Consider the following 127,187-nt stretch of genomic DNA (forward strand, 5'->3'; position numbering starts at 1 on the left):
TCCCGTTTACCCCAGGCAACTTTAATAGCACATAACAATGTTATTTCACTTATTTATGAACATCTAATGATGAACAGATACCGGTATACCAGAACCAAACACAGTCAGTCAATGAGAAAACATATTTAAGAAGGAACTGCAGATGCTGGAAAATCAAAGGTAGACAGAAATGCTGGAGAAACTCAGCGGGTGCAGCAGCATCTATAAAGCGAGGGAAATAGGCAACATTTCGGGCCGAAACCCTTCTTCAGAGAAAAAATATGTACCTTGGGGCAAATTTAACCCAGGTTGGCAATCCTTGGTCTATGCCTTTATTCCTACTACTAAAATGTATGACTCCACACTTTGCTATGCTGTATTCCACCTGTCACTTCGCTGCCCACTCTCCCAACCTGTCCAAGTCCTTCTGCAGAGTCCCTGCTTCGTCTACACTACCTGCCACTGCTCTTCGTATCATCAGATAAGACAGAGTGCAATTTGTTTACAATGCTACCTCACTTGACTCTCAACCACACAAAACTGATTCATTTTGCACTCATGGCCCTCCAGTCCGAACACTCTTTTATTCCTTAGATGGCATCACAAAATAGATTATTGGTCTTTGTCACAATGCAGTTTGTATTGTAGATGTTCGCCATTTGCAAATTGGCTGCAGCATTTCCCACTCTACAACTCTTTATAATTGCTTCATTGACTGCAGACAGCTGGCCCATCCAAAAAGGCATGATGAAGTGCAGGGTTATTTTTCCATATATACAGTGACTAAAAGTGTACCAACATGGGAATGCTGCCTCTATATATATTTTTGCATCAGAAAATACTAACTCTACAAGACGTTTTTAAGGCGGTGTTTGTGAGATTCTTGATTAGTAACAGGTTATGGGGTGAAAGCAGGAGAATGGGGTTGAGAGGGAAAGGTAGATCAGCCATGATCGAATGGCGGAGTAGACTTGATGGGCCATATGGCCTAATTCTGCTCCTAGAACTTATATATTTATGTTTGTGTGGCTTCTGGTATGCCTGCTACCTTAAGTCACAGGCCCATTTATTCCCTTTTTTCATTTAAACAGAGAATAAATAAGTTGTACACAAAGTGCTGGAGCAAATCAGCAGGTCTGGAGAACATGGACAGGTGACAGTTTGGGTCGGGACTCTTCTTCAGACTGATTGTGGTGGGGGGGGGAGGGGGAGGCTACTCCAGCACTTTGTGTCCTTTTTGGTAAACCCTCATCTCGAGTTCCTGGTTTCTACGTTCAGTACATTGTGTTATTACAAGATGCCCATATTTCGACAAAAGGTTTAGATGGATACCAGCCAAACACGGGCAGGTGGGGCTAGCTTAGGTGGGGCATTTTGGTCGGCGTGAATAGAATGGGCTGAAGGGCCTGAATGACTATGACTCTTCTGGAGGAACCCAGAGCATCCGTGGAACTAAATGGGAATACGGAACTCTTCTTCAAGACTGAAGCTGGATATTTTCTAACTCTTCTTACATAGATCATTGTCCAGTCGGTTCATTGGTGAGACCACACCTGGAGTATTGCGTACAGTTTTGGCCTCCTAATCTGAGGAAAGACATTTTTGCCCTAGAGGGAGTACAGAGAAGGTTCACCAGACTGATTGCTGGGATGTCAGGACTTTCATATGAAGAAAGACTGGATAGACTCGGCTTGTACTCGTTAGAATTTAGAAGATTGAGGGGGGATCTTATAGAAACTTACAAAATTCTTAACGGGTTGGACAGGCTAGATGCAGGAAGATTGTTCCCAATGTTGGGGAAGTCCAGAACAAGGGGTCACAGTTTAAGGATAAGGGGGAAATCTTTTAGGACCGAGATGAGAAAAACATTTTTCACACAGAGAGTGGTGAATCTCTGGAATTCTCTGCCACAGAAGGTAGTTGAGGCCAGTTCATTGGCTATATTTAAGAGGGAGTTAGATGTGGCCCTTGTGGCTAAAGGGATCAGGGGGTATGGAGAGAAGGCAGGTACAGGATACTGAGTTGGATGATCAGCCATGATCATATTGAATGGCAGTGCAGGCTCGAAGGGCCGAATGGCCTACTCCTGCACCTAATTTCTATGTTTCTATTAACACAGGGGCTAGGGTTTTAAATGTCTTATGTCCTTCCCCCACCGGTTCATATCCACTGCTTTTGTACTGTTTGTTTTGTCATCAAAGTAAAACAGTACTGTCTGGTGCTGGCAGTCAGAGGAAAAGACATTCTGTGGAGGATAGAACGTGCCACACAGCTGGGCTACATTGCAATATACTATCAAAGTCCATGAAGTTTATTGGTCAAAAGAAATCTAAAAATGTTATTTGCAAAACTAGCCATGTGACAAGATTTTCAGGGACACACAAGGAACTGCAGGTGATGAAATCATGTGCAAAAAAAAACCCCCAAAGTGCTGGAGCAACTCAATGGGTCAGGCAGCATCTGTGGAGAGAATGGACAGACTTTTCAAGTCGGGACCCTTCTTCAGACTTTGATTGTGCATAAGATGGACACAAAATGCTGGAGTAACTCAGTGGGTCAGGCAGCATCTCTGGAGAAAAAGGATGGGTGATGTTTTGGGCCAGAACCCTTCGTCAGACAATTATACACTGTACAATTCAGTTCAATTGTACATTGTGGTTTAAACAAGTGTCAGGCTCGAAAGGGATTGAGTACACAAGCAATGGTAGAGCTAGTGTTTAAGAAGGAACTGCAGATGCTGGAAAATCGAAGGTAGACAAAAGTGCTGGAGAAACTCAGCGGGTGCAGCAGCATCTATGGAGCGAAGGAAATAGGCAACGTTTCAGGTCGAAACCTTGAAGGAAATAGGCAACGTTTCAGGCCGAAACCCTGAAGGAAATAGGCAACGTTTCGGGCCGAAACCCTTCTGGGTTTCGGCCCGAAACGTTGCCTATTTCCTTCGCTCCATAGATGTTGCTGCACTCGCTGAGTTTCTCCAGCACTTTTGTCTACCAATGGTAGATCTAGCTGTAAGATTGTGTAAGATTGGTGAGTTGCAAAGAGCATGTTGGAGGATGCATCTTTGAGGCATTGATTGCAATGTCAACTTGAAAGCCATGTTCAATCTTGCATCATCTCCTGCAGTGCCGAGCTTCTGGCGAGCGGCTTTATAAGTTAATTGGCCTCTGTAAATTGGCTGCTGCACTGCTGAGCTTTCAAGGAATTGCACCAGAACTCTCATCAAGCTCACTGGAGCATCAGGATTTCCATTCTAACAGCCGACAGAGGCTTTGGAAGATGTGCCACGCTCACACACTTGTACAAACACAAGTCCATCATCGGCTCTGACCTCCCTACCATCGAGGGGATCTATCCCAGTCGCTGCCTTAAAAAGGTTGGCAGCATCATCAAGGACCCACACCATCCTGGCCACACACTCATCTCCCCGCTACCTTCAGGTAGAAGGTACAGGAGCCTTAAGGCTGCAACGATCAGGTTCAGCTACTTCCCCACAGCCATCAGGCTATTAAACTCGGCTCGGACAAAACTCTGAACATTAATAGCCCATTATCTGTTTATTTGCGCTTTATCTGTTTTATTTATTGATGTGTGTATATATTTATATAATGGTATATGGACACACTGATCTGTTCTGTATTCATGTCTACTTTATTAATAAAGTTTAATCTAATCTAATCTAATCTAATCTACTATATTCGGTTGTGCTGAAAGCAAAGAAAGAATTTCATTGTCCTATCTGGGACACATGACAATAAACTCTCTTGAATTTGGAATCTTGAAACCCTGCTGCCTTAACCAGGCTTTCTCAAGGCATGCTCCGTCTATATCTCTCATTCCTCTTTCCCCTGATGCTCAGTCTGAAGAATGGTCTCAACCCGAAACATCACCTATTCATTTTCTCCAGGGATGCTGCCTGTCCCGCTGAGTTACTCCAGCATTTTGTGTTTGTCTTCATTTTAAACCAGCATCTGCAGTTCCACCCTAACACATCATGCCCACGATACAGCCTGGGCAGTTCTTCATTTTAAACAAATTGCAGTGTTCTCCAGCATTTTTGTCAAACATCAGTCTGAAGAAGGGTTTCGGCTTGAAACGTTGCCTATTTCCTTCAGGGTTTCGGCTTAATTTCCTTCGCTCCATAGATGCTGCTGCACCCGCTGAGTTTCTCCAGCATTTTTGTCTACCTTCGATTTTCCAGCATCTGTAGTTCCTTCTTAAGCACTTGTAATAATATTTACTTTAATGGACTGCCGCTGTACAGAATTTCCCTCCTGACGTTCACTCACTCCCACCTTGGTCGAGCCCCAACACCTGGGAATGTATGGTCCACTTTTCATGGTTGACCAGAGGGAAGATTCTTCCTGCTACCTAGCTCCAAACTCATCGAGCTGCAAAGATACAGTTTCATTATCTGCTTCCTGCCAGCATGGTCACCAGGTAATGTCATTGCACCGGCATGTTACCTTCACAATGCTCCAAGCTACTTTAGTTTAGAAATACAGCGCGGAAACGTGCCTTTCTGCCCACCGAGACCGCACCGACCAGCGATCCCCGCACACTAACACTAACCTACACACACTAGGGACGATTTACATTTACACCCAACCAATCCACATACAAACCTGTAGCTCTTTGGAGTGTGGGAGGAAACAGAAGATTCGGCGAAAACGCACAAGATCACGGGGAGAACGTACGAATTCCGTAGAGACAGCATCCGTAGTCGGGATTGAACCCGGGTCGCTGTTGCTGTAAAGCAGCAACTCCACCGCTGCGCCACCATAAATAATGTTAGCATTTTATATGACCATAAACGTTGCATGCACAATACACAGGTCCACAGCCGTGCATTTACTCTTAAACGATTTACTCACCAATAAAAGTTCCAGTTTTCATTTTCTGAAACTTGGATCCAGCCTCTTTTTTGGAAGTTATTTATAAGCACAGATTTGTCGATGTCTGAAACCCACTTCGGTCTCCCTGCCATGGATTTAGTGAGACACTGGAACTGTCACGGGTCCAGTTAATGCTGTCGATAATAAACAGTACAGTGTATAACTAAGATGAGGATGCAAGAACATGAGAAGATAGGAAAGGAATAGTTCACCTGGTCCCTCAAGTCTGTTCATTATTCACTACAACCATGACATCTTCCCTGGACTTTACCTCCTCTCCTGTGTCTCTTTTCCACAGCCCTCCATCCCATGATCTTTCAAAACACAAATCTACCTCCTCCTTAAATACTGATCTTGTTTCCACAGCCTTATGGATTCCAAAAACACATCACCCTCAAGAATTATTCCGAAATAAATGACATTGTGGGCCGAAGGGAGAAGTGGCCTCACAAGCCATCAGTTGTGCTAAACTGCCGAAGGAAAAGAGCTACCATTGGGGAGGTACGGTGGTGCAGAGGCAGAGTCGCTGTCTTACAGCTCCAGCTGACATCTACAGTTCGATCCCGACTACGGGTGCTGTCTGTACGGAGTTTGCCCGTTCTCCCTGTGACCGCGTGAGTCTTGTAATTCCCGTCCACATCCCAAACACTCGCAGGTTTGTTGATTAATTGGCCTCTGTAAATTGCCCCTAGCGTATAGGGGGTGGATGAGAAAGCGGGATAACACAGTGTGAACAGGAGATGGATGGTCGGCGTGGACTCGGTGGACTGAAGGGCCTGTTTCCATGCTGTATCTTTCAATCAATCAAAAATGTGGATTGAGGGGAAGTGGAATGTGGGAAGAACAAATAGGTTTTGTGTGAGGAATTGTCATAATTAATGCATTTAGCTCAGATGCTGGCTACAGTACTCAGCAACTGCTAACCAAAAATGGCCAACAATAAAATGAAAAAAATGAGAATTAAAAAAAACCTTGCATGTGCCCACCTATTACCAGCTATGTTTTATTTTGCCTCTCCGTTCTTCCATTCCCCCCCCCCCCCTCTTAAAATCATTCTGAGGAAGAGTCCTGACCCGAAACGTCTCCTATCCACGTTCTCCACAGATGCTGCCTGACCCGCTGAGTCCAGCACTCTGTGAAACGTCACCTATCCATGTTCTCCACAGATGCTGCCTGACCCGTTGAGTTACTCCAGCACTCTGTGAAACGTCACCTATTCATGTTCTCCAGAGATTCTGCTGAGATACCCGCTGAGTTACTCCTGCATTCTCTGCCCTTTTCATGCCCTTTGACTCTTGGGACTTGCCATCTCCCTGGTCAGCTCCTCATTTCAATTCTTCAGTTCTGTGAAGCTGTAACCTATGATAGACTGGATAGACTCGGCTTGTACACGCTAGAATTTAGAAGATTGAGGGGGGATCTTATAGAAACTTACAAAATTCTTAAGGGGATGGACAGGCTAGATGCGAGAAGATTGTTCCCGATGTTGGGGAAGTCCAGAACAAGGGGTCACAGTTTAAGGATAAGGGGGAAGTCTTTTAGGACCGAGATGAGAATATTTTTTTTCACACAGTGAAATCTGTGGAATTCTCTGCCACAGAAAGTAGTTGAGGCCAGTTCATTGGCTATATTCAATGTGGCCCTTGTGGTTAGATGTGGCCCTTGTGGCCAAAGGGATCAGGGGGTATGGAGAGAAGGCAGGTACAGGATACTGAGTTGGATGATCAGCCATGATCATATTGAATGGCAGTGCAGGCTTGAAGGGCCGCATGGCCTACTCCTGCACCTATTTTTTATGTTTCTATGTTTCTAATATTCTCTTGCAACTGGAATGCTGCTTCAATTACAGCTAATAGCAGAATTCGAAGAACTGTTAAGTCCAGCTGAATACTCCAAGCAGGCTTGCTACCCACTGTCAGAGACGGGGAAATATGTCGTTGGCATGGACTCTGTTGAGGTAATGTCTCAACATCAGGGGGTCAATGACTAACAAGATAACGCAAGAAGGGACATGTACACACGAGACACTGAGCTATGCCAAACATCTGAGTGGCAATAAAACTGATTAAATGCTGGGTATGAGTAATGATTGATTGAGATTATTGGCATATGAGTAATGGAGATGTTTACATAGAACAGCACAGCACAGGAACAGGCCCTTCGGCCCACCAATATCCATGCTGAACATGATGCGAAGATAAACTAATTCCCTCTGCCTGCACATGATGATGCATATCAAGTCAAGTCAAGTTTATTCGTCACATACACATACGAGATGTGCAGTGAAATGAAAAGTGGCAATGCTCGCGGACTTTGTGCAAAAAGACAAACAACCAAACAAACTACAAACAGAATGGGACAGAATCACATGTTCTTTTACATATTAAATATTGTGGGCGGAAGGAAAAAGGGAAAAAACCAGCAATTTAAAAAAAAGCAGTAGAGTGGTCCAGTAAAGTTAGTCCCTGGTGAGATAGGAGTTTACAGTCCTAATAGCCTCTGGGAAGAAACTCCTTCTCATCCTCTCCATTTTCACAGCATGGCAACGGAGGCGTTTGCCTGACCGCAGCAGCTGGAACAGTCCGTTGCAGGGGTGGAAGGGGTCTCCCATGATTTTATTGGCTCTGGAGTTGCACCTTCTGATGTATAGTTCCTGCAGGGGGGCGAGTGTAGTTCCCATAGTGCGTTCGGCCTCCATTCCCTGCAGTCCCTATATGTGCCTATATAAAAGCCTCTTACACATCACTATCATATCTGCCTCCACTACTCAATAGTTACAGGCCCCCACCACTCAATATGTCAAAAAAACGCGTCCCGCACATCTCTTTTAGGCGTTGTTTAAGAAGGAACTGCAGATGCTGGAAAATCGAAGGTAGATAAAAGTGCTGGAGGAACTCAGCGAGTGCAGCAGCATCTATGGAGCGAAGGAAATAGGCAACGTTTCGGCCCGAAACGTTGCCTATTTCCTTCGCTCCATAGATGCTGCTGCACCCGCTGAGTATCAAGTTCAAGTTTCTCCAGCACTTTTGTCTACACAGATAATCACAAATGATCTTCTATCTCCGCCCACTGTGGCTTTGTAGTCTTATAGTAATGCATAAAAGGAACAGTGTAATGGCGGGACCGTCATATGAGGAAAGATTGAAAAGACTAGGCTTGTATTCACTGGAGTTTAGAAGGATGAGGGGTAAAGTCTTATAGAAACATATACAATTATAAAAGGACAGGACAAGCCAGATGCAAGAAAAATGTTCCTAATGTTGGGCGAGTCGAGAACCAGGGGCCACTTAGAATAAAGGGGACGCCATTTAAGACTGAAGTGAGAAAAAACATTTTCACCCAGAGAGTTTGTGGAATTCCCTGCCACAGAGAGCAGTGGAGGCCAAGTCACTGGATGGATTTAAGAGAGAGTTAGATAGAGCTCTAGGGGCTAATGGAGTCAAGGGATATGGGGAGAAGGCATGTACGGGTTATTGATAGGGGAGGATCAGCCATGATCATATTGAATGGTGGTGCTGGCTCGAAGGGCCGAATGGCCTCCTCCTGCACCTATTTTCTATGTTTCTATGTGTGGTCTCTCGGTCAGACCCAACAGCGGTCTAAGGTAGACACAAAATGCTGGAGTAACTCAGCGGGACAGGCAGCGTCTCTGGAGAGAAGGAATGGGCGACGTTGAAGGGTCTCGGAGACTGAAGAAAGGAAGCGACCACCCATTCCTTCTCTTCAGAGATGCTGCCTGTCCCGCTGAGTTACTCCAGCATTTTGTGTCTATCTTCGGTGTAAACCAGCATCTGCAGTTCCTTCCGACACAACAGTCAGACACACGTGGTGAATCCACCAGCTCCTCGCTGCACCTCCTTCATCAAACGCCGTTTGAAGGGCTTCTTAAAACTTATCATAATCAGATCCTTTTATGTTCCGTCTCCTTCACCCCGCTTCCTAGATAGATGCACACCGGTCCCAGTATGGTTTAAAATCCCCACTGCTTTCTGCATTTCTAATGCAAGACAGATGCTTTTAATGGGGAAATCTCAGGTATGAGCAGGGTTGTCTCGTGAATTTGTCATAAACCAGCCTCGGATTTCACTCTAACCCCCCCGGGCAAACCATTACTTACCTGTGTGGGAAGCGGGTAGTGCAGCAACTTTCCTGCGTGCTGTGTTTGTGGAAATCGCTCAACTTGATGTTCCTTGTTCAGGCTGCATCCTAGCAACCAGTGAAGCCAAACCCGGGACAGGCGGACGTTGGTGCAATGCTACAGAACCGTCAACGAAAACTCTCTCCACGATTCCACAATTACCTTTATCTTCTTCGCCACAGTTCAAAAGCATGTGGAAACAAGGAACTGCAATTGCTGGTTTACAAAGAAGGACACAAAAAGTGCTGGAGTAACTCAGCAGCGCTAGAGTATGTGAAGGAAAGAACTGCAGATGCTGATTTACATAGAAACATAGACAATAGGTGCAAGAGTAGGCCATTCGGCCCTTCGAGCCTGCACCGCCATTCAATATGATCATGGCTGATCATCCAACTCAGTATCCTGCACCTGCCTTCTCTCCATACCCCCTGATCCCTTTAGCCACAAGGGCCACATCCAACTCCCTCTTAAATATAGCCAATGAACTGTGGCCTCAACTACCTTCTGTGGCAGAGAATTCCAGAGATTCACCACTCTCTGTATGAAAAATATTTTTCTCATCCTGGTCCTAAAGGATTTCCCCTTTATCCTTAAACTGTGACCCCTTGTCCTGGACTTTCCCAACATCGGGAACAATCTTCCTGCATCTAGCCTGTTCAACCCCTTAAGAATTTTTAATGTTTCTATAAGATCCCCCTCAATCTTCTAAATTCTAGCGAGTACAAGCCGAGTCTATCCAGTCTTTCTTCATATTAAAGTCCTGACATCCCAGGAATCAGACTGGTGAACCTTCTCTGTACTCCCTCTATGGCAAGAATGTATTTCCTTAGATTAGGAGACCAAAACTGTACACAATACTCCAGGTGTGGTCTCATCAAGACCCTGTACAACAGCAGTAGAACCTCCCTGCTCCTATACTCAAATCCTTTTACAGCGAGGATAGACACAAAATGCTGGAGTAACTCAGCGGGTCAGGCAACATCTCTGGAGAAAATGAATGGGTGACATTTCAGGTCGGGCACTAGTTTATTGTAAATGTATTTCTGAACATCATTTAGTACCATTGTCAAGTAGTCCGTTAACAACTAAAGTGCCCTATTAGACAATAGACAATAGGTGCAGGAGTTGGTCATTCGGCCCTTCGAGCCAGCACCGCCATTCAATGTGATCATGTTAGGAGTCTTTCAGTGCAGTCATAAAGAACCCCCAACAACGACAAAGCAGTGAAAGCAGAGACACAAGGAACTGCAGATGCTGGAATCTTGAACAACCAACAAAGTGTTGGAGGAACTCATTGGGTTAGGCAACATCCGTGGAGGGAATGAACAGATTACTTTTTGGGTTCCTTCAGACTGAAGAAAGGCCCCGATCCGAAACGTCGCCTGTCCATTCCCTCCAGAGATGCTGCCTGACCCATTCAGCTCCTTCGGCACTTGGTCAATTTGCTCTTGGAAAAACATTAAGACAGATCGAGTTACTAGTTTTACCGTTTGCGTTTGTGTTGTCTTGCTGTTAATTGGCATTCTTTAACCTTATTTCAACGTTTTGATTTTTTGGACCGGATAGCTTTAAAAAAAAACTTAGGAAGCTAGGTTGCTGCTTAAATTGTAATCATAGCTGAGTGTGTAGAAATATTAAGGCTTCACAATAGCCCGAGGCGAGACACACACACACACACACACACACACACACACACACACACACACACACACACACACACACACACACACACACACACACAGAGACACACACACACACACACACTTCACCCACACACGTACGCGCGCGCACACACACACACACACACACAGAGACACACACACACACTTCACCCACACACGTACGCGCGCGCACACACACACACACACACACACACACACACACACACACACACACACACACACACACACACACACACACACACACACACACACACACACACACACACACACACACACACACACACACACACACACACACACACTGACAATGACAGCTTGGTTGTGAAGGATAGGACGCAGCTGAACTCCTCCCTAAATTTGTAACGTTGTCACTGAAATAAGGGGACTTTTCCAAATATGAAACCCCGTGATTTCATCGTGTTCTGATACTTGGCTCATTCAGAAATCGTGTTTTTTTTTAGAACCATCAACTGATCAAAGTATCTCTAAACTAAACTAAATTCATGAAAAAAATGACATAATTGCAACGATATTTACCAAAACATGTTCTTGAAAGCCAGAAATGCAAGAGCATTTGTTCTTTGCAATGATTTTGATGATTTCGAACTGGCTTCTTGACATGTGGCAAGCCCAGTTTCCTGCCAACAAACAGTTCAAAAGTATGGAGGCACCAGGAACTGCAGATGCTGGAATCTGAAGCAAAACACAAAATGCTGGAGTAACTCAGCGGACCAGGCAGCATCTGTGGAGGGAATGAATACACGTGACAATAAACTAAACTGTAATATGACAGAGAACTTGTGTTTCGAAGGATGAGAGGGAAACTTATAAGATTGTTAAAGGCTTGGACACACTAGAGGCAGGAAACATGTTCCCGATATTGGGGGGGTGGGGTGGGTCCAGAACCAGGGGCCACAGTTTAAAATAAGGAGTAAGCCATTTAGAACGGAGACGAGGAAATACCTTTTCCTCACAGAGAGTGGCGAGTCTGTGGAATTCTCTTCCTCAGAGGGCGGTGGAGGCAGGTTCTCTGGATGCTTTCAAGGGAGAGCTAGATAGGGCTCTTAAAAATAGCGGAGTCAGGGGATATGGGGAGAAGGCAGGAACGGGGTACTGATTGGGGATGATCAGCCATGATTACATTGAATGGCAGTGCTGGCTCGAAGGGCCGAATGGCCTCCTCCTGCACCTATTGTCTATTGTGGATAGAGTCAAATCATTTATTTCCGGGACAGATGCTGATATGAATTTAATGATATTTTTTCAGTGCAACACTAAATTTTAACATGCGTACTTTCTTCAGAACTGATAACTTCCATAAATTTGCTTCTTATGATGCCTCCTTTGAAGATACATTTTTAAAGATGAAATGTGATTTTGATAATTTGATTGCTTTTAAAGATTTTTTTCCTCAAGAATAAGGATTTGGCAGAGGTGTCAGTGTTTGGTTTCAATCAGATGTCTTTATGCTTCCTGCAGCTTGTTTGTTTCAAATTCCATTCATTCACTTTCATTGTTAAAAAACTTCCGATTCCATTCCTTCCAGACTATGAAAGTGTTCGTTCACTCTAAATGGTAGGAATTTTGGTTCTGATCAAAGAGCTAAGTATGATCTCACTGTCCTTCAATGCTACAGGTGAAACCACATATCAATATGCCGACATGTTCCATTATCCAATTGCCCACAAATATTTCTGACAGAGACTAGGTGCGGTCTGCAATGCAATAATCAAATTTAAACAATAATACGGAGTTTCACCAAGATAATAAGCAGTACAAAACCCCCCTGACAGGTGAGGTTTTGCCATCAGACCAAATAAGGACTTTCATATGAAGAAAGACTGGATAGACTCGGCTTGTACTCGCTAGAATTTAGAAGATTGAGGGGGGATCTTATAGAAACTTACAAAATTCTTAAGGGGTTGGACAGGCTAGATGCAGGAAGATTGTTCCCGATGTTGGGGGAGTCCAGAACAAGGGGTCACAGTTTAAGGATAAGGGGGAAATCTTTTAGGACCGAGATGAGAAAAACATTTTTCACACAGAGAGTGGTGAATCTCTGGAATTCTCTGCCACAGAAGGTAGTTGAGGCCAGTTCATTGGCTATATTTAAGAGGGAGTTAGATGTGGCTAAAGGGATCAGGAGGTATGGAGAGAAGGCAGGTACAGGATACCGAGTTGGATGATCAGCCGTGATCATATTGAATGGCGGTGCACCTACTCCTGCACCTATTTTCTATGTTTCTATGTTTCTATAACTTAAACAGTGTTCATTGCAATGAAGGTAGACAAAATTGCTGGAGAAACTCAGCGGGTACGGCAGCATCTATGGAGCGAAGGAAATAGGCAACATTTCGGCCCGAAACGTTGCCTATTTCCTTCGCTCCATAGATGCTGTCGTACCCCCTGAGTTTCTCCAGCAATTTTGTCTACCTTCGATTTTCCAGCATCTGCAGTTCCTTCTTGAACATCTTGTTCATTACAATGATCCATATATGTAGGGGAAAGTCTAATCCTGGCCAAGTGCAGTTTAGTTTAGTTTAGAGATACAGCATGGAAACAGGTCCTTCGGTCCACTGAGTCCATGCCGACCATCGATCACCCATACGCTAATTCTATATTATCGCAGTTTCACATCCTACACACTCGGGGCAATTTTATAGGAGCCAATTAACCGACAAACCTACACGTTTTTTGTTCGGCACGGACTTGTAGGGCCGAGATGGCCTGTTTCCGTGCTGTAATTGTTATATGGTTATATGGTTATATGAATGTGGGAGGAAACCGGAGCACCCGGAGAAAACCCACGTGGTCCCAGGTAGAACGTACAAACTCAGTACTGACAGTACCCATGGTCAGGATTTAACCCAGGGCTCTGATGCTGTAAGACCACAACTCTACCACTGTGCTACCATGCCGCCCATTTTTAATTCTTAGTCAGTGGCATAATGTTAAGGATGGCTTGCTTTCACTGTAATCCTGTTGATTCTGAAGTTGCTGCTGGGGCATTATAGGGTCTACTGATCCTGCCTCAGGTAGAGCAGGGGATGCTTGATGCACAGGTAGGTAGACAGTGGGAAGCTTGTGCACTCCTTCCACTGTTTTTTGCTGAATTTCTGTGTGCTCAGGTGAAGGCACTCAGTGGCATCCCGAAAACGTTTCCCCATTTGATTGCTGGTGAATCCCACAAGTTAGTGAGGATGTTACAATGTTTCAGCAAGGCTTTTAGAACACTCTTGCAGCCTTACCTGTGTCCATGCAGTACATTGTTGGCATACTGGAGCGCATATCTACTTCAGTCCCGATCCGAAACATCACCCATCCTTTTTCTCCAGAGATGCTGCCTGACCTGCTGAGTCATTTTGTATCTATCTTCAGGATACCAGGGTTGGGTGGATCGAGAGTGGGAAGAAGAGTTAAAACGACATGTAACCAGAGGCATAGGTTGTCTGGTGCAGATGCTCCACAAAATGATTGCTCAGCGCATGGCTGATTTCTCCACTGTAGAGGAAGCCACGTTGGAAAAGGTGCTGAGCAGATTTGAAAAGATGCTGGTGAACCTCTTCCTCACTTGGAAAGGTGGGGAGGGAGATTGCAACCTTCACATGGTCCGCCCTGTTTCGACGAATGCAATCAACCTGACGTGCACAATCAAATAAGGTCAAATAGAACAAGTTGTCCTACAACTTTAGGCTGTGCACGCCATAGGCAAGAAGAAGAAGGAGACTTGTAAAGGTTGTTTATGTACCCGGGTTGTGGTGAGAAAAGAGGGGGAGGGGACAGGTATGAAACCTCCTAAAGTGACAGGGAGGGGTGGGAAGAACGGGCCAGGGTGTCGTGAAGAGAGTGGTCCCTGTGGCAAGGCCAAGTGGGAGGTTAGACTGGACGATGTGACTGGTGGTGGAATCACACCACTTCCCCACCTACTTTATTAATTCTGACTCGCTAGGCAGAGTGGCAGCAAAGGGCATGTGGTAGGGAAGTTGTTGCAAAAAGCACCAAGTGCCGGAGAACAAGTGGGCCAACACTGAGCATTGATGACTGGTTGTAGATTCACCAGACACCACACATGCTGGAATCTTGAGCAACACACAAAGTGCTGGAAGAACTCCGCGGGTCAGGCAGCATCTGTGGAGGGAAAGGATAGGTGGCATTTCAGGACGGGACCCTTCAGGGGGAAGAAAGCTGGAAAAAGAAGCGGGTCTCGGGGCAAAGCCTGGCAAGTGATAGGTGTATACAGATGAAGGGGAGAGGGGTGAATGGTAGATGGGTGGGGTACGTGACAGAGGCTGGAGATGAGCAAGAGACAGAATGAGACAAAATGGTGTCAGATAAGGAGAAAGGAGTGATAGGGAAAGCGGAGGGAGGGATATGGGTTGAAGGGAAGGGGGGGGAAGGGGGGGGGGGGGAAAGGGGGGGGGGGGCTAAGGGGAATGGGAGATTTTGGTTCATATTCGATTCAATTGAAATTCAATTCAACATGGAAACAGGCCCTTTGGCCCACAAAGACCATCAACCACCTATTCAAAATAGTTTTTTTTTGTGTTATCTCACTTTCACATCCACTCCCTGCACACTGGGGGCAATTCACAGAGGGCAAATTAACCTACAAACCCGCATGTCTTTGGGATGTGGGACGAAACCTGAGGACCCGGAGAAATCCCGCAATGGTCACAGGGAGAATGTGTAAACCGCATCTTTGGTGTAAACTCTACAACTGGGGTGGGGAACCTGCGGCCTTCCAGGCCAATAAGTGCGGCCTTTTGAATGAATCCAAATTTTGTAGAACAAATCCTTTTATTTTTATTAATATGTTTTTGTTCGTCTTTTATTATTTTTATTTTAATCTTAAAAAGAACGTATTTAAAATACCAAAGAGTAAAAGAAGATCCAACAAAATATTCCTCCCCTTTCTGTGTGATATCATGTCAAAGCAAAATGACTTGAATGTTTCTTTGCAAGGTAAAACTAAGTCTATATATGATATGTGGCAAAAAATCCAAGCATTTCGAAAATAAGCAATATTTTTTCATAACACTTCTTCAAAAAGAAATTTCGGATGAACATTTTCCCCAGTTAGCGCAGGTCATTGATGAGCAGGAAGATTAATGCGAATCATTTGAAGAATACGCAGCTGTTATAGACTTATTAATTAAAGAATACAATGAAAGGTTCACTGAGAATCATGACTTCACACTGAAATTAGCATTTCAACCTCACCTAGTTGATGTCTCCAAGGCTCCTAAAGAACTACAGATGGAATTGATTGAGCTCTCAGAAGATGACATTTTAAAATCCTTATTTGACGCTAAGAAAGATCCGATTGAAATATGGAAAAATGCAATGGAATACCCATGTCTTCGGCAACATGCACAAAAAATGCTTTCTTGCTTTTCAACCACTTGTTGCTGTGAATCTACATTCTCCTACCTAACCCAAATCAAGATGCCCTTAAGGTCACAATTTTTTTTCTTCATTTTCTTAAAGTTAGTACATAGTAGTTAGATTTTTACAAAATAATGTACATTTTGAAGTATATCTAATTGAAGTTTTTTGGATGTGGCCTTATTAGATTGCAGCTAACTAAATGTGGCATTCCAACATGAAAAGGTTCCCCACCCCTACTCCTCACAGACAGCATCCGGTCATGATCAAACCTGGGTCTCTGTTGTTGTGAGGAAGCAGCTCTACCCACTGTGCCCGCCCTAACGAATGTGGGAAGGGGGTTGAATGGAGCTGGGCACCGATGGTGGTGGAAGAAATGAGAGTGCCCATGGATGAGGGAGTAGAGGTGGTGGATATTACTGGAAGTTGAGAAATTCAATGGTCATGGATTGTAAGCTTCCCAAGCAGAGGATGAGGTGACAATAGACAGTAGACAATAGGTGCTGGAGTAGGCCATTCGGCCCTTCGAGCCAGCACCGCCATTCAATGTGATCATGGCTGATCATCCCCAATCAGTACCCCGTCCCTGCCTTCTCCCCATATCCCCTGACTCCGCTATCTTTAAGAGCTCTATAGACAATAGACAATAGGTGCAGGAGTAGGCCATTCGGCCCTTCGAGCCAGCACTGCCATTCAATGTGATCATGGTTGATCATCCCCAATCAGTACCCCGTTCCTGCCTTCTCCCCATATCCCCTGACTCCGCTATTTTTAAAAGCCCTATCTAGTTCTCTCTTGAAAGCATCCAAAGAACCCGCCTCCACCGCCCTCTGAGGCAGAGAATTCCACAGACTCATCACTCTGTGAGGAAAAAGTGTTTCCTCGTCTCCGTTCCAAATGGCTTACTCCTTATTCTTAAACTGTGGCCCCTGGTTCTGGTCTCCCCCAACATCGGGAACATGTTTCCTGCCTCTAGCGTGTCCAAGCCCTTAACAATCTTATATGTTTCAATAAGATACCCTCTCATCCTTCTAAACTCCAGCGTGTACAAGCCCAGCTGCTCCATTCTCTCAGCATATGACAGTCCCGCCATCCCGGGAATTAACTTTGTAAACCTACGCTGGGAGCCCTCAATAGCAAGAATGTCCTTCCTCAAATTAGGGGACCCAAAACTGCACACAATACTCCAGGTGTGGTCTCACTAGGGCTCTGTACAACTGTAGAAGGGCCTCTTTGCTCCTATATTGTGATCAGCCATGATCACAATGAATCAATGGCGGTTTCTTTCTTGGTTTCTTGGTCCTCCAAAATATTCCAAATGGAATTTAAACTGGAGGTGGTGAAGGGAGGGCTTAAGCCAGAAAGGGTTATTGGGAAGAAAGAGCTACTTTAAAAAGCGGTGCTGGCTCGAAGGGCCGAATGGCCTCCTCCTGCACCTATTTTCTGTGTTTCCATTCGATTCCTCTTGTTATAAAGGCCAACATGCCATTCGCTTTCTTCACTGCCTGCTGTACCTGCATCTAACTCACTCTCTCTCTCTGGTGCTGCTCAAAAATTATAAAGGAGCTATATATACATATATATATATATATCCTCTATATTTTGAGCTATATATCCTCTATAAACTTTGGTGCTGCTCCTCCAGCCCTCCCCAGGTGACCTGGTGCTGATTGGTCGCCGTTGGCGCCGGCCGCTCGGCCCCTCCCTGGGGGAGCAGCCCGCCGTGTGCGCAGGCGCGGCAGCAGCAACAGCAGCAGGTGGAGCGCGGGACGGAGTGACGCTGCTGTGAGTGCGGAGCTGTCCGCTCAAACCCCGCCAACCCCGAGCCCCCCCCCCCCCCCGTCCCCCCCCCCGTCCCCGCACACCGACCCGCCGCAGCCCACACTAACCTCAGCTTTGTGTTTCCACCCGCAGGGCGGCTGTCGCGACCCCGACTGAAGAGAGTAAGAGATCCGAGGGAGGCCTGAGGGTAAGAGACCGGGGGGGAGTGAGTGAGGGGGGAGGGAGAGGGCCGGGCCTTCCCGCCGCCACCACCACAAGGGCAGCGGCGGACAATGTCCCCCGGGTGGGTTCAGAGATGGTCTCAGAGCGGTTGGGGGGGGGGGGAGGGGATCAGGGTGATCACAGGGTCTGGGGAGGGGGTGGGAGTGTTGGGGATGGGGGGAGGGATGAGATGGGATGTGGGGGGGGGGGGGGGGAGGGATGAGGCAAGGGGGAGGGAGGGGTGATAGTGGGGATCAGGGTGATCCCAGGGTCTGGAAGTGAGGGTGGTTAGAAATTCTTCCAGGGTTGGAGGGGTGTCAGTGATGATCCCACGATTGGACCATCCCCCCATCTCTAGACTCCCCCCCCCCCCCCCATCTCTAGACTTCCCCCCCCCATCTCTAGACTACCCCCCCCATCTCTAGACTTCCCCCCCCCCATCTCTAGACTCCCCCCCCATCTCTAGAACCCCCCCCCCCATCTCTAGACTCCCCATCTCTAGACTCCCCCCCCCCCCCCAATCTCTAGACTCCCCCCCATCTCTAGACTCCCCCCTCCCCCCCTCATCTCTAGACTCCCCCCCCCCCTCATCTCTAGACTCCCCCCCCAGCCCCTGTCCAGCTCCAGGTTTGCTGATGTGAACTGATCATGATCCCACCCATTGGTGCCGGCATGAATCCAGTTGCCACCTCCCTCTCACCCTGTGTTGCAGGTGGGGAGAGAGGATATGAACACCACACACTCTGGGCAGGTGACGTGACCACTCGTGATGGGGACCCAGTGATGTGGGACCACACCCATGACCCTATCACCCCAGGGAGGGATCTAGTGAAGAGAGACACAAAATGTTGGAGTAACTCAGTGGGACAGGCAGCATCTCTGGAGAAAATGGACAGATGATGTTACGGGTTTGGACCCATAAGACTGTCTATCTTTCATATAAACCAGCATCTGCAGTTCATTTTTATTATTTTGGCTGGTGCAAACAGGCTCGTGGTCAGGGGAGGAAGGTGCGGACAAATCCTGGCCTGAAAACAGGTGTGAAACTTGTGGCCGGCACAGACATGGAGCTGGTGTTCTGCTTGCACCAGCCTGTTCTTTGATATCTCTGCCCCCAGCTTGATCAACAGTAGAATGGTGGCCTGTCGATCTTTCAGTCCGATTTGGGAAGAGAAATGTCTTCCTCGGCACTGCTGGCATGTCTGGCATCTGTTTTGATCTTGATTAGTAAGGGAGCCAAGGTTAAGGGAAGAAGGCAGGAGAATGGGGAACATAAGTGATAGGAGCAGAATTAAGCCATTCGGCCCATCAAGTCTACTCTGCCATTCAATCGTAGCTGATCTATCTGTCCCTCCTAACTCCATTCTCATGCCTTCTCCCCATAACCTCTGACACCCATCAAGGGCGAAAGGGGAAAATAGATCTGCTATGATCGAATGACGTAGTAGACCGATGGGCTGAATGGCCTAACACTGCTCCTATGTGGTATGGTCTTAATTGGAATTGGAGCCAATTCCACACAGGTAATTCTATTTCTGAAAATAGGAAGAAGGCATTGAAATACTCGGGCAATCTGACGTTGATTTAAAAAGAATGAAAACATTTTAAAACTATTATTTATTTCAACAATGTGTTTCATCCTTCTAACAGAACTACTTTATAATGGCATCTGGAAACAGTGGTGATTCATGCAGGTCATGTTCAGCCCGTGAAGAGAAGAACAGCGAGACTGATGCAGGTTTGTCTCCATTTGATGCAAATGGATAGCTGGCAGGCATTTCCAATTGATCCTTTGGTGTCTATATCAACAGTACACGGTGATTAAAATATCTCAGGTCAAGGTTTCAGATTGTCAAAGTTTCAGGATCACTCAATGAGAGTAAGTGCTGGTTTGCAAGTCATAAAGTGTAGACAGTGGAAATGTGAAATAACAAAAACTCAGCAGATCAAGCAGCATCTCTGGAAAGAGAGTTATCTGGTAAATCCATTAACAAGTCTAAAATTGAAAAGACTAGGCTTGTATTCACTGGAAATTTAGAAGGATGAGGGGGATCTTATCGAAACATATAAAATTATTAAAGGACTGGACAAGCTAGATGCAGGAAAAATGTTCCCAATGTTGGGCGAGTCCAGAACCAGGGGCCACTTAGAGACTGAGACTCATTTAAGACTGAGGCGAGAAAAAACGTTTTCACCCAGAGAGTTGTGAATTTATGGAATTCCCTGCCACAGAGGGGAGTAGAGGCCAAGTCACTGGATGGATTTAAGAGAGAGTTAGATAGAGCTCTAGGGGCTAGTGGAGTCAAGAGATATGGGGAGAAGGCAGGCACGGGTTATTGATCGGGGACGATCAGCCATGATCACAATGAATGGCGGTGCTGGCTCGAAGGGCCGAATGGCCTCCTCCTGCACCTATTTTCTATGTTTCTATGTGCAATTGTAGAGAGGGAAAACTAACAAAGACATGCAAAGCTCCAAAATGTATCAGAGATGTTGTTGAATCCCGACAACTTCAGTGAAAACTCCACAAACAAGGTCACCCTGGCCCAACCCTAACAGCGATATACCCTTTGCCCCGTCCTCTCTGCAACCTAATCTTTTTTCTCTATGATAATGAAGGGTCTGAAATAATATCTTCACTTTGTTTCTTCTAACCGTCTCAATATATGCAGCATTTTCTGTTGTTATTACAGCTTTTGATGCATTGCCTCCAATCTTGAAAATATATTTATAAAATCTGCACAAAGTGTATTGTCAAACACATGCATTGTTAGATTGCCATTAATTATTCCACTTCAGGTCAGTAAAGTGACCAGTTTTGCCCAATGAAACATGACTAACTGAATCATCCTACCACAACCGCTAATTATATTGGGAGCAATTTTGGGCACCATATCTGAGGAAGGATGTGCTGGCTCTGGAGCGTTTACAAGAGTGGAGGTTTACAAGAATAATCCCAAGAATAAGTAGGTTAACATATGATGATGAGCGTTTGAGTTTAGAAGAATGGGGGGGGGACCTCGTTGAAACGTACACAATAGTGAAAGGCTTGGATAGAGTGGATGTGGAGAGGATGTTTCCACTAGTGGGAGAGTTTAGGATTAGAGGTCATAGCCTCTGAGTTAAAGGATGTTCTTTCAGGGAGGAGATGAGGAGGAATTTCTTTAGTCTAAGGGTGGTGCATCTGTTGAATTCTTTGCCACTGAAGGCTGTGGAGGCCAAGTCAGTGGATATATTTAAGGCAGGGATAGATAGATTCTTGATTAGTACAGGTGTCTGGTTATGGGAAGAAGGCAGGACAATGGGGTTAGGAGGGTTAGTGGCGGAGTAGACTTGCGGGCTGAATGGCCTAATTCTGATCCTAGCACATGACCCTATGACAACCAGAGAGCAGCCCTGAACAACGATCTACCTCATTGGTGACCCTTGGACTATCCTTGATCGGACTTTACCGGCTTTACCTTGCACTAAACTTTATTCGCTTATCATGCATCTATACACTGTAAATGGATCAGTCATAATCATGTATTGTCTTTCCACTCTTTGGTTAGCATGCAACAAAAGCTTTTCACTGTACCTCGGTACACGTGACAATAAACTAAATTGAAACTTGTCTATCGAAGCTGGCTGCTGTTGGCCTTGGCCAGCTGTTCAATCTAAAGTGAATTTAGGTCATGTACAAAATTATAGACAGGAGACTGCAGATGTTGCAAACTGGAGCAACAGCTGGAACTCCGTGGGCCAGGCAACATCTCTGGAGGCATGGTGGTGGTTGACGTTTTGGGTCTTGATGCAGGGTCTCGACCCGAAGCATCGCCCGCCTTTAGCTTCCAGAGAACCTGCTCGATCCGCTGAGTTCTTCCAGCCATTTATTGCAGGCATCAGGTCTCGTAAAATGCAATGTTTACTTTAATGTGAGCTGACTTAATGTTCAGATAGGGAACCTGGGCACACGATCCTTGGACTTGCTGCTGCCAGGATTTGGTTCACATTTGTTTTTTATTTGCATTAATTAGTGCACTATATTTTAAACAAAACTAAATCTGTGAGAAGCAACCACGTACTGTACTTCATGTATTGTGTATTGGTTTTCTGTATTCTGATCAGTTTTCTGTACTGGTCATTTACTGACTAATCTGTCACTTCAAAGGCTACTGGAAACATTAGGGAAAGATTTATTTTTGTTGACAATTACAGTCTGCTTATCTTGGATGCTTTAGCTTTTAGTTTAGTTTCGAGATACAGCATGGAAACAGGCCCTTCTGCCCACACAGTCCATGCCGACCAACAATGGCCCTTAATCTAGTTCCATCCTACACACTAGGGACAATTTACTGAAGCCAATTAACCCACATGTATCTGTACACTGTGGGTGGCATGATTGTCTTCCCGTTGACTGGCTAGCACGCAACAAAAGCTTTTCACTGTACCTCGGCACACGTGACAACGAACAAAGCTGAACTACAATCCTGCACACCTTTTTTGATGTGGGAGAACACCAGGGCACCTGGAGAAAACCCACATGGGCACAGGGAGAACGCACAAACTCCGAAAAGACAACACCCCTAGTCTGGGTGTCTGACGCTGCAAGGCAGAAACAGTGCCACTGTGCCAGTTCTAAAGACTTATGTGACTGAGTTATCTGGAGCTGTTCATCACTCCAAGGAGGAGGGTGGGATGTGAATGGGTGCCAGAGAGTCATAGTTATGTATGCAAATGCTATGAAGTGTTGGTTGCTATTGTACGCAGGTGGTTTGTGTGGACGATTGTATCCTTTAGAGCCCGTGTCAGGGGTACCCCTGTTGTGCAAACATTAACTACATATCTATACAATTAATCAACAGTTCATAAACATAACACAGTCAGGGTAGACATTCTTGCATCATAATGGACTTGTTGGATTGGCAATGCAGTGGGGTATTAAATGAGCCAGTAATGCATCTTTTCATTGAATGTTAGGCTGCCCAAGACTGGGGCTGGGGACATGGGGAGGAGAGGGAGAGGTGGTGATAAATAGGTATATTTTGTAAGTGGGAAAATAATGTCAGGAAGGACTAGGTTGGAGAGGGAAGGTGGTCTGGATCAAGCCTGTGGTCAGGAGTCGGGTGGGTGGGAGAATCTGGAAAGACCGCAAGAAATCGCAGAGTTGTGGACGCGGTCCAGACCTTAGGACAAACCAACCTCCCTTCCACTCATTCCATCCACACCTCACGCTGCCTCGGCAAGGCCACCAGCATAATTAAGGACCAGTCTCACCCCGGTCACTCCCTCTTCTCCCATCAGGCAAGAGGTACAGAAGTTTGCAAATGCAAATCTCCAGATTCAGGAAAGTCTTTTGTTGCAACTGAATGGTCCTCTCATCAGCTGAAGTGCGGTCCTGACCTCCCATCTACCTCACTTTGAGCTCCCTTTTATCGGACTGCATTGTTATATCTTTGCGCTAAATGTTGTATCCTTTATCTGAGCACTATGGCTGACTTCATTGGATTCATGGATCGCCTTTTCTTGAATTGAATTGAATCCTTTATTTGTCATTCAGACCTTTCGGTCTGAACGAAATGCTGTTGCCTGCAGCCATACATGTAATAATAACAAAACACAATAAACACAAATTAACATCCACCACAGTGAGTTCACCAAACACCTCCTCACTGTGATGGAGGCAAAAGTCTTAGAGTTACTGTCTCTTCCCTCCTCTTCTCCCTCTGCGCCGAGGCGATACCCCACCGGGCGATGGTATCAGTCCCACGGTTCAAGCTCCGCGGCCCGGGGGTGGTCGAAGCTGCCGCCCTCCAGTCCAGCGGAAGCAGTTGTTGCAAAGGGTGCTCCGGAAAACAGGCACCAGCCTGTGACCTGCGAGCTCCCGACATTGTCCTCCACTGGCCCGCGGCCGAGCCCCGGATCCAGGTCGCCGCCGCCTCAGCTGCCGGAGCACCGTCTCCGCCCCGCACCGGGCCGCCCACAAGGCAGCGTCTCGGCCCCGCACCGGGCTGCCCCCACGGGAGCACCTTCCAGCCGGGAGCCGGTCCGCCCTCACCGGAGCGCCTTCCAGCCGATAGCCGTGCCGCTCACACGAGAGTGTCTCAGCCCCGCACCGGGCTGCTCACACGGGAGCGCCTTCCAGCCGGTAGCCGTGCCGCTCACACAGGAGTGTCTCAGCCCCGCGCCGTCCGCCCTCACCGGAGCGCCGAGTCGTGCCGCTACCCGGACGTCGCCACAGCTCGAAGACGGCCAGCCTCGCGTTGGTGAGTCCTGGCTGGCTCTACCTCCGGACCCTCGAGGTCGGTCGCAGGTTGGAGGCCGCCAGCTCCGCCATTAGGCCTCAGCGCAGACGGGGGAAGAGAAGGGGGATACGACAAAAAAGTCGCATTCCCCCAAAGGGAGAGACAGCAAGCTCTGTTTCACCCTCCCCCCACACACATAACACCACCTAATAACCAAAAAAATTACTAAACTAGACAAAAAAAACAACACAAAAAGTAAAAACAGACAGACTGCAGGCGAGCCGCAGCTGTATCACAGCGCCGCCACTTTCTTTGACTGGATAGCATGCAAACAAAAGCTTTTCAATGTATCTCAGTGCACGCGACGATAATAATAAACTAAACTAAATTAAACCAAGCCTGGGATTGAGTTGTCAGGATCTGGGGATCAGGGATGAACACGGGGTGATTCTGGATCAGTGCTTGGTGTCTCAAGCCACGGGAGTGGTCACAGTTCTGAGGGGCCTCCTTCAGTCTAGATCTAGATGCAGTATGCTGAAAAGCTCTAGGTAGATCATCACTCAGCACTGGACAATTTTATACTGGACAATTTTTACATTTATCAAGCTAATTAACCTACAAACCTGTACGTCTTTGGAGTGAGAGGAAACCGAAGTTCTCGGAGAAAACACACGGGAAGAACGTACAAACTCCAGGGAGAACGTACAAACTCCATCTGGGGCGAGTGGGGGTGTCAGGAAGGGTGGGGGGGGGAGGTTGATCGTAAGGTCAGGCAGATTGAAGTGACCTTGGGGTGGGGTGTTGGGAGCATTGGTCACCCCTGAAAGAAGTGCGTGGGGAATGGACAGTGGATGAGCCAGGAAATGCCCAGTTAGATTTGCAGAGGACAGCGTCTGGTAACATCATTATTGAGTTTCACACTTGGAAAACTCGATTATCAATTGCATAACACTGTTGGATGTTGTGGTAGAAATGTGTAAGCTGTAATGCTTATCTTGCCTTCAATCTATATTGCATTGAAAGGCAGTTTATTAATGCCATGTCATCATGACTAAATTGATGCCTCTCTCTCACCCGAGGCTCAGAAGGTGGTGAATTTAAATTACATCTGTACACAAATATTTTAGGCTGACTCACTTGAGCTCTGCTATGAAAATGCTACTATGTTAGTCGAAGAGATTTTAATCACAGGCAAAAACAGAATTGCTCGAAGAACCCAGTCAGTAAATCAGCATCTGTAGAAAGAAAAAAAACAGTTAATACAGAACTGCAGATGCTGGTTTACAAACAAATAGACACAAAGTGCTGGAGGAACTCAGCGTGTTGGGCAGCATCTTTGGAGAACATGTTTACGTCGGGATCCTTTAGTAACTTGCATGTCTTTTAAGTTTTAGTGTTTTTATGTTGATTTTTGTTTCACTTTTTAATGTACAAATCGTTTAATTTTTATTTTATTAGTATTTGAACATTTCTGAATGTTTGAGTTTGTTTTTTGACAATATAACAGACGGCATGGTGGCGCAGCAGTAAAGCTGCTGCTTAACAGCACCAGAGACCCAGGTTCAATCCTTACTACGGGTGCTGCCTGTTCATGCTGGTATTGTGGTTCTCCCCATGACCTATGTGAGTTTTCTCTGGTTTCCCAAACACTTAAGGCGGACAGATTTGTAGGCTATTTGGCTTGGTAAAATCGTAAATTGTCCCTATTGTGTGTTAGTGTGTGGGGATCGCTGGTCGACACGGACACAGTGGGCCGAAGGGCCTGTTTCCGCACTGTATCTCTAAACTAACCTACACAGTCAACAGTGTAAGTAGGGGGATGTGGCTAGCTGGATGTGGAATATTTTTCAGCTATTTTCAATAGACAATAGATGCAGGAGTAGGACATTTGACCCTTCGAGCCAGCACCGCCATTCAATGTGATCATGCCTGATCATTCATAATCAGTACCCCTTTCCTGCCTTCTCCCCTTATCCCTTGACTCCGCTATCTTTAAGAGCTCTATCTAACTCTCTTGAAAGCATCCAGAGAACCGGCCTCCAACAGAGAATTCCACAGACTCACAACTCTGTGTGAAAAAGTGTTTCCTTGTCTCCGTTCTAAATGGCTTACCCCATATTTTTAAACTGTGGCCCCTGGTTCTGGACTTCCCCCAACATCTGGAACATGTTTCCTCCCTCTAGCGTGTCCAAACTCTGAATAATCTTATATGTTTCAATAAGATCTCCTCTCATCCTTCTACATTCCAGAGTATACAAGCCCAGCCGCTCCATTCTATCAACATATGACTGTCCCACCATCCCGGGAATTAACCTGGTGAACCTACACTGCACTCCCTCAATAGCAAGAATGTCCTTCCTCAAATTTGGAGACCAAAACTGCACACCAAGTCTGGTCTCACTTGGGCCTTGTACAAATGCAGAAGGGCCTCTTTGCTCCTATACTCCACTCCTCTTGTTATCATGCGTAGTTTATTCCAGCTCCTTGTATAATGCTCACACTTAGACCTGCTGCTTTGTATGGCCTTGCTGATGAGGGCATTTTGAGCCTGTGCTTTTTATTTTTGCATTACTATCATAATCCGCTGTATTACAGGATTTTCTACTACATATTCTTCTTAGGCGGTTGTTATCAGTTAAACAACTAGGAGGGTGGAATTGAATAACTTGAATTGAACGCTGCTTGAATAACTTTTGAAGGGAATCATATTGAGCGAGAAAGATTTACAGAGCTATGGGATAAATATAGGCAAAGCTGTTAAACAATCTTTGGTTTGGAACCTAGCACAGTCATGATGGGCCGAATGGCACCCTGTACCTCCACTTAGATAATTTCCTGTTATAGATAGTTTTTACAATGCCTGAAGGAGTTCTAAATGTCTTGTGTGTTTGGTGCCAGAGGAATGATACATGTGCAGGTTTTTGTCATTGATAGCATGGAAATCGCCCCTTCACTCCAATTCTATGTTATCCCACTTTTACTTCCGCTCCCTACACACTAGGGGCAATTTACAGAGGGCTAATCAACCTACAAACCCGCACGTCTTTGGGATGTGGGAGGAAACCAGAGCACCCGGAGGTCACAGAGAGAAGGAACAAACACCTCACAGACAGCACCTGAGGTCAGGATCAAACCCGGGTCTCTGATGCTGTGAGACAGTGGCTCTACCAGCTGTGCCATTGTGCCCCCCTTCTAAGGGTAGATTAGGGCATTTAATTTGGTGACTGACAGTGTCTTTATCCAAAGAGATTCATGCTGGTGTTGTGTTTAGAAACATAGAACATAGGTGCAGGAGTAGGCCATTCGGCCCTTTGAGCCTGCACCGCCATTCGATATGATCATGGCTGATCATCCAACTCGGTATCCCATCCCTGCCTTCTCTCCATACCCCCTGATCCCTTTAGCCACAAGGGCCACATCTATCTCCCTCTTAAATATAGCCAATGAACTGGCCTCAACTACCTTCTGTGGCAGAGAATTCCACAGATTCACCAATCTCTGTGTAAAAAATGATTTTCTCATCTCGGTCCTGAAAGACTTCCATCTTATCCTTAAACTGCGACCCCTAGTTCTGGACTTCCCCAAAATCAGGAATAATCTTCCTGCATCTAGCGTGTCCAACCCCTTTAAGAAAGAACTGCAGATGCTGGAAAAATCGAAGGTAGACAAAAATGCTAGGGAAACTCAGCGGGTGAGGCGGCATCTATGGAGCGAAGGAGTGGGTGACGTTTCGTGTCGAGACCCTTCTGGTGTTGTGGTTCTTTACAAGCAAAAATATTTTGTGAATATAGACAAAATGCTGGAGTAAGGCAGCATCTGTGGAGAAATGGAATAGGTGAAATTTTGGGTTGAAACCCTACTTCAGAAGGAGTCTTCAGTGTAAACCAGCATCTGCAGTTTGTTTGTACACAATATTGTAAGTGACTTGAAGTGAGCAATAATTGGAGTTCATTGCATGTGTACAAATATTGACAGGGAAGGAGTGAAGATCCAAGGTTGACTTGGTGCAGTGCTAAAGTTGCTGCCTAAAACCCCTGTCCCACGGTACGAGTTCATTCCAAGAGCTCTCCCGAGTTTGCCCTGATTCCTACTCGGAGATTTACGGTAATGGCCGCTCGTCCGTACTCGGGGCTCTCGTGGACATTTTTCATTGTGTTGAAAAATCTTAATGAGTCTTCCCGTGCTTACCTGCCGTTAGCGAGTCTTCCCGAGTACCTACCGTTAGCGCTAAGAGACATCCCCGAGCTCCGACGTACCCGCTACGTTCATTCTTCGTGCTTACCACGAGTTTGATTTTTTAAACTCGGGAGAGCTCTTGGACTGAACTCGTACCGTGAGACAGGGCTTTTACAGCGCCAGAGACCAGGGTACGATCCTGACTATGGGTGGGTGCTGTTTGTATGGCGTTTGTACATTCTCCCTGTGACTGCATGGGTTTTCCCCAGGTGTGTAGGATAGTGATAGTGCACAGGGATCGCTGGTCAGTGCGGAATCGGTGGGTCGAAGGGCCTGCTTCCACGCTGTATCTCTAAACTAAAGTACTGAATATATAATGAGTGTCAAATCTGCAGAAAGCCAGCAAGTGCCTGGGAGCAAACAAATACTCCGCACAGGACCTGCCCTTCAATAAACATGTGACAGTTGAACCTTCCCAGGAGTTCTGTGCATCTGCCGACATTTGCATCAATATTCAAACAATCTTGGAGTTTGAACTCTGAGCCTTTATCGACATATATTTATGCTGTCTCGTTTACTGATTAACTGAAGGCTTTCAGGCTGTGGGGTGTTTATTATTATCAGGTAGAATCATAAATGTTTAATTTAATTATTTTATTTCAAAGGAATATTTTTTTTATTTGAGTGCATAAACCTTTGCCCCTTTCGGTAGCTTCCTGCTGTTGTGCCCGTACAGATAGGAAGTGGATATGTGCCAAGGCCCGGTTTGTGGCCCATTGTTCTCATCGTGTTCCAGCAGGTGGTCTGGCAACTATACAGGCAGTTACTTCTTTAACTAATAGAGCACAATATTTGTGTCCAGTGTGCCAGACTTATTCCAAAATTACTCCCAGAAACCCATCACACGAAACGTGTATTAATTTAAATATACGCACCAAGTTGTGTCAGGCAGCAGCTGTGGAGGGAAGGTACAGGTGACGTTTTGATTCGGGACCCTTCTTTAAACCTGTCGTGGAGCTACATAGTGTCTGTCAGGGTCATGTCCTTGACGACGTGTTAATGCTGGAAATGGCTGCTTAATGCCTGCCCTTACCTCATTCATTTCAGTGAAGGCTGATTAACACAAGCATTGTAAGAGTCTGAAGAAGGGCCCTGACCTGAAACATCGTCTATCCATGCCCTCCAGAGATGCTGCCTGACCTGCTGAGTTACTCCAGCACTTCAGGGCAGCACAGTAACACCGCAGTAGAGTTGCTGCCTTACAGTGCCAGAGACCCGGCTTTGATCCTAACTACAGGTGCTGTCTGTATGGGGTTTGTACGTTTTCCCCAGGTTCTCTGGTTTCCTCCCACATTCCAAAGATGTGCAGGTTTGTAGGTTAATTGGCTTTGGTAAAAATGGTAAAATAATCCCTTGTGCGTAGGATAGTGTTAGTGTATGGGGTGATCACTGGTTGGCATGGACTCGGGCCAAAGGGCCTGTTTCCACGCTGCATCTCTAATGTCAAAAGTAAAGTCTGTGCATTTCATAGAAACATAGAAAGTAGATGCAGGAGCAGGCCCTTCGAGCCAGCAACGCCATTTAATATGATCATGGCTGATCATCCAAAATCAATACCCCATTCCGGCTTTTTCCCCATATCCCTTGATTCCCTCAGCACTAAGAGCTAAATCTAACTCTCTCTTGAACATATCTAGTGGATTGGCCTCCACTGCCTTCTGTGGCAGAGAATTCCACAGATTCACAACTCCATGGGTGAAAATGTTTTACCTCCTAAATGGCCTACCCCTCATTCTTAAATTATGACCCCTGGCTCTGGACTCCCCTAACATCTGGAACATTTTTCCAGCATCTACCCTGTCCAATCCTTTTATGTTTCCATAAGCACTCCTCTCATCCTTCTAAATGCCAGCGAATATAAGCCCAGTCGACCCATTCTTTCATCATACGTCAGTCCCGCCATCCCGGGAATTAACCTGGAATTAACCTAGTTTAAGTCTCCTTCTATAAACCCAGCAACTGAAGTTGCTTGTGTCTCTGACAAAAGCATTGATCTGTGCCTTGCCCTGGGTATCACAGTGGCACCACCTGCTCCATGGCTGGTTTCAATGGCATTAACGTATCAATGGGGGTTGCATTGTTTGATAAAGTATTGTGATCCCACTGTCAATAGAAACGATTGCCGTGACAATCTCCAAAGCACCTCCCTTGGCTAACCAGCAGTCTGCGATTTTTTGGTGGCAGTTCTGTTCACCCTGGGGAGATCACATGTAAACTGTTTACTTTTTGAACACTGGTTCTCGTTGGCATTAACTAGTTTATCTCACTGATCCATAAATCCTGAAAGATGGCCTCTGCCTAGTAAGATATAAATAGAACTATTTTGGAGTTTCGAATATGACGGGCGTGGACGAGAGTTTAGCATTGTTTACATAGCATTGGAACACAGTGTGGTGCGGTGTGATCAAATTACATGTTATTCCATGTGAAGGGTAAATATCACATCATTCTCCTCTGACTGCAATATGCCGACACACTCATCACTGTGTTAATGGCTGTTAATGTCAACCCGGAAATATCGTGCAGTACCATTGGTTTCAGAAACATAGAAAATAGGTGCAATATCAGTAGAAATTGGAACAGAGCTTCTTATAGACAATAGGTGCAGGAGTAGGCCATTCGGCCCTTTGAGCCAGCACCGGCAATTCAATATGATCATCCAAAATCAGTACCCCGTTCCTGCTTTCTCCCCTTGTCCTTTGATTCTGTTTTGCCGCAGAGCAGGGGTGAAGGAAAGAGTGTTCACGTGGCGGCCCTGTTTCCACTCATCTTTCCACCGCCATCACGCACACGACATTGCATGCAGATGCCGAGAAGTGTGTTCAGCTCTGGCTGAAGAACTTCTAATCTTGTGTGTGGACTCGACAAGAAGAAGCCACAGAGCACCACTGAGGGAAAGATATAATAAGCAGCTGTTTTTTAAAAGCCCGTTGTTCCACAGCAGTTGTAGCTCGAGTGTGATGGGGCTGTTTACGCAATGTGAAATCGGGAATCAATTTTTACTGAATTTTTAGCTGAAGTCTAAATTTTTCACTGTGCCAAACATCAGCTTCTGTTCCTATGATCCTTGATTTAGGTAGAGAACATGTTGGGGTTAAGGCAGTGCCCTGAGGTTCCCCATGGTTATATTATTAAAGGATATTTCTGGCTAGGAAAGGTCTACCAATTGTATTAATTGAGCCAACAGATAGATTCTTGCCATAGAGGGAGGTCAGAGAAGGTTCACTAGACTGATTCCTGGGATGGCAGGACTTTCATATGAAGAAAGACTGGATAGACTCGGCTTGTACTCGCTAGAATTTAGAAGATTGAGGGGGGATCTTATAGAAACTTACAAAATTCTTAAGGGGTTGGACAGGCTAGATGCAGGGAGATTGTTCCCGATGTTGGGGAAGTCCAGAACAAGGGGTCACAGTTTAAGGATAATGGGGAAATCTTTTAGGACTGAGATGAGAAAAAAAAAATTTACACAAGAGAGTGGCGAATCTCTGGAATTCTCTGCCACAGAAGGTAGTTGAGGCTAGTTCATTGGCTATATTTAAGAGGGAGTTAGATGTGGCCCTTGTGGCTAAAGGGATCAGGGGGTATGGAGAGAAAGCAGGTACAGGATACTGAGTTGGATGATCAGCCATGATCATATTGAATGGCGGTGCAGGCTCGAAGGGCCGAATGGCCTACTCCTTCACCTATTTTCTATGTTTCTATTACCCCTTTACTTCGTTTTCCAGGAAGTAACAGTGTCGTTATGTTTTAGTGTATCAATTTGCATACAAAGTGGGTCTGTAAAACTAATGTACAGCTGTTCTGTTGTAGCTGTTTCAATTTAATACTGTGGCTTTATTGTCAATATACTTGAGAAAAACACACGTCATTTTTTTTTTGCTTAAACCAGTTATCAGAAATATATATTATGTTTGCCTTATGAACTTTAAGTTTATGAAAGAGAAAGAAAGAGATTAATAAAGACATATAATAATTTTTATGTTGGGGTTCCCTGAGACATGAAAATTATTTCAAGGGTTCCGCAAGGGTAAAAAGGTTGAGAAACGCTGCTTTAGACTGTTAAAACGGAAACTATTTTATTCTTCCTTTTGATAAATGTGCAGAAGTGACTTCTGTTGAGCAATAAGTAGTGGTGTAACTCAGTGGTTCAGGCAACATCTCTGGTGGGAATGAACAAGCAACATTTCAGGTTGGGACCCTTTTATTCCCTCCACAGATGCTGGTCGACCCTCTGAGCTACTCCAGCACTTAGTGTTTTGCACAGATCCCAGCATCTGCAGTTCCTTGTGTCTCCACTCTTGACTCTGTTGACAAAAGAAAGCTGTCCAGTAGCGTATCAGTCAATGAGGCGGTTTCGTTTTCTGTTGGTGCATTATCAGTTGCTCCTGATTACATGGTTATTGTTTGTGTATTTAGTCTGAAGCATTTTCTCCTGGGCTACTGTTCTTTTGTCTGGCGGGGTGTGGTGGATTAATTTAACAGGTGTTACACAGTCTGGTTGTTGTTATGGCCACTGGGTACTGTGATCTCCCAACGATTGTGTGAGTGCATGTGAAACACAGTACAGCAAGCCACAGAGTCGCTTGCAAACATACACTCTTCTTTCACGATGACGTGGGTCACGGGGAAGTTTGCAGGAGAATGTAATATCTTCAATCGTAACAGGAAATAAGTTGTTTTTTCCAGCTTTTATTTATTAATGGTTTGAAAATACCTTGGGCATGTGACTTTTTTTTCCTTGCTTGGGTGAAAGAAGCAGATGGTAAATTGACTTTCTAACAGTATTCACAAGTATACACCGGTGATTCATTCTTGTGGACACTCAGGCCGGTGTAGAACCGAACACTATGTAACCTGTGTACTGCAGGTGCTAGATAAATCGAAGGTAGACACAAAATGCTGGAGTAACTCAGCGGGTGAGGCAGCATCTATGGAGAGAAACAATGGGTGACGTTTTGGGTCTCAAACACAAACCAATATTATAATGTAAAATGGAGTGTTTACCATGAAGGTAGAGTTGCCTGTGAGGTGGCAACGCTGGGTGTCCAGCAATCTCTGTGTATGAGCACTTTGCAGCGTCACCACAGGTCCCCAACAGGTCAAAGCAGGTCATGGACCCAACTCCTGCTCCCTTGTGCACTCTCTCTCATCTGCTCACACGCGCTCTCTCTCTCTCTCTCTCTCTCTCTCTCTCTCTCTCTCTCTCTCTCTCTCTCTCTCTCTCTCTCTCTCTCTCTCTCCGAAAGGCCAAATGGCCTCCTCCTGCACCTATTTTCTAAAGGAAAATATACTGCAGGTTTGACAGTGAGCTAAAGGCAAGAAGTGAAGGAAAAGGTAATCAACCAGCAAACGTAATTGTAATATTCTCCTGAGATAAATGCTCATAACAAAATAGTAAGTGCTCAATGGAGCTTTATAAATGATAATAAAAGAACACAGATGGTTACAAATGGCAGATAACTACATTAACAGTGCCTGTTTTGCTTGTTTTCAAGCAAACACTTTGTGCCTGGAGGGGAGGATTACATTGTGTAAATTTGGCTTGGCTATTTACATTCCATGTTCAGTTCAGTATCGCCTGGTAGGACACAGAGTGCTGGAGTAACTCAGCGGGTCAGGCAGCATCTGTGGAGAACATGGATAGGTGACGTTTCACAGAGTGCTAGAGTAACTCAGCGGGTCAGGCAGCATCTGTGGAGAACATGGATAGGTGACGTTTCACAGAGTGCTGGAGTAACTCAGCGGGTCAGGCAGCATCTGTGGAGAACAAAGATAGGTGACGTTTCACAGAGTGCTGGAGTAACTCAGCGGGTCGGGCAGCATCTGTGGAGAACATGGATAGGTGATGTTTTGAATTGGGACCCTTCTTTAGACTGATTCAGTTCTTCAGACTAAAAAGAGTTCAGACCCTAAACGTCACCTATCCATGTTCTCCAGAGATGCTGCCTGACCCGCTGAGTTACTCCAGCACCCTGTGAAACGTCACCTATCCATGTTCTCCACAGATGCTGCCTGGCCTGCTGAGTTACTCCAGAATGTTGTGTCTTCTTTTGTAAACCAGCCTCTGCAGTTCCTTGTTTCTAGTATGTGCGTGTGTGTATTTGACCATAGTGAACATCACAATTAATTGGAATATTTGCACCAGTTTTGACCCAGTTTTGAGGTAGATCTGTGGGCTGGGCTGCACAACGCACGATTATTGTCAGAAAGCCAGGGAAGGGTAATCTTGTAAGAGTGGCTACAATAACATGGTCCTTGCATTAAATGTCACTCCATTATCCTGTATCTGTACACTCAATGGCTCGACTGTAATCATGTGTTGTCTTTCTGATGTTTAATTTTATATTTGTGCATTCTTATTTTCACAATTGTTTAAAAAAATCTGAATTTTGTATTAATATAAACTTTTTTGTTATCTTAACTTCTGCATTAGTTTTATGAATATTATGAATAATCTTATTTCACGTGCATATTCAAAGCAAGACAGACCTGGATCAAATTTATGAAAATACGTTCTTAGTCAAGTTTTAGATAAATTTCACAAAATGCTGGAGTAACTCAGCAGGTCAGGCAGCATCTCTGGAGAACACGTGGCGTTTAGGTGACGCAATAGGTGACGTTTCAGGTCTAAATTTAAGCGTGAATTTTATTGTTTAGATAAAATTAATTGTGGCACGCTGCGAACTTCTGATGTGATACTTTAACAGTAAATCAATAATAAATAAAAATGCAAAATACAGGAAAGGCCGTGTATGTGCGGAGGGAGAAATCAGTGTCAGAAATGATCTAGGTGCAATGATGAATGCATTGATCTAGGTGACCCCTGGTGGAAGGGGCTTAGTCTGCAGGATGAATGTTGTCAGCAGAGGTTGAATTGTTGAGCTGTAAATTATCCAATACAATAAATCTAAATAGATAATAGGTGCAGGAGTAGGCCATTCGGCTCTTTGAGCCAGCACCACCATTCAATGTGATCACGGCTGATCATTCACAATCAGTACTCCGTTCCTGCCTTCTCCCCATATCCCTTGACCCTGCTATCTTTAAGAGCTCTATCTAACTGTCTCTTGAAAGCATCCAGTGAATCGGCCTCCACTGCCTTCTGAGGCAGGGAATTCCACAGATTCACAACTCTCTGGGTGAAAAAGATTTTCCTCATCTCCGTTCTAAATGGCCTTTCCCTTATTCTTAATGGAAACAAAGTGCTGGATTAACTCAGCAGGTCAGGAAGAAGGGTCTCGACCCAAAACGTCGCCTACCCATGTTCTCCCGAGATGCCTCTCTTTGAGGTAATTGCGTGTTTCATGTTTTTTTAATTCTCTGCCACATCCAGAGCTGAGTGAGGTTGACGGAGTGGAGGAGAGTTTGCGGGATGATGTCTACAACCGGTATCGGAGCGAGGGACAAGAGGATGTCAACACTGGAGTGGCAACAGTTGTGGACCCGTTGCAGATATGTGCCAGGTATGTGGCCGTCCAGCACAGAATGGGCCAATGCATTCACGACCACCATTATGCCCATTAGCACTGATCCCATATGCCAGCATTACAACTGTATCCTTCTATGCCCTATCTATTTAAGTGTCACCTTAACCATAAGCCCTATGATACCCCGATCATGGGAAAACGACTGATTTTGTACCGTTATGCCCCTTTAATAATCTTTTATACTCATGTCAGGTCATCCCTCAGCCTCCTTTGCACCAGGGAACACCAGGCCAGCCTATCCAATCTCATCCCATAACTAACCCATCCCACTGAATCTTGCTCTGCTGTCTCTCTAGTAGTGAATCTCTTCTGTTCCAAAGTCCCTCAACGTCGCTCCCAGAGCCTGGGAATTGTATTAGGAAAAGGTAGACAAAATTGCTGGAGAAACTCAGCGGGTGAGGCAGCACCTATGGAGCGAAGGAAATAGGCGCCGTTTCGGGACCCGAAACGTCACCTATTTTGTTCGCTCCATAGATGCTGCCTCACCCGCTGAGTTTCTCCAGCATTTTTGTCTACGTTCGATTTTCCAGCATCTGCAGTTCCTTCTTAAATATTAGGAAAAGGGTTCTGTTTCTCAACACAAAAGTTCGGTACCAATTACAGAGAATCATTTTAATCAGGCGCCCCAACCTAAAAAGTCACCCTTTTTTTTCCCAGAGGTGCTGCCTGAGCCGCTGTGTTGCTCGAGCTCTTTGTGTCTTATCATTGTCTTTAGCAGTGTTATCCCTCTGAGGTTGGAAGAAATTAGTTCAAAGAGCTGAGCACAAAGCCTTGTGCATCTGCATTATCTTGCGTCTGAAACTAATAATTGATACTTGTTGACTCTGAACTTTTTTTCTCGTGAAAATGCACGAGACTTCAGATATGTCGTGGTTATAATGTGTGGAGGTGCTTCAGAAGTCAATAGACAATAGGTGCAGGAGTAGGCCATTTGGCCCTTCCAGCCAGCACTGCCATTCAATGTGATCATGGCTGATCATCCCCAATCAGTACCCCGTTCCTGCCTTCTCCCCATATCCCCTGACTCTGCTATTTTTAAGAGCCCTATCTAGCTCTCTCTTGAAAGCAACCTGCCTCCACCTCCCTCTGAGGCAGAGAATTCCACAGACCCACCACTCTCTGTGAGAAAAAGTGTTTCCTTGTCTCCGTTCTAAATGGCTTAGTCCTTATTCTTAAACTGTAGCCCCTGGTTCTGGACTCTCCCAACATCGGGAACATGTGTCCTGCCTCTAGCGTGTCCAAGCCCTTAACAACCTTATATGTTTCAATGAGATTTCCTCTCATCCTTCTAAAGTGTTTTAATTCCGGTGATGAAGATCTTGTTCTGGATGGAACGGGTCAGTAAAGAACAATGAATGGAAGAGGGAATATGGAGGAAAGTGAATGGTGTTTGGCCCATGGGTTTTTCTTCAAGGTCATTAGGACCCAAAGGTTTTTTTGTGATATGATATGATGTAATATGAAGGCTTGGATTTTTTAAATTGTACGTTTGAACGTTATTTCCTCAGTTCCTCGGTGGAAATAGGGCACCAGTTGGCCATCATCGGAGACGAGCTCAATCATCAAAAGAACAGACAATTCCAAGATGCCGGCATCTATCTTCCCCTCGCATTCCAATGTGGGTGCGAATCCATCCACAGAGCTGCTGAAAGGTTCGTATTACAGCTTATCCGTCAATATCTTCAGAATTGAACATAGCCATGGCTTCTCTCGTTAGTCTAGTTTAATATCATCATATTTACTGAGGTACAGTGAAAAACATTTTTGTTGTCAGGCAGTTCTTACAACTTAAGTTGTCAATAATGCAATCCTAACACAACCTTGCAATAGATTAGCCATGATCAAATGGCAGAGCAGACTTGATGGGCTGAACGGCCTCATTCCGTTCCTGTATCATAGTCTTTATACTCCATTGGGCTGCTCGGTGGTGCTTAATTACTCCATATTTTCATACTTTGTTAAGAAAACTTCAAACATAACTAAAGGCGATGGAATGATGTTAAAAACATTGCATAGATCATATGGAAGCGTCTTTTACAAAGACTATTTTCTAAAGCACAACCACATAATTTAATGACTAATATTAATGCAGTGTCATTTAGGTTTACATTTATTATTGTCACTTGACCTGGGGAACAGTGGAAAGCTGTTCTACAGCTGCTGAGAGAATGGAGTGGGATGGAGGTGTGGGGGAGGGGGGAGATGGGGTACCACCATGAAGTACCACCTCCAGTTTAAATTCCATTTGGAATATTTTGGAGGACCAAGAAACCAAGAACCAAGGAGTGACTAGCCTTCTAATCTTATTGAAACATATAAGATTATTAAGGGTTTGGATGCGCTAGAGGCAGGAACCATGGTCCCAATGTTGGGGGAGTCCAGAACCAGGGGCTACAGTTTAAAAATAAGGGGTAAGCCATTTAGAACAGAGACGAGGAAACGCTTTTTCTCACAGAGAGTTGTGAGTCTGGTTCTCTGCCTCAGAGGGCGGTGGAGGCCGGTTCTCTGGATACTTTCAAGAGAGAGCTAGATAGGGCTCTTAAAGATAGTGTAGTCAGGGGATATGGGGAGAAGGCAGGAACGGGGTACTGATTGGGGATGAGCAGCCATGATCACAATGAATGGCGGTGCTGGCTCGAAGGGCCGAATGGCTTACTCCTGCACCTATTGTCTATTGCATGCTATCCAAACAGATCAGATGCAAATCTATTCAAACTCGAGTATCATAGATGGCACAAAGGGGAAGATACAGAGTGCAGAATATAGTCTCATGCTGATTTATGTAAATATTTAACAGTTTTGTTTTGTTAACAATTTTCAACCGCACAGGTTATTTGATAACGACATAAACTGGCGTCAAACAATCACTCTGCTGAGTTTCGGCTACAAGACTGCGAGGTACTTCTATCGTAGGGGACTGATGGAATCTTTTGGCAGAGTTACAGAACATGTGGCAAAGATTCCAGCAAAGAATCAAATCACTCGATGGGTTGCAGATTGCGGAGGCTGGGTGAGTGCACATCATGGTATCAGCAACATGCGGGTGATTGAAATTCTGCCTCACATTTGTTTGTCAATTGAGAAATTGGGGGGGGGGGGGGGGGGGGGGGGAGTGGGACTAATTCTAAACAGCGTGTTGTAAACATGGGTTAAATATCAGAGTTGAAAAGGTTTAGATTTGAGGGAATCCTGTCGAACAAACATATTGAGTTGCCTTTATTAAGTATCCAATGTGGTCACCAGAATACCAATATCATATTAGCAAATGGAGGTGGGGCCGTTACTTTACAAAGGGAAATGGTCATAAAGGTACACACTTTGTGGTGGCACAGTGGCGCAGCGGTAGAGTTGCCGCCTCACAGCACCAGAGACCTGGGTTCGATCCCGACTACGGGTGCTGTCTGTACTGAGTTTGTACATTCTCCCCGTGACCTGTGTGGGTTTTCTCCGAGATCTTCGGTATCCTTCCACCTGCCAAAGGCGTACAGGTATGTAGGTTAATTGGCTTGGTGTATGTGCAAATTGGCCCTTGTGTGTGTAGGATAGTGTTAATGTGTGGGGATGGCTGGTCGATAAGGACTCGGTGGGCCTGTTTCCGCGCTGTATCTCTAAAACTAAAAAACTGAAACTAAATAGAACAAAGAGAGAGGGTTTTTGTGCCTGTCTAAGGTTTGTTAATGTGAGCTTATTTGTCTTGTTGTTTTGCAGACCACTGCCCTTACCCTGGAGAATGCCACCCTGAAATGGCTGCTTGGGATCTTGGTGGTTGCCATGCTGGCAGTGGCAATTGCCCACAGGATTTACCAGCTCTAAGCCCTGGCTGGTGCTGGATCGTCAAAGCTGGCCTTGACCAAGCATTGCCTTCGCTCCACCCAGGTGGTGGATCTTTTTTTTATTATCCAACTTGAATAACAGAAATAATTTTTTCTAAATCTTTTTAGATATTTAAGATTTTTTTGGGAAAAGTGCTGGGCCACACATGTTTTCTAAACTTTTATAAGTATAATATAATGAAACTATGTCCGGCTGTTACTGGTAACGGTCTACATTGATTGCTTAGACGGGTGTTTGCGGTAGTTTTTCATATTGTTTTCTATGTTGCAGTGATGAACATGGTTATATCATTGCATTAGAATTAGCAGATGCAGAAACACTAACATATATGTTTGAAATGATTTCCACTTCCAGTCATTTGTCTATTTTGGGCAAAATTGCCATTTTAATTTTGCAAACAGTGTTTTTTACTTGATTTGATGCTAGTATTGAACCATCCAGATGTTATTTTGAACCTCGCATGTTTAACTGATGAGAGCAGGGCACTTTGGCCATTGAGAGGGTGCGGTGGGCAGTAGACGGTAGTTGACAGTCATGGTGGCGCAGCGGTAGAGTTGCTGCCTTACAGCAAAATACTGCGCCAGAGACCCGGGTTCGATCCTGACTGTCTGTATGGAGTTTGTACGTTCTCCCCGTGATCTGCGTGGGTTTTCACCGATATCTTCGGTTTCCTCCCACACTCCAAAGACTCCAAAGACGTGCAGGTTTGTAGGTTAATTGGCTTGATAAAATGTTTTTTAAAAATGCCCAGTGCTGAGTGATGCTCTACCTAGAGCTGTTCAGCGTACTACATCCAGATCCAGAATAGAATACAACCTCCATTGCATAGTTGCCTGGGTGTAAGGGGGGGGGGGGGGGTCTGGGATGTAATTCCTGCCATTGAGTATCCAGGATGTAAATCCAGTATGTTTAGGAGAAAGCGTCTCCAAACCACCCCCCTAAACCAGGAGTGCACTTTACCGTTCTCCCCCCCCCCCCCCCCCGTCTTGCACACACCCGGGGGCTGTTAAACATCCCCCATCTAACCTCACTGGGTAACTGCAGTTATACCTATAATGTTATCTTGGCTGTTTGTATTTGCCATCTATTTCATTGGATTTACAATGGTGCCCATTTGATTGCACTTTGTGTTCAGGCTGCAGAACCACTGAATTGATTTCTAAATTTCAATCTTTCAACAGAATTGTATGCTGCATTAAATGCATTTTCTATTGCTTGACTCACTGAAATCAACTTTTGCGTTTCCTCTCCTTATTTCTGTCTGACTCCAGCCAGCCAAAGCAGTTACAGCATAGACATGGTTTGAGATGTTCCTTGACTTATTGCTGTTAGAGTAATGTGCAGCATCTCAGACCACACCCTTCCTTCCAGAGATGCTGCTTGTCCCGCAGTTACTCCAGCCCTTGTGGGGAGCTCTTCTCTCACTGGATACCTTCAAGAGAGAGCAAGATAGGGCTTTTAAAGATAGCCCTCTTAAAGATAGCCTAGTCAGGGGATAGGGGGAGAAGGCAGGAACGGGGTACTGATTGTGGATGATCAGCCACGATCACAGTGAATGGCAGTGCTGGCTCGAAGGGCCAAATGGCCTACTCCTGTACCTATTGTCTAGTGTCTATTAGCCAAAGCATACCTTTGTATATGAGAGGGCGTAGAGGTCTGAATCCAGGCCATAACTACTTGTTCTATTTGCTATGAGTGATATGAATTCAGAAGTTTTAATTTTCTAAACGGGCAGATTCTTCTATAACGAATTACCATTTTCACAAAAAGTGATTCTACATTTGCTGGCCCGAATGCAATGTAAAGTGTATTTAAAGGAATGTGTTTTTTTAATTGGAAACCATCATCTTGATGTAGATATAATAAGTGTTGCAGGACGCATCAGTTGCCACCTATTGCTGAGAAGATAACTTGTACAATCTTTAAACGTGAAAGAGCAGTACATTCCTTTATGTATTTCATTCATGATCCTTTGAATACTGGAATAAACAACCTCTACCTTGCCAGAAACTGCTGACAGTGGTGAATTGAAGACTAAGATATTTGACAGGGTATCGTTGCTGAACAAAGATAAAGTAATTAAATATAAAATAATTCTGAAGAAGGATCCCGATCCAAAGCACTGCCTGTCCATTGCCCCCACAGATGCTGCTTGACCTGCTGAGTTACTCCAGCAATTTGTGTTTTAATTAAATATAAATTCAGTTTGAGGTTTTAAACAATAACCAGATGATAGACTTCAGAAGAAATGGTTGAATTGTGTCATTATTTTAAGAAAAGACTTCTAAAAGGAATTCTAACAGAGCATAAGATTTCTCTATGTTTAAGAAGCAACTGCAGATGCTGGACAATCAAAGGTAGACAAAAATGCTGGAGCAACTCAGCGGGTGAGGCAGCATCTATGGAACTAAGGAAAAAGGCAATGTTTCGGGTCGAGACCCTTGCTGCTTCAAGAAGCTGCCTCACCCGCTGAGTTTCTTCAGCATTTTTGACAACTATCGAGTTTGTCTAGCTTAGTTTAACGGTTGAAAAATGTCTCAATTATTCTAGGATTAAGTCCCATTTCAGAATTTGATCGCGCATTTAAGATGACCCCTTTTCCCAGGATGGAAAAATCCAAGACTAGAGGGCTTAGCTTTAAGATGAGATGGGCAAAGTTTCAAGGAGATTTACAGGCCTATTTTTTTTATTTTTATACAGAGGGTGGTGGTGTGCCTGGAACATGCTGCTAGGGGTGGTGTTGGTGGAGGCAGATACAATAGTGGTGTTTAACAGGCTTATGGTTATGTAGAGGCAGATAAATGAGAGTTGGTCTTGGTATCGTGTTCAGCACAGACATTGTGGGCCGAAGGGTCATTCTATATTCTATGATTCACCAGTGCATTGATAAGGAAGCAGGGTTCCAACCCAAAGCATCACCTGAACGTATTAAGGCTGATCTGTAATGATGCTTGCTGCGTGTTTATATTGTGGAATCAGAACTGATAGATTTTCTCATTTGATGATTTTCCACATCAGTTGTGAATTTATGGAATTCCCTGCCACAGAGGGCAGTGGAGGCCAAGTCACTGGATGGATTTAAGAGAGAGTTAGATAGAGCTCTAGGGGCTAGTGGAGTCAAGGGATATGGGGAGAAGGCAGGCATGGGTTATTGATAGTGGACGATCAGCCATGATCACAATGAATGGCGGTACTGGCTCAAAGGGTCGAATGGCTTCCTCCTGCACCTATTTTCTATGTTTCCTATCTATTTATTCTCTGCACCCTGAAACACAGTCACGTTCACAGAGTTTCCAAAAAATGACACGAGCAAGCTATCAATTTTATTTCAGGAGTGATTGTATCTTAAACAAAATAATTGTTTGACATTACATTGTAAGTCCCTTTTTTGTAAAATTAGTAACGGAATATATTTATCAGTGCACAGAGATTCATAAAGGCACCTTTGGTCAGACCACTCATTCTGAAGTGAACCGTTACACACAAGCTTCAAAGAAGCAGAGACAATGTGATCTGGCCTACATAGAGTGGATGAGGAGAGGGTGTTTCCACTAATGGGAGAGTTTCAGACCAGAGGCCATAGCCTCAGAATAAAAAGACATACCTTTAGAAATGAGATAAGGAGGAATTTCTTTAGAAGGTGGTGAATCTGTGGAATTCATTGCCACAGATGGCTGTGGAGGATGTCAATTGATATTTTTAAGGCAGAGATTGACAGATTCTTGATTATTACGGGTGTCGGGGATTATAGGAGAAGACAGGAGAATGGGGTTAGGAGGGAGAGATAGATCAGCCATGATTGAATATTGCAGTCGGCCTTAGAAACATAGAAAATAGGAGCAGGAGGAGTCCATTCGGCCCTTCGAGCCACCACCGCCATTCAGTGTGATCATGGCTGATCGTCCCCTATCAATAACTCGTGCCTGCCTTCTCCCCACATCCCTAGATTCCACTAGCCTCTAGAGCTCTGTCTAACTCTCAAATCCATCCAGTGATTTGGCCTCCACTGCCCTCTGTGGCAGGGAATTCCACAAATTCACAACTCTCTGGGTGAAAACGTTTTTTCTCGCCTCAGTCTTAAATTCAGATTCAGATTCAGATTCAGATTCAATTTTAATTGTCATTGTCAGTGTACAGTACAGAGACAACGAAATGCATTTAGCATCTCCCTGGAAGAGCGACATAGCAAATGATTTGAATAAATAATAATAAGTGTCCGGGGGGGGGGGTGATTGGCAGTCACCGAGGTACGTTGTTAAGTAGAGTGACAGCCGCCGGGAAGAAGCTGTTCCTGGACCTGCTGGTTCGGCAACGGAGAGACCTGCAGCGCCTCCCGGATGGTAGGAGGGTAAATAGTCCATGGTTGGGGTGAGAGCAGTCCTTGGCGATGCTGAGCGCCCTCCGCAGACAACGCTTGCTTTGGACAGACTCAATGGAGGGGAGCGAGGAACCGGTGATGCGTTGGGCAATTTTCACCACCCTCTGCAATGCCTTCCGGTCGGAGACAGAGCAGTTGCCATACCATACTGTGATGCAGTTGGTAAGGATGCTCTCGATGGTGCAGCGGTAGAAGTTCACCAGGATCTGAGGAGACAGGTGGACCTTCTTCAGTCTCCTCAGGAAGAAGAGACGCTGGTGAGCCTTCTTGATCAGAGTTGAGGTATTGTGGGTCCAAGAGAGGTCATCGGAGATGTTGACTCCCAGGGCCTCCCCTTTATTCTAAAACTGTAGCCCCTGGTTCTGGACTCGCCCAAACTCCATCTAAACTCATCCTTCTAAACTCCAGTGAATACAAGCCTAGTCTTTTCAATCTTTCCTCATATGACAGTCCCTCAATTGTCTCTGCCTCAATCACAAGGATGTCCTTCCTCAAATTAGGAGACCAAAACTGTATGCAATACTCCAGATGTGGTCCACCAGAGCACTATACAACTGCAAAAGAACCTTGATGGGCTGAATGGCCTAATTTTGCTTCTAGATCTTATGTACATCTTATGGGCAGGTCATGGAGTTAACGTGGGTGTAGATGGAGGCCAGATACCATCAGTACTGCATTGGAGCTAGTTGGGGACTTGTGCAAGGAGCAGCCTAGGGGTTTGCTGAAGGTGCCCTCACCACCCCACACCCACAGGGGATGTCTATTCTCTTCCCATCAAGCTGCAAGCACATGAACTGGTGTCTATTTATGCTTTTTGCAAATTAGTTCTGCTATAAAATATGCGGAACAATCGTAACATTATGTCCACGGTGTGTGAAACTTACTATGGCTAACATTGATTACTGCTTCAATTCATTTGTTTTATTTACATGAATGTTTCAAAGTAAGGAATCTTAAAGTTTATAACTTTGTGATGTGTTCGCTTAGTGTGTGGCATTCCCTTTGTAGAACATGGAACATTGCAGACACAGAGTGCTGGAGTAACTCAGTGGGTCAGAGTGTTCCATCTGCGGCATCTCTGGGGAACATGGATGGGTGATGCTCCTGGTCGGGACCCTGCTCCATGTGTCTGTACTTGGTAAACCAGCATCTACAGCTCCTTGTTTATACATTTTGACCTGAAGGAAACGTCGCCTATCCATGTGGTCCAGGGATGCTGCCTGACCTGCTGAGTTACTCCAGCACTTCGTATCTTTCCTTGGTAAACCAGCATCTGCAGTTCTTTGTTTGCACTATACCCGTACTGAACACGTTAAACTAATCTCGTGATCCATATCCCTCCATTCCCTATATACCCTTGAGCCTATATACCCTTGAGCCTATATACCGTGCGCCTATATACTGTGCCCTATATACCGTGCGCCTATATACCGCGCGCCTATATACCCTTGCGCCTATATACCGTGTCCTATATACCGCACGCCTATATACCGTGACCTATATACTGTGCGCCTATATACCCGTGCCCTATATACCGTGCGCCTATATACCGCGCGCCTATATACCGTGCCCTATATACCGCACGCCTATAGACCGCGCCCCTATATACCGTGCGCCTATATACCCGTGCGCCTAAATACCGCGCGCCCTATATACCGTGCGCCTATATACCCGTGCCCTATATACCCGTGCGACTATATGCCGTGCGACTATATACCCGTGCCCTATATACCCGTGCGACTATATACCGTGCGACTATATACCCGTGCCCTATATACCCGTGCGACTATATACCGTGCGCTCTATATACCCGAGCCTATATACCCGTGCGTCCTATATACCGCGTGCCTATATACCCATCATGTTCCTGTCTACAAGCCTCCTATACACCACTATTGTATCTGCCTCCACCACCACATGGTTCCTGGTGTTGTCGGACATGGCCCCGGGCAGGGGCTTGCCAGACAGCCAGCGTGAGTATCCCGGGGCCGGTGCTGTGCTGTGATGCCCGGCGGCCGCGGGCACTGGAAGCGGGTCTGTACTCCGGGCTAAGCAGGAATCGCCGCCACTTCTGCCAGACGTTCATTCCTCGGCCCAGAGCTCCCGATAGCACGTCCACTCCCAGAAGCAGAGTTTGCACCGCCTCCTCCCTGGAGCCACCGAGTCCGTCACCGGCGATCAATTGGACCGACCGCTCACCCAGTGTTTCTGCAGCGTCTCAATGAATCCATCTGTGGGTGCGACAGGAGGGGGCTCATTAACCCGTGTGGGACAGGGTGGGATAGCGCGCATTAACCCGTGTGGGACAGGGTGGGATAGTGCTAATTAACCCGTGTGGGATAGGGTGGGATAGCGCGCATTAACCCGTGTGGGACAGGGTGGGATAGCGCGCATTAACCCGTGTGGGACAGGGTGGGATAGCGCGCATTAACCCGTGTGGGACAGGGTGGGATAGCGCGCATTAACCAGGGTGGGATAGTGCTAATTAACCCGTCTGGGACAGGGTGGGATAGCGCGCATTAACCCGTGTGGGACAAGGTGGGATAGCGCGCATTAATCCGTGTGGGATAGGGTGGGATAGTGCTAATTAACCCGTCTGGGACAGGGTGGGATAGCGCGCATTAACCCGTGTGGGACAAGGTGGGATAGCGCGCATTAACCAGGGTGGGATAAGACTCATTAACCAGGGTGGGATAGCGCTCATTAACCCGTGCTGAACAGGGTAAATGAGCGCTGGTGAAACTGCAGGACAGTGTGAGATGGGTCAGATGAAACCGCGCGGAACAAGGTGAAATAACACCGATGAAGCTGTGGACCAGCGTGGGATGGATGGGCCGGGCCAGTTGTGGGTTCGTGTCCGGCATCAACTCTACCTGACTTCCTGGTCACGCCTTTCAGTTGGCACTTTGCCAGCGGGATGTTGCAGGAGTAGAGGCCCAGGCACCCTCGGCACTGCGAGGCGTTGCTGCACGGTCTGGCTTCAACGCCAGCACACTGGCTCTGGGAGAATAATAACATCACATTCAAAGTGGAGCTTCATTGACTGGAAGGATGAGAGACTTGGGTCCCCGCGACCACGTCCTTATTACTGAAACCCACAGAAGGAAGCGTGGACAGAACACACACACAAAGTGCTGGAGTAACTTCAGCTAGCATTAGTGTAGGAACTGCAGATGCTGGTTTACACCGAAGTTAGACACAAAATGCTGGAGTAACTCAACGGGTCAGGCAGCATCTCTGGAGAGTAAGAATGGGTGACGTTTCATGGCAGAGCCCTTCGTCAAATGCAACATCGACAAGGGGGGAGGGGGGGGGGGGGTAGAAACAAGGTGTAGATGCTGGTTAAAGCGAAAACGCACAGAAGGTGCTGGAGTAACTCAGTGAGCCAGGCAGCACCTCTGGAGAACATGGATAGGTGACGTTTCGGTCGGGACCTTTCTTCAGACTGACGGGGAGTTATGCCCCTGTCCCACTTAGGAAACCTGAACGGAAACCTCTGGAGACTTTGTGCCCCACCCGAGGTTTCCGTGCGGTTCCCGGAGGTTTTTGTCAGTCTCCCTACCCGCTTCCACTACCTGCAACCTCCGGCAACCACCTGCAACCTCCGGGAACCGCACGGAAACCTTGAGTGGGGCGCTTTAGAAAAGGCGTGAACACATCAATGTAGAGGAGTCATGTGTGAAATGACGGCGGGGATTTGGCAACTTCTGCTGTGTGGAGGAAACGGTGAAGTTGTTCTCCCCGGACCAACGGAGAACCAGAGAGGATCTGATAGGCAGATTGTTCTGGGAAGCTGCTGCCATTGACATGGGCCAAACGCGGGCAGGTGGGACTAGTGTAGATGGGGCATGCTGGTCGTTGTGGGCAAGGTGGGGCTAGTGCAGATGGGGGCATGTTGGTCGGGCGGAAGGGCCGGTTTCCTTGTTGTATGACGGTCATTTTAAGAATAAGGGGTAAGCCACTTAGAACGGAGACGAGGAGACACTTTTTCTCACGGAGAGTTGCGAGTCTGTGGAATTCTCTGTCTCAGAGGGCGGTGGAGGCCGGTTCTCTGGATGCTTTCAAGAGAGAGCTAGATAGGGCTCTTAAAGGTAGCGGAGTCAGGGGATATGGGGAGAAGGCAGGAGCGGGTTACTGATTGGGGATGATCAGCTATGATCACATTGAATGGCGGTGCTGGCTCGAAGGGCCAAATGGCCTACTCCTGCACCTATTGTCTATTGTCTATTATCACTATTCTAACGGTGGAAATACATTCGAATACATTAGAAGTCAATGCTAACTCCGATATCTCGGATAGACGTAAAATGCTGGAGTAACTAACTCAGAGGGACAGGCAGCATCTATGGGGAGAAGGAATGGGCGACGTTTCGGGTCGAGACCCAACCTTCAGACTGAGATATGGAAAGGTAAGGTGTGAAAACACAGATCAAAGTGGGACGAGGTTTCAAGGAGATGCAGAATAGATCATCGTTAGATTGGGGAAGTTGACACCGACACATACAGAGATAAAATTGAGTGTTTAAGAAGGAACTGCAGATGCTGGAAAATCGAAGGTGCTGGACAAAAATGCTGGAGAAACTGCCTTCTCTCCATACCCCCTGATCTCTTTAGCCACAAGGGCCACATCTAACTCCCTCGTAAATATAGCCAATGAACTGGCCTCAACTACCTTCTGTGACAGAGAATTCCACAGATTCACCACTCTCTGTGTAAAAAATGATTTTCTCATCTCGGTCCTAAAAGATTTCCCCCTTATCCTTAAACTGTGACCCCCTTGTTCTGGACTTCACCAACATCGGGAACAATCTTCCTGCATCTAGCCTGTCCAACCCCTTAAGAATTTTATAAGTTTCTATAAGATCCCCCTCAATCTTCTAAATTCTAGCGACTACAAGCCGAGTCTATCCAGTCTTTCTTCATATGAAAGTCCTGCCATCCCAGGAATCAGTTTGGTGAACCTTCTCTGTACTCCCTCTATGGCAAGAATGTCTTTCCTCAGATTAGGATTTCCTTCGCTCCATAGATGCTGCTACACCCGCTGAGTTTCTCCAGCATTTTTGTCTACCTTAGAGATAAGATTGAATCTGGAGAATTGTCAAACTGGTCGGAGAACAAGGATGGGGGAGGGATGGAGAGAGAGAGAGGGGGAAAGCAAGGGTTACTTGAAGTTAGATGCCGCTGGGGTGCAAGATGCCCCAAGTGAAATATGAGGTGCAATATGTGGGAGTTGGTTATTACCGTGTCCGAGTTGAACGAGCCGTGACCCCTCAGGTAGGCGACGACTCGCAGCTGACGATGTTCGGGACTCCACGCCGTCCTGTTGAGATGAGATGGTTCAGCGGTGCTGGCCGCCTGTCCCGCGGGCCGGCTCCGGCCCCGGCTCCAGTCGCCTGTGGGGATGGAGGAGGGGGTGGTCGGGGCGCAGCGGTGCGAGTCCAGCCACAGCAGGAGCAGCGCAAAGGTGCAAGACGTCTTCACCCCGACGCCGTGCATCTCGCATGCTGTGTGTGTGAGGCGGTGGCTCAGCGGTGTCCGTGATATAGAGTCGAGGCACCGCTCCTCCCAGTCACCTACTGACAGACCCACGTCAACCTCGCATCACCCCGGCATCTCTCTCCCACAGCGCTCCGCCCGTTCCTTAGTCAGAGGCTGGTGAATCTGTGGAAAAATCACAGCCACAGAGACAGCAGTGGAGGCCAAGTCTGTGGATATTTGAAAGGCAGAGATAGATAGATACTTGATGAGTACTGGCTCGAAGGGCCGAATGGCCTACTCCTGCACCCATTGTCTATTGATCATAGAGTCATTGTGATACAGCGTGGAAACAGGCCCTTCGGCCCAACTTACCCACACGGGCCAACATGTCCCAGCTACACTAGTCCCACCTGCCTGCGTTTGGCCCATAATCCCTCCAAACCTGTCCTGTGCATGTATCTGTCTGACTGTTTCTGAGACAGGTACCTGCCTGTATTGGGGATCCCAACGTTATGTTGGGATAGTCGCTCCTCAACTACCTCCTCTGGCAGCTCGTTCCATACACCCACCACCCTTTGTGTGGAAAGAGTTACCCCTCAGATTCCTATTAAATCTTTTCCCCTTCACCTTAAACCTGTGTCCTCTGGTCCTCGATTCCCCAACTCTGGGCAAGAGACTCCGTGCATCATCTACCCGATCTATTCCTCTCACGCGTTAGGGGTTACGGGGAGAAGGCAGGAGAATGGGATTGAGAGGGAGATATAGATCAGAGATAGTAGACTTGATGGGCCGAATGGTCTAATTCTGCTCCTATCACTTATAATCTCACTATTTACTATTTGTTCAGTTCGTTGATAATTCTTTCATCGGGTAAGTGCAGGTTCACCAGGTTAATTCCCGGGATGGCGGGACTGTCATACGCTGAGAGAATGGAGCGGCTGGGCTTGTACACTCTGGAGTTTAGAAGGATGAGAGGGTATCTCATTGAAACATATAAGATTGTTAAGGGTTTGGACACGCTAGAGGCAGGAAACATGTTCCTGATGCTGGGGGAGTCCAGAACCAGGGGCCACACATAATTTAAGAATAAGGAGTAAGCCATTTAGAACGGAGACGAAGAAACACTTTTTCTCACAGGGAGTGGTGAGTCTGTGGAATTCTCTGCCTCAGAGGGCGGTGGAGGCAGGTTCTCTGGATGCTTTCAAGAGAGAGCTAGATAGGGCTCTTAAAAATAGCGGAGTCAGGGGATATGGGGAGAAGGCAGGAACGGGGTTACTGATTGGGGATGATCAGCCATGATCACATTGAATGGCGGTGCTGGCTCGAAGGGCCAAATGGCCTACTCCTGCACCTATTGTCCATAGTAATTATCCTTGCGTTTTGTGTCTATCTTCGGTTTAAACCAGCAACTGCAGTTCCTCCTACACAGACTTATGTTAGTGTTGGATTCACGTCTTGTAAACCAGGAGCAAGCGGAGGCTGAACTCAACAACGCTGGAGACAGACACAAAAAGCTGGAGTAACTCAGCGAGACTGGCAGCATCTCTGGAGAGAAGGAATGGGCGACATTTCGGGTCGAGACCCTTCTTCAGACTGAGAGTCAGGGGAAAGGAGAACGAGAGATATAGACGGCGCTTAGGACAAACGGATGGAAGATATGCAGAAAGCAAAAATAACCAAGGACATGTAGAGGGACGTGGGAATGGGCTCCACATGTTCTTGCTCATCGTTGACAATAGACAATAGGTGCAGGAGTAGGCCATTCGGCCCTTCGAGCCAGCACCGCCATTCAATGTGATCACGGCTGATCATCCCCAATCAGTACCCCGTTCCTGCCTTCTCCCCATATCCCCTGACTCCGCTATCTTTAAGAGCCCTATCTAGCTCTCTCTTGAAAGCATCCAGAGAACCGGCCTCCACCGCCCTCTGAGGCAGAGAATTCCACAGACTCACCACTCTCTGTGAGAATAAGTGTTTCCTCGTCTCCGTTCTAAATGGTTAAGAGTTGCTTTCTCCATTTCTTCATTTGTCCTCAGCATCATCTAAATCTCTCTCTCCCCTGACTCTCAGTCTGAAGAAGAGTCTCGACCCTGAACGTCACACATCCCTTCTCTCCAGAGATGCTGCCTGTCCCGCTGAGTTACTCCAGCACTCTGTCTCTATCTTCGGTGTAAACCAGCACCTGCAGTTCCTTCCTGCACAAACTGTTGGATTAATGTATTTTGAAAGACGGGGCAAGCTGAGAGAGTTAACTGGACAACGCTGGAGAGGTCGATATATCCCGTAGGCGGTTTTATCTTCAATGCCCATTCGGTACAAGACTCAAACACACCTGGCTTTGTCATTATTGTCTTGATTTAACCGTTGGGTATATATTTAGCACAACACAAAGTGCTGGAGAAACTCAGTGGGACATGCAGCATCTGTGGAGGGAATGGGCAGAGTTTCGGGGCAGGATATATGTTTAACTGTAACACACCGAACAGTACAGGAGCAGGTCCTTCGGCCCACAATGGCTGTGCCGAAATAAACTAATCTCATTATTCCTGCACGTTATGGCCATTCCCTCAAGTTCAAGTGAGTTTATTGTCATGTGTCCCTGATAGGTGTCCATATACTCTAATATAAATATATACACACATGAATAAATAAAATGATAAAGTGCAAATAACAGATAATTGGTTATTAATAATCAGAGTTTTGTCCGAGCCAGGTTTAATAGCCTGATGGCTGTGGGGAAGTAGCTATTCCTGAACCTGGTCGTTACAGTCTTCAGGCTCCTGTACCTTCTACCTGAAGGTAGCAGGGAGATGAGTCTGTGGCCAGTCTGTCCCTGCACTTTCATTAAAAGGTCTCGGTAAACGGTACAATAGTATCGGCCTCCTCCTCCAGCCCTGGCGACGCGATCCAGGCCCACACTAGCGCCCTGTGTAATAAACACACTATCAGGTTGCAGACACGTGGAGGTCTTTCATTTAAATCTGCACTCCTGCACAAAATGGGTGGAACATTGAGCACCTTTGATTATCCACCTTGCTGCAGGAGGGAGATAGGGGCGGGACCCTGCTCCAGACTGACTCCAGCTCTTGTTTAAGAAGGAACTGCAGATGCTGGAAAATCGAAGGTGCACAAAAAAGCTGGAGAAACTCAGCGGGTGCAATTGCACCCGCTGAGTTTCTCCAACTTTTTTGGGACTCCAGCCCTATCTAGCTCTCTCTCCAGCCTGTTATAAAAGACTGTTTGTAAAAAGACTGAACCCTCAAGAGGCCCACCACCCCCCCCCCCTCCCCACACAGAAACCTCCCTCCCCCCCCTCTGATCCCAATCCTTACCCCTGTTGTAACCAGATTACCCTGAGTTACTCCAGCACCTCCTGTCTTCTTTTGTAAACCAGCATCTGCAGTTCCTTCTTAATTTCATTTCCATTTTCAAAATTCATTTCACTTGCACTTTATGTGCAATGTGGCGAATAAAACCGTATTGTATTGCATCTGCGGTTCCTTGTTTCTACATTAGATGAAGCAAGTCTGAAGAAGGGTCTCGACCAGAAACATCGCCATGTTCCTTCTCTCCAGAGATGCTGCCCCGCCCGCTGAGTTACTCCGGCATTTCGTGCCTACCTTCGATTTAAACCAGCATCTGCGGTTCTTTCTTACACAAGAAACGCCCGCAATGTTGCAAGTTGTCTGAAGAAGGGTTTCGGCCCGAAACGTCGCCTATTTCCTTCGCTCCATAGATGCTGCTGCACCCGCTGAGTTTCCCCAGCAATTTTGTGTACCGTCTCCCTTTCCAATCCCGCCAACTGGTTATTCATAATGTTGGGTGCATCCAATGCCAACTAGACCAGTGCGGGCGAACGATCTCAGGGCAGCATATGGACTATTTAGAAACATAGAAAATAGGTGCAGGAGGAGGCCATTCGGCCCATCGAGCCAGCACCGCCATTCATTGTGATCACGGCTGATCGTCCCCTATCAATAACCCGTGCCTGCCTTCTCTCCATATCCCTTGACTCCACTAGCCCTAGAGCTCTATCTAACTCTCTCTTAAATCCATCCAGTGACTTGGCCTCCACTGCTCTCTGCGGCAGGGAATTCCATAAATTCACAACTCTCTGGGTGAAAAAGTTTTTTCTTACCTCAGTCTTAAATGGCCTCCCCTTAAGTCTAAGACTGTGTGGCTCCTGGTTCTGGACTCGCCCAACATTGGGAACATTTTTCCTGCACCTAGCTTGTCCAGTCCTTTTATAATTTTATATGTTTCTATAAGATTTCCCCCTCATCCTTCTAAACTCCAGTGAATACAAGCCTATTTACATCCATCCCTGTGGAAAATCTCCCACTTTAGTCTGGAAGTTGACAAATAAATCTTTTCAGAAGGGGGGAAAAGAGCGCAGAATGTTGTTTTCAATGTACACTCTTTATTCAGCTGAACACCTGGGTGTGAATGAGCCAATTAAGACAGGTCATAATGCCAATGGTTCTGGTGGTTTTATCAAGAGTTGCCAGCGATGATGTACGAAAGTGTGCTGCTGGGGTCAGGGAGTCTCTATGTCCTTTCCCACTTCCCTGGAGAGCAATCCCACGTGGAAGCCTGCCGAAGAGTTCTGCAAATAGAAATGGTTGCCTTCCGTCCAGTGAATTGTCTTCCCAAATCGTTATTAGTTCATTTCAGTAGCACCGTCTTTAAGTCAGCACCATCTCCAGCAGGAACCTGCATGAAAGACAATAGACAATAGGTGCAGGAGCAGGCCATTCGACCCTTCGAGCCAGCACCGCCATTCAATGTGATCATGGCTGATCATCCCCAATCAGTACCCCATTCCTGCCTTCTCCCCATATCCCCTAACTCCGCTATTTTTAAGAGCCCTATCTAGCTCTCTCTTGAAAGTATCCAGAGAACCTGCCTCCACCGCCCTCTGAGGCAGATAATTCCACAGACTCACAAGTCTGTGTGAGAAAAAGTGTTTCCTCGTCTCCGTTCTAAATGGCTTACTCCTTATTCTTAAACTGTGTGTGGCCCCTGGTTCTGGACTCCCCCAACATCGGGAACATGTTCCCTGCCTCTAGCGTTCATAGAATAACTAGGAACCAGTTCACACTAGTCCCTAGTTATCCCACTTTCTAATCCACTCCTCTACACACTAGTGGACAATTTACAGAGGGGCCAGATTAACCTGCAAACCCGCACGTCTTTGGGATGTGGGAGGGAGGAAACCCACGCGGTCACGGGGAGAACGTGCAAACTCCACACAGACAGCACCCGAGGGCAGGATCGAACGCGGGTCTCTTGTGCTGTGAGGCAGCGGCTCTGCCCGCTGTGCCACTCACTGTGCCTCAAAGGGGCCATAAAATCAGCAGGAGAATAATAGTAGACAAAAGTGCTGGAGAAACTCAGCGGGTGCAGCAGCATCTATGGAGCGAAGGAAATAGGCAATGTTTCCCTTTATCCTGGGTAGACAAAAATGCTGGAGAAACTCAGCGGGTGCAGCAGCATCTATGGAGCGAAGGAAATAGGCAACGTTTCGGGCCGAAACCCTTCCGGGTTTCAGCCCGAAACGTTGCCTATTTCCTTCAGGGTTTCAGCCCGAAACGTTGCCTATTTCCTTCACCTCATAGATGCTGCTGCACCCGCTGAGTTTCTCCAGCACTTTTGTCTACCTTAGATTTTCCAGCATCTGCAGTTCCTTCTTAAACAGGAGAATAATGCAGCAGCTCTGTGAGGAACAGGAGTGTTATTTTAATCATTTTCAGGTGAATCAAATGGACTGTGAAAGCTTTTTGCAGCGAGCCGTCCACATGTTTCATAATATTCCTGATTCCCTATTGATTTTAACTGTACAGGAGATGGGTGGACAACAGGCCGATGGTTTACTCTGCTAGCCCAGTGATTCCCAACCTGGGGCCATGGAAATTTCAGGGGAGCCACAGAAACATTTTGGGATTTAGGGGGCCACAGGTTCAATGAAGGGGGCCACAGAGCTACCACCCTGTTGCCTCCTAAATTTCAGTTCTAATAAATTTAAATATACGGAGTTGAAATATTTTTAATGTTTGTGGAATAGAATAAACTTAGAAAATAGGTGCAGGCCATTCGGCCCTTCGAGCCTGCACCGCCATTCAATATAATCATGGCTGATCATCCAGAATCAGTAACCCGTTCCTGCTTTCTCCCCATATCTCTTGAGTGTACACAGAGGCCCATCACCGAATTTGATATTCTGTATCCTATCCCTGCCTTCTCTCCATACCCCCTGATCCCTTTAGTCACGAGGGCCACATCTAACTCCCTCTTAAATATAGCCAATGAACTGTGGCCTCAACTACCTTCTGTGGCAGAGAATTCCAGAGATTCACCACTCTCTGTGTGAAAAATGTTTTCCTCATCTCGGTCCTAAAAGATTTCCCCCTTATCCTTAAACTGTGACCCCTTGTTCTGGACTTCCCCAACATCGGGAACAATCTTCCTGCATCTAGCCTGTCCAACCCCTTAAGAATTTTGTAAGTTTCTATAAGACATAAAAGAGAATATATGTACAATTAATAGACACTGATATTTTTATGGAAGGTATTATAATATTGAAGTATTTCTTTGCCGCTAATAATGTCGGGGGGGGGGGGGCACAAAAACATTAAAAGATCCCTAGGGGGGCATGAGCTAAAAGAGGTTGGGAACCACTGTGCTAGCCTGTATCTCGGCTGCTGCAAGTACCTGGGCGTTAGGCTCCCCTGCAGGTGGGAGCGTGATACTGGGGCTGCAGCCACGTGTTCTCCAGCACCCGCTGTGGATTCACGCTGTCGGCGCTGATCGATGTGGAGATGGCTTCCTGGGACCTGACCGAGTAGCTGGCAGCCAGCAGCCCCATCCTCACACAGGTGTGGGTCTCCTGCCCCGACAACAGCCCAGCGATGATCCCCGCAGTCAGGCTGTAAAGACAAGGCCAGTGTTATTGAGCAATGGAGACCCGGGCATCTCAAAGTAATAATGCCCCTGTCCCACTTAGGAAACCTGAACGGAAACCTCTGGAGACTTTGCGCCCCACCCAAGGTTTCCGTGCGGTTCCCGGAGGTTGCAGGTGGTTGCCGGAGGTTGCAGGTAGTGGAAGCAGGTAGGGAGACTGACAAAAACCTCCGGGAACCGCACGGAAACCTTGGGCGGGGCGCAAAGTCTCCAGAGGTTTCCGTTCAGGTTTCCTAAGTGGGACAGGGGCAAAATGCAGCAAGCTTAAAAGAAGACCAAATCAAAGGAACATATTGTGCAGGGAAGGAACTGCAGATGCTGGTTTAAACCGAAGATAGACACAAAAAGCTGGAATAACTCAGCGGGACAGGCAGCATCTCTGGAGAGAAGGAATGGGTGACGTTTTGGGTTGAGACCCTTCTTCAGACAGAGTCAGGGGAAAGGAAAAGGAGAGATGCAGACAGCACATGGAACAAATGAAAGATATGGAAAGCCCAACAATAACATTGGAGCATTGTGGGCTCCAGTTTTCCTTGCTCATCGTTGCTTTTCCCCCATATCTTTCATTCATTTGTTCGATGTGCCATCTATATCTCTCGTTTTCCTTTCCCCCGACTCTCAGGCTGAAGAAGGGTCTCGACCCAAAACATCACCTATTCCTTTTCTCCAGAGATGCTGCCTGACCCGCTGAGTTAATCTAGTTTTTTGTGTCTATTAAAGGAACATGTTCTTTGTTCACAGAAGCCAACCAGAGGGTCTTTCTGACTGTTTACTGGCACCATACAGTGGCCAGGTATGTTGGTGATTGAGGAATGGTCTAACACATTCATCTAGAGATGGATCACCTCCAGAAATGATCAAAGACATACAAAAAGCTGCAGTAACTCAGCGGGTCAGGCAGCATCTTTGGAGAAAAGGAATAGGTGACATTTTGGGTTGAGACCCTTGATTGCCAGGTTCATGAGGTGGAAGGACATTGTTCTATAGACAATAGGTACAGTAGGCCATTCGGCCCTTCGAGCCAGCATCGCCATTCAATGTGATCATGGCTGATCATCCACATTCAGTACCCCGTTCCTGCCTTCTCACCATATCCCCTGACTCCGCTATCTTTAAGAGCTCTATCTAACTCTCTCTTGAAAGTATCCAGAGAACCGCCCTCTGAGGCGGAGAATTCCACAGACTCACAACTCTCTGGGTGAAAAAGTTTTTGCTCATCTCCTTTCTAAATGGCCGACCCCTTATTCGTAAACTGTGGCCCCTGGTTCTGGACTCCCCTCAACATCGGGAACATGTTTCCTGCCTCTAGCGTGTCCAATCACTTAATAATCTTTTATGTTTCAATAAGATACCCTCTCATCCTTCTAAATTCCAGAGTGTACAAGCCCAGCCCCTCCATTCTATCTACATATGACAGTCCCGCCATCCCGGGAATTAACCTCGTGAACCTACGCTGCACTCCCTCAATAGCAAGAATGTCCTTCCTCAAATATGGAGACAAAACTGTTCAACAGACACAGCATGACTTCTCTGCATTTTAACCTCTAATTGAGCCCATTCCTATTTTTAAGCTTATCCAGGAACAAATGAGGCAGCTATTTCTACATGGATTTACATTTATAATGCGGAATTAGTAGAATCAAAGGCGAGAGATTTAATTTTTGCCACAGTTTCGTAATTTCCAGCCTCTACATTTTGTGAACCTTCTGATCTTTGCAAGACGGCACAAGGAGCATTGAGAAAGTGGAAAGTATGACATCAGTGTTTGTATAATAATCATATTGATGCTGCTTCTGTTGTTAAGGACATTAAGATGGGATATTGTGTTTGATTTTTAGTATCTTAATGTTTACCAATAAACATAGCAACCAATTCTGATATCAATGAATGAAAGGACTCTTCCCCCTTGAGCCAAGGAATACCTGCTTCCATTTCTCAGCCCATTGCCAGGGAAATCTTCCCCACTGTGAATCTATGGGAAAATGCATCCATTTCTTCACTGAGATTAGATTAGATTCCTTTATTGTCATTTAGACCTTTCGGTCTGAACGAAATGTCGTTGCCTGCAGTCATACACAATAATAATAAATAACAAAACATACAATAAACACAAATTAACATCCACCACAGTGAGTTCACCAAGCACCTCCTCACTGTGATGGAGGCAAAAGTCTTAGTCTCTGTCTCTTCCCTCCTTGTTCTCCCTGCAACAACAATGAATACAACGTTATTAAGGTACACAGAAAAGCTGGAGAAACTCAGCGGGTGCAGCAGCATGTATGGAGCGAAGGAAAAAGGCAACGTTTTGGGCCGAAACCCTTCTTCTGAAGTAGGGTTTCGGCCCGAAATGTTGCCTTTTTCCTTCGCTCCATAGATGCTGCTGCACCCGCTGAGTTTCTCCAGCTTTTTTGTGTACCTTCGATTTTCCAGCATCTGCAGTTCCTTCTTAAACACAATGTTATTAACTTTGGCTTCACCTGCTTCTTGACTTAGTAATGGTAGCTCTTTGGGGTCATAGCTATCATAGCTATCCACCAAAACCTTCATGTTCTTACGTTCAAGGAGCAGAATTAGGCTGTTCGGTCCATCAAGTCTGCTCCAACATTCCATCATGGCTGATCTATCTTTCCCTCTCAAGCCCATTCTCCTGCCACCCTCTCCCCACTCACCGACAGCCTTTGCCACCTAGTTCTAGACTCCGCTAGCCTGGTGAAAGATTCTGCCTGTCTATGTCCTCTGACTTTTCTGACCGTTTGGTAGGACATCTCTTGGCCGCCTTCATTCCAGGTGGATTAACCCCAGTCCATCCAATCTCTTCTTATAACTGTAGACCTCCATTCCAGGCAACGTCCTCGTGATTCTTTACTGAACTCTCTCTTTTGCTGCTCCATCCTTGCCATTGTGGGGCGACCAGAACTGTAGACAATGCTCATGTGCGGCCTGACCAATGTTTAGTCCAGCAATAGACAATAGGTGCAGGAGTAGGCCATTCGGCCTTTCGAGCCAGCACCGCCATTCAATGTGATCATGGATGATCATCCCCAATCAATACCCCGTTCCTGCCTTCTCCCCATATCCCCTGACTCCGCTATCTTTAAGAGCCCTATCTAGCTCTCTCTTGAAAGCATCCAGAGAACCTGCCTCCACCGCCCTCTGAGGCAGAGAATTCCACAGACAACACAGCATCCCGACACTGGCACATAATACCTCAGCCTATGAAGGCAAGCATGCCGAATGCCGGCTCCATCACTCTGTCCACCTGTGCTGTCACTCTCACGGAGCTATGAGCATGCACTCCAAGAACCCTCTGCAAATCAGCGCTCCTTAGGTCCCCAGCATTTACTCTCCTTGTCCTAACAAAATTTGCCCTCCCAATAAGCATTACCTCTCACTAGTCCGAATTAAATTCCATTTGTAGCAGCCTCTCACGCTGATCCGTCAAAGGTTCATGAGTGATAGCAGCAGAATTAGGCCATTCAGCCCACCAAGGTTACTCCATTGGGGTATCCTTCTTCAATATTCACTAGATATATTCAAGTTAGAGTTGGATAGAGCTCTTTGGGCTAACAGAATCAGGGAATATGGGGATAAAGCAGGAACAGGGTACTGATTGGGGATGATCAGCCATGATCATATTGAATGGTGGTGCTGGCACAAAGGGCTGAATAGCCTACTCCTGCACATATTTCCGATGTTTCTATCTATGTCTCATCCAAGTCACTTAAATATATTATAAAACACAAAGGTCCTGGCACTGATCCTCTTGTTCCTGGTGTGGAAAGGATGGGGATGTTACGGAGGTAACTCTGTACATTCACCCACCCCATCAACGCAAACCACACATTTATTTAACAAAATAAAAAGCCTTTGCTTTGGCTATTTCTCACACAGTTTCCCATGTTTGATTTGACAGATTTGGGAGCCGTGAAAGAAAGATTCTATAAATTCTCGCCATCGTATCTCACAGAATATTAATAAATGTGAAATATTTGAGGGCTGAAAACGAGAGCGGTGTCTGATTCAGATTCAGATTCAGATTCAGATTCAAACTTTATTGTCATTGTGCAATGCACAGTAGAGACAACGAAATGCAGTTAGCATCTCCCTAGAAGAGCGACATAGAATATGAGCAATAAATAAATATATTTACGTGCATTCAGTCATAGTAGTGCAATTATTATTTTTTCCTGGTGGAAGGAGTGTCCGGGGGGGGGGGGGTGATTGGTAATCACCGAGGTACAGTGTTGAGTAATGTACCAGCCGCAGGGAAGAAGCTGTTCCTGGACCTGCTGGTCCGGCAACGGAGCAGCGCCTGGCCAGCACCACGAGGAATAAACGGATCACATTCCACTGCGGCTCGGAGGCCATTGATCTCAGATTAATGTGGCAGGATTTAACAGATGCACGCGAAAATCTCTGACTTTCATACTTTTGAAACCACAGGTGTATTAGCTTCCAATGAATGGGTTTGGTGCGGATCGCAGCGATTAACTAAAAGTGTCGGCTTAACTAGTTGTTGCGAGGACAAAGAGTGGAAAATATTGGCCATGGTGAGCAAGGAGGCACCGAAACAGGGCTGAGGGAAGTGAAGAGGACAAATGTGGCAAGGAGGCAGAAGAACACAGAATGCTAGGGGCACGGGGACAAATCCTCCTGCCTTATGACTTGTCACCACTGCCTCGCTCTACCCAAGGGGCTAACACTTGGTTGTGGGGTAATTCCAACACAGGTCAAGTGTTTAATTCCATTTCACATTAATTGATGGTAATGGCCCTGTCCCACTGTACGAGTTCATTCCAAGAGCTCTCCCTAGTTTGAAAAAAAATCAAACTCGTGGTAAACACGGAGAATGAACGTAGCGGGTACGTCGGAGCTCGGGGACGTCTCTTAGCGGCTCGTAACGCTAACGGTAGGTACTCGGGAAACGCGGTAAGCTAGGGAAGGCTCGTGAAGATGTTGAAAAATGTCCACGAGAGCCCCGAGTACCTGCGAGCGGCCATTACCGTAAATCCGAGTTCGAATCAGGGCAAACTCGGGAGAACTCTTGGAATGAACTCGTACAGTGGGACAGGGCTTTAAGACTTTACCAGAATGCTGTAGGAAGGAACTGCCGATGCTGGTTTACACTGAATAGACACAAAATGCTGGAGTAACAGGCAGCATCTCTGGATACAATGCATTCCTTCTCTCCAGCGATGCTACCTGTCCCACTGAGTTACTCCAGCATTTTGTGTCTATCTTCAGTGTAAACCAGCATCTGCAGTTCCCGTAATTACAGTGTTCTATCACCAGATGCTGCCTGGATGAGAGGCTTTCAGCTACAGCGAGAGGTTGGATAGACTTAGATTGTTTACTCTGGAACTTTGGGGAATCAGAACCTTTTTTCCCCCAGGCCTCACCGCTGGGGAACGGTGTGTGGGGCTGAGCAACAAATCCAACCTTATCTGTTGCTCTCTGGTTCTGTAACGTGGGCATTCCCGATCTGGCACAAATCAACTTGGCGAGTCTGGCAGATTCTCACACTGACGATAAAACACGAAAAGCTGGAGTAACTCAACAGGACAGGCAGCATCTCCGGAGAAAAGGAACAGGTGACGTTTCGGGTCTGGACCCTTCTTCAGATCCTGCGCTCCCAGAAAAAAATCCACGCGGTCACGGGGAGAGCGTGCAAACTCTGTATAGACAGCACCCGTAGACGGGATGGAACCCAGGTGTCTGGCGCTGTAAGGCTGCAACACAACCGCTGCGCCACTGTGCTACACTGATTGTGTTGTTGCAATATGGTTTTACCGGATTCTACGCAAAACAAAGAATTTTACGGTATCCGGGTGTAGGCGACAATGAAGTAGCGCTGAACCGTTGAGGTCGGGGAGGAGATAATCCCGTGCGGTGAAGATGCCCCCAGCCAGGGTGGATCGAGCAAGAGGCGGATTCCTGGCGTGGGAGTGTGAGCGGCCTGCGATCAAAGCCGCGGCTGGCTGTGCAACCTCCTTGGATGTGAGCGCCGGGCGAGAGGGAACAAGTCTGTGGCCAGGATTGGAGATCCCACGCACGTGAGCTTAACACGAAGGAATTCCACCCTTTCACCATCCGCGGCCACAGCGGCTCCACGCTTTTGAAGACAGCTAATCCAGAAATGTGGAAGAAAACCACCTATGGCTTGGTCAGACTTCTTGACGCTTAGGACTGACAATGTAAGTAAGTTATTAAATCATTCTCACATCATTTATTCCTGTACAGTATCATCCTGCGCATAGTTTGTTAATTCACTTCTTCTGCACTAATCTGCAGCATCAAAGGAAATGCCAAGTTTTTTAGCACTAATCCCTTCAAACCAGTGCCATTGTGTCATTAGGGTGGGCAGGTGATGGATGCAGTTACTACAGAATGAGGCGAGATTAGACGGCAGGTTTAAGGATATTTCTCCTTGGCCTTTGAGTGCATTTATTTTCCAGTGCATCTTTTCGCACTTCAAGGAGTTTCTACAGATGAAAAATCTAGAGATTGTGCATCACAGTGTGTGGTTGCAACTGGGATCCCGTTCACAGGGAGAGTGGAGAATCCCATCGGATTGTCCCGGGACTCGATTGTGCGGGCATCACTGATGTGCCGGGTCTCAGAGTCATCGCTCAGTCAGCGTGTACAACTAAATCGTAGATGTTCCTCTGTCTGTGTCCCATGACAAATAAATCTGATCAACAATATAGACTGGAGCCCAATCATCATTTCCTGGATTTCCTCAGTTTGTGGGGATTTCATTGTTGATGTTACATTTCTTCCGGGGGTGCCCCAGTTTAATCGGTCCTTTGACAATCTTCCACTGTGATCTTCACACTCTCTATCACTTGCTGGAAGTGATTTGCAAGTTGTCATCATCTCTGTACTTCTCTCGTTTTCATGTTTGTGTGTACAAGTTGGCGTTTCTCTTGTGGGAATAGCGTCTCAGGTCAGGATCGGACCCGGGTCTCTAGTGTTGTGGGGCAGCGGCCTAACCAGCTCTTGAATCAGTATTGGCAGGAGCAAACCCGACCGACGCAAGCTGACCAACACGAGTGGCGTGAACACAAGCCGTTACCTCCCTGTGCTGCACTTGACACGCGTTTGTCGTCGTGGTCACCGGCCAGACCCTGGCACAGTGCCACTGTCGGGTGCAGAGGTGTGGGGTGACTGTCGGTGTACAGGTGTGGGGTGGACGTGGGGTGAACAAGGGGTCAGTGTCGGGGGCTGAGGTGTGGGGAGAATGTGGGTCGTGTGGGGTAGGTCGGGTGAACAAGGGGTCAGTGTCGGGGGGCTGAGGTGTGCGGAGAATGTGGGTCATGTGGGGTAGGTCGGGTGAACAAGGGGTCAGTGTCGGGGGGCTGAGGTGTGCGGAGAATGTGGGTCGTGTGGGGTAGGTCGGGTGAACAAGGGGTCAGTGTCGGGGGGCTGAGGTGTGCGGAGAATGTGGGTCATGTGGGGTAGGTCGGGTGAACAAGGGGTCAGTGTCGGGTGCGGAGGTGTGGGGAGAATGTGGGTCGGGTGAATGTGGTGTAACTGTAAGGTGCAGAGCTGTGGGAGGGGGGAACGGTGAACTCTCCTACCAGTCACCAGCTCCAGAAACGTTCAGCACCTCCTCCGCTCGGACAGCGATGGCTGGGTAGTGGATTGCACAGAGCTGACCCGCTGACGTCTGCCACAGAACACAACTGAATCAATAACCATAGTCACACTCAGCCTCGAGCCCTTAAACTACCCCTTAGGGCAAGGGGGCAGCCGCGACAATGCGTGGACACCCATGCAGGACGTCACTGAGAGGAGGTGGTCAGAGGCTGACTGACCCCAGCTGCTTCCACACTCCCATTCCCACTCCTGATCCGCCATTTCCCTGCCTGGTTCAATGTTACACTGGCAGAAGTTGGAAGGGAAAATGCTTCCGCTGTAAACGTGGCCTGAGTAAGGAGGCGACTGTCGGTGGGAACAGGAATCCAGGACAAGCGGGAATGTGGAGTGAGCAGGGGGCAGAGTGAAAGAGGGGCAACAGCTGAAACATGGAGCGTGTGAGAAACACACAGAGTGGGGGGCACTGTGAGTGAGCAACTCAACGTGAACTAGGGCCCACAGTCAGAGCGGGGTGAAGGGGCCCGGGGTGAATGGGGCCCGGGGTGAATGGGGCCAATGGAGCGAGCGGGGTGAATGGGGCCGGGGGTGAATGGGGCCAATGGAGCGAGCGGGGTGAATGGGGCCCGGGGTGAATGGGGCCAATGGAGCGAGCGGGGTGAATGGGGCCGGGGGTGAATGGGGCCAATGGAGCGAGCGGGGTGAATGGGGCCCGGTGCGAGTGAGCAAGAACCTGGATTGTGAGCGGCCTGGGTCTGTGTCTAGTCTCCACTGTGCATCATTGGCTGATGTCACGGTGAAGTCGGGGAACTCGCTGTGTGGAGCGTTACGGAGGCGGGTAACACAGGGACGTCCGAGAAACATCCGCCGGCCCTCTGGTTACGCTGGAGAGGGTGAGAGGCCAGGCATCTGCCGCTGGCCAGTGAGGGCCCACGCTGACCGGTCAGGAGACCCATGCTGAACTGACGGGCTCACGTTGACCGGTCGGGGGGTCCAGGCTGACCTGAGGGTCTTTCCTTGGCTGAAGACAGATGGTTCCTTCCTCACTTGTGCTACACAGGAGCACTCCTTCACGCCCCAGGCTGACGATCACACACTGCAGGTGCTTCAGCAACGGCCGCGACATCTCCAGGGCCGCGTCGATGACTCTGTCCAATTCCCGCGGCAGCTCTGTAGAGGAGGAAAGCCGGGTGACAATGTGGCAGTGTCAGGCCGAGAGTAAAAGCAGCATGTTGTGGATGCAGGCTGTGGATGCAGCCTCTGGCACTCACACTAAGACACAGAGCCGTGCCCCTCACACTACCCAGCCACACAGCTGCAGAACGGCATTCTGTCCCCTGCCCCTGCAACTCACATACAAATACTCCTCAGACGCCCGACCCGCTGAGTTACTCCAGCACTCTGTGGTCTACTCAAATCAGCTGAGGCACAGTGGCGCAGCTGGTAGAGCTGCTGTTTCACAGTACCAGAGACCCGGGTTCGATCCTGACCCCGGGTGCTAACTGTGTGGAGTTTGCACGTTCTCCCTGTGACCACGTGGGTTTCCCCCGGGTGCTCCGGTTTCCTCCCACATTATAATGATGTGTGGGTTTGTAGTTAAATTGGCCCTCGGTGCACTGGGAGTAGGTGGACAAGTGGACAACATCGGATGTGGAGGAAGGAACTGCAGATGCTGGTTTACAGCGAAGACAGACACAAAAATGCTGGAGCAACTCATCGGGACAGGCAGCATCTCTGGAGAAAGAAGGGTCTCGACCCTAAACGTCACCTATTCCTTTTCTCCAGAGATGCTGCCTGACCCGCTGAGTTACTCCAGGATTTTGTGTCTATCGTTGGATAATGTAATAATAATAATAATAAATTTTATTTAATGGGCGCCTTTCAGACATCTCAAGGACACCTTACATAGATTCATAGAAATAAAAACATATAATCAGAATAAAATAAGTAATAAAGACATCACAGAGACACAAATTAAAAAACAGAATTCAGTCCAAAAACAGAAAATCAAAAACACAATGTGAAGAGAGAGCAGCGGCAGCCAAAGCGCGCCAGCGTTCACTCTCTATTCACGGCAGCCATCTTGGACACAGACTTACAGGATTACATTAGACAAAAAAATCATCCCCCCACAGTGGATAGCACTGTGGGGGAAGGCACAATGTCCAGTCCCCACCCCAAGTTCACCCCAAAGTCAGGCCTATTGAGGCCACCGCAATTGCCTGTTCGGAGGCCCGATGTTCCTGGCCGTTCTCACCGGGTGGAACTAGTGATCGCGGGGCTCGGTGGGCTGAAGGGCCTGTTTCAATGCTGTATCTTTCATTCAAAATGTACTTACACATGGAGTTCAGTTCCCAGTGTAATGGCACATTTAGCATGGTCCACGGGTTACCTGCCATTACTGGGAGTGCCATCATGTTAATACCCTCATGTTTAGTTTAGAGATACAGCGCGGAAACAGGCCCCTCGACCCTCGGTCGCTGACCAGCGATCCCCGCACATTCACACTATCCTATACCCACTAAGGACAATTTTTACATTTACACCAAGCCAATTAACCTACATACCTGTGTGTCTTTGGAGTGTGGGAGGAAACCGAAGATCTCGGAGAAAACCCACGCGGGTCACGGGGAGAACGTACAAACTCCGTATAGACAAGCACCCGTAGTCGGGATCGAACCCTTGGTCTCCGGCGCTGCATTCGCTGTAAGGCAGCAACTCTACCGCTGCGCCACCGTGACCGCCAGTGCCTAGTCTATGGATTTACCTGCCGTTACTGGGAGTCCCAGTGCCCGGTTCATGGCCTGTAGTTCCATCAGGTTGGGGGTGGTGTAGGCAAGGGCTTTCCAGCCATCCGTCAAAAACGGTTTGCGAGCGTTGCAGGGGTCTGTGGGCTCGAACAATACTGCGGAGAAACCGATGGACAAAGTATGTCAGGACTTGGGATGTCAGGACTGTCTTATGAAGAAAGACTGGATAGACTTGGTTTATACTCTCTAGAATTTAGGAGATTGAGAGGGGATCTTATAGAAACTTACAACATTCTTAGGGGGTTGGACAGGCTAGATGCAGGAAGATTGCTCCCGATGTTGGGGAAGTCCAGGACAAGGGGTCACAGCTTAAGGATAAGGGGGAAATCCTTTAAAACTGAGATGAGAAGAACTTTTTTCACACAGAGAGTGGTGAATCTCTGGAACTCTGTGCCACAGAGGGTAGTCGAGGCCAGTTCATTGGCTATATTTAAGAGGGAGTTAGATGTGGCCCTTGTGGCTAAGGGGATCAGAGGGTATGGAGAGAAGGCAGGTACGGGATACTGAGTTGGATGATCAGCCATGATCATATTGAATGGCGGTGCAGGCTCGAAGGGCCGAATGGCCTACTCCTGCACCTAATTTCTATGTTTCTATGTTTCTATCACCCCTCCTGTTGCAAGCCTATCCGCACAGAAGCTCAAATCAGCATTGGAGGAAAGGTCCCGTCCTGCAATTATTCATGGTCTCCAGAGATGCTGCCCGACCCCTCTGAGTTACTCCAGTGAGACCACACCTGGAGTATTGTGTGCAGTTTTGGTCTCCAAATTTGAGGAAGTACATTCTTGCTATTGAGGGAGTGCAGCGTAGGTTCACAAGATTAATTCCCGGGATGGCGGGACTGTCATATGCTCAGAGAATGGAGCGGCTGGGTTTGTACACTCTGGAGTTTAGAAGGATGAGAGGGCATCTTATTGAAACATATAAGATTATTAAGAGTTTGGACACGCTAGAGGAAGGAAACATGTTCCCGATGTTGGGGGAGTCCAGAACCAGGGGCCACAGTTTAAGAATAAGGGGTAAGCCATTTTGAAAGGAGACGAGGAAACACTTTTTCTCACAAAGAGCGGTGAGTCTGTGGAATTCTCCGCCTCAGAGGGCGGTGGAGGCTGGTTCTCTGGATACTTTTAAGAGAGAGCTAGGGAGGGCTCTTGAAGATAGTGGAGTCAGGGGATATGGGGAGAAGGCAGGAACGGGGTACTCATTGTGGATGATCAGCCATGATCACATTGAATGGCAGTGCTTGCTTGAAGGGCAGAATGGCCTCCTCCTGCACCTATTGTCCAGCACTCTGTGGTCTACTCAAATCAGCATCATTGGTTCTTCAGCCCTGCCTGAGAAAGCCGTGGGTGGAGACTCTTTGTGCTCGATGCCCCATTACGCTGCACTGATCCTAAAGTCAGTGTTGACATTGCAGTGTGTAAAGGCACAGGGTGCTGGAGTAACTCAGCGGGTCAGGCAGCAGCACTGGAGGACATGGATAGGCGATGTTTCAGTTCGGGACCTTTCTTTAGTCCGAGTTACTCCAGTACTTTGGGATCTGCTCGCAATTCCAGCATCGGCAGTTCCCTGTGTCTCCATTTTGCACGGCTGTGTTGCATTGGACCACTGGGAGAGCACACAAACATCGACACGAAATGCTGGTTCACAAGTGATAGGAGTAGAATTAGGCCATTCGGCCCATCGAGCCTACTCCGCCATTCAATCATGGCTGATCTCTGCCTCCTAATCCCATTTTCCTGCCATCTCCCCATAACCCTTGACACTTGTTCTAATCAAGAATATGTCTATCTCTGCCTTAAAAATATCCACTGACTTGGCCTCCACAGCCCTCTGAGGCAATGAGTTCCCCAGATTAACTGCCCTCTGACTAAACAAGTTCATCCTCACCTCCTTTCTAAAACAGTGCCCTTTAATTCTGAGGCTATGACCTCTGGTCCTAGACTCTCCCACCAGTGGAAACATCCTCTCCATATCCACTCTATCCAAGCCTTTCACTATTCTGTATTCTATGCCTTTTATTATTCTGTAAGTTTCAATGAGGTCCCCGTTGTAACTCAGCAGGACAGGCAGACTCTCTGGAGAGCAGGGATGGGTGACGTTTTTGGGTCAAGACCCTTCTTGGGGGTCACGCCCCGAAATTTCACCCATTCCTTCTCTCCAGAGATGCTGCCTGTCCCGCTGAGTTTTTTGTGTCCACCTTCGGGGTAACCCAGCATCTGCAGTTCCTTCCTGCACTAGGGCACACAGATTCCTTTATCAGTATCCCACTGCTCCGTGTAGTCATCAGCTCATCCGCAAGGATAGCCAGGCTGCTGTGCGTTCGTTATCCCGACACGCGGACCGCTGCCCGACGCAGTCCGTTACCTGGAATGCCGTGCTCTTTGGCAAAACTGCAGACGTAATTGATGGTCGGTGCGGGAATGTTCCCATCCAGACAGATCACGGAGGCTGATCGGATCTGCTCTTCAAACCTGGAAACCTAACAAATGACAAGCAGCCGAGATGTACAGAGAGAAAGAATCACGTCGAGGGGGGGGCTCCCCGCGGGAAAGGTGAAAGGATCGGAATCTCACATCAAGCATTTTAGCTTGCAGACTGCAACGACCAGGTTCAGGAATAGCTACTTCCCCACAGCCATCAGGCTATTAAACCTGGCTCGGACAAAACTCTGAACATTAATAGCCCATTATCTGTCATTTGCGTTTTATCAGTTTATTTATTCATGTGTGTATATATTTACATCATGGTATATGGACACACTGATCTGTTTTGTAGTCAATGCCTACTATGTTCTGTTGTGCTGAAGCAAAGCAAGAATTTCATTGTCCTATCAGGGACACATGACAATAAACTCTCTTGAATCTTGGTTCTTGAATCTTGATTCTTAGTCCCACCTGATACGGGCTGGATCACGGGGCCAAGCCCACAGCTCACCCACTGCTCCTGGTTTTAACCTCACCCCGCTGGTGGCAACAATGTGAATCACGCCACATACCCTCATCATAACTTTCAGCTTCACTGAACATACCTCATTGCACAGAGTCAAGCAAGAACAAGGCTGGAGACACAGGAAATTGCAGCATTCAATGTTTGAATTGAAATTCTCCAATTTCAAGTATTCCCGTTCCTCCCTCCGCCCCCCCCCCCCCCTTCCCCCCTCTCTATCCCTTGCTCCTGCCCCGTACACAGTATCTTCCGCCATCTCCCACCCCGCTCCTTCACCCCTTTCCCACTCTCATCTCCCATTTTGGAGATTCCCATTTCCCCTTCATCTCCCCTCTCGTTGCCCCTCGAGGGTCAAGAGCGTTTTATTGCCACATGTCCCAGGTAGAACAATGACATTCTGAAGCAGCAGTAGCACAACAGAATATGTAAACACAGCAGGGTCTCCACCAGAAACGTCACCCATTCCTTCTCTCCAGAGATGCTGCCTGTCCCGCTGAGTTACTCCAGCATTTTGTGTCTATCTTCAATTCAACCCAGCATCTGCACCTCTTTCCTACACACGTTCTCTCCCCTATATCCCTCCCTCCAGCTTTACATGTTACTCCTGCATGTATCATCTCCCTGTCTGACACCCTCGTCTCTGGCACCTCTAGCCTCTTCACCTACCCCCCCCCCCCCTCCTCACCTGTATCCACATGTCACTTGCCAGCCTTTCACCCACCACTACCTCTCTCTTCCAGCTTTCTCTCCCCTGCTCCATCCGTCTGAAGCACGATCTCAACCTGAAACATCACCTACCTATCCATGTTCTCCAGAAATGCTACCTGATCCTCTGAGCTACTCCGGCACTTTGTGTGTCCCTTGCCAGATGCTGCCTGACCCGCTGTTAAACTTCCACAGGTCAGCAACACACACCATATATGTGTCAGTAACTAAGCGCTCACTTCGGTCGATTATTTACATAGAACAGTACAGCAAGAGAACAGGCCCTTCGGCCCACAATGTCTGTGGTGAATACCATGCCAAGACCAACTCTTCTCTGCCTGCATGTGGTCCACATCCCTCCCTTCGTCATCCATTCCCTGCGTGTCCACATGCCTACACAAACGTCCCTTACACCCCACCTCTCTTTCTATCTGCATAAGCAGCTGAAGAGTCAGGTTGCAGTGTTTGGTTGCAGTGAGAATGAAGGGGTGCAGGTTTTGCTCACATACTGCGCTGTGATCTACAGGTTGCAGTGTGCGGTCGCATGGGAAGGGGTTGCGGTGGGAGCGAGGCGTGCGAGTTTGCTTACATACTGCGGCGTGATCTGCAGGTGAATGCTCATGTCTCCGAGCCCCAGGTTGAGCTCCCCCGAGCGAGCGATCACTGCACAGTACATGGCTGTGCGCTGCTCCCGTAACATCGCCACCCCACTGGTGTCCTGCAAAAGCAGGCAATTCCTTAATCAAAGAGCAGTCTGACACCTCTCTACAAACAGAGCCGGCAGCAGTCTGGCACATTGCCACCGGCGGGCAAAGCCTGCTTTGGGAAGTGCTCCCCTGTGGCTAACTTCAACAGCACCTTGGACGTTGGGCAGTAACACAGAGCTGGCACCGTGGGCAGTGGGCACAAGTGGCCTGTCACAAACCCCTCCGCTGTGCCTCTTGGGGAGTGAATCATGGTGAAGACACACTGGGTGAAGCGTGGGGTAGAGAGGGTGCACGGGGAGGGTGCAGCTTCAGTGGGTGATGGATGGACGGGGCTGGGGTCTCAGACAGCACCGTGTGAATGAGGGTCACATCGCTGGGCAATTGGTCGCACTTGTAGCCAATGTTTCCTGATGTCATTCTATTGTAGGAGGGGAGGTGAACAATAGCACGTCTCGCCATTGTGTAACGTCACCCATTCCTTCTCTCCAGAGATGCTGCCTGACCCGCTGAGTTAATCCAGCTTTTTGTGTTTATCTTCAGTTTCAGCATCTGCAGTTCCTTCCTACACATTATTCTATAGTCGTGTACATTGCTATTATACAGACCATGGTTACAACGGGCCACCAGAGATACCAGTGGCCAGGCGACCATCACTGATCAACTCCGAGGGAGAGATTGGGCAGTTATTCACTTGTCCCCGATGCCCCACGGCTCAGTGAAGTTTACAACCAGGTCGTTAGCAACGTGCCACACACAGTGACTGCATGATGTACATTATGCAATAGTCTGGTTTTAAATACAATGGTAAATAAATTATCTCAGGAACAGCCACACGACTCCCTTCTTAGTGTAGTTTAGTTTAGACATACAGCGTACAAACAGGCCCTACATCCCACCAAGTCCACACCGACCAGCGTTCACCACAGATGCCATCACAATCCTGCACGCTATGGACATAGAAATTTAGAAACATAGAAAATAGGTGCAGGAGGCCATTCGGCCCTTCGAGGCAGCACCGCCATTCATTGTGATCATGGCTGATCGTCCCCTATCAATAACCCGTGCCTGCCTTCTCCCCATATCCCTTGACTCCACTAGCCCCTAGAACTCTCTCTAACTCTCTCTTAAATCCATCCAGTGACTTGGCCTCCACTGCCCTCTGTGGCAGGGAAGATTTGCGTTTATTTCATACAACATAGAAACAGGCTGAGTCCGTCAACCTTCTGTAGATTAACACCACACCACATACAGTACACACACACACACACACCACATACAGTACACACACCACATACAGTACACACAGACCACAACACTACACTATACACACAACACTACAGTACACACACACAGACCGCCACACACACACAGACACACACACACAGACCGCCACACACACACACACGACAACACTGTGCTTTCACGCCACCTGCTGGTGGTTTCAATCCACTGTCCGCCCAGTTTCTCAGTGGAGTCTTGCCCAACAACAAGTGAAGCAGAAGGTATAGGTTAACAAACAGGATACTTTCCATCTAAAAGACAACCCCGCACAGTCAGATTATTGGCGCCGTACATTGACAGAGGATGCTTACTTTGAGCTATGTACGTAAGGCAATGGCCTACCATGTGGCAGCAGTAGCGTAGAGTTGCGTCTCCGCTTCTGTCCGCCCCGACGGCGGAGATGAACAGCGGGTTCATGCCCAGGCGGCTGAGGCATTCTGGAGAAGAGATGAACACGCACACACCCGTGTAAATGTACAGCATTCCTAACCCCCACGCTGAAACATTACATGTGGTATATTATCTATATATAGCCCAAGAACAATGCAGCACAAGAACTGGCCCTTCGGCCCACAGTGTCTGTGCTGGACATGATTCCAAGACCAACTCTATCTGCCTGCATATCACCAATATCTCTCCGTTCCCTGTGTATCCATGTCCCTATCCCAAAGCCTTTTAAACTCTCTGATCATATCTGCCTCCAGCACCAACACCAGGCTCTCACCACCGTCTGTATAAATAAAACTTGCCCAGGCTTCTCCTTTAAACGTTTCCCCTCTCACTTCAAGCTCTGGCCTCAGGTATTTGACATTTCCACCCCATCTAACCCTCTCATGAGTTTATATACTTCTATCAGGTCTCCCCTCAAGCTCCATCGTTCCAGAGAAAACAATCCACACTTGCCATAGAGTGAGTACAGAGAAGGTTCACCAGACTGATTCCTGGGATGGCAGGACTTTCATATGAAGAAAGACTGGATAGACTCGGCTTGTACTCGCTAGAATTTAGAAGATTGAGGGGGGATCTTATAGAAACTTACAAAATTCTTAAGGGGTTGGACAGGCTAGATGCAGGAAGATTGTTCCCGATGTTGGTGAAGTCCAGAACTAGGGGTCACAGTTTAAGGATAAGAGGGAAGTCTTTTAGGACCGAGATGAGAAAAAAAAATTTCACACAGAGAGTGGTGAATCTGTGGAATTCTCTGCCACAGAATGTAGTTAAGGCCAGTTCATTGGCTATATTTAAGAGGGAGTTAGATGTGGCCCTTGTGGTTAAAGGGATCAAGGGGTATGGAGGGAAGGCAGGTACAGGATACTGAGTTGGATGATCAGCCATGATCATATTGAATGGCGGTGCAGGCTCGAAGGGCCGAATGGCCTACTCCTGCACCTATTTTCTATGTTTCTAATCCAAGTCTGCCCAACCTCTCCCTGTAGTCAATGCCCCCTAATAAACCTGCACCCTCTCCAAAGCCTCCACATCTTTCCTGTGATGGGGCACCCAGAACTGCATGCAATACTCCAAATGTGGCCTGGCCAATGGCAGTTAAAGCTGCGTCATGACTTCCTGACTCTTGTACTCATACCCCGACCAATGAAGTCATTACCAATCTGTCGACTTGTGTTGCCACTTTCAGGGTGTTGTGGACTTGACCCCAAGATCCCTGTGTACATCAGACATGCTGCTTTCTGTGAGTTGTGTGTGTGTGTGTCTCATTGCTCCCAGTCCTCTATGACCACATACCAGCCAGGTTTCTGCCAACTCCCCCGATCGACTGACGCATGTTGCTGCTGTTAGTGGGTCCACCCAACTACAAGGGAGAAACACAGACATGTTTACAAAGGTCACACCAATCTCTTGCTCCATGGGGGACAACTCGCCCTGGGGCAGTGGTCTGTGCACGCTGGTGGCATGGAGGCGCAGCAGTAGAGTTGCTGCCTTACAGGCTCCAGAGACCCGGGTTCGATCCCGACTACAGGTGCTGTCTGTATGGAGTTTGTACCTTCTCCCCGTGACCTGCGTGGGTTTTCTCCGAGATCTTAGGTTTCCTCCCACACTCCAAAGATGTACAGGTTTGTAGGTTAATTGGCTTGGTATAAGTGTAAATTGTCCCTAGTGTGTGTAGGGTAGTGTGCGGGGATCGCCGGTTCGTGCGGACTCAGTGGGCCGAAGGGCCTGTTTCCGCGCTGTCTCTCTAATCTAAACTCTCACACCGCTCCCCAACCTCATCACAAAGTCTGCACCAACACTACCCGAGCTGAGGCTTTGTAGACGAATCCCGAAAACAAGCAGAAGTCAATCATTTGCAGGAAGGAACTGCAGATGCTGGTGCTGGTTTGCACCACAGACTGACACAAAATTGCTGGAGTAACACGGGTCAGGCAGCATCTTTGGAGAAATGAAATGGGTGGCGTTTCGGGTCGAGACATTTTGGGTCGGGCCTTTCCATAGATGCTCCCTGACCCGCTGAGTTACCCCAGCATTTTGTGTCTGTATCAGAAGCAAATCATTCGGTTGATTGCTCATCAAAGAGCAGAGGATATCACAGTCCCACAGTGATATGGGGAACAGGACAGTCTCACTGGATACGGGGCAGGGTGTCATCTCAATGTTGTGTTATTGCTTATTCTCTTTAGAGTGACAATAAAGACAAGATAGAAACAAATAGCATTTAACTAGCATTTTTTCATCATGGCTTATAGCCAAATGAAGTTCTTAAATATATGGTCACTATCAGAAAATAAATTGATAATCCACCAGCAGTGTACTTTGAGTGAAGTGGCCAATATTTATCACTCAAAATACACTGTTCTATTTACCATCTATATCTCTTGTTGCCCTCTGCCCTGACTCTCAGTCTGAAGAAGGGTCTCAATCCTTCTGTGGAATTCTCTGCCTCAGAGGGCGGTGGAGGCAGGTTCTCTGGATACTTTCAAGAGAGAGCTAGATAGGGCTCTTAAAGATAGCGGAGTCAGGGGATATGGGGAGAAGGCAGGGACGGGGAACTGATTGGGGATGATCAGCCATGATCACTTTGAATGGCGGTGCTGGCTCGAAGGGCCGAATGGCCTACTCCTGCACCTATTGTCTATTGTCTTATCCAACTATAGCATGGTCCGTTTGTTCAACGTTAATACAATTTTACTGTCATGTTAACATACCATCATTTCACTTTCTTCCAACTTTACAATGAAATCTATATTGCAACCGCCAATAACCACCTGTGGAAGCAGAAAATACAAAATGGTGAGCAGATGGGTTAAATGTCATTGATTGATTCAGGAAATAAAAATAATTTGATCTTGGTTTGATAACAGCTGTATTTTCTATACTGCTGTTTTTGACATTTATATGTGACATAAAATGTTTTGTTGCAATACCACGAATCAATACCAAATTAGCGGCATAAACCACCCCAGAACCTCACACGTTTTAAGGTTTTTTTGTTCTCTCTATGAAGACAGGAAAAAATGCTTAATTCCCCCCCTTCAAGTTTACTTAACTCAAAGAGACAAAAGTGTTGCTGCCAATTTTGGAGATCCCTGGATGGGTGGGACTGGCAGAATAGGAAGCTCGCGTCAAAACCAGCACTTACCAACTTCACTGTAGAAAGCATCCTGTCACGATGCATCATAGCTTGTTTTAGCAACAGTTCTGCTAAAGACTGCAAGAAACTGCAGAGAGTTGTGGATGTAGCCCAGTCCATCACGCAGACCAGACCATGATTTGATGGTATTCGCCACAGTGTGGTACATGCACAATTAGAACCAAAGATGATGAATGTCACTCACTGGCTTAGCAGGAGCCCCGGCCTTTTCAATAAAGAGTTGTGATGAGGGATTGTAATTGGGTGCTTTCTGCCTGGCTAGTACACGTGCTATCCGACTGCCCACCCTCGCATTGTTCTTGATGAGAGCAATGTCTTCGTTGGAGTTAAGGATTAAAAAGTGGAACCAAGGAAATCTAAACTCGGCCCACCGAATCCACACCACCTATCGATCGCCCGTTCAGTTATCCCGCTTTTTATATCCACTCCCTACGCACTCGGGACAATTTATAGAGGGCCAATTAACCTACAGATCCACACGTCTTTGGGATGTGGGAGAAAACCAGAGCACCCGCTGGAAACCAGAGCGCCTGGAGTAAACCCACGTGGTTACCATGACCAAACTCCACACAGGTTTTCACCAGGGGGAAAGAACGTGTTTAAATTCATTGTGCTTTGATCTGATGAGTTTTCGGTACCACCTCTACTCCCCTCAGCTGTCTGCAGAGGTCTTGAGCAGCATTTAAACTTGTAAACCTACAATTGGCCTCTCTGGATGTGCTCACTTCCTCTGTCCTTGTAGTCTTGTCAGTTTGAAATAAACCCAGTTTAGTTTATTGTCGTGTGCACCGAGGTACAGTGAAAAGCTTTTGTTGCGTGCGATTCAGTCAGTGCAACAAAAGCTTTTCACTGCACCACAGTTTAAGGACAAGCTACGTGCAGGAAATTGGTTCAAATGGGAAGGATACTGATGGCCAGGGAAAGTCCTTCAGTGATCTCGTAAATGCGTTCAAGAATGAAAGGCGTTACATCCTTGCCCCGGATGCCTTTATCCCTGGTGGAGGAGAAACAAGGAGAGTTACGAGATGTGCAGCTCACTGTGCAGTGAATCCAAGCGCGGCCCCCTTAGTCTGACATGTGCACCTTTAACCTCATGCCCCCCTCACCAGGTTAATTCCCAGGATGGCGCGACTGTCATATGTTGATAGAATGGAGCGGCTGGGCTTGTATACTCTGGAATTTAGAAGGATGAGAGGGTATCTTATTGAAACATATAAGATTATTAAGGGATTTGACATGCTAGAGGCAGGAAACATGTTCCCGATGTTGGGGGGAGTGCAGAACCGGGGGCCACAGTTTCAGAATAAGGGGTAGGCCATTTAGAACGGAGAAGAGGAAAAACTTTTTCACCCAGAGAGTTGTGGATCTGTGGAATTCTCTGCCTCAAGAGGGCGGTGGAGGCCGGTTCTCTGGATGCTTTCAAGAGAGAGTTAGATACTCTTAAAGGTAGCGAAGTCAACGGATATAGGGAGAAGGCAGGAACGGGGTACTGATTGGGGATGATCAGCCATGATCACAGTGAATGGCAGTGCTGGCTCGAAGGGCCGAATGGCCTACTCCTGCACCTATTGTCTATAAATAACTTCTCTCTCGAGTCACTAATTCAAACAGATACCAGCGTTCTGATTTATGATTGACCAACCAACGAGGCAGCAGTTTTCTCAAAGCCAGCAGGATGAGCATTTAATCAGGACAAGCCAATGAATGAGAAATATACAAAGTGGAGTCTTGCATGCCTGGGCTTTGTGGCAGATTGATGCATCCTGGGAGTCGCCTCCATTGCAGTAATTGGATGGGTTTCACATCATGGCTGCGATGGTACCAGTTGTCTGGAACTATAGGCTGAGGTTGTCCACCCATTTTAATTCTCGTCAGGAACGATACCGAGGGATGTGTGATTAGTACGGCTGTCAGGGATTATGGGGTGAAGGCAGGAGAACGGGGTTGAGAGGGCAAGATAGATCAGCCATGATTGTATATCTACTCTGCAGAGTAGTCTTGATGGGCCGAATGGCTAATTCTTCTCCTATGACGTATGAACAATAGACAATAGGTGCAGGAGTAGGCCATTCGGCCCTTCGAGCCAGCACTGCCATTCAATGTGATCATGGCTGATCATCCCCAATCAGTACTCCGTTCCAGCCTTCTCCATATATCCCATGACTCTTTTTTACGAGCACTATCTAGCTCTCTCTTGAAAGCATCCAGAGAACCTGCCTCAACCGCCCTCTGAGGCAGAGAATTACACCGACTCACAACTCTCTGTGAGAAAAAATGTTTCCTCGTCTCCGTTCTAAAAGGCTTACTCCTTATTCTTATACTGTGGCCCCTGGTTCTGGACTCCCCCAACATCGGGAACATGTTTCCTGAAGGGATGGGGGATGGGGGATGTTGTTTGGCAAGATCTGGCAGCCCCACAACGTGTATTCCTCGACATGGGTTAAATTAGACTGAAGAAACGTCACCTGTCCATGCCCCACCTCAGATGCTGCCTGACCAGCTGAGTTCCTCCACTACTTTATCTCCACCCTCCCTCCCTCGCTCCCTCCCTCATCCTTATGCTTTGCTCAAGGTCAATCCTCGATTCCCTGCATGATCAGCACCTTCCCCCATCAGCACTTGGCTTGTCGTTCACCAACAGACCCAAGAGCTGTGACTCGGGAGATAAATGTCCTGATTGCTGTAGGTTTTGGCTGCATACATCGCGGACAAATGACTCACACAAGTACTCAGATATTTCTGCAGAAACAAGAAAGGACCCGACCAAAAACGCCACCTATCTATGTTCTCCAGAGATGCGGCCTGACCCAATGAGTTACTCCAGCACTTGTGTCCTCGGGTACCTTTAGTTTAGTTTAGAGAAATAACGCAGAAACATAGAAACATAGAAAATAGGTGCAGGAGTAGGCCATTCGGCCCTTCGAGCCTGCACCGCCATTCAATATGATCATGGCTGATCATCCAACTCAGTATCCCGTACCTGCCTTCTCTCCATATCCCCTGATCCCTCTAGCCACAAGGGCCACCTCTAACTCCCTCTTAAATATAGCCAATGAACTGTGGCCTCAACTACTTTCTGTGGCAGAGAATTCCACAGATTTACCACTCTCTGTGTGGCCCAGAGTCCACACCGACCAACATTTCTCGTACACTAACACCATCCTACACCCTAGGGACAATTTACAAACTTTACTAAAGCCAATTAACCTACAAACCGTCATATCTTCAGAATGTGGGAGCACACAAGCACCAAGGGAAAACCTACACGGTCACGGGGAGAACGTACCAACTCCGTACAGACAGCATCCTTAGTCAGGATGGAACCCGGGTCTCTGCTGCTGTGAGGCAGCAACTCTACCGCTGCGCCACCGTGCTCATCTACATTTGTATCCCTTTCTCTCAGGTTATACAGCTAAGTGGGGAAACCAGCGTGGAATTTCAACCCAGAATACTATTCCTCATGTGCATCGTTGTGTGTCCCACCTTGCCTCCGTCACGGCCTGCTGGATTGCATTGTCAATAACCATGCTCGATGCTGCGTGATCTTCTGGTATAGGGACAGCGATCAGCACTCCACTGTCTTGGCCAATTGCCTGGGCATTGGCTGTGGAAATAAAAACAAAAGCCTTCACTTCATATCAAGCAATTCGCATCTCCCGACATTGAGTATATTTGTCCACCTTGTATTAAGACCCAGTCACCAGGTATGGATGAAATGGGGAACACTTTCATATCGCTGAGTCCGCATAACCAAAGGGAACCGGCATACAAATTACAGAAACGTAGAAGCAAAGAACTGCAGATGCTGGTTTATACCAAAGGTAGACACAAAGTGCTGGAGTGACTCAGTGGGTCAGGCAGCATCTCTGGAGTGAAAAAGACAGTAACGTTTTGAGTCGGGACACTTCTTCAGTCGGACGGTAGGGGGTGGGTGTGAAGAGCTGGTGGCGGGAAACCAGGACCAATCAGGTCCTGTCACTAATTTCTCAGGCCTGGTAGGCCCATTTTTGGCCAAAGGTGTGATCTCAAGAGAAAGCTGCCTGACCTGCTGAGTTACTGCAGCACTTTGTGTCTATCTAGTTATACAAATTACATCTACTCCTCTTGATTTAAAGTAGAGAAAGATTATATATAAAAGGACACAGAGTGCTGGAGTAACTCAGCTTGTCAGGCAGCATCTCTGGAAAACATGGATAGGTGACGTTTTGGGTCAGGACCCTTCTTCAAACTGGAGACTGAAGAGGGATCTTGACCCGAAACATCAACAATCATGTTCACAAGAGACGTTGCCAGACCCGCTGAGTTATTCCAGCACTTTGTGCCTTTATTTGTAAACCAGCATCTGCAGTTCCTTGTTTCTAAGATTCGATATCACGTGGTACACACTATTTTAAACTCATTAAGTCCATGGTTTCCAAGCCTCAATCTCCCAATAATTTCTCAGAAGGTGTCTGTGAAAGCCGACTTGCAGAATAACATGACCAGGCACATGGATTTGCAGGGAATAGACGGATTATTGATCAGGTGCCGACAGAGGAGATTAGTTTAACGGCATCATATTCAGCACAGACTTTGTGGGTCGAATGACCTATGCCTGTCCTGTACTATTCTATGTTCAATATGTTCTATGGTTTGCGGGTTTTGGTCTTAATGGAAAGATTTAAACAACTGTTTAATCAAAATCAATAAGTTCATATATATGTAATCACTGCCATGACAACACAAGCATTTCTTGAATCTTTCTCTTTGCATTCAGATGTCCACAAACAGAATGACATTGTCCAGGGATCCCGACAGTCCTTTCAGGTCAGACACTTGCACCTCCTCCAACCTCATCTGCTGTATCCGTTGTTCAAGATGTGGACTCTTATACATCGGCGAGACCAAACGTAGACTGGGCGATCGTTTCGCTAAACACCTTCGCTCAGTCCGCCTGATCTCCTGGTTGCCAAACACTTTAATTCTCCTTCCCATTCCTACACTGACCTCCCTGTCCTGGGTCTCCTCCATTGTCAGAGTGAGGCCAAATGCAAATTTGAGGAACAGCATCTCACCACAGTGGCACAGCGGTAGAGTTGCTGCCTTACAGCGCCAGAGACCTGGGTTCGATCCTGACTATAGCTGCTGTCCATATGGAGTTTGCATATTCTCCCTGTGACCACGGGGGTTTTCTCCGGGATCTCCAGTTTCCTCCCACACTCCAATGACGTACAGGTTTGTAGGTTAATTGGCTTGGTATAATTGTAAATTTTCCCTAGTGTGTGTAGGACAGTGCAAGTGTGCGGGGATGACTGGTCGGCACGGACTTGGAGGGCCGAAGGGCCTGCTTCCACGCTGTATCTCGAAACTAAACCTCACCAATAAGTTTGGCTGCTTCCTCTTCATCCGTGACATTGTAAGGAGATTGAAAGCCACTTTTTGGAAGAAAGAATGCTGGGAATTCACACGTTTGGCCAAATGTGGCCACACAGACCCCGTTGGTCTCCTAAAGTAATCAAAATAGGATGTTAGTTTGTCCACAATGTGAGTGGTTCACTACAAGGAGGAGGTCAAGAAGAAGGGACCCGACCTGAAACGTCACCAGTCCATGTTCTCAGGAGATGCTGCCTTACCCGCTGAGTTACTCCAGCACTTTGTGTTCTTTGGTTTACTGCAACTTTTTTTTCTTCCTTCATCACTAGCTGCCCAGGGCAGGTTCAGATTGAACTGTGTAGGAAAGAACTGCAGATGCTGGTTTAAATCGAAGGTAGATACAAAATGCTGGAGTAACTGGAGTAGCGGGACAGGCAGCATCTCTGGAGAGAAGGAAAGGGTGACGTTTCGGTTCGAGACCCTTTTTCAGATTGAACTGTATTCTTCCACGTTCCATCACCACCCAACTATCCTAATGTCATTTCATTACCAACCCTAGCTCTGAGGAAAGTACCTTCGAGAAGTTTATTAAAGATACTTGCAATTTTTTCTGTGCTGTTATTATTCACTGTTACGGTTAAAACAAACATCACTTTTACCAGGATCCATCCATCAGAACAGCAGAACTCTGAAGAAGGGTCTCGACCTGAAACGTCACCCATTCCTTCTCTCCAGAGATGCTGCCTGTCCCGCTGAGTTACTCCAGTTATTTTGTGTCTATCTTCAGCAGAACTCTAAGTTGGTGTTAATGGGACAGTGTGCCTTCAGGAATATTACCAAGTATTCCAATGTTCTTCCAATATCCAGGATGGATTTGACTCCGGCTGAAACCACGGCCATAGGAGTGCGACCCAACTCTGTCAGATCTGTACTGATATCCAGTGCTGTAAAAATAATAAGGAGGTAACAGCATTTGTCAGGTCTCGGCCAGTTACTTCATCGCCAGCCTAAATTTTAATGTGTCTCAAGAAACAAGCGCAAACAGTATGTATAAACAAGAATTAATAAATTAATAAGAATAAATTAATACTGAAGAATGGTCTTGACCCAAAATGTCACCTATCCATGTTCTCCAGAGATGCTGTCTGACCCGTTGAGTTACTCCAGCATTTTGTGTCTATTTTCTTTCACAAAATATATACATAGATACCGTTACATGCTCCACGGAGTATACTTATACTGTGATATCCTTCCCTTCCGAGTCTATTGGCACTTTACCACTCTGTCCCAGAATGAAGATTTATGCTGTAATCCCCTCCCCATCACTGAGTATATCAGTACTTTGAAACAATGTCTTGGACTGATTATATTGGTAGTCATACTCTTGTTGGTTACAGTATATTCATAATGAAGGCTCCTGACCCAAAATGTCACCTATCCATCTTCTCCAGAGATAGACACAAAATGTCGGAGTAACTCAGCCAGACAGGCAGCATCTCTGGAGAAAAGGAGTAGGTGACGTTTCGGGTCGTTCCAAGATGCTGTCAGATCTACTGAGTTACTCCAGCACTTTGTGTGTTTTTTTGTAAACCAGTATCTGCAGTTCCTTGCCTCTGTGATCCTCTTTCCTGGATTCATGAAGGTAAGGTGAGAGGTTCAGGGTTTAAAGGAGAAACATGAGGGCAAGTTTATTACAGAGGGTGGTGGGAACATGCTGGTGATGGTGGATGAAGATATGATCAGAGCGTTTAAGAGCCTTTAGGATAGGCACATGGATATCTGTACTGTAAAATGCTCTGATGGATTATTAATCTGAATTTGTGGTGTTAAAGGATCTAATTTGAGATAAATCAGATGCAATACTTTCTCTATATCGAGTGCATCAGTACTGTAATACTCTCTCCCCAGGCCCTCGGATAGGAGTAGAATTAGGCCATTCGGCCCATCAAGTCTACTCCGCAATTCAATCATGGCTGATTTATCTCTCCCTCCTAACCCCATTCTCTTGCCTTCTCCCCATCTGACACCTGTACTAATCAAAAATCTATCCATCTCTGCCTTAAACATATCCACTGACGGCCTCCATAGACTTCTGTGGCAAAGAATTCCACAGATTCACCACAATTATCCCACCTGGATAGCTTGTATCTGTGCCAAAACATTTCACCCAATTAATCTCTCATTATGCTCGAGCACAGGCCTGGGATATTTGGGAAAGATCTCACAAAGCTCTTACTGTTTTGTCCATCGCGATGGACTCCCCCGATGCCGCCAGTCACGAGTACAGGAATGCCGACCTTGTGGGCCGCCACCATCGTAGCCGAAACGGTCGTCCCACCAGACAGGCCCTGACAGAGAATAATCCAATAAGTCCCCCTCCTCCGCTTTAAAATGCTAACAACTCAATAAGATGCAAAACAGTTGGCATAAAATACAAACTCTGGGAAATTTATTCTATGCATGTTTTTGCGACTAGTACACAGTCTTCTGCTCATTTATATGAGCCAACAGCCTCCATGATAATTCTCAGCAGCAATGCGCTGCTACAGTGCCCCTTACTACACTCACTGTACACTCACAACATGCAGTCCAAGTGTGCGCGAACTCCACTTACAGGTTTGCAGTGGACACTGTCGTAGTGGGCTAGATCTCCAATAATGATGAGACAGAATGCAGGAGAGAGAGAGAGAGAGAGAGCTTGGTAACATTGGAGTCAAAAGAACACATTATTTCTCTAACTTCAAGTAACCCCTGCATTCCCTCTCTCTCCATCCCTCCCCCACCCAAGTCGCACCAGCTTCTCGTTCACGCCTAGCAAACAGCCTTTCCTTCATCGTTGTTTACTTTTATTGCATATCTTTCATTCATTTGGTCGATATCTCTCGGCATCACCATCTATATCTCGTTTCCCTTTCTCCCGACTCTCAGTCTGAAGACCCAAAACGTCACCCATTCCTTCTCTCCAGAGATGCTGCCTGTCCCCCTGAGTTCCTCCAATATTTTGTGTCCAACCTCTCCCTCAACGTCAAGATGTAGGAGCTCGTTATTGACTCCAGGAAGTAGGGTGGTGTCCACTCCCTAGTCAGCATCAATGGTGCTGAAGTGGAGACGGTCGAGAGCTATTGAATGGACCTCTCATAAGCTGAGGATGTAGTCCTGATCTCCCAATCCACCTCATTGCAGCCCTTGCAGTTTTTTTTAGTCTGCACTTTCTCTGTAGCTGTAACATTGCAACACTATATTCTGCATGCTGGTTATTTTTCTCTTTGTTTCAACTACATGCTGTAGTTGTGTCGGGCTTGATTGTAATCATGTATAGAGTGATCTGCCTGGATAGTACGCAAACAAACGTTCTCACTGTATCCCGTTACACGCTCTTCCACCACTGCATGGAAGACATTTATATTCATTTTTAGTTTTCGTTTTTTTTGTTTCAGAGATACAGCTCGGAAACAGGCCCTTCGGCCCACCGAATCCACACCGACCCCAGCACATTAACACTACCCTAGGGACAATTTATACTTATACCAAGCCAATTAACCTACAAACCTGTACGTTTTTGGAGTGTGGGAGGAAACCGAAGTTCTCGGAGAAAACCCACGTGGACACAGGGAGGACGTACAAACCCCATACATACAGCGCCCGTAGTCGGGATGTTGCAAGCGCTGTAAGGCAGCAACTCCACTGCTGTGCCACCGTGCTCTCACCTTGCTAAGGACGTAGGGAAGGTCCCGGCGAGATATTTTCACAGTTTCCTTGCTCTCTGCCAGGTACTCCAGGTCACTCTCCGACAGTCCCACGTGCACTTTGCCTTTGACGATGCCAACAGTTGCAGGAACTGCACCATGCTCCATCACTATCTGTTCAACCTCCTTAGCCGTGCTGGAACAGATCAGGGAAACCTTGGATCAAAACTATGGTAGATGTTTATTTCAATGAGCCTGCACTAGGGCAGCGGTTTTGAACAGAAGCCAATTAACCTACAAACCTGCACGTCTTTGGAATGTGGGAGCAATCCAGAGCACGCGGAGAAAAACCCTCGCGGTCACAGGGAGAACATGCAAACTCCGTACAGACAGCACCCATGGTCAGGATCGAACCCGGGTCACTGGCGCAGTAAGGCAGCAACTGTATTGCTGTGCCACTGTGCCACCCTGTTCCATCAGGTTATAACTGACAGCCCCATAGCAGAAGTGTCCACGTCGCGGGGCTGGAAACTGGGTGTATCCTGAGCTAATTCTGCTAACACCATCATCTATTACAACAAGTGATGGCTCCCACTGATTGTCGCCGGAAGCTCGTGTCCTTTTCAGGACGAACGATGACAGCGATGTTAACATTTGTAACATAGAAGATGGACACGAAAGATGAAGAATAATAACTGACTTACATCTACTACATTTTTATCAGATAGGATTTCCCAAAATCTTTACTGGAAATGTAGGATTACTTTCTGTAAATCATTATTTTTCAGGCCAATCATGAAGTAATGATCTTCCGATATTAGCCCAAGGCACAAACCCTTCCGATCAGTAACCTCGTAACCACAACAATCCGTGTTCATATTTCACAAAAGGTGTTTTAATTCTTGGCAAGAGTCGGCTTTTACAGATGGCAGATTCTCTTTGTGGGAGAGTTTGGGTTGTACTGTGTTCATGAACACCAGTGTCGTCTCAGACTCCCCAATCCAGTACCTTCTCACAAACCAAGCATAGACCAGGTGGCTGTGTCGAAGAACACTTGACTTCAGTCCACCAGAGCCTGTGGGATATCCCCCTATGCTAACTGTTTTAAACCCCCTCCCCATACCAACCTTTCAGTCCTGGGCCTCCTCCATTGCCAGAGTGAGTCCATACACAAACTGAAGGAACAACACCTCGTATTCTGCACGAGCAGCTTACAGCCGAATGGTACGATCATTGAATTTGCCAATTTTAAGTAAGACCTCCCTGCCCCTTCTCTCGTCACTGTGCCCCTATATCATTCTCTTTGGCTTTACATTTAATTCCTCTTATCTGGCATCCTTTTACGTTTCCAGTCTTTGTCACTCGCTCCACCCATCTGCCAATCTACTCCCCCCCTCCCCATCACCTGCATCCTCCTATCACTTGCCAGACTTTGTCCCACCCCCACTTATCTTTCAGCTTTCTCCCCCCCACAACTATCAGTCTGAAGAAGGGTCCAGACCCTAAATGTCTTCTGTCCATTCCCGCCACAGATGCCGCCTGATTCGCTGAGTTCCTCCAGCACTTTGTGTTTTGCTCAACATTCCAGCATCTGCAGTTCTTTGTGTCTCTGTCACACCATCCACTTACGTCAGGTTTTCAGGATAGGGCATGCCATGTGTGATGATGGTACTCTCCAAAGCCACCACTGCCTTCTGACTGGCAATTGCTTTCGACACCTCTGGGTGCAGCTTAAGAAGCCCATCTGTGACAAGCAAACAGCAAGCATTTATTCTTCATTCACAGTATTTTGTTCAGTGTTATTTAGACCATTCCCCTCACACAAGAGAAGCCAGCTCCCAAGCCCACTATGATCACCCCCTCACTATCTAGAGATGGCCACAGATGATCCACAAAGCTCAAATGCCAATGCTAACAGTTGAGAATTACGACGTGCTGAACAATTACTAGTTGAACAATTACAACTTACAGAAGGCATTTAAACAGATATATGGATAGGAAAGGTTTAGAAGGATATGACCCAAATGCAGGCAGACGAGTCAAGCTCAGCGTTTAACACCATAGACCCCTCAAAGCTGGCCTCCAAATTGTACAACCTCCACTTGTGCCCATCCCTGTGCAAGTGGATCCACAATTTCCCGACCTGCAGACCACAGGTGGTGCGTGTGGGCCATCACATGTCATCCTCCCTCACCCTCAACACTGGGGCCCCCCAGGGTTGTGTGCTGAGCCCTCTGCTGTATTCTCTCTACACCCACGACTGCAAGGCCATCTCAGACTCGAACATCATAGTCAAGTTTGCCGATGACACAGCAGTGGTAGGCCCAATCTCAAACAATGATGAGGCAGCCTACCACTCTGAATTCATCCACCTGGCAAACTGTTGTAGGGAGAATAACCTGGAGCTGAACACCTCCACGACCAAGGAGCTCATAGTGGACTTCTCCAGGAAGCAGCAGAGGAGTTTCCTCCCCCTCAGCATAAACGGGGCCCAGGTGGAGAGGGTGGAGAGCTTCAGGTACCTCGGCATCCACATCTCCCAGGACCTGACATGGTCACACCACCTCAGCAGCCTGGTAAAGAAGGCCAACCAGCGTCTTTACCATCTCAGACAGCTGAGGGAATTCAAGCTCCCCCTCAGGGTGCTCAAGAACTTCTACACCCATACTGTGGAGAGCATCCTGAGTGGGAGCATCATCACCTGGAGGGGGAACACCACCAAGAGGGACCAACTGGCTCTGAGGAGGGTGGTTCGCTCAGCTGAGCGGACCATCAAAACCACCCTTCCCAACCTGCAGGACATCTACACCAAGCGCTGCAGGTCAAGAGCCAGGAGGATTATCCAGGACCACACTCACCCCAACAACAGACTGTTTTCCCTGCTGCCCTCAGGGAAACGGTACCGGCTGCTCAGGGCCAACACGGAGAGAATGAGGAGGAGTTTCTTTCCCCAGGCCATGAGACTGCTGAACGAGGACTGAGTGTCGCCCTCCCCCCCACCCAGCCCCCCAACACCCAAACCCTCCCCACCAGCACCTGCACCCCCGCCCAAATCCCCCGCCCCGCCCCGCCTCGCTACCATCAAACACACACACACGGGACTGAACTGGATGGAACATGCTGTCATCACAGGTGTTCCACGGCACTTGTCACTTTGCTTGTAACAGCACTACTTGTTATGTGGTATATTTATGGGGTATGTGTTATATGTGGGTATTGTTGTATGTGGGTTATGTGGTATATTTATGGGGTATGTGTTATATGTGGGTATTGTTGTATGTGGGTTATGTGGTATCTATGGGGTACATATTTATTATGTGTTATATGTGGGTATTATTTTATGTGGGTTATGTGTAAGTGGGGAACCATGCACAATTGGACAGGCACTTAAGCATTTCACTACTGGTTATACCAGTATAATTGAGTATGTGACCAATAAACTTGAATTGAATTGAATTGAAGCCTAAAATGCCAACTTGGTCAGCATGGACAAGGGCCCGTTTCAATGCTGTATAGATCTAGGACTTCTAATTTTTTTCAGGATCCATTTTGTGATTCACAAAAGCTATAACCCAAAAATAGCCTTTTGTGTGAAAAGAAGCAAAACTGCTCGCCTTAAAATGCTTTAGCACATCCAGAAACGAGAGAATAATCTACGTAAATTAAGGGCTGTATGAGATTTTAAGGTCTTATTCATGTGAGTGCGGGAAGAGGTCAAGTCTAGGTCGTCAAATCTAGCAAGGGTTGGTCTTGGATTTGAACACATTCCTTTTGTCTCCCAAGTCTATTTCGTATTTAACACATAATTTTCTCCCTGTACGTTATAAAGATAAAGGTGGTCTTGGAGGAAAGGATGCTCCTCAAACTGCAGAGCAGCTCACGCACTCTATGACACACTAGTCAACCTGAGGAGCACTTTCAGCAACAGACTGGTTCTCCAAGATGCAGCACAGAACGCCACAGGAGATCCTTCTTCCCTGTGGCTATCAAACTGTACAACTCCTCCCCTTTCTGTCGTGGGGTACTCTGACGTCCCTTCCCAAACCTTTGCACATCCCCAATCCTTTCCACTCGTCACTTTAATTTCATGTTTAATATATCTTGTGTTTTATGACTGTTGGCAGATCAATTTCCCTCCTGGGATAAATAAAGTTCTATTGTATTGTAACTTAAAAAATAATTAGGCATGAGAGTGAAAAAGCACATCAGAGTACAATTACACAGGCAATGAAACTAAATAAAGTTGTTGAGAGTCATCCTGCTCAGGATTGGGGCAGTGTTCAATGTAATTCGCTGGAGGGATTTAAGGGCCTGTCCCACTTAGGCTATTTTTAGGCGACTGGACCCCCCTTCGACGTAAAATTTGAAATAGAATCATTACTTTAACGACAACAACAAAAAACCGAAGTCATCACCGGCGACAACCTACGTCACCTGGCGACAACTATGACAGCACCTACGTCAGGAGAAGTCAAGCTACGCCCATTGGCGTCAAACCCACTGTTGCCGACTGTCTCAGAAATCTTTTCAACATGTTGAAAATCCAGCGGCGACCAGATAGACGCTACGAATCTTTGGGCGACTGAGACTACTCACGACTATACAGGCGACACCCTGGCGTAGTCGCCTGTAGTTACCTAAAATAAATCGCCTAGGTGGGACAGGCCCTTTACTGTGCTGTAAACCTACTCACATTGAACAGTGGCCTTGAGAAAAATGCCCCATCTTGAACAATAAAATGTGTAGGTAGGAACTGCAGATGCTGGTGTAAACCAAAGATAGACACAAAAAGCTGGAGTAACTCAGCGGGACAGGCAGCATCTCTGGAAAGAAGGAATCAGTGACTTTTCGGGTCGAGACCCTTCTTCAGACAATAAAATGTTTGATTATTATTATAATTAGAATTGAGAGAAAAAAGACTGCAAAATACTGAAAGCCAAGGCAAGCGTTAAAAAAAGGATTGAATAGAATACTAAAATATAGAATTCAGGGGTGGAACCAAGGAACTGCAGATGCTTGTTTGCAAGAAGAACAAAAACAAAGTGCTGGAATAACTCAACGGGCCAGGCAGCAGCTCTGGAGGACATCGATAGGTGACGTTTTAGGACAGAAGGCAAAGGCACAGACAGGAAACATAGCTACAGGGAAAGTGAGGAGTTGGCTTGGAAATGTCTCCCACAAACCACAGTTGATGCTGGGCCACATGGTAACTTTAAATCTCCAGATAATATATTTGGTTGGTCAAAATATTGCAGGAGGTATCAAGGGTTATGGGGAGAAGGCGGGAGAATGGGGTTAGAAGGGAGAGATAGATCAGCCATGATTGTATGGCGGAGTAGACTTGATGGGCCGAATGGCCTAATTCTGCTCCTATCACTTATGACCTCATGGCAAGGCAGGCAGATGGAGGTACATTACAGATACTCCATGGTCACAGTGACTGGCAGTCAGTTCAAGGGACTATATTGACTTTGCCTGATCCCATTCCTTGTGTTCAAGTGAAGTAAATTTAACTGGAGAGGAAGAATTATGCGGAGAAAACTGCAAACAAACCATGGAGAAGTCTTCGGGCAATGGCCCGGCCCCATTCCATGTGCGAGGCATGTGGAAAGAGGGTAATGTGACTCCACATTCTCCGGTGAAGACAGACACTGAAGGGGAAACAAAATCAAAGCAGCAGTCATTATCTCACTCACTCCTGACTTAAAGTAATTTAAACAACATTGATAATCTAAAGGGCCTGTCCCACTGTACGAGGCAATTCCAGAGTTCTCCCGAGTTTTCCCCTGATTCGAACTCGGAGAATGTCTGTAGCGGGTCCGTAGGAGTTCGTGGATGTCACGTAGCGGCTCGTAATGCTAACGGTAGGTACTCGGGAAATCCGGTAAACTCGTGACTTTTTTTCAACACTGTGAAAAATGTCCACGAGTAAAAAAATAATTGTGATAAAAAAAATTGTTACTTTTTACTGGTAGGAGCTGCTACGAGACATCCACGAACTCCTAAGGACCCGCTACGGACATTCTCCGAGTTCGAATCAGGGGAAAACTCGGGAGAACTCTTGAATTACCTCGTGCAGTGGGACAGGCCTTTAATGACAGGAGGCATCACTAGTGATATCCAAATTTTCTCTAGAATTGTTCTGCTACAATTCTGGAAAAAAAAACTTTATTCTGCACTCTGGTATTTGTCTCTTTTCTCCACCACTTATATTTGTGTTTAGCTTGATTATACCCATCTGTAGTACGATTTAGGTCTGGCGATAGGGCTTTTTACAGCACGGCCTGAGCTAACCTGAAGAGAGGCATCAGAGAGGCCAAATCAGACTACAGGAGGAAGATAGAGGACCACCTGGACAGTAACAACAGCAGGCAGGTGTGGCAGGGGATCCAGTATCTCACCAACTACAAGACCAACCTTGGAGCTGCTGAAGGTGACGCCTCGTTGGCAGAGGAGCTGAACCTCTTCTTTGCTCGCTTTGAAGTGGAGCCACCCGAGACAGCCACATCACACCACATGGTCCACAGCAGCCTAACCCTCAAGATAGAGGAGCATGAGGTGAGGCGCACGCTGCGGGCCATCAATCCAAGGAAGGCTACTGGACCCGACGGCGTCTCTGGACGCGTGCTGAAGGACTGCGCAGACCAGCTGGCTGGAGTCTGTACGAGGATTTTCAACCAGTCTCTGGCCCAGTCCACTGTCCCACCCTGTCTGAAGTCCGCAACCATAGTCCCCTTGCCCAAAAAACCCCACATCTCCAGCCTCAACGACTACCGGCCAGTCGCACTCACACCAGTGGTGATGAAGTGTTTTGAAAAACTGGTCCGGGGTCATATCACATCACTCCTGCCCCGAAGCTTTGACCCCCACCAGTTTGCGTACAGAGCGAATAGATCTACAGAGGACGCTGTAGCCACAGCTCTCCATGCTGCACTGTCCCACCTGGAGCAGCGGGGGAGCTACGTGCGGATGCTCTTTGTGGACTACAGCTCTGCCTTTAATACCATCCTTCCCCACAAACTGGTGGACAAACTGGGGGACTTGGGACTTCCACACTCCACCTGCATGTGGATAAATAGCTTCCTGTCGGGTCGCAGCCAGAGAGTCAGAGTGGGCCATCACACATCCACGGCTCTCAGCCTCAGTACCGGCTCTCCACAGGGCTGCGTGCTGAGCCCCCCTGCTCTACACCATCTACACATGACTGCACCCCCGCCCACCACAGGAACACCATTGTCAAATTTGCGGATGACACTACGGTGGTGGGACTCATCTCCGGGGGGGATGAGTACGCCTACAGGGATGAGGCGGAACAGCTGACAGTGTGGTGTGGAGAAAATAACCTGCTCCTCAACACCTTAAAGACAAAGGAAATAATAATAGACTTCAGGAAGTAAAAACGGACATGGTACCATTAATTATCAGAGGTGACTGTGTGGAGAGGGTGGCGGATTTCCGCTTCCTGGGAATCCATATTGAGGAGGACCTGACGTGGAGCGTGAACACCTCTGCGCTGCTGAAAAAGGTCCAGCAGAGATTGCACTTCCTGAGGGTGCTCAGGAAGAATAACATCACTCAGAGACTGCTGCTGTCCTTTTATCGGTGCTCCATTGAGAGCATCCTAACATACTGTGTATGCGTATGGTACACCAGCTGCACAGCGGCTCAGAGGAAAGCGCTCCAGAGGGCCATTGACAACGCCCAGAGGATTGTCAGCTGCCCTCTCCTTACCTTGGAGGACTTACACAGTTCCCGCTGCATCAAAAAATCCCAGAGTATTATAAAGGACATTTCCCACCCCGGACACTCCCTGTTTGAACTGTTGCCGTCAGGCAGACGGTACAGATCTACAAGGACAAACAGACTTAAAAACAGTTTTTACCCCACTGCTATAAAGGCACTAAATGTAGCTGCCAAGGAACGCAGGGGCGATACATACTAAGGGACTGTGGTACACTGTGAAATCGACAGAAGGATGTAGGGTTGCGTGTTTATGCGTGCTATTTTCATGATATTTATTTTAGTTGTTTATCTTTTTTTAAATATTTTACCTTGTATGTATCGTTAGCTTTTAGAAATGTTTGAATGGTGCACTGACTGGCTGACATTTTTAAATTTTGTTGTACATGGTTCATGTTACAATGACAATAAAGAAACTATTCTATTCTACTATTCTATTCTATTTGACTTAAGTGGCAAGCGCAGAAACCAAAAGTCAGTATCTCAGTCCAGGTGGCAATAATAAACCAATTATTCTCTGAGGAGGATCTCTACTGTTATCTGATATAATCACCCCACTCTTTTGAATCTCTTTGCCATTTGAAAAATAAACTTTTTATGGAGATGAGGAATTTCTTTGGTGGAGAATCTGTGGAATTCATTGCCACAGAAGGCTGAGGAGGCCAAGTCAATGGATATTTTTAAGGCAGAGATAGAGAGATTCTTGATTAGTACAGGTGTCAGAAGTTATGGGGAGAAGGCAGGAGAATGGGGTTAGGAGGGAGAGATAGATCAGGCATGATTAAATGGCAGAGTAGACTTGATGGGCCGAATGGTCTAATACTACTCCTATTCCTTATGACCTTATTTCTAACTGCACTATCTTTCTCTTCACTCTACCGTTAGTATTTGTGCTTGGCTTGATGGTATTCGGGTATAGTAATAACTGATTTGAGTGGGTGGGAGGCAAACAAAAATGTTTGAGTGTACCTTGGTGCATGTGACAATAATAAACCATGTGCCCAGGTGTGTTAAGAATTTCCTAGCCACCATTTTCTACAGTGCCCCAGTTCTGTGGTGTGATGCCTGCCTGGGTTCAGTGGGGGCAGATGCCAGACAAGTTGTATTGGGTTGGTGAGGTAACCCAGGACCGTGCTGGGGACAGGGGGAGTGAAGCCAGGGGTGGAACAGAGTGATGGTGGCAGTAGTAGCGGATGAGGGGGACAGAGGGTGGGCGGTAAGCGGAAGCTTTTGCTGAAGTTGAGGGCACTGACATCCACGTGGGAGATGTGGCCTGCTCCGTCACCACCCGGGGCCCAGCACCTGTTTTCCTCTCACACTCCACACCCAGGGTCTGGAGCCCAGACACCACCCTGGGGCCCGTATATCTCCCTGGGGCCAGGCATATACCATCCCCTCACACCCCGAGACCTGGACACCACCCTGGGGCCAGGCATATACCATCCCCTCACACCCCGAGACCTGGACACCACCCTGGGGCCAGGCATGTACCATCCCCTCACACCCCGAGACCTGGACACCACCCTGGGGCCTGGCATATACCATCCCCTCACACCCCGAGACCTGGACACCACCCTGGGGCCTGGCATATACCATCCCCTCACACCCCGAAACCTGGACACCACCCTGGGGCCTGGCATATACCGCTCCCTCACACCCTGGGGCCCGGACATCTCCCTGGGGCCAGGACTCCCGGGGCCCAACGACATAGCACCCTATCACACCCTGGGGCCTGGATCCCTCCCTGGGGCACGTATATCTCCCTGGGGCCAGGCATATACCACCCCATCGCACCTTGGAGCCCGGACATCACCCTGGGGCCGGGATCCCTCCCTGGAACCCAGGCACCACCCTGGGGCCCGTATATCTTCCCTGGGGCCAGACATATACCACCCCATCGCACCTTGGGGCCCGGACTCCCGGGGCCCAGCGACATACCACCCTATCACACCCTGGTGCCAGGACACAACCCAGGGGCCTGGCACATACCTCCTCCTCACAGGCTGGGGCCTGGACATCTCCCTGGGGCCCAAACATCACCCTGGGACCCAGCATATACCACTCCCTCACACCTTGGGGCCAAGACACCTCCTTGAGGCCCGAGGCCCAGCACACACCACCCCCTCACACCCTGGCTCCTGTGGGCCCAGACACCACCCCATCCTGGGCCCAGTTTCCCCTCACACCCAGAGCCTGGGACACTCCCCCACGCCACCCCCGGGCATGGGCTCCACCCGGGGCCCAGCAGCCGCCTCCTCCCCCCCCGTCCTCCACTCCCTGCGGCCCGTCGCGCCTGGGACTAGCCCACTCCACACGGCCGCCACTGTTTTTAAAGCCGGGCCCGGGTGGCGAGCAGGTCGGTCCTGGAGCGGGGACGTTAACACGGGCCCGTCGCCAAGTGTGTGGGACCCCCCTCCCCATGCCCAGCCCACCTTTACAAATCGCTGCCCCCGCCACACCACACTTACCTCATCAAATGCATGCTGTGGACGTTGATCCACCACGACTTTGCCCCCTCCCCGGCCTTGCAGTGTAGAAAGTGTCTGCAGGCAGCAGAGGTCCCTGAACTCATGGTGTGTCCACACACACACACACTCTGTATTTACCAGCTGTCCAGGCCATGCATCAAATCATGTCTCTTTGATTTAACTATGTAAAGGCCAATTCCACCTGGTGGCGCCGTCAGCCAGCGTCTGTGCCTGTGTCTGGATCAAATATACTAGAGGAGCACTCGTAGCTTTGGTCTGGATGTGTATATATCTCTCTGGAGACAGAAACTCATGACAGCAGCCCACGGGAGAAGAGGGTTCTGCAGCTTGTTAGAGGTCCGAATCGAATCAAGCCGTTTAAATATAACCACCCTCAAGGTTTCTTCACATATCGTTGACTCAGCAGAACGTGAAGAAAGTTGGTGAAGCCATTAACATTGCCATGGGGACCGACCCTTCACAGTAAGTTGGCATTTCGACATGAAAAAAGTGTTACAGCTGCGTGCTTTAAAATTTGGATCGAATATGATAATGATGCATATTTTGTTTGGCTTTTTGTCTCCCAAAATATGAACATGCTAACAATTTAGATGTGGCTGTGTTGGAATATGGTGTACTGTACAGTATCCTGTTCAAAACAGTATCCTTTTCAGTTGTCATTGAAATTTAATTGAGTTGACATTAAGTCTAATTTTCAAATAGCTGTCTTCAGCTGCTGAGTTTTTTTTAAGTCTAGTTTTATTATTGAAAAGATTTGTAAAATATTTAAGTTTTGTTGTCACACGACTAGCAGCAATACATTAAAGCTTTTTGTCTTAAAAAAAAAGATGGCAACCTCTGCCTTTTTTGTTATTTAAAGTGTGTTTTAAAAGTATGTGTTAATGTTTGAAGGTAGACAAAAATGCTGGAGAAACTCAGCGGGTGTGGCAGCATCTTCGCTCCATAGATGCTGCTGCACCGGCTGAGTTTCTCCAGCATTTTTGTCTACCTTCGATTTTCCAGCATCTGCAGTTCCTACTTGAACAATGTGTTAATGTTCTCTGGTTGGTTTTATGTGGGGGGGGGAGGGGGGGAGGGGGAAACTTTTTTTCAATCTCATACCTTGCCGGAGATGCAATTGTTTTCTGGATTGTATCTCCGGTCGTTCTGCGGCCTAACATCATGGAGCTGGCGGCCTTGCTCGAGACTGACTTTGAGCCCCACCGCGGGATTCATGGACTTACCATTGGAGCCTGCGATCCCTTGCCTGGAATCGACGCTCCAACTGCGGCCTGCGGATTTCTCCATCGAGGAGCTTGCAGTCTCGGGTACAGACTGATGTCGGGAAGCTCCAAGCCGCAGGAGGCTCAACCTGCCCCGACCCGGGGTCCGATCGCCCGGTGCGGGGGAGATACCAGCACTTTGTGTCCTTTTTTGTAAACCAGCATCTGCAGTTCCTTGTTTCTAACAAGCCTCTTGGAGTATAGAAACATAGAATGTAGGTGCAGGAGGAGGCCATTCGGCCCTTCGAGCCTGCACCGCCATTCAATATGATCATGGCTGATCATCCAACTATCATTGTATCATTGTTAGTACTGATCGTAGATCTTTATTCTCGACATTTGATTTGTTTTTTGAAGATGCATGGGTCCACAAACAATGAGCATGTTACCACACAATCCATCATTGTGTTTCTCCATCACCGGTGTGTACAGCTCTCTCTGCATCTCATCATGTGTGTACACACACACACCCCTCCATTCACAAATTCACAATTTGTAACTAATGGTAAACCTCAGAAATATGGCAGAACACACCACAGTTCCCAGGCGTTATTGCCCTATTCTGGATATTACAGAAATTAGTGAAACTTCTGTCATTCGAGCAGTTTTTTGTGTTTTTAAAAATATTTCACAAAGCAAAAAATGAACAGACCACAAACATTATCGTGTGTATGAAGGAAATGCAGGTGCTGGTTTATACCGAAGATTGCACAAAGTGCTGGAGATGAGACTCATGTAGCTGAAAAACGAAATACTGCTGGTGCCTCGTTTGGGGGTAACTGAGATATTGCAGACTCATGCAGATGTGAGCGAGACTCATGGAGAAGCGAGCGAAACTTGCAATCCTTGGAAAATCCACAGAACTGAATATGCCTGGGATAAACAAACTACAGAACAACAATTGTCGGAACTGGCGTACATAGATCACTGTTCCACAGATAAGATAACTGTCACTGGAACAGACGAAAGCAGTTGTATCTTGGAAATGTTCTTTGGCATTAGTTTTTGGAAAAATGACTAAGGCATTTACTTGACTTTAAAATTATATAAGAAACTGTAAAACACTATCTTTGAGAGGCTGCTCGGGGAGCACTGAGTATATTGGTATACTCTCTGCACTGGTCCCCGCCGCTCCCATCATGACGAATTGAGTAAAGCTTGGCATGGTTTACCTTTAACCCTTTGTGTTGTTGTCTGTATTAAGTAGTGAATTTTATCACACCTACGACCAAACAGGAGACAACCTAAAACAACCGAAGTCAACCTACGCCCACCCACTACAAGCTACGACAAGGTACGACCCTGTTGGCGACAACGGAAGACAACTGAAGACAATTCAGTCGCCAGTATCTGTCGCCGGTTGAAGTAGGTAGTCGCCAATGAAATTTACCAAAGTCAGCCCCGGCGACAACCTACGTCACCTGGCGACAACCAGCACCGACGTCAGGTGTAGTCGAGCTACGCTCATTGGCATCAACCCATTGGCGCCGACTGTTGCTGTAAATTTTTGAACATGTTGAAAATCCAGCGGCGACCAGAAAGACGCTACGACTCTTTGGGCGACGGAGACGACTCACGACCATACAGGCGACACCCGGCGACCATGTGGCGACAGCCTAGTTGCCTATAGTCGCCTAAAAAAATAGCCTGTGGGACAGGCCCTTAAGGTTCCTAATTTTGTGGCAATTTTCAACCAGTGTATTAATTGAAACACACTACTGTCATGGTAACACTGATAGATTTATCATACTACTGTAAATGTAAATAAAATACATAAGTTGTTGTTTCTCTACCTTTTAAGTTTTCCCGTTTATTTTATGTTTACTTCTTTCACTTGAATTTAGTGAAATACATCTGTAAATGTAAATCTTGAACCACCAGTTTGCATTTATATTTTTAATTCAAGGGAGTTGTAGTTAGGAATAGATTAAACAAGTGAAATTAATAGATTTTCTTACAAAACAACTTCACACACTTGGTTGGTGAGGATGGAGTTTTCACACGGGACGTGTTCATTTGGGACGTGTGCCTTGTGATAAACCTCTTGTGGTGATTCTATTGTGAGTACATGAAAAGATTGATCGCTCCCTGGCAGATTTTCAGCAGGTTACAATCTCCTGTTGCACTACTTCAAATAAAATTTGCAGTTTGACTGTGACGAGATCTGGAAAAAAAATCTGATTTATTCGCAGTGACATTGGAGTTGTAGAATCCAGCAGTAAAATAAATTAGCAAATTCCATCTTCCAAAGAGTTTGCAAATCTGGGACTAAAGCATTGACAGTGTATTGCTAGTCCAAACCACTTGCTGTTAAACGGTTAAACCCAACGGTTTCATTCAGAATAGCCGACATTTGCCACTCGTCCATACCGACCACGATGCCCCATCTCCGTTTGCCCTTGTATCCCCTCTAAACGTTTCCTACTCATGTATCCGTCCAAGTGTCGTTTAAATGCTTTTATAGTACCTGTGTCAGCTACCTCCTCCGGCAGCTCGTTCCATATACCCACCTCCCACTGAGTGAAACAGTCGCCCCACGGTTTCCTAATAAAACCTTCCCCACTCACCTTAAACCATTTGGAGATTGTACCTGAAATACATGACAGTGAAAGCTGCAGGACTGGTATATAAAGTCAACTCATTCATTGTTGAAGCCTGCTGGAACTACCATAAAATCCTGATACAGGGTCTCAACCCAAAACGTTAACATGCATCATTTGCCTCCACAGATGCTACTTGATCTGCTGAGATTTTCCAGTGCCCTGTTTATTTTAACTATTATTGTACTTTGTATGAGTCGTGGTCTTTGGATCCCTATTTTTGGTCCATGTCACGCAAGTAAAATGGAGTCTTGTTACTCACAAATTGCTTTCCTGCACCAGACTGGTCCTCTGTATCTGTTCATCATCAGATAGTAAACTGGTACACCAGAGAGCATCAAAGCACAGCCCATACCAGTGCTGACGGGGTCTGCATAAAGGGAAGTGACCACGATGAACAGGCACATTGTACTAAAGAGTCCAGGTATGATCATTGGTACCTAAAGACAGAAGGGCATTTTTGATCACGTCATTTTTACACTATCAATGTTATGTAATTGCTTTGAACAAAATAGAGTCATAACAGGACATGCCAACCACTTAGCCCAGCCCCACTGATCCCAAGGTCCTGCATTAGGTGCCACAGAAGGCTGTAGAGGCCAAATCAGTGGAAGGCAGAGATAAATAGATTCTTGATTAGTGCGGGTGTCAGAGGTTATGGGGAGCAGGCAGGAGAATGGGGTTAGGAGGGGGAGATAGATCAGCCATGATTGAATGGCGCAGTAGACTTGACGGGCCGAATGGCCTAATTCTGCTCCTATCACTTATGACCTCATGACCAGGGCCCACAGTCTTAGAATAAAGGGGAGGTCATTTAAGACTGAGGTGAGAAAAAACTTTTTCTCCCAGAGAGTTGTGAATTTATGGAATTCCCTGCCACAGAGGGCAGTGGAGGCCAAATCACTGGATGGATTTAAGAGAGAGTTAGATAGAGCTCTAGGGGCTAGTGGAGTCAAGGGATATGGGGAGAAGGCAGGCACGGGTTATTGATAGGGGACGATCAGCCATGATCACAATGAATGGCGGTGCTGGCTCGAAGGGCCGAATGGCCGCCTCCTGCACCTATTTTCTATGTTTCTATTTTTCTATGACCTTACGAGAGCCAGGGCTGGAGAATAATACTGCACCTTGAATGGACGGTGGAGATCCGGCTCTTTATATCGATGGCGGATGAGCCCAAAGGTTACAAGCCCCATAAACAGCCAACGGGGAAAGCTGTTTAAATTCAGCAAAGCGTACAGATCGCCAATGCAAATCATCAGGAGCACCAGTGGATACTGTGAACGACACAGAAACAGTTTACAAGCAGTAGGTAGACAAAAATGCTGGAGAAACTCAGCGGGTGCTGCAGCATCATCTATGGAGCGAAGGAAATAGGCAACGTTTCGGGCCGAAACCCAGAAGGGTTTCGGCCCGAAACGTTGCCTATTTCCTTCAGGATTTCGGCCCCGAAACGTCGCCTATTTCCTTCGCTCCATAGATGCTGCTGCACCCGCTGAGTTTCCCCTGCATTTTTGTCTACCTTTGATTTTCCAGCATCTGCAGTTCCTTCTTAAACAGTTTACAAGCAGCGCTGCAAATGCACTGAATATTTAACTTGCAAGCGCCACATAAGGTTATTCCCTTGTCATGTACCTGTACACAGAGAGTAGGGCCTGTCCAGTGGCAGACTGGGTCTAAAAATATTGGTTGCCAGGAGACAAAGGGGTCCCATTTCATCAGGGGCCCACTTGATAAAGGGGTCCCACTTCATCAGGGGCCCACTTGATATAGGGGGCCCACTTCATCAGGGGCCCACTTGCCATCGGGCAAGCTGACATCCTGGCCAGTCCGCCACTGTGCCTGTCCCAATTAGGCGTTTTTTTTTTTTGGGGGGACTAGGCTTGTCGTAGCATGTCTTCTCCTGTTGCTGTCGTAGGTTGTTGCCAGGATGGCGTAGGTAAGTTGTTGCCAGGTGACGTGGGTTGTCGCCAGTGCTGACTTTGGTGAATTTCATTGTCGTAGTCGCTGGCTGTCGCCTAAAAAACGCTTAAGTGGGACAGGCCGTCTCTCCACCGACTGGTTAGCACGCAACAAAAGCTTTTCACTGAACCTCGGAACACGTGACAATAAACCAAACTGATAACTGTATCCAGAGTTCACGTAGGGGTGGGCGATTGCAACCTTCACGTGGTCCGACCTGTTTCGACTAATGCAATCAACTCGACGTGCACAAACGGAAGATCAAATAGAACAAGTTGTCCAACAACTTTAGGCTGTGCACGCCACACGAACGAAGAAGAAGATGTTCACGCACATTTAAACAGATTCCTCGAGGAAGGTACTTAAAGGGTAATTGATAATTTGGAGTGAGTTATTTTATGAAGACACAAGGAACTGCAGATGCTGGAATCTTGAGCAAAACACAAAGTGCTGGAGGAACTCGGCATCTGTGGGTGGGATGGACAGGCGACGTTTGGATCGGGATCTGAAACACCGTCTGTCCATTCCCTCGACAGAAACTCCCGGATCTGCTGAGTTCCTCCAACACTCAAGATTTCAGCATTTGCAGTTCCTCGCCTGCAGGAGGTCTGCTCCACTTATCTGACAGATGGTGGAGCAAATCTACACAAGGTGGGGACCAGCAGACCGTCACTTGTTGCAGAAGGATTTTGTCGGGCACGGCTATGAGACGGTGGTGAGAGAAATCCAGACGAGATCTGGAGTGGGTACTCACTATCAGGATCACCGCTGGAAGTGGCGTGTGGCGCCGGATGTGGATCATGGAGAAGATGGTCGGCCACTGGTTTTCTCTCGAAGCCACAAAGAACACTCTTGGAAGGACAGAAAATGGACCGTTACCGGCCGACTTGGGGTTACTGAACACAGTATAAGCTCAGGGGCGACCGTGCCTTTGTGGTTGCAGCTTCTAGACTGTGGAACAGCATCCCTCTTCCCATCAGAACTGCCCCCTCCATCCACTCCTTTAAGTCGAGACTTAAAACTCATCTCTACTCCCAAGCCTTTCTTGACGTCCTCTGAGCGAGGGCTTTATGTATGTAGTGATGTATGTATTTAATCTACGAACCACTTAAAGGGATGGCGGGACTGTCATATGCTGAGAGAATGGAGCAGCTGGGCTTGTACACTCTGGAGTTTAGAAAGATGAGAGAGGATCTCATTGAAACATATAAGATTGTTAAGGGTGTGGACACACTAGAGGCAGGAAACATATTCCCGATGTTGGGGAAGTCCAGAACCAGGGGCCACAGTTTAAGGACAAGAGGGAAGTCTTTTAGGACTGAGATGAGAAACACATTTTTCACACAGAGAGGGGTGAATCTCTGGAATTCTCTGCCACAGAAGGTAGTTGAGGCCAGTTCATTGGCTATATTTAAGAGGAAGTTAGATGTGGCCCTTGTGGCTAAAGGAATCAGGGGGTATGGAGAGAAGGCAGGTACAGGATACTGAGTTGGATGATCAGTCATGATCATATCGAATGGCGGTGCAGGCTCGAAGGGCCGAATGGCCTACTCCTGCACCTATTTTCTATGTTTCTATGTGTGAGGAGCAAAGTTTAAAGGAGATGTGCCGGGCAATTTGCTTTTGTACACAGAGGGTGGTGCGGTACCTGGAATGTGATGGCGGAGGTAGATACGATAGTGGTGTTCGAGAGGCTTATAGATGGGCAGGTGGATGTGCAGGGAATGGAGGGAGACTGGTCATTTGCAGACAGATTAGTTTAACTTGGCATCATGTTCAGAACGGACATCGTGGGCCGAAGGGCCTGTTCCTGTGCTGTACCGTTTGATCTGCGGTTAATGGAAGGGCAAGCATCCCTCCAGCATGAGACCATAAAACTTGACGCCAGTTGCTAAAAAATTAATATAGCAATCGTATTAATTCAGCACGGCCGAGTTAATTACTGAACAACTATTTTCTACCTTGTTACAAGGTCTGGGAATTTCTTCTATTAACGATGCTGAATCCATATTGGTATTTGCGACAAACCATTGTTTGAAGTTTAATTCATCAACACAGTACTTGCTGCCTTTGGCTTCACGGGGGGTTAACATCTTAAAGAGAGGACTTTACCAAGTCAGTCAGACTCAGCCCAATACTACCTGCCCCCCAGTGCCACCTGTCCCCCAGTGCCACCTGTCCCCCAGTGCCACCTGTCCCCCAGTGCCACCTGTCCCCCAGTGCCACCTGTCCCCCAATGCCACCTGTCCCCCAATGCCACCTGTCTCCCAGTGCCACCTGTCCCCCAGTGCCACCTGTCCCCCAGTGCCACCTGTCCCCCAGTGCCACCTGTCCCCCAGTGCCACCTGTCCCCCAGTGCCACCTGTCCCCCAGTGCCACCTGTCCCCCAGTGCCACCTGTCTCCCAGTGCCACCTGTCCCCCAGTGCCACCTGTCCCCCAGTGCCACCTGCCTCCCAGTGTCACCTGTCCCCCAGTGCCACCTGCCCCCCAGTGCCACCTGCCCCCCAGTGCCACCTGCCCCCCAGTGCCACCTGTCCCCCAGTGCCACCTGTCCCCCAGTGCCACCTGCCCCCCAGTGCCACCTGCCCCCCAGTGCCACCTGCCCCCCAGTGCCACCTGCCTCCCAGTGCCACCTGCCCCCCAGTGCCACCTGTCCCCCAGTGCCACCTGTCCACAGTACTACCTGGAAGAAGAAAATAGTCCTCCCGTTATTGCCCCAAGGCACGACAGTGCCACGAGGATTTGAATCACGGAGGAAAAGCTTTCCAGAGTGCGATCTGCAAAAGTCTAATTGAAGGAATAGTGTCAGTATTTGCCAGCAGCTTCCCTCCTTGTATATTCATGACAGCTTCATCAAGGGACCCACACCACCCTGGCCACGCTCACATTTCACTCCTGCCATCGGGAAGAAGGTACAGGAGTCCGAAAGCCGTGACCTCCAGGGAGAGCACGAGAGACACCATGAGCGACATGTCTAACATTCTGAATTGTACTTCGACACGTTGTTGACCAACAATCCAACGGGCAGAGCAGTCTGGAGAAGACCAGGAGACGTGGTGTTTTTTGGTTACTTACCACAGCGACTGCAACAGATGCCATCACCTCCTCCGCTGTCAGTATAGTGTAGTAAGCCACATTCACAAGCAGGTACAGTACTGTGACAATGACCAGAGAGGAGATAATTGCCAGAGGGATAGTCCTACAAAATAAACAATGTACAGCCTCAGTCTTCTTGATATATTTAGTCTTGCTTATAATTCAAGTTCAAGTTCAAGTTCAAGTTAGTTTATTGTCATGTGTCCCTGTATAGGACAATGAAATTCTTGCTTTGCTTAAGCACACAGAAAAATAGTAGGCATTTACTACAAAACAGATAAATGTGTCCATATACCATGATATAAATATATACACACATGAATAAATAAACTGATAGTGCAAATAACAGAAAGTGGTTGGTAATAATCAGAGTTTTGTCCGAGCCAGGTTTAATAGCCTGATGGCTGAGGGGAAGTAACTATTCCTGAACCTGGTTGTTGCAGTCTTCAGGCTCCTGTACCTTCTACCTGAAGGTAGCAGGGAGATGAGTGTGTGGCCAGGATGGTGTGGGTCTTTCATGATACTGCCAGCCTTTTTGAGGCAGCGACTGCGATAGATCCCCTCGATGGAAGGAAGGTCAGAGCCGATGATGGACTGGGCAGTGTTTACTACTTTTTGTAGTCTTTTCCTTTCCAGGGCGCTCAAATTGCCGAACCATGCCACGATGCAACCGGTCAGCATGCTCTCGACTGTGCACCTGTAGAAGTTAGAGAGAGTCTTCCTTGACAATCCGACTCTCCGTAATCTTCTCAGGAAGTAGAGGCGCTGATGTGCTTTTTTGATGATTGCATTAGTGTTCTCGGACCAGGAAAGATCTTCAGAGATGTGCACGCCCAGGAATTTGAAGCTCTTGACCCTTTCAACCATCGACCCGTTGATATAAATGGGGCTGTGGGTCCCCCTCCTACTCCTTCCAAAGTCCACAATCAGTTCCTTGGTTTTGCTGGTGTTGAGGGCCAGGTTATTGCGCTGGCACCATATGGACAGTTGCTCGATCTCTCTTCTGTACTCTGACTCATCCCCATCAGTGATACGCCCCACAATAGTGGTGTCGTCAGCGAACTTGATGATGGAGTTCGCACTGTGGTTCGCTACGCAGTCATGGGTATAGAGTGAGTACAGCAGGGGGCTGAGCACGCAGCCTTGAGGTGCTCCCGTGCTGATTGTTATTGATTCATTTGAAAGGAAGAGTGATTGGTCCTCTGCTCTTCAACTAATACCATGCAGACTCTGCATCAATGTGTACAATACACAGTGGGGTACTAGGAAGTGTAAAGGAGAGGAGGGATCTTGGAATCCGTGTCTACGGGAAGCTGTAACTGAAAGCAGGGTCAATAATTTGTTCCCATTCAATCTGAATCAAACCCTAAACATTGCATTGAGCATGAACAAATTCTTCCAGTTACTGAATTACAGTACAGTCAGATAATATACCGCAGCACTAAGATTAAACGCTTATGGGCAGAAATCCGGGGGGGGGGCACACCCCCTCCATGTTTTGAGAGGTGAGGGACAATCCCCTCCATGTTTTATAATCTGGATTTTGAAATTCGGTGGAAAAAAACGATTAAAATCTCCGCTTTCCACGAGACAGTGGGGGTGTCACTGTTAAGCGCTTGTTAAATGTCTCTATTAACATCATATTAACACGATGTGTCACCAATTGTGTTTTGACCTTCCAAAGCTGTCTGATGTGGGTACAATTACCATTTGAGCTAATTGGTTGTATTGGTAGATGGGGAAGATGTAAATGGGTATCGGATTTAAACGGGTCAGGTCATTAAGGAAGCCGGTCGAACGGGTTTCTTGGCTGGCTTGCAGGTGAGTCCCTCACTCATGTTATTTAGTATGTTTTTCTCTCTCCCCCTCCAAGGTTGGTTCATCTGTTTGCCTTTATTGGCTTCAGTTTTATTTGTTTGTGCTATTTATCACATTGTAGCTTTTGAAAGATTCAAGCGAGTATCAGACGCTTTCTAAGGGCTGAATCAGCCCGTTCGCGGGGCATTTCATCACCCGGCGCGGCTTAAAATCAAACTTCTGCATCGAGGCGATCGAAGCTCCCAATGTTGAAGTCCCCGCCGGCCGATTTTAAGCTGCGCTGGGTGATGAAAGGCCCCGCGAACGGGCCGATTCAAGCCCCACGATTCGGGGCGGACGAAGCCGCTATTGCTGGAGTATGGAATCGGTCACCAATCAGGTCAGCTCTCGATGGGGGGCAAAAGCCTTGTGTGTGCACGCGCATGCCCGTGGGCGCCAAGAAATTGTGTCTCCCCCCCCCCCCCCCCCCCAAAATTTCGATGGTGATTTCCGCCCCTGTAAAACTCTTAAGTACCTCATGCGGGTTTAAGATCGTGACCTTCTGAGGATTATATATTTAATTGATTGTTCTTTCATTCTGACACAATGCTGTTGCCTACCTTTCTGGGTTAATAATCTCCTCTGCGACAAAGTTCATATAAAACCTATAAGGCAAATACAGAGTTGAATTCAGTAGCTTTTCATGCAGCGTTTCAGAACCCTTTGTCTATTGACAAACATCATTTTCACAAATGCATCCAACTCATGTTCCCTATTAAATACTGTACAATACTCACACATCCCATGTATATAAAGACACAGACGTCTCAGGCACCTCCAGCATCGGTACGGAGTGCAACTCTCAAGTTAATATGTGCCACAACTCAAGAGTTTTTTTACATTCACAAACGCTGGCTCTTCCCATATTAACAAAGAGAAGCCAATGACATTAACAATTTAATTTGGTCCTTTACACAAGGAAAAGTACAAAGTGCTGGAGGAACTCAGCTGGTCGGGCAGCATCTGTGGAGCATCTGTGGACAGGTGATGTTTCTGGTTTGGAGATAGCGCTGGGCTACTCCACTTATTGGATCCCCAGGGGATTGGGAATATTTTGACCCAGGGATATTACCGGGGTAACGCAGCCTGCAGCGGCACAGAGCGGTGGAGGACGTGGATGCATCGCCTGGCCAGGATCATCGACCCAGTGCCATCCTCAGGACAACGGGTCTTTGCGGCCAAGTTAAGTCTGCAACACTTTAAATTTCGGACTTGAAGGGTATGGAGCGGAACCTAAAACATGGTGACTCTTGCGTACTGACTCGGTGTGCTCCATTGCCGTACCTTGTTATTCTTAGTAGGATTGCACTGAACAGGATGCAAAGAAAAGAATTTCATTGTAGTTAGACGCAAAATGCTGGAGTAACTCAGCGGGACAGGCAGCGTCTCTGGAGAGAAGGAATGGGTGATGTTTCGGGTCGAGATCCTCCCTCAGTCTTGACTCGAAACGTCACCCATTCCTTCTCTCCAGAGACGCTGCCTGCCCCGCTGAGTTACTCCAGCATTTTGAGTGAGTCTATCTTCGATTTTAAAACCAGCATCTGCAGTTCTTTCCCACACATCTGCGGTTCTTTCCTCCACTAAGAATTTCACTGTGCTTAAAATACACAGTGACCATAACGTACCTTAGACCAGAACAAGGACAGGTGGGTGTGAGTTCAAACTGGGCATCAGCTACTGTGTCAGGAGAGAGAGAGAGAGAGCGTTTGTTCTTCCTGTAGATACACACCACCCAACAGCTTCCCCACCAGGGTTCCTGTGCCACATTTGCCCCATCCCCTGGTCTCTGTCTAAGTGGCAACTGTCCATGCCGTCAATATTGGTGCATTGATGGCCCAGGTTCTGGTTAGAGATACAGCATGTACACAGCAGGCCCCTCAGCCCACTGAGACAACACCAACCACACTAGTCTATGTTATCCCACTTTCTCATCCACTCCCTACACAATTTACAGAGGGTCAATTAACCTACAAACCCACTTGTCTTTGGGAGGGTGAACTTTGTGACATTTAACTCGAAACGGCAGGAAGAAAAAGCACATTTAGTTTAATTATTCAGTACCCCGTTCCGGCTTTTTCCCCCCCATATCCCTTGATTCCCTTCGCCCTAAGAGCTAAATCTAACTCTGAATAACTCTTTGCCTTGCACATGTTGAAAATGATCAGTGCTTACTTACCAGCCACTATAAGCAAACATGCCCGAATAAAAAGCCAGTGGAAGTTTGGCCAGTGGCACTGAACTGCTGTTAAAAGCATTTTGAAAGTTTTCAGTGCGACCTGTAAAAAGAGAAGCAGCATTCAATTCAAATCCTCCGCCTTCAGTTTTCACCGAAGTTACCATAATTTGAAATAATTTATTGCCACACAACCAAGGTCGGTGGTATTTGGGTTGCCAGCAGCGGTACAATAATAAAGAACACAACCACAATAAAAAATTTACACAAACATCCACCACAGCATTCATCACTGTGGTGGAAGGCACAGAGCTTGGCCAGTCCTCCTCCATTTTCCCCCGTGGTCGGGACCACCACCCTCCACAGCCGTTGCTGCGGGCGTCCAGATGGTAAGGGACAAAGTCAAAGTCAAGGTGAGTCCAGGATCGGCTCTTCCCAACCAGAGACCGCGGCTTCAGGCTGGTGTAGGCCGCAGGCCGGCGGTCAAAGTTTTAAAGTACCTGCCGTGCCGCAGCCGGAAGCACCACAGTCTGCAGGGCCGGCGGTCGAAGCTCCCCTCCTGGGGTGATGTTAAGTCCATACCGCACCCGCGGTAGAAGACGGCCGCGGGCCGGCGGTGGAAGCTTCTTCCCCCGGGTCCCCAACGTGAGATCCCGGGCTGTAGACGCCGCACCAGCTGGAGTTCTGCAGACCGCTGCTTCAGGCTGCCGGCTGCCGCGGGCCAGCGTAACGGAGCGCTCCCCTCGAGCGAGGTCTCACCCGCTCCGCGCCGAGAGTCCACGCTGTGCCCGCCGCTGAAGCTCCGGGCGCGTCTCTGGGAAAGTCGGCGCCGATCCTTGCTGTTAGGCCACGGGGGAGGCGGCCTGAAAAGGTCGCCTCTCCATGGAAGAGGCGGCCGAAACGGTTTCCCCCTTACCCCCCCCCACACCACCCCCCACACATAACACACAAAGAAACATTAAAAACACACTTTTAAACATACTAAAAAAAATTTTAAAAATTGAAAAAAGACGGACACACTGCCGACAGGCGCTGCCAGTTTTGAGTCAGCTGGTTCTTTGACAGTGCCAACATTCAGATAATCACCAGTATAATACCTAATAATCCACTATATATAATAAAAAAACTCATGTGTTGCTTTTATATTTATAACTCCCTGCATTTGATCAGACACGATTGAAGTGGCCCATGCACAAATATGTAATTTAGTTTGGTTTTATAGTTACAGCACGGAAACAGGCCCCTCGGCCCACCGGGTCCGCGCCGACCAGCGATCCCTGCACACTAACACTATCCTACACATACTAGGGACAATTTACAATTTTACCAAGCCAATCGGCCACCAAAGCTGTACGTCTTTGGAGTGTGGGAGGAAACTGGAGATCTTGTACACTCTGGAGTTTAGAAGGATGAGAGGGTATCTCATTGAAACATATAAGATTGTTAAGGGCTTGGACACGCTAGAGGCAGGAAACATGTTCCCGATGTTGGGGGAGTCCAGAACCAGGGGCCACAGTTTAAGAATAAGGAGTAAGGCATTTAGAACGGAGATGAGGAAACATTTTTTCTCACAGAGAATGGTGAGTCTGTGGAATTCTCTGCCTCAGAGGGCGGTGGAGGCCGGTTCTCTGGATGCTTTCAAGAGAGAGCTAGATAGGGCTCTTAAAAATAGCAGAGTCAGGGGATATGGGGAGAAGGCAGGAACGGAGTACTGATTGGGGATGATCAGCCATGATCACATTGAATGGCGGTGCTGGCTCGAAGGGCCAAATGGCCTCCTCCTGCACCTATTGTCTATCCTGGAGAAGACCCGCGCAGGTCACGGGGAGAACGTACAAACTCCATACGGACAGCACCCGTAGTCAGGATGGAACCCGGATCTCTGGCACTGTGGGGCAGCAACTCTACCGCTGAGCCAGCGTGCTGCCTGTTATGAACTCTTGCTTCATCAAATTGTTCCCAGCATTGCTGTATCACATGTAGCTCTTGGGGAGATATATCGTGTGATGTGCGTGGCAGAACAGAATTCTTCTTCTTGTACAAACAATGATGTTGCCTGTGGGATAGTCTAGCATGAAAAGATTCAGGTGATCAATTACTTGGTAATAAAATGGGCCAAGTAGACTGCATAAAAGTGACAAATGATATAATTGGCCTTGAAATAGTGGCGCACACACAATGAATATAACTGGGAAGACAACAATGCATCAAAGAGAAGAATTATGTCAGCTGAAATGAAAAGCAAAATTTACTAATAAGGTATGGCACAATAAAATGGTGATCGTTCCATGAGAAGATGAGAGTGTAGGGCAGGATATAGACCCCAAGAGCGAGATGCGCTGCAGCACAGCCACAGGCAATGATGGTCCAATTCTACACGGTCATCGTAGAGTCTGTCCTCACCTTCTCCATCATGGTCTGGTTTGGCTCAGCCACCAAGCACGACACCCGGAGGCTGCAGCGAATCGTCCGATCAGCTGAGAAGGATATTGGCTGCAAGGGCCAGGAAGCGAGCGGGCAAGGTCATCTCTGACCCCTCTCCCCCTGGCCACAAACTCTTTGAATCACTTCCCTCTGGAAGGCGACTCCGGATTGTCAAAGCCGCCGCAGCCAGACATAAATACAGCTTTTTTCCACGAGTAGTAGCTCTACTCAATAACGAAAAATCTGTTGCCTTCTTTTGCTCTGGTATTTTTTTTTAATTCACATGTTTAATTGATAATGTTTTATTAGTAATGTCTAATGTTTTATGTGTCATTCCTATCGGTCACTGTGTCATCTTGTCACTTGTGGGCGGAGCACCAAGGCAAATTCCTTGTATGTGAATACTTGGCCAATAAACTTATTCATTCATTCATTCGTTCAATCAATGCTGGGAACACTTGGATGAATCCAGAGTTCACAAGGCAGGAACTTTGCGATATCCCGCAATTTGGAAGTTATTGCTAGATAACGCTTACATTCAAAAGGAGAGAAGGATAAAGCAGGCAGCTGCAGCTATTGGGACTGGGGAACTGATTTGGAAGGGACACAGTTTGTGCGGAAGGCCATTATCGGTACCTTGGGCCAAAGCCATCATCCCGGGAACGATGATGAGTCCCAGAGCCACAAGTTTAGAGAACGTCAGGATGATTTGAATGCGGGCTGTCCAGTTTACACTCCAAGAATTAATAAACACCACCAAAGCTACAGGGAGTGGAAAAAAACCCACATAAAACACATTTGTTAGGTTTGTGTTACAAATCAAATGGGATCAAGTTTAATTTGAATAAGCTTTTTAATCCCGAACCAAACCATGGCCAGAGATGCTGCCTGACCCGCTGAGTTACTCCAGCACTCTGTGAAACGTCACCTATCCATGTTCTCCACAGATGCTGCCTGACCCGCTGAGTTACTCCAGCACTCTGTGAAACGTCACCTATCCATGTTCTCCACAGATGCTGCCTGACCCGCTGAGTTATGGTGCAGCAGCATCTATGGAGCTAAGGAAATAGGCAACGTTTCGGGCCGAAATCCTTCTGGAAATAGGCAACGTTTCGGGCCGAAACCCTTACGGGTTTCAGCCCAAAACGTTGCCTATTTCCTTAGCTCCATAGATGCTGCCTGACCCGCTGAGTTACTCCAGCACTCTGTGAAACGTCACCTATCCATGTTCTCCACAGATGCTGCCTGACCCGCTGAGTTACTCCAGCACTCTGTGAAACGTCACCTATCCATGTTCTCCACAGATGCTGCCTGACCCGCTGAGTTACTCCAGCACTCTGTGAAACGTCACCTATCCATGTTCTCCACAGATGCTGCCTGACCCGCTGAGTTACTCCAGCACTCTGTGTTCTGGAGATTGACATTTAAGTGCTGGTGTAACTATGCGGGTCAGGCTGCTCCTCTGAAGGACATGGATAGGTGACACTTTAGTGTCGGGACCGTTCTTCAGACCTTCTTCAGACTTTGTGTTCTGCACAAGACTCCAGAACCTCCAGTTCCTTGTGCCTTTATTTTTTGGATCTTCATCAAGATGGCCAAAGCCAGAATCTATTGTCCAGCTGTAGATGTCTGTCAGCTTGACATCACAGGCCTCCACCTTCGCCTGTCGGATTAGGACAACTGAAATACGGCTGTAAACATATTGTTTCTGAACCCCCAAAATGTTCTCGCCTTTCATATTTCCTAACGATGTAACAGAAGGCCATTCGGGCCCTTGTGTCTATGCTAGCTTTCAACGAATTCCCATCGGTTCCATTCCCCGGCTCCTCTCCGAGTGTCCACATTACCCAGCTTTGCCTTAAAGAATGATTGCGTTTGTTTCAAATCTAACACCCGGGTATCTGGCGCTGAGAGGCAGCAGCTCCACCCGCTGCTCCACATGAGCAGTGCCACCCAATCTGTGGACCTCCGATCACAAGGTATAGAAAGACGAGAGAATTTCAGCCCCGCGTGTTTAACCCTGGGACAAACAGTTTACTTTACCGCGACGCTCAAGCAAAGCAATGTTACTTACAGACTCCAACGGCTGTGATAAGTTTCACTGCCAGGGCTGGTGCGGGACATGGGGCAAAGAACGGTTCAACAATGTAGCGTCCGAACGACAGACTAACGACGGCTGTGAGCGCTGGCCTGCTCAAACATAGGAAAGAGGACACGTGGATAACATGTTGTTCAAGAAGGAACTGCAGATGCTGGAAAATCGAAGGTACACAAAAATGCTGGAGAAACTCAGCGGGTGCAGCAGCATCTATGGAGCGAAGGAAATAGGCAACGTTTCGGGCCGAAACCCTTCTTCAGACTGATGGGGGGTGGGGGAGAGAAGGAAGGAAAAAGGGAGGAGGAGGAGCCCGAGGGCAGGGGGATGGGAGGAGACAGCTCGAGGGTTAAGGAAGGGGAGGAGACAGCAAGGGCTAGCAAAACTGGGAGAATTCAATGTTCATGCCACCGGACGCAAGCAACCCAGGCGGAATATGAGGGACCAGGCTCGAGCTGTCTCTTCCCATCCCCCCCACCCTCGGGCTCCTCCTCCTCCCTTTTTCCTTCCTTCTCCCCCCCCCCACCCCCCATCAGTCTGAAGAAGGGTTTCGGCCCGAAACGTCGTCTATTTCCGTCGCTCCATAGATGCTGCTGCACCCGCTGAGTTTCTCCAGCATTTTTGTCTACCCACGTGGATAACATGTCCGGCCGTCTTGTTAGGTCATAAGTGATAGGAGCAGAATTAGGCCATTCGGCCCATCAAGTCTACTCTGCCATTCAATCATGGCTGATCTATCTCTCTCTCTCTCCTGCCTTCTCCACATAACCCCTGACACCCGTACTAATCAAGAATCTATCTGTCTCTGCCTTATTGTGTAGTTATAGAGTCATACAGCATGGAAACAAGCCCTTCTGTCCAACTTACCCATGCTGACCAACATTCCCCATGTATACTAGTCCCACCTGCCCACATCCCTCTAAACCTATCCTATATATATACTTGTCCAAATGTTTCTTAAATGTTGTGATAAGACCTACCTCAACTACCTCCTCTGGCAGCTGGTTCCATACACCCACCACTCTTTGTGTAAAAAGTTGCCCCTCATGTTCCTATTAAATCTTTCACCCCTCACCTTAAACCTATGTCCTCTGGTTCTTCATTGCACCTACTATGGGTAAAAGACTGTGCATTTACCTTATCTAATCCTCTCATGATGTTATACACCTCTATAAGATCACCCATCATCATGCTGCGCTCTAAGGAATAAAGTCCTGGCCTGCTCAACCTTTCCCAATGGCTCAAGCCCTGAGAGTCCTGGCAACATCCTCGTAATAGCCCTGTCCCACGGTACGAGTTCATTCCAAGAGCTCTCCCGAGTTTAAAAAAAATCAAACTCGTGGTAAGCACGGAGAATGAACGTAGCGGGTACGTCGGAGCTCGGGGACGTCTCTTAGCGCTAACGGCAGGTACTCGGGAAGGCTCGCTAATGGCAGGTAAGCACGGGAAGACTGGTGAAGATTTTTCAACATGATGAAAAATGTCCACGAGAGCCCCGAGTACCGACGAGTGGCCATTACCGTAAATCTCCGAGTTCGGATCAGGGCAAACTCGGGAGAGCTCTTGGAATGAACTCGTACCGTGGGACAGGGGTTCGAGTCTAGCAGGGTGACCAAAACTGAACACGATACTCCAAATGCAGCCTCACCAACATCTTGTACAACTGTAACATAACATCCCAACTTCTATACTCGATTTTCTGACTGATGAAGGCCTATGCACTGAAAGTCTTTTTGACCACCCTATATACCTGTGACGACACTGTCAGAGAACGCTGTACCTACAGTCCTAGATGCCTGTGCCCAGGGCCCTACGGTTTACTGGAAAGGTCCTGCTCTGGTTTGACTTTCCAAAATGCAACATCTCGCACTGATCTGCATTAAACTCTGCATCAGCCATTCCTCAGCACATCGAGATCCCTCTGTGGTTTCAGATTATTAACCATTAGATCATACCTGATGATGATGAATTCACTCCACAATCGAAGGAAGGCTGGAAATGGGCCCAAAGTCTCCTTAAGATAGATGTAGTGACCGCCAGATTTCTTAATGCTTGTTCCCAGCTCTGCGTATGATAGAGCTCCTGGGGAGAGAGAAAATGTCTTAAAGCGCGGTCAACGTGATTCACATCAAATTCATCGACAAGCTGGGCGATCGTTTCGCTGAACACCTTCGCTCAGTCTACCTGAACCTACCTGATCTCCCGGTTGCTAAACACATTCTCCCTTCCCATTCCCTTTCTGTCCTCGGTCTCCTCCATTGTCCGAGTGAAGCTAAGCACAAATTGGAGGAACAGCATCTCATATTTCACTTGGGTAGACAAAAATGCTGGAGAAACTCAGCGGGTGCAGCAGCATCTATGGAGCGAAGGAAATAGGCAACGTTTCGGGCCGAAACCCTTCTTCAGACTGAATAGGCAACGTTTCGGGCCAAAACCCTTCTTCAGACTTGGGCAGTTTACAGCCCAGTGGTATGAATATTGATTTCTCTCACTTCAGGTAGCCCCGGCATTCCCTCTCACTCCATCCCTGGTCGACAGATGGCACAATGGGCTAAGTGTTCGGCTGGCAACCGGAAGGTAGCTGGTTCGAATCCCGCTTGGAGTGCATACTGTCGTTGTGTCCTTGGGCAAGACACTTCACCCACCTTTGCCTGTGTGTGTGAATGTAATTATGTGAAGCACTTTGGGGTCAATGCAAGTTGACTAAAAATGTGCTATATAAATAAAGAAATTTAAAAATAAATTTAATCCCTCCCCCACCCAAGTAGCACAAGCTTCTCGTTTTCACCCAACAAACAGCTAACAATGGCCTGTTCCCTTGATCATCGTTACATTTTTGCATACCTTTCATTCATTGTTCTTTATCTCTCTACATCATCGTCTATATCTCTCGTTTCCCTTATCCCTAACCATTTATAACAAGAGGCAAGGCAAGGCAACTTTATTTATATAGCACATTTCATACACGAGGCAGACTGAAAGTGCTTCACATAAAAACATGTCATACAATAAAATGAAATAATAAAATGAAATAAAATAGAAGAATTAAAAGAAAAGGCAAAATTAAAAATGCATTATACAAAGTGCAAAAGTTACAAGTGCAATGTAGTTAAGATTTAGCTGAAAGAGGAGTCAAATATAGGAGCAAAGAGGTCCTTCTGCCGTTGTACAGAGCCCTAGTGACACCTGGAGTATTGTGTGCAGTTTTGGTCCCCTAATTTGAGGAAGGACATTCTTGCTCTTGAGGGAGTGCAGCGTAGGTTTACCAGGTTAATTCCCAGGATGGCGGGACTGTCATATGCTGAGAGAATGGAGCAGCTGGGCTTGTATACTGTGGAGTTCAAGTTCAAGTTCAAGTTCAAGTGAATCTATTGTCATGTGTCCCTGTATAGGACAATGAAATTCTTGCTTTGCTTCAGCACACAGAACATAGTAGGCATTTACTACAAAACAGATAAATGTGTCCATATACCATAATATAAATATATACACACATGAATAAATAAACTGAAGTGCAAATAACAGAAAATGGGTTATCAATAATCAGAGTTTTGTCCGAGCCAGGTTTAATAGCCTGATGGCTGTGGGGAAGTAGCTATTCCTGAACCTGGTTGTTGCAGTCTTCAGGCTCTTGTACCTTCTACCTGAAGGTAGCAGGGAGATGAGTGTGTGGCCAGGATGGTGTGGGTCTTTGATGATACTGCCAGCCTTTTTGAGGCAGCGACTGCGATAAATCCCCTCGATGGAAGGAAGGTCAGAGCCGATGATGGACTGGGCAGTGTTTACTACTTTTTGTAGTCTTTTCCTCTCCAGGGAGCTCAAATTGCCAAACCAAGCCACGATGCAACCGGTCAGCATGCTCTCGACTGTGCACCTGTAGAAGTTAGAGAGAGTCTTCCTTGACAAACCGACTCTCCGTAATCTTCTCAGTTTAGAAGGATGAGTTTAGACGGATGACAGGGAATGTCTTTGAAACATATAAGATTGTTAAGGGTTTGGACACGCTAGAGGTTCTCGATGTTGGGGGAGTCCAGAACCAGGGGCCACAGTTTAAAAATAAGGAGTAAGCCATTTAGAACGGTAGACCTTGCAAATTAATTTATAATCCAGATCACTGTGTACCTTGTCACTTTTTTCATTATTTGTAAACCTCTGAGATCCCAATAGGTTGTGAACTTGCCATTTTCCAATCCCCTGTTCGGGACTATTCATTTACTGTTAAATGATGGTCACAATCCAAACTCTTATTAGCTCAACTGAACTTCAAGTAACACTTTAATATATTTCAAGATCAGATTCTTTAATGGTAAAATGATTGAGTTATCCCAAAATCTATTGAAGGTTTACATTGCTGTAAATTCGGCCTTACGTTTTTCTGTTTCTTAAGAGTATTGTAATACAGACATGCGTAGGAAGGAACTGCACATGCTGGTTTAGGCCAAAGATAGACATAAAATGCTGGAGCATCTCTGGAGAGAAGGAATGGTCTCACCTTCCATACAGAAGGCGAGACCACACCTGGAGTATTGTGTGCAGTTTTTGTCTCCTAATTTGAGGAAGAACATTCTTGCTATTGAGGGAGTGCAGCGTAGGTTCACAAGGTTAATTCCCGGGATGGCGGGACTGTAATATGCTGAGAGAATGGAACAGCATGGCTTGTATACTCTGGAATTTAGAAGGATGAGGGGGAGTTATTATTGAAACATATAAGATTGTTAAGGGCTTGGACACGCTAGAGGCAGGAAACATGTTCCCGATGTTGGGGGAGTCCAGAACCAGGGGTTACAGTTTAAGAATAAGGGGTATGGCATTTAGAACGGAGATGAGGAAACACTTTTTCACACAGAGAGTTGTGAGTCTGTGGAATTCTCTGCCTCACAGGGCGGTGGAGTCCGGTTCTCTGGATACTTTCAAGAGAGAGCTTGATAGCAGAGTCAGGAGATATGGGAAGAAGGCAGGAATGGGGTACTGATTGGGGATGATCAGCCATGATCACATTGAATGGCGGTGCTGGCTCGAAGGGCTGAATGCCCTACTCCTGCACCTATTGTCTAAATGTTTTACTCATATCGAATGTTGTGACTCAGACTATTCTGCAGCACTTCTTCCTCATGTTCCCCATGAGAGGAATCTTCTCAAGCCACATATGTGTATCTCCAACACATACTGCACCATATTTAGTTTGATACATTGCCCCAAATGTACAAGAGGCTGGGTCCCTGTGACTATTGTGAATTCATGTTTTTGCATGAATTTAGAACCGTCAAAGGGGCCCAGTCTAGTAAATAGACAATAGGTGCAGGAGTAGGCCATTTGGCCCTTCGAGCCAGCACCGCCAATCAGCACCCCGTTCCTGCCTTCTCCCCATATCCCCTGACTCCGCTATTTTAAAGAGCCCTATCTAGCTCTCTCTTGAAAGCATCCAGAGAACCCGCCTCCACCGCCCTCTGAGGCAGAGAATCCACACACTCACCACTCTCTGTGAGAAAAAGTGTTTCCTCGTCTCCGTTCTAAATGGCTTACTCCTTATTCTTAAACTGTGGCCCCTGGTTCTGGACTCCCCCAACATTGGGAACATGTTTCCTGCCTCTAGTGTGTCCAAGCCCTTAACAATCTTATATGTTTCAATGAGATCCTCTCTCATTCTTCTAAACTCTAGTCTTGTACACATGGGGCATGCGACACACTAAACACGGTACGGTTTCTCAAAGTCTGGACTTTGGATAAGACATTCAAAGGACAGAGTAAAAATAAAATCATGAGAAGGGCAGGAAACTGGGAAAGTCGAAACTCAACAGATAATCATGTACAAATTGTTGATCACAATCGCACTGATGTGTGAAAGAGAGGAGAGGGGGAGACCAGACTCCTGATAAAAAGTATGTCATGTGTTCACTGCTTCAGACCATGGGACCCCTTGAAAGTTATTTGGGAAGAGTTCCCTCATAAGGACCTCATATTGTTGCAACGTGCGTTAGAGCCAGCGGGCGCTGAAGTGCAGTCATTGTTGCAGGGGGAGGTCATGCAACAGCCAATGTAACAGTAGACCAAGGTAGACAAAAATGCTGGAGAAACTCAGCGGGTGCAGCAGCATCTATGGAGCGAAGTTAAATAGGCAACGTTTCGGGCCGAAACCCTTGGGTTTCCCACTGTGAGGGAAGGCAATAAAATTCAGTCATCTTCCTCCTTGTTCACCCGTGGTCGGGGCCTTTTGAGCCCTCTGCAGTCACTGCTACGGTGGCCCGATGTTCAGGCCGTCTCGCCAGGATGATCGGAACATTGACTTCGGAACGGAAGAACATTCTCAGCGGACCTGAACACTAGGATGAGTGAACTAGCAATTCAGGTCCAGAGTACAAATGCACTATTTGGCTGAAGACAGCGCTCGTTGCGAATCATCTCAGTTAAACATTGAGGACATTTTTTGCTTAACATTTATATCTCAAAATCAACGTCTACGATCTCCTCTGCCTGAGTTTACTTGGCTTTAATATTTCACCGCTCATTTCTTAATTTCACATTGATAAACAATTGTACATTTGGTGGATTCTAGCACTTTGTGGTATTAGAAACATAGAAATTAGGTGCAGGAGTAGGCCATTCGGCCCTTCGAGCCTGCACCGCCATTCAATATGATCATGGCTGATCATCCAACTCAGTATCCCGTACCTGCCTTCTCTCCATACCCTCTGATCCCCTTAGCCACAAGGGCCACATCTAACTCCCTCTTAAATATAGCCAATGAACTGGCCTCGACTACCCTCTGTGGCAGAGAGTTCCAGAGATTCACCACTCTCTGTGTGAACAAAGTTCTTCTCATCTCGGTTTTAAAGGATTTCCCCTTTATCCTCAAACTGTGACCCCTTGTCCTGGACTTCCCCAACATCAGGAACAATCTTCCTGCATCTAGCCTGTCCAACCCCTTAAGAATTTTGTAAGTTTCTATAAGATCCCCTCTCAATCTCCTAAATTCTAGAGAGTATAAACCAAGTCTATCCAGTCTTTCTTCATAAGACAGTCCTGACATCCCAGGAATCAGTCTGGTGAACCTTCTCTGCACTCCCTCTATGGCAATAATGTCCTTCCTCAGATTTGGAGACCAAAACTGTACGCAATACTCCAGGTGTGGTCTCACCAAGACCCTGTACAACTGCAGTAGAACCTCCCTGCTCCTATACTCATTGTGTTGAAGTTTGCTCGGTGTTTGGCGTTTCAGATGGAGTTAAAACTTCCTCAGTCTCACACCTTTCCCGTGATGAGGTGATACATGTTTCCCTTGGAGATTCAAGAGAGTTTATTGTCATGTGTTCCAGATAGGACAATGAAATTCTTGCTTTGCTTCAGCACAACAGAACATAGTAGGCATAAATAAATAATATAGTATGAGGTATAGAGGTGAATAAAACCTCTATAAAAACAAGTAAAAAGATAGGGTTGATACAAGCTTCATTTTTACCCAGGGTGGGGGAAATCAAGAACTAGTGGGCACAGGTTTAAGGTGAGAGGAGAAAGATTTAATAGGAACCTGAGAGGCAACATTTTTCACGTAGAGGGTGGTGGATAAATGGGAACAAGCTGCCAGAGAAGGTGGTTGAGGCAGGTACTACAACAACACTTAAAAGACACTTGGACAGGTGCATTTTGGATAGGAAAGGTTTAGAGGGATATGGGCCAAACGCAGGGCATCTTAGCAAGAATGGACGAGTGGGGCCGAAGGGCCTGTTTCCCTGCTGTATGCTTCTACAACCTTTGAAATGTAATAATTATTAAAGGAGATGGAATGTTAAGGCGTTAAATATGACCAAGGGCTCCCCCCCCCCCAAATAAAAACAGCTGTCCAGCTGTTTCAGCCCTAACATTGACAGTTAGAACGTCTTTCTGAAGAAACAAGACTGTCCAAACATCTAAGTACACTCTGATGTTCCTACAATGCGGGTGAATGATTTGGTGAAGATATGGTACATAGAGTATAACTTGTAAATAAGCCTAACTCTGAATAAATGGTGCACGGACAGACAGCGGTACATTTCTGGATGAATGTCAGACCTACTTGTTGTGAGGTGTCCGGAAACTGTCAGGCACGGTGCCCATACATACACACTGTACATACCCAGCATGGAGATGATGCCACACAACACCCAGATCACCAGCGATGCCCCGATGCTGCCTGAATTGTCCAGGACTCCCTTGGGCGAGATGAATATCCCGCTGCCGATTATGGTGCCAATTAATAAGGAGACGGCTCGGAATAAACTCACTTTCTTCCTCAGAAACACTTCTTGCTTCCGCTCGAGTTTACTCTTCTGCTTTTCTGTGGCGGCTTCCATCATTGTCCACGAGTAGAGTGGCAGGGCAGGGTGTGGCTGAGTGTATTGCAATGCTAAGTGTTTGCAGCCCCGGGGCCCCTGATTGTCCCACACACACGCACACTATGCTGGACTCGCTGAAGGAGATTGGCAAGAGGCTCATCAGAGAGGGAGGGAGGGAGGGAGAGGCAGTGGGGGGAAGCCAAGAGTTTAACAGCACACTGTACATCCTAATTAATTTCCCGTGTGATGTGCAAAGTGTAAAAGGACGGAGGGACATCTCTCAAGAAACGTATGCACGTTAGTCAGGAGAATGCTTTACCCATGTCACCCCACTCGCAGATATTGGCAGAACCAGTGGTTCCCAACCTTTTTTAGCTCATGGCCCCCTTGGGATCTTTTAATTTTCTGTGCCCCCCTGACATTATTAGCAGGGAAAAAAAGTGCTTCAATATTATAATACCTTCCATTTAAAATATCAGTGTCTATTAATTGCACAAATATTCTCTTTTATTCTACTCCACAGACATCAAAAATATTTCAACAACATAGATTTAAATTTATTAAAACTGAAATTTAGGAGGCAACAGGGTGGTAGCTCTGTGGCCCCCTTCATTGAACCTGTGGCCCCCTAAATCGCAAAAAAATTTTGTGGCCCCCTTGAAATTTGCCATGGCCCCTTTGGGGCATTATGGCCCCAGGTTGGGAATCACTGTTATAGACTAACGCAAAGCACCGAGTGCAGGAGGAACTCAGCAGGTCAGGCAACACCTGTGGAGGGAATGGACAGGCGACATCTTGGGTCGGGACCCGAGGAATCTATTAGTAATAACATACCACTCGCTGGAGCAGAAGGGTCTCGACCCGAAACGTCACCCATTCCTTCTCTCCAGAGATGCTGCCTGTCCCGCTGAGTTACTCCAGCATTTTGTACCTGTCCACATCACAGAAAGGGTGACAAAGACATCCCTTCAAGGCTGGTAACATTCTGAGGATTTATGTTGATCAGTAGAGCCAGGATGTTTAGGCATTATAAAACTCTGTAATAGGCAGGCAAAAAGGCTTAATAAAACTACAAAAAAGGCATGTGTTTCCACCACCAAAATATGATTAAAAAATATAATAATATGGTTATGGTATACTTCATTAAATGACCTAAGTTGTACTCTGGATACTTTCAAGAGAGAGCTAGATAGAGCTCTTAAAGATAGCAGAGTCAGGGGATATGGGGAGAAGGCAGGAACGGGGTACTGATTGGGGATGATCAGCCATGATCACATTGAATGGCGGTGCTGGCTCGAAGGGCCAAATGGCCTACTCCTGCACCTATTGTCTGTAAAGCTTTTCATTGTACCTCGGTACACATGACAATATACTAACCTTTCACTGGGCTAAATTGGACTCTGTTTAATCTGTCACCCAAATACAATGCCCACATCCCCACCACTCTCTTCACCGATGCCAAATGAGCTAAAGCCTTGCACCCTGGACACATTCTTGTTAATATAATGAAATACCGAACTTGTATGTTCCGTGGTAAGTTTTGGTAGCAACATGCCATCAGCATCATCGCCTCATGTATATCTTTGAGTGTTCCTTATGCCTTCCTAAAATGGGCCCCTGTCCCACTTAGGAAACCTGAACGGAAACCTCTGGAGACTTTGCGTCCCACTCAAGGTTTCCGTGCGGTTCCCGGAGGTTTTTGTCAGTCTCCCTACCTGCTTCCACTACCTGCAACCTCCGGCAACCACCTGCAACCCCCGGGAACCGCACGGAAACCTTGGGTGGGGCGCAAAGTCTCCAGAGGTTTCCGTTCAGGTTTCCTAAGTGGGACAGGGGCATAAAGTGTTACACAAGCCTTCACCCATTATAAAGTATCTTCAAACATATATTCTGTCTCAGCGCACACAATCCCAAATTGTTTTAATTTGTTTTGAAATCTTTAAAAAACTTGTTCTCCTCTCTTCAAGAAACTTATGATCATTAGTTACAGCTCTTGTGTAACTTTGCTGTCAATTAGTGAGTTTGGGAGCTCAGGGCTTGCTTCTTATTCCATTGCTGGAATGTTAATGGGCTTCCACTGTGCAACTTCTGCTTTCTCTCTATTGTGAAGCACTCGCTTCTTTTACTGAAACCACTGACGGGAAAGCTTTTCACATGCAGCACAAACATAGATTTTGTCCAGAACTGCCAATAATACACAAAACTTTTCGCAGTTCCCGAAGCGGGCGGAATACTAAACAACATTGTGTGTTATAGTTGGAGGTTGTGACAACATCTCCCCAAACTACTTAGACAATCCCGGTGCGTCTCCCTAATCCTGGCTGCCAAAGTGTTGTTTTTAAACTAGTTAATGCCCCTGTCCCACTTAGGAAACCTGAACGGAAACCTCTGGAGACTTTGCGCCCCACCCAAGGTTTCCGTGCGGTTCCCGGAGGTTTTTGTCAGTCTCCCTACCTGCTTCCACTACCTGCAACCTCCGGCAACCACCTGCAACCTCCGGGAACCGCACAGAAACCTTGGGTGGGGCGCAAAGTCTCCAGAGGTTTCCGTTCAGGTTTCCTAAGTGGGACAGGGGCATTATTAGACAGACGATGTCAATACTGGTGGACATAAACAAACATGGGCTGAAATCCTGGGAGGCGGGGGGGGGGGGGGGGGGGGGTGTGGTGGGGACCTATCCCCCCCATGTTTTGAGAGGTGGGGGTAATCCCCCCCATGTTTTGTGAAACATGTTGCAGCAAAACCGCCTTGGAATTTTAAATTTGTAAAAAGCTCTCGGGTTTAACGAGTACTGCAGAACGATTGGAGTCGTTTATCACTTGATTCCTCCGAGACGAAAACGATTGTTAACTGCCAGTAGTTGACAATTGTATTAACACTGCTATACAATGTGTCACCAACACATCGATATGCATTCCTCAGTAAATGTGTTTTGACCTTCAAGTAATACTGACGCCGAGTTCCTTTGGATAAAATTCACTGGGAGAATTTCTTAAAACTGTCTGACGCGGGTACAATTACCATTTGAACTTTGGATATATTGGTGGATGTCATGGGGAAGATTTAAACGAGTATCGGACGATCGTTAAGGGCTGCGGACCGCGAGCACGGGGCTTCCTGGCGTGCAGGTACAGCCCCTCATTCACCCACGTTATTTAGTCATTTTTACCCAAGTCATTTTAGTTGTCATGTACTCTTGTCATCGGGCCGTCAGGAAATTGTGTGTGTGTGTGTGTGTGTGTGTGCGCGCGTGTGCGCGCGTGTGCGCGCGTGTGTGTGTGTGCCGGTTTAAATGCGATTTTCGCCCATGAGTAAACCTTCTATTCCCTTCTCATTCAAAAGTGAAAAGGTGCGAATGCTGGAAATATGAACTAAAATGCTGGAAATACGCAGGTCAGGCAGCATCCATGTTGCAAGCAGTGAGCGAATATTTCTTCAATCGCCTCTCATTAGGTTGCAAATGCTGTGAACATCCAGAGAAATAAAAGCACAGGTTAGACTTAAACTTAAGAGGACATGACTTCAGAATTAAGGGACAGAAGTTTAGGGGTAACATGAGGGGGAACTTCTTTACTCAGAGAGTGGTAGCGGTGTGGAATGAGCTTCCAGTGGAAGTGGTGGAGGCAGGTTCGTTGGTATCATTTAAAAATAAATTGGATAGGCATATGGATGAGAAGGGAATGGAGGGTTTATGGTATGAGTGCAAGCAGGTGGGACTAAGGGTAAAAAGTTGTTCGGCACTGACTTGTAGGGCCGAGATGGCCTGTTTCCGTGCTGTAATTGTTATATGGTTATTTGGTTAAACCTAATAATAATCCTCATAAATGGCAGATTCTTCAACCACTGTGATCCCATGAAGATACAATATGTAATGCATAAAAGACTGCTTGACAAGAGATGCTTTGCGTAGAATTACTTTATTTTTAAAAGATTGCCCTTTTCAATTATTGCATCTGCACGAAAAAAAAATACATCGAGTACATTTTGTGCAAAAGTAAATGAAACATGAATCTGCAACGAGAGGGAACAAGTAAAAACATGCGCATGCATTATTGAGAAATTGCAGAATTGTCAGTCCTTTGGTCCCGTGAGCAATGGGAATCAGAAGAGCAAAGACGGGTAAAATAAGGCACAAAGTTCGGCAAGACCACATTCCAGTGGATTCCCCGATAAACTCCAAAAAGAACCACACAGTGGTGCAGCGGGCAGAGCCTATTTCCTTTCCCTGAAGGAAATAGGCAACGTTTCGGGCCGAAACCCGGAAGGGTTTCGGCCCGAAACGTTGCCTATTTCCTCCGCTCCATAGATGCTGCTGCACCCGCTGAGTTTCTCCAGCACTTTTTTTGGTCTACATTACGACCCTGTGAGGCACAGTGGCACAGCCGGCAGACCCGTGTTCGATCCTGCCCTCGGGTGCTGTCTGTGTGGAGTTTGCACGTTCTCCCCGTGACCGCGTGGGTTTCCTCCTCCCACATCCCAAAGACGTGCAGGTTTGTAGGTTAATTGCCCCCTAGTGTGCAGGGAGCGGATGGGGAAAGTGGGATAACATGGAACTAGTGTGAAAGGGTGGTCTATGGGGTCTGTGTCAACTTGATTGACTGAAGAGCATGTTTTCATGCTGTATCTTTCAATCAATCACTGAAAGACGAGTCAGCCTCAGCCAACAACCAATTAATCTACTAGCCCCTGAAAACAATTTATGAATAAACGAATGGTTTTATTGTTACAAGGACTTTCACATGAAGAAAGACTGGATAGACTCGGCTTGTACTCGCTAGAATTTAGGAGATTGAGGGGGGATCTTAGAGAAACTTACAAAATTCTTAAGGAATTGGACAGGCTAGATGCAGGAAGATTGTTCCCGATGTTGGGGAAGTCCAGGACAAGGGGTCACAGTTTGAGGATAGAGGGGAAATCCTTTAGGACCGAGATGAGAAAAAAAAAATTTCACACAGAGAGTGGTGAATCTGTGGAATTCTCTGCCACAGAAGGTAGTTGAAGCCAATTCATTGGCTATATTTAAGAGGGAGTTAGATGTGGCCCTTGTGGCTAAAGGGATCAGGGGTTATGGAGAGAAGGCAGGTACAGGATACTGAGTTGGATGATCAGCCATGATCATATTGAATGGCGGTGCGGGCTCGAAGGGCCGAATGGCCTACTCCTGCACCTATTTTCTATGTTTCTAAGTCACAGTGAAATTCTTTGCTTTCAGACCCAAGGTATGCAAATAGTCGCCACATAAGGGCCCTGACAGTTACAAAGTACACACTTTAATAGGCTTCAGTAAAAATTGCAAATTGTCCCTAGTGTGTAGGATAGTGCTAGTGTACGGGGTGATCGCTGGTCAGCACGGACTCAGTGGGCTGAAGGGCCTATTTCTCCAAAGTCTAAAGGTCTATGATTCGCTGGAATCAATGCTACCACAAGACAAATGCGGCTAATGGCATGGTCTACATTTTATATGATGTTGTTAAGAAGGCTCACCAGCGTCTCTGCTTCCTGAGGAGACTAAAGAAGGTCCATCTGTCTCCTCAGATTCTGGTGAACCTCTACCGCTGCACCATCGAGAGCATCCTTACCAACTGCATCACAGTATGGTACGGCAACTGCTCTGTCTCCGACCGGAAAGCACTGCAGAGGGTGGTGAAAACTGCCCAACGCATCACCGGTTCCTCGCTCCCCTCCATTGAGTCTGTCCAAAGCAAGCGTTGTCTGCGGAGGGCGCTCAGCATCGCCAAGGACTGCTCTCACCCCAACCATGGACTGTTTACCCTCCTACCATCCGGGAGGCGCTACAGGTCTCTCCGTTGCCAGACCAGCAGGTCCA

The 127,187-nt window shown here is 47.2% G+C and overlaps 4 protein-coding genes across 5 annotated transcripts in view; 1 reads left to right on the plus strand and 3 right to left on the minus strand.

Annotated features, from left to right (window-relative positions):
- LOC116983720 (probable tubulin polyglutamylase TTLL1) overlaps positions 1-4,986 on the minus strand; it is a 22,217-nt gene extending 17,231 nt beyond the window's left edge. Inside the window, exon 1 of the mRNA XM_033037495.1 lies at positions 4,851-4,986. Coding sequence (XP_032893386.1) covers positions 4,851-4,963 — 113 coding nt within the window. The 5' untranslated portion in view covers positions 4,964-4,986. The remainder of the gene's footprint in view (positions 1-4,850) is intronic.
- A 9,190-nt stretch (positions 4,987-14,176) lies between these two features.
- Positions 14,177-41,853, plus strand: LOC116984250 (bcl-2 homologous antagonist/killer-like). Its single transcript, XM_033038367.1, has 8 exons — positions 14,177-14,270; positions 17,732-17,861; positions 17,991-18,045; positions 19,710-19,797; positions 35,856-35,985; positions 37,518-37,661; positions 38,839-39,019; positions 39,718-41,853. The coding sequence occupies exons 1-8, from the start codon at positions 14,177-14,179 to the stop codon at positions 39,820-39,822; spliced, it is 927 nt and encodes a 308-aa protein (XP_032894258.1). The 3' UTR covers positions 39,823-41,853.
- A 12,246-nt stretch (positions 41,854-54,099) lies between these two features.
- On the minus strand, positions 54,100-95,989 carry LOC116983722. 2 transcript variants are annotated; one of them, XM_033037496.1, is made up of 20 exons: positions 95,561-95,989; positions 90,906-91,003; positions 86,982-87,096; positions 85,374-85,548; positions 83,903-84,014; positions 82,504-82,610; positions 81,673-81,799; positions 79,798-79,918; positions 77,223-77,308; positions 76,499-76,629; positions 75,869-75,928; positions 74,451-74,517; positions 73,050-73,144; positions 71,309-71,437; positions 69,433-69,547; positions 67,023-67,160; positions 65,259-65,425; positions 64,240-64,328; positions 56,411-56,625; positions 54,100-54,412 (listed from the first exon to the last, which is right to left on the minus strand). In XM_033037496.1, the coding sequence occupies exons 1-19, from the start codon at positions 95,662-95,664 to the stop codon at positions 56,418-56,420; spliced, it is 2,244 nt and encodes a 747-aa protein (XP_032893387.1). In that variant the 5' UTR covers positions 95,665-95,989; the 3' UTR covers positions 54,100-54,412; positions 56,411-56,417. The 2 variants fall into 2 exon arrangements, with proteins under 2 accessions (XP_032893387.1, XP_032893388.1); XM_033037497.1 differs by having other exon boundaries at positions 95,699-95,870.
- A 2,721-nt stretch (positions 95,990-98,710) lies between these two features.
- Positions 98,711-121,427, minus strand: LOC116983723 (cystine/glutamate transporter-like). The gene is made up of 12 exons (XM_033037498.1): positions 121,162-121,427; positions 115,007-115,133; positions 113,031-113,146; positions 111,593-111,718; positions 108,536-108,635; positions 106,920-106,964; positions 104,482-104,605; positions 104,090-104,193; positions 102,160-102,256; positions 100,571-100,720; positions 99,706-99,883; positions 98,711-99,007 (listed from the first exon to the last, which is right to left on the minus strand). Exons 1-12 carry the CDS (start codon positions 121,379-121,381, stop codon positions 98,943-98,945), a joined length of 1,452 nt encoding a protein of 483 aa, XP_032893389.1. The 5' UTR covers positions 121,382-121,427; the 3' UTR covers positions 98,711-98,942.
- Between the last annotated feature and the right edge of the window lie 5,760 nt (positions 121,428-127,187).

The sequence above is a fragment of the Amblyraja radiata genome, chromosome 19 (genome assembly GCF_010909765.2).
Source record: "Amblyraja radiata isolate CabotCenter1 chromosome 19, sAmbRad1.1.pri, whole genome shotgun sequence".
Lineage (NCBI taxonomy): Eukaryota > Metazoa > Chordata > Chondrichthyes > Rajiformes > Rajidae > Amblyraja > Amblyraja radiata.

Bases quoted from the DNA above. Each gene is read 5' to 3' on its own strand.
- LOC116984250 (XM_033038367.1), top strand. From the start codon at position 14,177: ATGGCTGATTTCTCCACTGTAGAGGAAGCCACGTTGGAAAAGGTGCTG. The intron at 17,862-17,990 runs GTGAGTGCGGAG...TTCCACCCGCAG, and splicing joins CGGGACGGAGTGACGCTGCT to GGCGGCTGTCGCGACCCCGA. The intron at 18,046-19,709 runs GTAAGAGACCGG...TCCTTCTAACAG, and splicing joins GATCCGAGGGAGGCCTGAGG to AACTACTTTATAATGGCATC.
- LOC116983722 (XM_033037496.1), bottom strand. From the start codon at position 95,664: ATGAGTTCAGGGACCTCTGCTGCCTGCAGACACTTTCTACACTGCAAG. The intron at 82,611-83,902 runs GTAAGAGCTTTG...TTATTTTTACAG, and splicing joins CCATCGCGATGGACAAAACA to CACTGGATATCAGTACAGAT. The intron at 81,800-82,503 runs GTAATATTCCTG...TGATTACTTTAG, and splicing joins GAAGAACATTGGAATACTTG to GAGACCAACGGGGTCTGTGT.
- LOC116983723 (XM_033037498.1), bottom strand. From the start codon at position 121,381: ATGATGGAAGCCGCCACAGAAAAGCAGAAGAGTAAACTCGAGCGGAAG. The intron at 108,636-111,592 runs GTACCGATAATG...CTCTTTTTACAG, and splicing joins GATGATGGCTTTGGCCCAAG to GTCGCACTGAAAACTTTCAA. The intron at 99,884-100,570 runs GTGCAGTATTAT...TTCTGTCTTTAG, and splicing joins ATCTCCACCGTCCATTCAAG to GTACCAATGATCATACCTGG.